The sequence below is a fragment of the Mobula birostris genome, chromosome 7 (genome assembly GCF_030028105.1).
Source record: "Mobula birostris isolate sMobBir1 chromosome 7, sMobBir1.hap1, whole genome shotgun sequence".
Taxonomy (NCBI): domain Eukaryota; kingdom Metazoa; phylum Chordata; class Chondrichthyes; order Myliobatiformes; family Myliobatidae; genus Mobula; species Mobula birostris.
Genome location: NC_092376.1, coordinates 164,149,201 through 164,276,944, shown reverse-complemented (window position 1 = coordinate 164,276,944; position 127,744 = coordinate 164,149,201). Strand labels below are relative to the sequence as shown.

At 39.8% G+C, this 127,744-nt stretch overlaps 4 protein-coding genes across 8 annotated transcripts; 3 read left to right on the top strand and 1 right to left on the bottom strand.

Annotated features, from left to right (window-relative positions):
• Positions 1–6,150: 6,150 nt before the first annotated feature.
• On the bottom strand, positions 6,151–69,363 carry lars1b (leucyl-tRNA synthetase 1b). Of its 3 annotated transcripts, XM_072264028.1 has the most exons (33): positions 69,064–69,363; positions 68,086–68,258; positions 53,536–53,657; positions 52,245–52,332; positions 49,761–49,841; positions 45,494–45,628; positions 41,999–42,160; positions 40,812–40,924; positions 38,498–38,561; positions 36,766–36,833; positions 35,703–35,928; positions 35,442–35,529; positions 34,420–34,496; positions 32,444–32,497; positions 31,737–31,877; positions 30,665–30,742; positions 29,450–29,535; positions 28,885–28,950; positions 28,087–28,169; positions 26,722–26,860; positions 25,928–26,140; positions 25,751–25,808; positions 25,594–25,657; positions 21,975–22,158; positions 20,995–21,085; positions 20,736–20,876; positions 18,951–19,091; positions 16,239–16,349; positions 15,391–15,501; positions 12,524–12,628; positions 10,451–10,546; positions 9,450–9,582; positions 6,151–6,493 (listed from the first exon to the last, which is right to left on the bottom strand). In XM_072264028.1, the coding sequence occupies exons 1-33, from the start codon at positions 69,143–69,145 to the stop codon at positions 6,288–6,290; spliced, it is 3,780 nt and encodes a 1,259-aa protein (XP_072120129.1). In that variant the 5' UTR covers positions 69,146–69,363; the 3' UTR covers positions 6,151–6,287. The 3 variants fall into 3 exon arrangements, with proteins under 3 accessions (XP_072120129.1, XP_072120131.1, XP_072120130.1); XM_072264030.1 differs by lacking the exons at positions 68,086–68,258; positions 69,064–69,363 and adding an exon at positions 59,062–59,307; XM_072264029.1 differs by lacking the exons at positions 68,086–68,258; positions 69,064–69,363 and adding an exon at positions 55,708–55,803.
• Positions 55,897–63,444, top strand: nudcd2 (NudC domain containing 2). Of its 3 annotated transcripts, none has more exons than XM_072264034.1 (5): positions 55,897–55,960; positions 56,676–56,866; positions 58,043–58,091; positions 58,265–58,416; positions 61,632–63,444. In XM_072264034.1, exons 2-5 carry the CDS (start codon positions 56,678–56,680, stop codon positions 61,713–61,715), a joined length of 474 nt encoding a protein of 157 aa, XP_072120135.1. In that variant the 5' UTR covers positions 55,897–55,960; positions 56,676–56,677; the 3' UTR covers positions 61,716–63,444. The 3 variants fall into 3 exon arrangements, with proteins under 3 accessions (XP_072120135.1, XP_072120134.1, XP_072120133.1); XM_072264033.1 differs by lacking the exon at positions 55,897–55,960 and adding an exon at positions 55,974–56,336; XM_072264032.1 differs by lacking the exon at positions 55,897–55,960 and adding an exon at positions 55,974–56,344.
• Positions 66,309–92,938, top strand: sra1 (steroid receptor RNA activator 1). Its single transcript, XM_072264031.1, has 5 exons — positions 66,309–66,684; positions 87,202–87,333; positions 87,974–88,191; positions 89,789–89,897; positions 92,322–92,938. The coding sequence occupies exons 1-5, from the start codon at positions 66,660–66,662 to the stop codon at positions 92,495–92,497; spliced, it is 660 nt and encodes a 219-aa protein (XP_072120132.1). The 5' UTR covers positions 66,309–66,659; the 3' UTR covers positions 92,498–92,938.
• A 7,500-nt stretch (positions 92,939–100,438) lies between these two features.
• On the top strand, positions 100,439–115,391 carry LOC140200873 (signal peptidase complex subunit 3-like). Its single transcript, XM_072264510.1, has 5 exons — positions 100,439–100,544; positions 110,093–110,157; positions 112,849–112,925; positions 113,179–113,294; positions 115,065–115,391. The coding sequence occupies exons 1-5, from the start codon at positions 100,450–100,452 to the stop codon at positions 115,195–115,197; spliced, it is 486 nt and encodes a 161-aa protein (XP_072120611.1). The 5' UTR covers positions 100,439–100,449; the 3' UTR covers positions 115,198–115,391.
• The last annotated feature ends 12,353 nt before the right edge of the window (positions 115,392–127,744 follow it).

Here is a 127,744-nt window from a genome sequence, read left to right as displayed (position 1 = left end):
TCATCGACGTACGATGGACGAACAACAACAACAAACTACACCCAATACTTGTGAGTTCCTGCAACATCTGATGTAGCATTGGCGTACTGTAATCACCCTATTTAGAATTAAAAAAGAACAACCGCTGTTATCAAAATAAACCAAGGCATTTTCCAAGGCAAGTCCACTATGGTTCTGTCTACCTTTAAACCTGCTCTCTAATTTACTGAATCGGAGGAAAACTGGGGACCAAATCAGAAACAATAAAATGAGCTATACCTTAACACACCTTTTATACGTGGATGATTTGAAATTATACACTTGCATTTACCCTTTCTATACTTTAATAATTTTGTATACCTCTATCATATCTCTATTCAATCTTCAACGTTCTTAAGAATACAGTCATAACCTATTCAATCTTTCCTTATAATTCAGGTTCTCCAGAACAGCCAACATCCCTGTAAATTTTGTCTGTACACTTTGAATTTTGTTTTCATCTTTCCTGTAGGTAGATGACCAAAACTGCACACAATACTCCAAATTAGGCCTCACGAACATCTTGTACAACTTCAACATACCAGCCCATCTTCTGTACTCATTACATTGATTTATAAAGGCAAAAGCTTTCTTCATGACTGTATCTACCTGTGACTCCACTTTCAATGAATGATGGACCAGTATTTCCAAATCCATTTGCTCTACCACACTCCTCAGTGCCCTACTGTTCACTATGTAAGACCTACCCTGGTTGGTCCTACTGAAGTGCAAAACCTTTCACATGTCTGCATTAAATTCCATCTGCCATTTCTCAGTTGATGCAGATCCCTCTTTAAGCCATGATGTCCACTACAACCCCAATCTTGGTGTCATCCGCAAATTTGCTGATGCAGTTAACCACATTATCATCCAGATTATTGATACAGATGACAAACAACAAAGGACTCAACGCTGATCCCTGCGGCACACCAGTCACAGGCCTCCAGTCAGAGAGGCAAACCTGTACTACCACCCTCTGGTTTCCACCACAAAGTCAAGATCTAATCCAATTTATTAATTTACTGCCTCATCCCAAATACCAAGCGACTGAACTTTCTTAACCAGCCTCCCATGCGGGACCTTGTCAAATGCCTTGCTAAAGTCCACGTAGACAACATCCACCTTCCTGGTAACTTCCTCAAAAAATTTCATAAGATTGGTTAGACTTGTGCTACCACGCACGAAGCCATACTGACTTTCTTTTATCTGTTCATGTATATCCAAATACTTATATATCTAATCCCTTAGAATACTTTCCAATAACTTTCCCACAAATGACGTCAAACTCACCGGCCTATATTTCCTGGTTTATATCTGAGGAAACACCTTGTCAGGCCCTGGGGATTTATCCACCATAATTTGCCTCAATTTGTAATCTATACACAGTCCATGAAGTTGATGCCACTTCGCCTCACTTCTATAGACTCTGTTACCAGTTTGATGAAAATCTGCAAAATATTAGTCATTGAATTACATTACCAAAGAGGCTATTTAGTCCATTGTGCTGATGTCAGCTCTTAGATAAAATGTAAAGTTTAATCTCACCCATCTATTTCACTATAACTGAGTATTTTATCACAAGTTTTATATCATTGTTCCTTTGACTATTTCCAACAACCTTACAGACAATGCAAACCAGATCACAACAAGTTCCATAAAAAGTGTTTCCTCTCATTGCCACTGGTTGTTTTGCTAATCATCCTAAATCTGTGTCCTCTGGTTATGGATCTATTTTACAATGAAAACATTTTCTCCCCCCTTGAGGACAGGGACCTTTTCTCCCTACTTTACAACTTTTATTGTGTCAGGAGTCTGAAAACTGTCTGTCTCTGTGTGTTTAATTTCAGAGTCATGGATAAAAATTTGGCATAAGGTAACTACAGATCAGAAAATGGATTCGGCACGTTATTTCATTACTCCAGGGAAATATTCACTCCACCCAAAAAATGACAATCATTTGATCCAGGATCTTTTCCCTTCTGTGTTATATCCAAACTACATTATTTCCTAATCAGTTCTAAAATTGATACCTTAAGGTTGTTATAGTTTAGGTGGTAGTGTGGATAATGCTCTCAATGGCATGAATCCCAAATAGCCTCTGACAACCAAGTCTGACTCCTGGCCTTCACGAACAAGAAAAAAATCTGCAGATGCTGGAAATCCAAATAACATACACAAAATGCTGGAGGAACTCAGCAGGCCAGGCAGCATCTATGGAAGAGAGTACAGTTGACATCTTGGCCCGAAATGTCAACTGTACTCTTTTCCATAGATGCTGCCTGGCCAACTGAGTTCCTCCAGCATTTTGTGTGTGTTTCCTGGCCTTCACATGTGGCTTAGCTATTAAGCCTGGCGGAACTGTTTTTACTGAGAGAAGGGGAAAAGGTGGGTTAGGGGTGCCATAAAACTAGCTGCTTTTGGCAAATGGAGGCTTGTCTGATGTGATTGGCAGCTCATCTATAAGGAAAACTCTGGTCTCAGAACTCCGCTGCCTGGTGGCTATACCCACTCATTGGGAAGGCATGGGAGGTAAATCCCGAGGAAAAGTCCAGAGCTGGAGTCCCTAAGACAGTCCTACAATGATTTCAACACTGACTAGTGCATACTGAATCTGTCTCTGCCATTCTTTATCAGCTGTACAGAGAAGGGGAGGCTGCTACATGGACAACAGCTTCCTCTCCATATTGTACTGCCCTGGCATGTGTAACACAGACAACGGGATGCAACATCCATGGTCGACCCCAAAAAACAAGAGGCCCTCAATTTCTAAAATTACCTTTTGCTAGTTTGAACCTCTCTTTATTTTTCCTTCCCTGCTTCACACCAAATCCCTGCATTAACTTCTGCAAACCCTCAACAACCTTGAGTAACAGTGTAAGGTTACCTGACAAAGCAACTATACAAGACCATAAGACACAAGAGTAGAATTAGGCCATTTGGCCCACTGAGTCTGCCCCACCATTCCATCACAGCTGATTTATCATTTCTCTCAATCCCAGTCCCTTACTTTTCTAAACTCCACCACTCTTAATCTTTAACACAAAAAAAAATTAATCTGACTGGGAATACATGTGGCAGAAAAAAAACATTTGAAACACTTCTTTTGTTTGTATTGTAAGTTAATCACAGCCAATTCTTGGCTGTTGGAGAACTTGTACTGAACAGCAACCAGAGGCTGATAAATTGCACTGTCACGGTCTGGCAAAGGCTGTGAGCAGGTGAAATAGTTCTTTCTATACACAATTTAACAAGCATCACAATCTTCCTGTCTTTGGCATTCAGCAGCTTCCTTCTGCCAATCCGCTTAGCATCGTAATCACCTGCTGCCTGCAGCACAGATGGTTACCATGGGGATGTTTAACTGAAAAATAGGGAGAGAAAACCTGAAGACAAATTATTTAAAATCAAAACATGCACACATACATGCACTGGCCCGTGGATGGACACTGGAGATTTGTAAACGAGAACATTTATATTCCTAAAATCATATGAACAAAAGAAGTATTTATTTGTATCTCGAGACTGCAGTGCTCCCAGATACTCAGTCATGCTGCAGAGATGGCAGCTCTAGGTGGCTCCATGTCTCACCCTGCTGACAGCTGGTAGTTACTACAGCTACTGAAGAGGGTGCACACAGGTACCCATAAAACTCATTCTTCCTGAAATACACAAAGCTCCTGGGCCTATGCAAAAATATATTTTTGTTACATTTACAAATCTAAGGACTGCCTATTCACATTTGCCTTTGAAAATCTGATGGTTCATCACTACCATGATTCCTAGTAGTGAAGGTTCTTGTTTGCTGATGAGTTTATAGCAAAAAGTATTTATACCCACCAACAATAAAGAGAAGCTAATATAACTCCAAGATAGGTATAACACAAAAATTAGATAGATGTCATGGTTTAATGCAATACAATAAGGACTTAAACACGAGGAATTCTGCAGATGCTGGAAATTCAAGCAACACACATCAAAGTTGCTGGTGAACGCAGCAGGCCAGGCAGCATCTCTAGGAAGAGGTACAGTTAACGTTTTGGGCCGAGACCCTTCGTCAGGACTGACCAGTCCTGCCGAAAGGTCTCGGCCTGAAACGTCAACTGTACCTCTTCCTAGAGATGCTGCCTGGCCTGCCACAATAAGGACTTAAATGTTTTTGCTGTTTTCACTTTTGGGTCATTCAGGACATTTAGATTTTCAAGTTCAAGTTTATTGTCATCTGTCTGTACATACACTGTATACAACCAATGTTCTTCCAGACCATGGCGTACCCACAAGACATGTAACACACATAGCATATAAACAAAAATATCACCATGAATAGGTTAATAAAGTATAATTCAAAATGCATGTAGTGCACAGCAGAGATTAACAGTAAACAGCTCGCTGTCCTAGTGAGGAGACTTCGTTGCTGGTGGGGTAGTCATCAGTCTCACAACCTGTTACCCAGTCTAGCAGTCCCAGTCCTGATGCTGCTGTACCTTCTTCCTGACGGTGGTGGGTCAAAGAGATGGATGCTAGGAAATTCCTTAGCTATGCTTCAGGCCCCTCTTCTGTAACGGTCCCAGTAAATGTCACAAATAGGTGGGGAGAGACCCCTGTGATGCTCTCGACAATTTTATTTTTACTTGTCAAAGTAACTTCTTTGGGCTAATAAATAAAAACTTTGGTTAATACAATCATTCAATTTACAGAGCAGCTTTGCCAGTACATCAAACTAGCACCTTAAGACTATGTTATCTTGAATACATTGCTACGTGACAGTGTTCATTCACCCCTTACACAATTTGAAGTTGGTTATGTACTAAATGGGCCGAACAACTACAAAAATTTGGGGAACGTGTGACAGTTCTTGCTGCAAAAGCTCTTTTGTGAAACAGTTCACCAGTGGTCTTTTGTTTCTTTTTCTTCTAATTTCTGGCCTCACTTAGACTCTTCAGAGGTCACTGTAACACCTTTGACCAAACAAATGGGTTTTTGAAAGGAATCTATATGTTTTATAAGTTAGATTTTACATTCTACAGGTAAAATGGTAATTCTACATGATGTCCATTTATTAGTGGAAAAGTTCAAATGCATCAAAAAACTCACTTTTAGTTAAACTTCAATTTATTGCTCAAAAATTCAGTAATATATAGTAGGCTATTTAACCCTCAAGCCTATTCAAACATAATTTTATTGAATGATTGATTTGTCTCCGAAGTCCATAAATCTGACTTTAGTAGTATCTCTAGAGGTTAACAATAATCTGCCCTTCTCAGATTTTGAATTACCTAGTGACTTAACATCTGCTAGTGCGACAGAAGAGTTCATTCATCTCTTACATAAGATATTTTTCAATCCTAGGAAATACAAATGTGGTTGACATAGTATCCCTCAATTTACAGTAGTACGGAAATGAACTTTATGGATCATTAGTGATTTACACTCTCGGTAATATGTAGGTCATTAAAAATCTTCCACTTGCATTCAGCCTTTCTGCATAAGTTTTCAACTTTTGCCCTTTCCAACCCAAATCCCTGCACTCACTTTGATAATAATTATTTATTTAAAAAGAAACACTGTTATTTTAGGCGTCATCATCTCAACTAAGTACCCTTAGGTGCTGTTTTCGCAAACTCGTAGCAAATTTGCTCCATCTTTCAATTACATTCTCATACTAATCTAACAGCTCCCAATTCCCTTGATACTCAAAGATTGTATGCTTGCAACTGAACCTCCACATCATATTTTGAGAAATGCAATGGAAGTTCTTTTCGTCTCTGTTATGCTCATCCTTCCATCAACTCCAGCAGGTCCACAGTAAGACTTTTATTGGTTTCCATGAGTACACTTCTCATTCAACTGAACTCAAGAGAGCATAGTGGCAATTTGCTTACAAAATATCTGAAAAGGAAATCAAGATCAAAATTCTCGCCCAGTGACATCATATAAAAGATTTCCAAACTATTATGTTAGTTCTTCCAGCTTATTTGCTACTATCACTGGTAGGTTCCAAGAGAACAACATCTACAGACAGTTGTCTGGGAGCCTGTCTTAATTCCCTACTTTTTAATACAAGTTCTCATCTGCTTCAAAGTATAAAACTTGTGGTGGTAAACCACAGTTTAAAAACCAGTGTAACAGCAAAAGGAGTATTAAATGTTTTATTCCATTCATTTACAAATTGATAACTAAAATGCAATCAAAAAGAAATGCCAACACCAACAGGAAAGTCTTACAGCTGACAACCACGGTAAAGCCCAAGAGCTTTATTGTGTCAATATGCATCAATGTACCAGATAGATCAAAGTATCACCCACATCAAGTTTCAAACCATTGTCAGTCAGGTGGATTTTCTTTGCAGTCAGGTCTATGTGAAAGGATGCTTTCTCAGAAATGGGTACTTTACCCTCAGATTCCTTCCCGAAGACTGGGACCCGTCGAGGACCCAATAGTGGGTCTTCATACCTCATAAGCTTCACTCTTGCAAGATCTGAAACACAAAGTAACTGGTTTTATATTTTCAACTGGCAACACGTCAATGTATAGAGAGAAGGTGGACTTGGCTTAAAAAAAATTGCAGGATGAATAGGTTTATTTGCTTCAGCAAGTTTTAAGATCTCCAGCACATCCTTCTAGAAATATCAGTAAGTTTAAAACAGAAACCAATTAACATGGAGTAAACAATAAAACATAAAATACAAATGTACAGACACAACGTGCACAGCTTTTTGTATTTTAAGAGTCTTGCATTAGATGGAGGTATAATAATGAGGGGTAAAGACTGGGTAAATGCAAGGAGAATTTTTCACAGAGGTCGGGTGGGACTACAACTAGAAGTTAAGGGGGTAAGGTGAGATGCTTAAAGGAAACATGAGAGGAAATTTCTTCACTCAAGGGTCGTGAGAGTGTGGAACAAGCTGCCCGCCCAAGTGGTGTATGTGAACTCAATTTCAACATTTAAGAGAGGTTTGGATATGTACACGGATGGAAGAGATATGGTGGGCTATGGTCCTAGTGCAAGTCAATGGGAGTAGGCAGTTTAAATGATTTGGCACGGACTAGATGGGCCAAAGGGTCTGTTTCTGTGCTGTATTTTTCCACGACTCTTAAAATTTCTTGTTGTTTTTCAAATATCTGCAATATAAGTTGTTTTAGGTTCCATCATCTCATCCAAACTTAACTGTTCTCAGACGTGCATGGCTATCTAGTGCAGCTTTGCACTAGATAAAACAATACAAAAAAAAGACCTACAACAATTCGGAATGGTCCTAGGCATGCTGTCATTCCTGCCCTAAAGTTGTAATCAAAAGCAGGGAGGATACTTATTTATTTAGCTTGACGACTTAAAAAAAAAATCACCAATATACCACATCATAGTCTGGGATGTACCGAAAGGAGAGATCACATGGCGTTCCAACACCAACAGACTCTGGGTTGAATTGCTCAATTCTTTGTTGTAACTGCAGTTCACACAATCTGAACTTAAGCTCTTTAGGTGAACTCCTTCAGTCATAAATTAATTGGATGAGAATGTAGGGGGTATGATTATTGTCTGCAGATGACACAAATATTGGTAGAGTCACAAACAACAAAGAAGTCCGCTTTAAGATACAGCAGATGTTAAATCAGTTAGAAAATAAGATGAAGCTCTGGCAGACAGAATTCAATCCAGAATGATGCACTTTGGAAATTCAAATACTGTTAGGACTTTTAAAGTAATTGGCAGGGCCCCTGGAAGCACTGAAGTACAGCCAGACCTTGGGATCATGTCCATAGCTCCTTGAAAATGTTGACTCAGATGGATAGGGCTGTGAAATTTGATATGTTTATCTTTATGGGCCAAAGGACTGAGCGGATGAATAGGGATGCCATTTCAGCTACACAAAACATTGGTTAGAGTGCACTTGTAATATTGTGCATGGTTGTGGCTGTCAAACTACAGGAAAGATGTGGCCGCAATAGGGGCTCCAGAATAGACTTGCCAGGACATTGCCTGGAATGGAAGTCTGTATTTACAAGTACAGATTGGATAGGCTGGGTTTAATCTCATTGGAAACTAAGAGGCTGACAGGTGACCTTATAGAAGTTTGAGCATAAAAGACATCTCATTTAAGAATCTGATCACAAACAAGAGAAGATCTGCAAAAGCTGGAAATGAAAGTAATACACACAAAATGCTGGAGGAACTCAGCAGGCCAGGCAGCACCTTCATTAGGACTGGAAATAAGAGAGATGAGAAGTCAGAGTAAGAAGGGGAGGGGAGGGAGAAGTACATGGTAATAGGTGATAGGTGAAACCAGGAGAGGAGGAGGTGTGAAGTAAAGACCTGGCAAGTTGATTGGTGAAAGAGATAAAGGGCTAGAGGATAAGGAATCTGATAGGAGAGGATAGAAGATCATGGAAGAAAGGGAAGGGGGAGGAGCAGCAGAGGGGATTAGATGAGAGAGGGAAATAGGATGGGGAATGGTGGGGGGGGGAGGGAGGCAATCACTGGAAATTCAAGAAATTTATGTTCATGTACGTATTAAGAATCTGATGTCATTTCATTTTCCTTCATGGATCTTATTCAATAATTATTTGACTATTCATTTTGTATATTATTGACCTGTTAAGTTTCTGACAAAATAAGATGTGGAAGTGTTTCCTTTTTGATGAATAATCATCTGTCCTTATGTAACTGCAGAGTTACATAAGTGGCTTCAACAGCATGAAGGCTAAGATCTTAAAATACTAGTAACAACTATAGACTCAAGACAAATTACAGGATGGAAATCTTGAGCAGTACACACTAAGTTGCTGGAGGAACACAGCAGGTGAAGCAGCGTCTATGGAGGGAGTAAGCAGTTGAGATTTTAGGCCAAGACTCTTCATCAGGACAGAATATCCTGATGAGAAGCAGCATTCAGAAATTTTCATCAAATAAGACTAATCATACACAATGGTCTGCACAGCTAGAATACACAACAAACAAGGATGCATCATTTTAGGTCACCACAGCAATCTCCAGTCAATGCTTTATAGCTGGGGTATAATCGATATCCTTTCACCTTAAAAAAGGAATAGAATGTGGTTTGGGTTTAACAAAGACAGCATTTGAACTTGTAGAGATTAGGAACAAAAATTAAAGTACTAATGCTTTCACAAAAATTTTATAAGATCATAAGAATTGGAGCAGAATTAGGCCATTTGACCCACTGAGTCTACTCCTCCAGTTGGTCAGGTTGATTTATTTTCCCATTCACCCTCATGCTCCTGTCTTCACCCCGTAACCTTTGACACCTTTACTAATTAATAACAGATTAATGTCTGCTTTAAATATGCCCAATATATTTTTATAGACTGATGTCTGTAGCAATGAATTCCACAGATTCACCTCCCTCAGGGTTAAAGAAATTCCTTCCTTCCTCCTATTTAGGAATTAAAAAAGCTGTTACATTCACTAATACCTTTAATACCCTTGTCGATCTTCATTAGCCTTCGGATGATAGTGTCCTTTTTATCACCCTGCCGAATCTCAATCCTTGTTGAGAAGTGTCCATTTGCTGGCTGGGGATTTACCAAGGATAGGGAAACACCAGGCTGTGAATAAACACACAAACAACAATACAAGAGCTGGAGTTCAGAAGCTACACACTTCAAAAATTCTGCCTCTATATTTTCTCAAAGTATACATTATAAAAGGATAATACAATTTCAGAAGACAAAATTTCTCCTTAACTTGCTTCCCCTTTCAAAGACTTCTCCATTTTCTCCAAATGGAACGTTATCAAAAACAACTATTATTCCCAAAATAAAATTAAAATCCAAGCTCATTCAAAGGACAGAAGAACTAATCCTCCTGTGCTTGTAACCAAAGATAATTATTGAGCAGAGGAATATTTCTTTGAGATTAGATAATGAGATTCTTCTAAAAATGTGTTACATTTACAAGTTTATCTCCATGGTATTTGCAAAAATCTCGAGAGGACACAAAAAGATGACCACTTTGATTACAAAGGATGAGAACAAGGCTTTTAAATGTAGCCATTTTGTACCATATTTGTGAATTATTCAGAGCAGAAAATAATCCTTGGTACAACAAATGTAATAAACAACTCAAGAGTTGGATTTCAAAAAAGCTACTCACATCAAAATTCTGCCAGTACACTTCCTCACAAAGGATTATTAAAAAAAAGTTGTCAAAGGATTACCCAAGTTCAGAATAGAAGATTCAGTAATGAACTATGTTGGCCAACTACATTGTGTGGAAAGGAACATGATGTAATTTTATGCCAACTCAAATCGGCTTTCAAAGAATTGCTGCTCTCATCCAAAGGGTAAGTTTTCAAACTATTTCTCTCAAAATGGGTCTATTATAGAAACATGTACAACACCTCTGTTTGTGAAAGTAATATCCATTATAATGCTACTCTAAATAACTGAGGAACTGTCAGTTAGCATCTCTTACCTCTGTTCGAAATGCACAGAAAGGCTTTCCTGGACAACACTCTTCTCGGATTTTATCATCTGCTTCTGTTGCAAAGAACACATCAATATGGTCCAGCTGTGATGGAAAGGAGGAATGATCACATTTAAATGTAATTTCACTGATGAATATGGAGTGCAGGAGACAAATTATAACTCACTGGAGTTAAAACAAAGATATAATCTATAATGCAAACCTTCTAGGTGAATTCCATAAAACTCAATTTCTACGTAGCCTTAAATTAAATCATGCATGAAGTTTGGAAAACAAAAAGCCACATGCATGCCAGGGATTTGCTTCACTTTCAACCTCTGAACTTTTATCCTAGTCATGCTTCTGCATCTCCAGTTCTAAATTCACACTTGGAAAATCTCCATTTAGAAACTCACAGATTAATTGTGCTGAGGATATAGTCATAGAATCAGTCATACAGCAAAGAATCATGCCCTTTGACCTACCCCATCCATGCTGACCTTTCCCCTTCATTCACTGCTAGCTTTCCTCTGCATGTACATTTCATTCCCTTGAAGTACTTATCCAAATCTATTTTTGAATATTACTATCAAAATTCCTTCAAATCGCTTACTTTCTCAGTGTAACTGAACTGCTACACCTCTTGTAACATATTGCTCCTTGGTGCTTTTGAGATTCTTTTCTCAATTATCTCACTAATTAGTGGCCATTGTACATTTAGGGCTCTGGATGCTTCTGCGTCCTACCAGAGTAACAGAATGTTAGCAGTCTAGTACCATCTCTCCCCTTAGGCTTAATTTTAGAGTACTAATTACTAATTGAGAGATACAGGTTACTTTTGATACTTAATCCCTACCTAGATTGAAGGATGAATCTTTCCCAGTGATTAAAACTTTGTGTCAGTGCCTGTAATCCATGTACATACCTTTCATTTTAACCTCAGCAATAGTAAAAGATAGCCTCAGGGCACATAAGAAATAGAGTGGATTCCAGTTAATTGGGCTATCAGTTAATCAAAGTAGTCACTTATTTGGGACAAATCTGAAAGAACAAAACCTAACTGAGAAAATATTTGGGACACCATGCTGCTTAATTGGGACAGAAGACTGTTGCCAAACAGTTTCTAACCAGTGTCATATGCACTTGTGTAACTGTTGGACTCTACACTGTGCTTTGAGCGAACAGTTTTTAATAGCATCCATTGCATGTGTTTGTGTTCAAAAGGCAGTGATGTTTTGTCACTGATAGTTGGCAAGAAATAAACAGCAAGATAATTCAGAACCGCTTTGCTCACTGCAGTTTCAAGCAATCAGGCCTGGAGATGTCAGAAAAGGCAGTCATACATTACGGAGTGGAGTTTTTAAAACAGCGTCAGGTGCATGTGCTCGTGTGATGTTATTCATTAGGGCTGATGGATGCCGATTCAAAAAGCAGTGACTCCTGATAATTTTGTTTTTTTATTTTGACATTATGTGGGAATGCAATGAAGGCAGTCCATTATCTGCACTGTGTCGGCATTGATATTGTTCATTTACAGTCAATCTAAAGAACACGGCCATTCTTCCGTCGATAACTATTAGAGACTAATACAGCTTTGTAATATTGTAGTAGTACTAGTAGTGTTTTAATTTGTTCTATGTTTCATTTAAATGTATAATTTGTTGCTCAATTAAATGGAAGTTTGTCTTTGTTATACCTTTTAACTATTTCCATGAAACTTCAGCTAACTGGGCCAAAATGTACTGGTTCTGAAGTGTTCCAATTAACTGGAATCCACTGCACATACTTTTGAACTGGTCATTCCATTGGTAAATTTTATCAGAAATGTTGCAATATTTTCCATTTAAACAAAACAATGTCACCTTCCAAATCTGCTGGAGGATTATCGCCACTATTGAGCACACCAACTCTCCAGCCACGCATCAATTCACAGTGCATGAAAGTACATGCTAATAGCAGGGGACGGACAATGTGCACTATAGGTCCTTCCATTCACCCGCGACTAGCTTTTATTACATTTCTTTAGAAACCATCGGACTACGGTCATCCTTTACTGGAATTTTATGGTCAACATTAGCTTACCTCCAAAGAATTTGTTAAGTAGACAATGTTCTCCATCAAGACACTTCGCTCATCAAATTCTAGCTCCAAATCAAGAACTCGAGGCCCATTTTTTTCCAGGTTTTCCTACAACAATGAACAATTAACATTCCTAATTAAGGTATCACAAAACTAACCATTGTTTCTGGAACTGAACAAGGAAGAGGCAGCTTCACAGAGTCTGCGATATTTGCAGCATACCAGTTTTAAGGAGCGTACCAAAAAGAAATGAGTAACTTGTTTCTACATCAAGACATCATTTCTCTTGAAAATAAAACAATGTACCTTAACCCACAGGAGTGTGAAAGGAACATGTATGAAATGAGATCAAGTTATACACAAATTAATATATTTACTGTTAGTGTCGGACATTTATCGTTAGAACAGAGATGAGGAGAATCTGCTATCCCCAGAAAGTAGAGAATCTGTGGAACTCTGCTCAAGCAAGCAGCAGAAGCTACCTCATTAAATCTACTTAAGACACTGTTAAGAATTTTGCAAAGCAAGGAATTAAGGATTATGGGGAAAGGCAGATAGGTGGAGCAAAGTCCATGCCAGATCAGCCATGATCTTACTGAATGGCAGAGCAACCTCAACAAACCAGGTGGTCTATTCCTGCTCCTATTCTTACGTTCTGATGACATTGAGGTCTATTTCCTCTATATAAATTATTATTTTTTGTTAAATGAATTCACTCAAAATGTCAGCTCTTACAGATGCTGATAGCAACCTTGCACAGAACAGGAGTCCGTGTTTTCTTACCTCAATTATCATAAATTTTATATTAAAATTGCAGAAGTTGAAATCCAAGGAGATAAGTCAATTATGATTAAAGAAGTCAAACAAAATACAAGCAGTCCCCAAATTATGCAAGGGTGCTCTTCCTGAGAACTGACTGTAGGCTGATTTCTCTGGACATTACTGATTTACATTTCCTATAGCTTCTCATATTGTATCACACTGGATACACTTGCTATAGTTCCTTATTTTCATTCAATAATTTTCCTAATGCTACCCAAAGTTAAACTAAGGGAATATATACTGTACCCAGTCATTGATGAATGGCATGAAACATTTCATTATCATTCACATATACAAATATAGGATTGAATTTATGTAAAGTCAAATTTCTGGAAGTCAGCTCCTTCACTGTGGATCCCCTGTATGAGTGTGCAGTGGGCTCTCAAATGGCTTAATATATCAAAACAAAAATAGTTATGATTACTGTCCCAGACGATCAAAATCTTGTTGATCTCAATGCTCAAACAATCAGTCACATGCTACTGGGGCTTTGTAGATCTTCTGTATTTTCAGCAAGTAGCCTACCCAAGTCTGATATAGGGACCAAGGTCAGTGCACCAGACTGAGACAGAAGCTATTCTGTAACATTGAGATTGGCCTAACCAGCAGCATGACATTACTGGTGAAGAGTTGGTGGTGTGTGATCTAAATCAGGATCACTGCTTCAATAGTGATGTTGGCAACAGGCTCAAAAGCAGCAGCTTTTGAGATATTATGAGGGAAGGAAGAAATATGGTGCTGCAATTTCAAATTAGGGGTGATTTGTATGCTCTGGAGTTTTCCCTAATGTTTACCAAGTTGGACACTATGGATTTTAAATGGTGCTCTCCTAGGACTTCAAGTTTCCCTTTGAAGCTCTGGAAGCAATAATGAATAATGTGATGTCACAGGTCTGCATCATTGACTCAATAGCAGAAGCTGAAGGGAAACCTTCATGAAACTGAATTCCTAGGGAATAATTTTTTAAAAAGAGGACTATTGCAAAATACTGCACACATTAACATCCGTCACCAATTAATCAGATGGCTGCACTCTAGGCTCCAAATCTGAAGACTATGATTCATAAACATGGAAAAGCTACGGTATCCGTGATATTCTTTTTGCAGATGAGCTGTTAAATCAGTGTACATAAAAGTGATATCCTAGGAGTAAACATTATAAACTGTCAACAGGTTTCACTACTTTAAAGGTGATACACATCTTGTTGAACTACAATAACAGGTAGTCATAAGTCATATGCTTTCGGTCCATTTTTGCCCACTAAATTAAGTAATTTACTTAACTAAGTTTATTAAAGATGATGATGACACCATCAAGTGTGGTAAATATGACCATGAAATGGTATTTATTTAAGTGAACAATGACAGAAAGTGCATGCCCAATTTCCTGAAGGTTAGAACTAAACAGGCACAATTACTTCTAAAAGTGGCAGTTTACTCAGCCACTTCCACTACAGGCACCACCCTCTCCACCATTAACTACGTCTTCAAGTCTACCATCAGGGTGGAGGTACAGGACCCTGAAGACTCAAAATCTGTTCCCTTCTGCCATCAGATTTCTGAACAGTTCATGAATTCTAACTTATTATCCCTCTTTTGCACTATTTGTCTGTTTGTCTGTAATTCACAGTAATTTTTAAGTCTTGCACTGCATTTTAGTCACAAAACAAGAAATTTTACGACTATTGGTGATAATAATAAATACAAGAAAGTCTACAGATGCAGGAAATCCAAAGCAACACACACACAGGATGCAGGAGGAACTCAGCAGGTCTGGCAGCATCCATGGAAATTAATGAACAGTCAATGTTTTGAGCCAGGACCCTTCTTCAGGACTCAACGGTAATAAATCTGATTCTGAGTGCAAATGGATTTTATATAATACGAAATGAAGACATAATTGTTGTAGAATTGGGAAAGGATATAGAAAAACAAATTTATGATGTATTTTTATCTGGGGTTCATCAAACATTTTCCAGGCTCCACTTCAATCTGTTACAGAATATACAAACATTTGATATTTAACACAAACACCAACACCAAACTAACCTTAATCATTGCCACAAAAGGCATAACTTTCTTCATATATTTCTTCAGCTCGGGCAGGTCTTTCAGTTCACTAGCGATGATTTTATTGTCTGGCAGCTGACCACCATTTGTCTGAGACAATAAATGTAAAATGAAGTCAAGGAGTTTGTGTCGAATATCTAAGATACTCAAGAGTGCAGCAGCTGCAGAGTATTTGTTTCAAAATCTAATATTATTTTGTAAAAAGAATTTTTATCTTTTCACTTCAATGAAATCAATTTCCAGATAGTTAAATTATAGTTTGAGCACCAAATCAACTACATGAACCAAAAGCACAAATTGAAAACTGTTCAGATCCAACTAAATCTAAGGTTGATTATAAATCTAAGGTATCAACATGAATTAAATTATGAATAATGTGATAATTTGTCCTTACTGGTATGGAGAAAGCATGAGATCATGATTTCCAGCCTCACTATAGAGTAAGATTTATTCATAACTAAACCACAGAATAAAAGTCCATAAACATATGGTGTAAATTCACCACGAAAGAATCAGAAAATTTAGAGGCTTGACATCTGGAGTTCACCACTAATAACACCAATGTTTTACAACTGATAGTTAGTAACTGATACATAGCTGTCTGAGGAAAGGAAAGCCCAGCTTTAAGACAGAGGAAGAGGAAATGTAGCATTTTACTTCACTAGCATAATAAATTACTAACTTTATACAATATTAATTAAAAAAGACCATAAAGGAAATTCAGTTATTTGTGTTACAAAATACAAAAACAACAAATTAATGGTATGAGAAGACACTATAAGGATTAATAAATGTGGTTAAAAATTGCAATAAACATTAAAACTTGCCTCATAATGTTTGCGCAGCAGTAGAAGGGTAGTATGTTGCCATGGAGGGTAATTTTTTGCCACATAGATATTGCAGTGAGATGGTTTCTGTGTTTGTTTTGCTTCTCCTTTCTGCAAGGAAATATTTCATAGCTGTTATACACAATATATGCTGGACCAGACATTACTCACAAAACATTCACCAGTTCGAATACATCCCAAGCATTAACAGCCCTCCAACATAATATTACTCAAATTATGGAGTAATAATTTACAATTCATAAAGACTGATGGCATAAAAGATGGCTGTAAAATAGAGCCAGGAGCATCAAAAATATAGAAATGAAGCTTTGTAACTCAAAACTAAATTAGTTTGGTTGAAATGCTGCATTTTACATTTCTCAAACTTTGCTCTTATTAAAAATAGGTTTATCAGGGTTTATTCAATTACACCCATGTACGTGCATGAGCTGGAGTTCATCACTTCAGTGGAAAACCCTCAAATTAAGTTAGAATGAGTGCGAATGCATGAAAAAGAAGGGGACAACGTTTCACTGATCTCCCTGTGAAGAAGTTTCATATCATCTCACCGATGAATGGCTAAACCCTCATTTTGAGAATGTGGCATTTGGTTCTGGACACCTCAGCCTGGGTAATCATCTTCCTTGTCAAGCTCTGCAGTTAGATATGCTGCAAACAGATCAGTTTTTAATCATTCTATGTAATCCACTCTGCTTGATTTCTCATCATTGAGCACAAAACTCCATCTCAGGAACCAATCATCACACTTCCTTTATTGTAAGCATATTAGTAAGACCAGGTCTGTACACAGTAATACAGATGTGGTCTCACTATACAAATAACAGAAACTAAAATACTGCAGACACTGGAAATCTGAAATAAAAACAGAATATGATAGGAACACTCAGCAAGTCAGGCAGTATCTGTGTTAAAAGAAACAAGATTCATGTGTCAGGCACCTTGTTGTCAGGCACCTTGTTGTTAAAGGCATCTAAAAGGCAAAATGGATCATATTTACAGATTTTACTTCATATTTTCTTCTAGTTGTAAACTCAAAACGTCAACTGGTTTGTTGCAACACACATCAAAGTTGCTGGTGAATGCAGCAGGCCAGGCAGCATCTCTAGGAAGAGATGCAGTCGACGTTTCAGGCTGAGACCCTTCGTCAGGACAACTGGTTTGTTGAACATCTTTTCTCTTAGATATATTTAACAGGATGGTCCGTTATATACTAATATGCTAACCCACTGTGATTCTGGGAGTTCAGCTTCATTTGCACATGATTCAAACTCACTGGCATGGTGGAAAGGTCCAAATGCCCATATAGCCTTGAGTGTAATGGAAAAAAAATCTCAGGAACGAATGTACAAAAAAGTAGCTCCTAGGGCAGAAGTATCGGCTTCTAACTTTTAGTGATCTTACACATCTCCTGTATTATTTCTGAAGGCATATTTTGAGAATGCACTACTTGAAAACTAGATAATAGATAACATCAATCCATTGGTCATAAGTAACTGAAGTTAAATTCTATTTATTGACATTGTGGTACTTTTGCTGGAGTTATAAGAATCAAATTATGGAGTAATAATTTACAAAATACAGTGGGTGTCCCACTTCCAATCAGTTAAATCCATTTTCTAGCAGATCTGATCAAAGAGCTACTGCATCTGAAAAATACCTCCTCCTTTCTCCCAAGAACTATTTAAGGCAGACTATGAGGGTGCCACAGTAATGTAATGACTGGTATAATGCTTTACAGGACCAGCGATCGAGGTTCATTTCCCACCACTGTCTGTAAAGAGTTTGTACATTTCCCTGTGGCCACATGGGTTTCCTGCAGGTACCCCGGTTTCCTCCCACATTCCAAAGGTGTACGGATTATTAAGCCCAAGTCATGGGTATGCTATGTTGGCGCTGCAAGCACGGTGACACTTGCAGACTGCCTTCAGCAGATATTCCGCCTGTGTTGGTCACCGACACACACCACACATTTTAGTTTCAATGTACATGTGACAAATAAAGCTAGTCTTTATTCATCTTTATGTTGGGATGATAAATTGACAGTATGCGTGTGAACAAATATCAATACATGAGGAAGACGAGAGTGGGAATCAACGGATGTCATTGCAACAGAAATTCAGTTTAACCAGGCACACTTAGTAATTGGCTGGCACTACAATCTGCATATGCAGTTCGCAAATTCTGCTGGGCCGTGACATGAAATGATTGGACAGCAAACTATATTTAAAATGGAGGGAAAGTCACCCAAAACCATTTTTACCTCTGAACAATGAAACTGCTAATGAACATTAGAAGAAATATGAGATCCAAGTTTATTTAGCTGGGCATCACAGGATGGTATTTAGGAAAGTGAGAACAACCAAGGATTGCCTTGTGCATTGTAAATGAAATCACACGTTTTGGCTGCTTAATAGTTAAAAACACTACATGCAGCTAGCAGTGATGACTGAGTTCACTATTTGATAAGGCAGGGGACTACACAGACAGATTGATTTCCTGCTTACAGTTTTTATGTAGCTATCTTCCACTGCTGCAGTCTGACAATATCATATTTACTTTGTTTTGTGAGTAAATTGACTGTCTCCTGTTCAACACAGACTCAATCTAGCCTCTCTCAACACCTAACACAGCAAAGTGAATAGATGCTTATTACTTTTACAATAATCATAATTAGATGCAAATTCTCCATACTTTTCCTTTTCCAGCAACCATATAATTCTTGGCACGGAGACGAATGTCATGTGCAGTTTCCATCAGATACTGAGATGAACGAATGAGAATTTCATCCACAGGTCCAGCTACTGGCCATCTTGCGTTCGTTAATGGCTCAGTCTGGAAAAAAAATTATTTCATGTTTTAGATGAGCAATGCAAATAGATGTTTGCCTCATTTCCAAATATTTTAATTAAAACAATGCACAAAAATACTTAAAATAGAAATTTATTGAAACAAATATCACTTAAATATTCCTTTTTCGGAATACATTCCCTTAAAAAATAAAAACTGAGATGTTGTTTGGCTACTTATTTGAAAATCATCTCAGATTGGAAATGTTGTGGATTCAAGCTGAACTCTATCCTTATTTTGATGTAAATTTTAAACAAGACTGGTTCGAGTGACTACAGAAGTTTCTATGACACGGTTTTATTCTTATATTACACAGAACATTACGGCATAGGACATGTCCTTCGGCCCAAGATATTGTGCTGACCTTTTAACCTGTTCTATGATCAATCTATCCCTTTTCTCTATGCTTATTCCTTCCTACAGGGCCAACAATTATCCCTCTAAGACCACCATCATAAAAAGTAATCAGAAAACACAGTTTTGTGCAAAGAAGCTGTGTATCATTTATTAAACTTTTCATTATGATCCATATATGGTATAAATATATTACTTTCATCCCTTCAATCAGAACATTTTGAAATTAGTAATTCACAAATGAGCCATCCAGTATTAAAATTAAAATTAGGCTCCCATGTGCATTAATCTTATTTCCATTAATTCAATGAGAAGTTCCATCTTTCAGAAAAAGGACACAGAGCTGTACTGCTGCCTTCAATCATCAAAATGACAAACGTTGACTGTAGTGGCAAGTTGGCGTTATGTTACCTGATTTTTAATACTTAATGATGCTTATCAATATTCAAGCTTGGATAAATTCTGCCAAAGTGCCAATTTCCCTGCTACATTACTTCACATCTCTGTTCCAAATAAAGTAGAACAGATCTATCTTCACATGTAAAACTTACAGTAAAATGGAAAAGAATTTAGAATGTGTTAAACTAAAGCAATTTGAGATATCAAATGAATTGCTGAACCTATCTATGGGTTATTTTAAAACTTCACTAAGTTCAAATATTATCAACTTCATGAAACTTAAGTTTTATTTTATTCCTACAGGAAGGATGTGGATACTATAGAGTGCAGAGGAGATCTCCAAAGATGTTGCCTGGACTGGAGAGCATGCCTTATGAGAATAGGTTGAGTGAACTTGGCCTTTTCTCCTTCAAGCAACAGAGGATGAAAGGTGACCTAATAGAGGTGTACAAGATGATGAGAGGCCTTTTCTCAGGGCTGAAATGGCTAAAATGAGGCGACATAGTTTTAAGGTGCTTGGGAGTAGGTACAAGGGGGATGTCAGGGGTAAGTTTTTCCACACAGAGAGTGGTGGCTGCGTGGAATGCGCCGCCAGTGGCAGTGGTTGAGGTGGATACAATAGGGTCTTTTAAGAGACTCTTAGATAGGTACATGGAATTTTAAAAATAGAGGGCTATGCGGTAGGGAAATTCTAGACAGTTTCTAGAGCAGGTTACATGGTCAGCACAACAGTGTGGGCCGAAGGGCCTGTAATGTGCTGTAGACTTCTATGTTCTTTGTATTTTGAACGGCTGTGGACAAAATACAATTTTATTACATGAACACACACATTCACATTGTATTAATTTCTTAACAGCTAATATCTAATAACAGCACCTTTCCTAGAAGATTCCAGATATGCTCACAAAGGTGAGGACATATAGGAGTGAGCAGAAGAGTCTGAATTTCAATGAACTGGAAAATCAGGTCCCGATGCATTCCTTCCACAGCAACTTCACGGTACTTGTCCTTTGCTGCCTGGAAGAGAAATTGCAAAATCATTCAAAACCTTGGATATTCATTCTTGAGGCTTCTTTTAAAGAACACTTAACAAGAATCTTTGTCTGGGTAATATATATGCAGCAATCAAATGTACCTGGAATTCAAAAAAGCCTGTTTTTAAAGCATCCTTGAACATCATCTTCTCGTAATGCTGCTCTGTCTTCAGAATTCCAGCATTCACCTCACTAAAATAATAATTTAAAGTAGTTTAACCATTTGTGTGTAGAATCACTTTCACTAGATTTAAGAACTTACCAAGCATAACTGACTGCGCATGCTTATCACAACAATAGAAGCAAAATGGTCATCACTATTGTATTACTGAGACATCAAACAACAATAAATTAAAAGGTAGTTGAGAAAAACATACTTTAATTATGGAAAGGGGTCATTCAGTCCATCTTGCAGCACTAGAGTGCACTGCACACCTTTAGCTTACACAATTTGACTACAGAATGCTATTGCACAAATAACTCGTTATACAATCCTACCCAAAAATTCGTAAGTAAAGCTTCAGTTGATTCATGTACGGTTCCATTTCCAGTACACTTCCTGAATTTTATCATCTTCATGTAAAAAATTATTTTCTGACATCCAGCTTGAATTTAATCCAGTTTGAACAATTTAAATCAGTTTTACCACAGATTCTTCCACAGCCAACGCTATTTTAAATAATTCAGTTTTTTGAAACAAGGGATCAGCTTTGTGCCTTTTCTTTGCATTGCCTCCTATGTTAGAATATCTTTGTGATTAGCACTGACTATAATCTGTTTGAAGCATTGTGTAATTCTCTCTTAATACAATCCAATTCAGTTTAATACAGTTCACAACCACTTACTAGAGCTAACAGGCTTGACCAAATCTCTGCTTACATATGCACTCTAGCCATCTCATGACTTAAATTTTATTAAATATCATGACAGTTTTATGCTCCAAAATCAAAGAACTGCAAATATTCAAAAATCCTAGTCATATAGTCCTTTTCAGGATTGTTGCCTTTTACCAAAACTTCTCCAGAACTACTGCAAATAATTAACAAGTGAGTCTTCAAATACATTGAAGTCCAAGGAGTACCTGATGAAGACTCTATCGTTAAAGGTGTTAGCTGGTCCACTGCGGAGGCTCACATGGTTTGCAATCATCTCCTTCACCCATTCTACCCATGTGTACAGTCGCAGAATACCTGCATCAGCCATTGTTTCTACAAAGTTAGCATCTTCCACCGTGTCGCCAGCGTCAGCAAGAGCAAACCGCATCCCTGGGGAGAAGTTAAACCAGGGGAGTGAAGCAGATGGATAGCTCATACTTACTCATATTTAACAACACAATGGTAACAAAAACAGCTACCTATCACTGCCTGACAGAAATAAACTATAAATAGAAGTGAAGTTCATCTTACCTAACAGAAACTAAATATATTAGTTTCCAATACTTAAATTAAGATTAGATTATTAAATGCTATGAGAGGCAGTGTATATGATTCAGACTCAAAATTACCTAGTTAGTATACCTTCTGTATCACCTTGAAGGAAAAGAATAAGCTGTAATTATAGAAACATAGAAAATAGGTGGAGTAGGCCATTCGGCCCTTCGCGCCTGCATCGCCATTCAGTATGATCATGGCTGATCATCCAACTCAGAACCCTGTACCCGCCTTTTCTCCGTACCCCCGATCCCTTTAGCCACAAGGGCCTTATCTAACTCCCGCTTAAATATAGCCAATGAACTGGCCTCAACTGTTTCCTGTGGCAGAGAATTCCACAGATTCACCACTCTCTGTGTGAAGAAGTTTTTCCTCATCTCGGTCCTAAAAGGCTTCCCCTTTATCCTCAAACTGTGACCCCTCGTTCTGGACTTCCCCGACATCGGGAACAATCTTCCTACATCTAGCCTGTCCAATCTCTTTAGAATTTTATACGTTTCAATAAGATCCCTCCTTAATCTTCTAAATTCTAGAGAGTATAAGCCTAGCCAATCCAGTCTTTCATATATGAAAGTCCTGCCATCCCAGGAATCAATCTGGTGAACCTTCTTTGTACTCCCTCTATGGCAAGAATGTCTTTCCTCAGATATAGGGGACCAAAGCTGCACACAATACTCTAGGTGTGGTCTCATCAAGGCCTTGTACAACTGCAGTAGTACCTCCCTGTTCCTGTACTCGAATCCTCTTGCTATGAATGCCAGCATACCATTCGCCTTTTTCACTGCCTGCTGTACCTGCATGCCCACTTTCAATGACTGGTATATAATGACACCGAGGTCTCGTTGCACCTCCCCTTTTCCTAATCGGCCACCATTCAGATAATAATCTGTTTTCCTGTTCTTGCCACCAAAGAACAGGAGAAGAGTTTTTTTGGATTTACTCTGTTTTTGAACCATTGTTAGTAATTCTTGTGTACAATTCATCACTAATCTCCATTTCCTCCTGTGCTGTTTAATTCAATGAATCGACACCACGTTTCTTTTAGCAATTCTATTAGTCATTCTTTTATAACGTCACAAAACACCACAGTAACAGGCCCTTCAGCTCATCTAATCCATGTTGAACTATCAATCTGCCTAGTCACATCAACTAGCATCTGGAACATAGCCCCCCTGCCCCATCCATGTAGCTATTTATTTTTAAAAACATGAAAATTGAACCTGCATCCACAACTTAAGTTGGTAGCTTGTTCTACACTCTCACCACTCTGAGTGAAGTAGTTCCCCATCATGTTCCCCTTAAACATTTCACCTTTCACTCTTAACCCATGGCCTTGAATTGTAGTCTCACCCAAACTCAGTGGAAAAGGCTGGCTTGCATTTACCCTATCTATACCACTCATAATTTTGTATACTATCAAATCTCCCCTTTTTTTATGCCGTAGGGAATAAAGACCAAACCTATTCAACCTTTCCCTTTAACTCAGGTCATATCCTGGCAACATCCTTGTAATCTTCTCTGCACTCTTTCAATCTTATTGATGTCTTTCCTGTAGGTACTGTAGGTGACCAAAATTACACAAAATAATGCAAATGAGGCCTCACCAAAAAGAGAAAATCTACGGAATATAAGGATACCACCTGTATATCGGTGAGACCCGACATAGATTGGGGGACCGTTTCGCCGAGCACCTACACTCCGTTTGCCAAAAGAAGCAGGATCTCCTAGTGGCAACCCATTTTAATTCCACTTTCCATTCCTATATGTCAATCCATGGCTTCTTCTACTGTCGCAATGAGGCCACACTCAGGTTGGAGGAACAACACCTTAAGTTCTGTCTGGGTAGCCTCCAACCTGATGGCATGAACATTGATTTCTCAAACTTCTGGTAATGCCCCCCCACCAACTTCACCATACCCTTTACCCCTTTTCTGTCTCTCACCTTATCTCCTTACCTGCCCATCGCTTCCCTCTGATGCTCCTCCCCCTTTTCCTTATTCCATGGCCTTCTGTTCTCTGTCGGACTCCCCATACTCCATCTCTGTATCTCTTTCACCAGTCAACTTCCTAGCTCTTAACTTCATGCCTCCACCTTCCGGTTTCATCTACCACCTTATGTTTCTCTCTCCCCTCCTCCACTTTTAAATCTACTCAACTCGTTTTCTCCAGTCCTGCCAAAGGGTCTCAGCCCAAAACGTCAACTGTACTTTTTTCCATAGATGCTGCCTGGCCTGCTGAGCTCCTCCAGCATTTTATGCGTGTTGTAAGTCCTCACCAATGCCTTATATAACTTCAACATAACAACTCAACTTTGAATTATGAAGGCCAATATGCCAAAAGCTCTATTTACGACCCTATCTACTTGTGATGCCACTTTCAAGGAATTTTGGATCTTTATTCCCAGGTCCCTCTGTTGTACCACACTCCTTAGTGCAAGTTCTACCCTGGTTTGTCCTCCCAAAGTACAACTCACACTTGTCTGCATTAAATTCCATCTGCATTTTTCCAGCTGGTCCAGATCCCACTGTAAGCTTCGATAGTCTTCCTCACTGTCCACTACACCCCCAATCTTGATGTCATCTGCAAATCTACTGATGCAGTTTATCAGATTATCATCTAGATCTCTAAAACTGCATGTAATATTCTAACTGTGCTTTGACCTATGGTATGTGTTTATTCAGCATTATTTTCAGAGTTGCCTTATGTAAAATTCTAGAAAGAATCTGGGGTAGAAAAGGACAAATGTAAACAGTACTTATGTCTCTTTGAAATGTAGTAATGCAGCAGTCAATTTGTGCACAGTAAAGCTGCTAAAAACAGCTAAATAAGCTACCTGATGATCTGCTTCACTGAGATCAATTGAGTGAGAAATATGACATGATATTGGAGAAAGATCATGTCTCTCTGAAAAGGTACCACAAGATATTATTTTTAACTCAAGTGTGCAAAAAGCCTGATAAAATATCAAAGGGGCCAGAAGGGCCTACTCTACACTATGTCGCTAAATAAACATTCCACCGGAAAGTCAGATGCCCTGACATACCCTTGATTTTTTTCCCTTGTCCCCCTCTTGCTGTGATAGAGCTTGAAGTAGACTGCCTGCTTGATGAATCCAGAGTCAGTCATGCAATGTGACCTGCCGTTTGGAGTTGGCTGAAGGTAACCAGGGTCTTAATGCCTGGGTTGCTGACCTGCACATTCACCTACTGGAGCTTAAGAAGCTTCTAATTCTCACAAATTAAACTGACAAGTTGTAGAAAGGCTACTTACCATCTGCAGAGAATTTGTCAATAGCCTCATACAGAGTAAGGAAGTTCCCCGTTGACTTAGACATCTAATGGAGACAGAAATAAAATAGCTGTAAGTAAAATACATGCACACTCAATCCAGGGAAATCATGCAAAAATAAATGTAAATTATAATGCACCTTATCTGAATTTAGTAGCAAGTGTCCATTCGCTCTTACAGCTTCAGGCCACTTTGTACTGCAATTTAAAAACAAAAGTTATCCAAGTAATATATGGTGCAAGATATATATACATAAACAGATTATGGAAGAAACAGTTCATATCAGTAATCACATAACTTCTGAATATGATCTCACCTGTCATCTGTCCACATGGCTACATGATTATACAGATAGTATGAGAGATGGTTTGGAACCAAGTCTTTCCCAGAAACTCGCAAGTCCACTCCATACCAATATTCAAATTCCATTTTCAGTTGGTCTAAACTCTTTTGTGGAATTTGAGTTTTTGGGCGAGGAGCATCCTTCAAAAAGATATAATCCCAAACTTCTCTAGTCATCTGTTCTGGTCTAGGGGTAGAAAGATCAAATATATCAGCGCTGGTAGTAATCTGTTGTCATGGAAATAATTTAGAAAGAACACATTTCTACCTACAACACTAATTATTTTATGACTACTGCTAAGTTATTAATCAAAGTTGTTAAGTTCAAGGTTGGAATCAAAACTAGATTCCAGAGATGGAAAAACATTTCCAAAACTGAAACACTCATATCCTGCATCGGATTGTTTGGAAATCCTGATGGTTCAGTAGCTTACTCGTTAGTCTGGAGTGTGAACCAGGGGTCTGAAGTGTGAGCTAGATATGCAGCCGAAGACATGTTAGATGCTCTTTAATTCATGTTATTAAATATATATGTCTCATTAACTTGAAGCATAAGATGAAAAATTGAGAATAGATTACTCGTGCTACTTTCAAATTAAACTCTGGAATCAGGTATCTGTCCAATTACATTAGTGGGTTACACTCAATGTTCATTTAGAATCGGTCATAATCGCTAAATGATATTTTGATCATGCAATCTTATAAACAATAATTTGCATTATAATGTAAGACATGAAGTTGTTTATTGCTTTAAAAGTTTATACTCACCTGATGCCCAGTGGACCAGATGCTTGACCATTCAGTGTTCCACCTTGTAATAGGTGAGCTATTGTGTAGTAAGCCATATAAATTGTGGAATCAGAGAGAGATTCTATCAGCCACTGATCATCCCATGGCAAACGGGAGCCTGAAAAAAATAGATGTATTTACTTAAAAGCTTTGGCACTCCGAATTCTACAGCAAAATGCTATTCTACTGTGTACTGAGAAAGAAAATATGAGGACACACGAGAATGGTAAAAAATTAAAATAGGCATGAAAAGTGAAAAAAAGGTACAGAGTTCACAGGGAGGCCATGAAGGTGGGAAGGAATGTGACTATAAAATCCCAAGGTGCTGGAGGTGGCTGGGAATCATCAGCTTCAAGAACAGCTATTTCCTTTCAACCATTCAGTTCTTGAGCCAACCAGCAAAACTATGACCATTTTGTTATAATTGCATTCTTTCTTGTATAAGTTGCGTATAATTTATGCTTAACTTAAGTTTTTTCCTGTAAATGCTGCTGCAAGCTAACTCAGTACACAAGGGCATCCATGTACTTATGAATATGACAACAAACTCGACTTTGACTTTCAGGAGCATCAGTGATGAACTGGCATAAAAATACCCACATCCTACAAAGTTATACAAATAAAGTTTACACCCACAACAAAGAATAAAATACCTTTGATAAGGTAATGCAAAAAAAACAAGAGCATCATATTTATTAACTTTACTCTTTCACTGTTCAGGTTTTGAAAAACTCAACATAGTATCATCTATTATTTCCTACTGTACTTTATCTTCTATTTTGCTCCTATTTATCCAAATGATTAAAAAAACAACAAATTGTAATTAAGTCCATAAAAATGAAATGCATTCTAAGGTAACTGCACAAAAAAAACTGGCAGATTTACCTCAAAACTGTAACATTGCAAAAATGTGGCACTGAGACTAGAACTAGAGGTCATAAGTTAAGGGTGAAAGGTGAAATATTTAAGTGAACACGAGGGGGAATAACCTCACTCAGGAGAGTGGCAAGAGTGTGAAATGAGCTGCCAGAAGAAGTGGATACTGGTTCGATTTCAGCATTTAAGAGAAATTTTGTTAAGTACATGGATGGGAGGAGTATGGATGGTTACGGTCCTGTGGCAGGTCAATAGGACTTGGCAAGATAATAGTCCAGCATGGACTAGATGGGCCCAAGGACCTGTCACTGTGCTGTAGCGCTCTATAACCATGAGTATTGCAACAGTGTATGATTTATGTAAGATTTGCATGAACAAGAACAAAATACTTGTTACATTCTTCATCAGCTATATGTTTCTAGTCTGACAATTCATTATATTTGTACTATATTTATTTGTTACACCAACCGAGGCCATAAGTTCTTGAGCAGGCATGATCTTGCAGCCAGTTAAGGCTAGCTTCAAAGTTCCTCCTGGTTTCATCACAGAATCTGTAAAATTAAAAGAAGAACTCAGATTCCTTTTCAAATTATTACAATTATGACAATGGTAAAGGCAGAATACAAAAACAGGAGCTACAAGCTGATTAGTACTAATGACTCAAGCTGCTGCAAATTAATATTTTGCAACTTACAAACAGATTTCTCAAACATTACAACCTTGATCTCTTTTCAGCACAATTTTCCGTGTCAATTTAGATCAAAGACATAGCAGCAGAACCAGGCTATCCGACCCAATTCAGCGTGGGGAAAGGGATTGCTGACATTTCCGGTCAAGACATTGCATTAGGTCTGCTCTCCCCAAGGAGTTCCTGCAACAATTTATTTGTTTTGTTCCAGATTCCAGCAGTACTTGTTTCATATGTTTCCATTATAATTGTTTGCCTTTCCTCGTGTGCTACGTGATCTGCAGACTACTTCCAGGCTTTCAAATTTAACTAAGCACCGACTGTGATCAAATGAAGATGCTTCAAATGAGCAAGAATTTAGATGATTTCATGTTTCATCATAATAACATAAATCAACTTCATACCACACACTTGCAAAGGGAAAATCTTTACTGATCAGGTTTTTCTCAAACACACTGTAGCAGTGATTAGTATCACTGGAACTGGGTCAACTAACTGCTGTTAAAGTATATCCAGAGGAGGCCTTGAAAGGAAAAAGATCAAAGCATATGGTACTGCATTAGCATAATGACGCATACGTTTCCAGCTTTGACAGGCAATCCATAGCTTGTTTCTTCCAGTTTTCTTCACCATAGTCCAGATACCTTATTAAAAATATAAATCATGAATTAAACAAGAACAATTTTCTGTTAAGGTGATGTGCAATTAGAACTATCTTTGAACAGAGACAGACAACCACACCACACAAAATGAACTGAATGGCCTCTCTCATTCACGGTTAACTCAATGAACTTGTTTACTTATTTGAGATCATAAAATCAATGTGCTTTTGGAAGTAAAATTACTTCCTCAGAAACACTGACAAGGACTAAGGAAATAACACAGGCACAACACTGGGCTGTATAGAAGAAAAAAAAATCAGCTGTTTTCCAGATATCCTTAAAGTAAACAATATAATGGACCGTCACTCCATGAGATGTTAAAGGACTACAGTTATTTGCAAGTACATCCAAAAGGATGTAGTGCAGTGGCTCCCAGCCTGACGGCCACAGGCCTCTTGTTTAATGGTATTGGCCCATGACATAAAGGTTGGGAACCCCCGATGCAGTGGAAAAGACTGGAAAGTTGAAAATATATACTTACCATTGATCACACAAAGCTACAACACACTCATCAGCAGACCTTGATATAATTTGCTTCTCAGGTTCCATGTAGATCATAGCTTCTCTCTACAAGAGATATTACACATTTGTTTTTAGATGGTGATAAATGGAGTACTGCAAGGACCAAGCCTATAGTATTAACACGGATGGTGGTGGGGGCTGCAGAATAAATCTAATATGTCCAAGTTTACTGACGACACTAAATTCAGTAATAAATTAAGCTGAGGCTGCAAAGAGTTATATTGAGTAAGCAAGAACATAGAAGATTAAATATATGCCAAGTAAAATTATGTACTTTGTTAAAATAGAAAAGTTGATTTTGTTTTAAATTGCAGATAGTGGTAAATTCCGGTATTCAAAAGGGACTTCCATGAATTTGATTAAGAATAACAAAAAGATAATGTGCAAAGACAGCATGTTATTAGAAAAGCAAATGATGTCATAGTCTTCATTACAAAGGCACTGGAGATTAAAATAGAATATTATTCCATCTATATAAAGCTTCAGTGAGAATGCCGCCAAGGTGCTCTGCATAGTTTTAATCTTATTATGCAAGAAAAACTCATCTTATTGAAGTCCAAGTGAAAATTCAATGGCCATGTTCCTAACACAAAGAAACTGTTGCATAAGAGAAAGAAATAGGGCTGCACATTGAAGTGTTATCTTTCATTTAAAAGGGATGAATGTACAGGACGGCAACAGGAAGAAATTCCTCCACTTAAACAGTTGTGAATCTGGAATTTTATATCCCACATTACTGTTAATCATTGCATACTTAGAACAGCGGCAGATGACCTTTTGGAAAAGATGGGAATCAAAAGATCAAATTGTACGAAGAGCTACTGGATAGTTTTAGAGGTTAGAGAGGTTTAAAACTGGTACTTTTCAATGTTCTTGTACATTAAGGCCTGTGTAATTTTAGTCCACTTTTTTTCCTATACCTCTCCAGTGTTCATTTTAGCATCCATCAATATTATTATTCTGATAGCAGGTACCCATTACAAACTTTGTATTCCATTCAAACCTAATCAATGAGGAAGGCCAACTGTGCAAGTCGTAGCTAGCAGTTTAAAGCCACTCAGCACCTGATACAGTAATAATTCAATCCAACAAACTGGCAACTCAGCAGTCATGATATTTCTGATCTGTATGGTTGTTTAAAGTTATTGCTGAATAAATTAAAAGCAAAACTTACATTGTCTATCATTTTTTGTTGAATTAGCTTCTTGACTTCATGCACCTTCTGTCCTTTGAACCCATCCACAAGCATTATCTACATCAGAAAAAGCTTTATAAATATTCAATCAGTTATTAGCCTGACCTAATTTGCCCTCAAGTTAAAATGAATAAAAGGTCTGTGAGGGCTTGATCTTAAATGAAAAGTAATTACTCTCTGCAAAGCAACAATTGCAATAGTAACACACATCAAAGTTGCTGGTGAACGCAGTAGGCCAGGCAGCATCTATAGAAAGAGGTACAGTCGACGTTTTGGGCCGAGACCCTTCATCAGGACTAACTGAAGGAAGAGCTAGTAAGAGATTTGAAAGTGGGAGGGGGAGGGGGAGATCCAAAATGATAGGAGAAGACAGGAGGAGGAGGGATGGAGCCAAGAGCTGGACAGTTGATTGGCAAAAGGGATATGACAGGATCATGGGACAGGAGGCCCAGGGAGAAAGAAAAGGGGGGGGGGGGGAACCCAGAGGATGGACAAGGGGTATAGTGAGAGGGACAGAGGGAGAAAAAGGAGAGAGAGAGAGAGAGAGAAAGAATATGTGTATATAAATAAATAACGGATGGGGTAATTGCAATAGTGTTTTCTACTGATTATACAGATTTATCATCGAAGTAACAATGCATCAATACATTCTGACCTAAAACACTCTTTACAAACAATCCTGAAGCTGACTACACATAGGCATAGTGCCACAGCTAGAATAACTGCTGCCTCACACCTCCAAAAATTTCAAGTACTGTCTATATGAAGTTAGTACACACCCCATGACTGCAGATGTTCAAGCTGCATTCCATATGCTACAGATATCTGGGATCATAGATTAATTGGCTGTGGAAATTGCCCCTGGTGCAAAGGTGAGTGGTAGAACCTAGTGGGAAGGAGAGAGGGGCGAGGGTAGATGGGAAAATGGAATTAGCACATGGAATGTGTGCACAGTGGTCCGAGGGTCCTGTTTCCATGCTGTATAACTATGACCAGTGGTATTGCAAAGATCAAGTGGAAATCAAAATAAGTGTGGAAATAAAATACTCACCCCTTCATAAAAACCTTTCAGGTAAACTTTCTCTTTGGCCTCTATAAGCTTTTCCCTATCATTTTGACTTTGAATCTTCAATTGATCACACACAGTTGGTGCTGAGAGGTTTCCATAGCCTGGGATTTCAATAATAGGAACCTAAAAACAAGCAGCAAAGGAAGTAAGACAATACTAAATAGCACTGAAACTTAGATACATTGCATGCATTCATCCTCATTATAATGATGAGAAACACACAATCTGTCAATTCAAAGCTCATGAGGACCCTCTAGTGACAGACTTGGTTACTTCAACATTGAGTGAAACCTTCAATAAACGGTTTCTAATTGATTTTCAAGTCAAGTTTAGCAGAGCGGTTAGCCTAATTTCTAATTTTATGCACCTCAGAAGGGTTACTTGGGAATAAGTGGGAAGAATGAGCCAAGAAATTTTCAAAGAATGGATCTCATTTTGAAACAGAAAATAGTATTACATCTGCACAAACCAGGCAATGCTAGAACTACAAACTGGACTGAGAAAATGGTTACTTAATAAGAATCAGGGATTTGGCGATATTCTCTCCGAACTGGTAGACAAGGTTAATAGTAATTACACATTACTATTTTGAATAACAGCCACAATAAAGGTAGACTTACTTTGGGTCTTAACAGGGCATAAAGGGAAATATGAGCTAGATATTTATTGTTCAGTTTAGGAATACTCACTGGTTCAAAGGGTAGGACCTTTTCATCAGAAATTCCATACTTCTCCCTCAGTGCCTAAACAAAGAACCAAAAAAAAAACTTGAGCTCTTTCAAAATTCAACATGCAATAATAGCAGCACATTAGTTGCAAATGTTACAGATTTGGAGGCCCTGGCACATTTGAAGGGGACCACCAACTGAAAACTGTGAGAAGGGGAGCCCCAAGGGTTTATGGGGGGCCCTGGTAACTGAACTGATGAAATATCCAAGCAGCAACCTTCATTAGGGTCAATAGTTTCCCTCCTATTTATAATATCTTTCCAACACACCATTTGAATTTGGTGCACCTGGTAAATTCATTGCTAAAGCTCCTCCCACACAGCCTCACTTCAGAGTCAGTTGCGAATCAGACTGCACCGGGTCAATGTATTCAATCAAGGATTCTCGCATCCATTATCGCCATACTTCATTCTCCGAAGATCAGCGTGTCTTGCTAGGCCTTTTTTTAGCCTAGTAACTTTAAAGTATATATGTTTGGATATATTATAAGTTAAGATAGGTTGTGAAAAGTGTTTATCACTGCATATGAAGTCACCGAAAAAAAAATCCCTGGCTCCAGGTGACAGCACTTTTTTGTCAGTAATGTATCTGTATTTCACGCACTTATTATTTTCAGAAATAATTCTACCCATGAGTTCCTTGGTGAAAAAAAGTGTCGGCAGTATTTAGTGGAATACCTATCGTATGGTTTCATCACATCTCCGCAAAACCCATCTTTGCCCATGTGTTTGAACCGAATGACTACATTGTCAAATGAAAGCATGAGGCCAAGCAAATTGAAAAAACATTTGGATACCTCGCATCCAGAGAAGAAGAATAAACACTTAGATTTCTTCAAAACCCTTTGAGATAATTTCGAGAGAAGGCCAATGCTGAAACAAATGCTTACTCAAATGTCACAGAAGTTAGAGAAGGGTCTTGTTGCTCATAGAAAATTAGTAAACTGATTGCTAAAACTGGTAATGCTCACAACATTGGTGAGTCGCTTATTATTATGGACACTGAAGGAAGAATATCTGATGTCATTAGGCCTGATAGATGTTTAATTTCACACAGTCTTTTTTTAGGTATGTTGGAATGTTCAAGTTTTCTTGGTGTTCAATAATAAATGATTTTCTGTCTATCTGTTCATGTTATATCCCTGTATGAAAGGGGGGCCCCGGAACCTGAGAAAAGCTCTTAAGGGGGCCGTGGCCAAAAAACAGTTGAGAATCACTGGTGTAGTTACAACTTCCTTTTTTAAGTGAAGTTGCTCCACTCACCAGCTGTTTAATTGTCCACATACACTTATAACTAGTGATGGCAAAGACTGCAAAATTTACTTCTGCTGTTTGGCAAATGTTTGGCTTATTTTGTACTTCCAAAATTGGCACCTCACTTTCAGGCCCATGTCATACAGCTCCTCCAGACACATTCTTCTTCAGTGAACCAAGTTTGGCATCCTGGCCTAAGGATAATGGCCGAGAAAAGGAAATGCTGATAAGACAGACTGCAAAGGACAGCTGCATCTGCAACATAGGATTGGCTTCTGCTCTGAACTCTCAATGACATACTGCTCACCAGCTGCAACCAAGTCCATGAACAGGACAAAAGAAAATCTACAAGCATAGATGTTCATTTCCAGTGCAATTTCCCTCTTGAGCTTCACTTCAAACAGGAGCAAAATCAAATATAAATTACAGTCAGACTGACTACAGGCACTTCATACACAAGTACTCGTCACAGAAACGTACCAGCTAAAATTTGATAGCAAAATAAGTCAAGGACTTCCACAAAATATTCATTTGAAATTCTGCATCTTTTGAAAACTCTGCATGAGAACAATGACTATGAACTTAAGTACCAGAGGTTATACAATTCCAGCAATCAAGCAAGGAATTAATGTCTTCAGGACTGAGAATGGATTATCAGTAATAAAAAGGAAAATTACAATATACCTTCTTATTCTTGAGGTCTCGGAGAGCTGCAATGTCATCTGGAGCATCAGATGGAACACTGGTAACAATGCCAGTGCCTATTGAGGGAAGAAAAAAAAAATCACTTGTGCAAAAATGAAGACTGTCAGAACCTCCTTGTAAGCAGAACAAGTGCTACACATGCCCTTACACTTCCTCCCTTACCACCACTCAGGGCCCCCAGAGAGTCCTTCCAGGTGAGGCGACACTTCACCTGTGAGTCGCCTGGGGTGATATACTGCGTCCGGTGCTCCTGATGTGGCCTTCTATATATTGGCGAGACCCGATGCAGACTGGGAGATCGCTTTGCTGAACACCTACGCTCTGTCCGCCAGAGAAAGCAGGATCTCCCAGTGGCCACACATTTTAATTCCACATCCCATTTCCATTCTGATATGTCTATCCACGGCCTCCTCTACTGTAAAGATGAAGCCACACTCAGGTTGGAGGAACAATACCTTATATTCTGTCTGGGTAGCCTCCAACCTGATGGCATGAACATTGACTTCATTAACTTCCGCTAATGCCCCACCTCCCCCTCGTACCCCATCCGTTATTTATTTATATACCCACATTCTTTCCCTCTCTCTCCTTTTTCTCCCTCTATCCCTCTGACTATACCTCTTGCCCATCCTCTGGGTTTTTTCCCCCCCTCCCCCTTTTCCTTCTCCCTGGGCCTCCTGTCCCATGATCCTCTCATATCCCCTTTGCCAATCACCTGTCCAGTTCTTGACTCCATCCCTCCCCCTCCTGTCTTCTCCTAGCATTTTGAATTTCCCCTCCCCCTCCTCACTTTCAAATCTCTTACTAGCTCTTCCTTCAGTTGGTCCTGACGAAGGGTCTCGGCCCGAAACGTCGACTGTACCTCTTCCTAGAGATGCGGCCTGGCCTGCTGTGTTCACCAGCAACTTTGATGTGTGTCTGTTGCTTAAATAGATAGTTTTTAAATTTCCAAATCTGAATCAGTTCTATACACTAACACCTGGTATAAGAACATGGAGTACCTTTTTCTTCTTTGATGGTGAGCATAGGGAGAGCATAGATAACAGTGTAGGATGTCAAAGGAGCACTCAGTGACACACCGAGGATGTCCTGGAGAAAAACATAAAATATGTTTAAATCAACTAGGATAAATAATTTTTTTCCATTTTCAGTGTTTTCTGCTAAGATCCTATAATATTCACAATTTAATATTGCAGAGCTTTCAGAAAATGACATTTCATTCAAAAGTCTGCACGAATCACCAATATGCAATAAGTATTTACCTCTCCAATTAGCTCCATCACCAAAGGCACTTTTCCATTTTCTTTGGTAAACCCCTGGAAAGACATATTCCTTGCTGCCCGCTGCGTACAGATAAATACGTCTCCATTCATTATTTCAAAAGCAATATACCTCATGTCAGGGCGAACCCAGCAATTGGTTTGTCCGAACATGGTCTCTGGTCTTAAAGTAGCAGCCACTAGAAAGACGTTTTGACCTTTAAGGCCACTGCAAAACAGAAAATGAAACCGATTGCCTAAGGTGGACAGCAATTATGTTTTTTTTTGCCACATATAAAGTTGAACTTTTCCCCCTATTATTCTATCCCCAGCCTCAGATTTTAAATGAATTTTGTGCATTGTAATAATAGCTACTCTATACAACATCCACTGAAACATCCATTTTACTGAGAGTCTCAAATATACCCAATAATTGAAGCATGGTTGAACAAAGTCAGATGAGGGAAGTTGGTTCAACAAAGAAGCATTTGCAGGAAGAATTATCATTTTTTAAAAATCATGTCCTGCTGCAGTGTTAATGCAGATTCAATTAAAATCTCTTGGAGATTCTGTAAATGGAGAAATATATGCCTGTATAATGTGTAACCAATGTGTCACCCAGCTAAAAAGAGATGGTATTAATAAATGTATACCTCATCAGCATTACAAACTGTCTTGCCTTCAATGAAATATTACCTAATTTGTTAATAAATCAACATCTGGGTCCTTTATGGCTTGTGACCAATGTCTTGAAAGATGATCAACAAAAAATGTAAATGCTTTTCAACTCCCACTCAATGTGATTTGCTGGACTAGGATTTTCTGCAATTCTCAATTACACCCCATAACTGAATGATACTTTATATTAAAAAGAACTTATTCATCCAATTTTTCCTCCAGTGTTAGTTTACTTAACTAAATTCTTAAATATCTTGTGTAATGATATATTACTATTGTCTTTAAAAACAGGTCAGGCAGCAGTAACTTAGTTCCAGAGATGGAAGGTCAAATTCAGACACTAAATGAGATAAAAACCCATTTGCTTATTCACAAGTGAAAACTGTACCTTAATTTTGCAGGATAAGGCTCAAGGATCTTCATTTTAATTAAAGTATATTCCTGAGGTCCTACACCCTGAAACAAGGCCACAAAGCAAATGAGGTAGAAATGAAGTGCTCAAGCAATGCCTAGTTCTTTAGTTTATTACATAGAGATCATATCACTGCAATAGTTTATTTGAGAAGGTCATCATTTCAAACTTCCGTCAATTCTAATACTACTTATAATTCAAAGCACACAGAATTTTCAAGAAGACTGTGGAAGGGTCATGATAGATTACAAAATACATCAAGCAAATGCCTGGATAAAGGGTAGTGAGTTTCTGTCATATATATAATAAATTGGTCAACGTATTTTAATGGTTGGTTTCCAGAATCGAACATGATTTGCTTCTTGCTGCAAAGAAATCACGGTGAAGTTTTACAATGCAGAAGCTAACATTCAAAGGAACTATTTTTATAAAGCATTTCTAGACATTTAATCTGCTTAGAAGACAGATTGCCATTGATGAATTTTTGATTTGTACAGCTATAGCATACAAGCGTGCACAAAACTGACATTTTAAAATTGAGGGTAACGGAGAATGGAAAGAGAAACTATTAAATGACTAATTGTCGGGGTACAACTTTATGACAATGTCCATCTCTGGAGTTATTCTGTACTCATACAAATTTACAGACTATGAACTGTAAAGGTTGAGCAGTCAATAACTACAGTAAATACTTTTATTTATATTTGGCAATTAGTGTCAGAGATGCTGTTTTTCCAGGATCCTAAACTGTGAAATAGATAATTACTATAAATATGTTGGCTTGCTGTTTAACCATTGTTTTCTGTACAACATGTTTATTAAGTTATAATTGAAGGCCATAACTTAATAAGTGTCAAGTTTATGAATGTTTATTAAGTTACAGCCTTCAATTATAGCTTAATAAATGGAAATTATAATTTCAATTTATAACTTCCTTCATACAAAACATGCAATGACACAACGATGGAAACTGTACCAGTGACAAGGAGATTCTGTCATAATCCTCTGTTTCTCTTTCCATAGATGCCACCTAACCTGCTGAGTGATTACAAAATTTTCTCCTTTTAAAGGCTTTTCCAAATTGAACTACTACCAGTAGAACTCCATTTTTATGTTAACTATTCCAAAATGAAATTGCAATGCCAAGTAATTCAAAGAGTAACATTTCCCATACTTTCTTTTCTTCATTATAGCCAATTGCAATAAAGAAAGTCTGAGAATGTCTGCGGAATACAGGTGTAATTTGCTAAATGATCAGAATATTGATTATGGTCGTATTTTGCCTAAGCATGAACTTTGTGAAAATATTGAAATTTTTAAAATGTCAAAATGATACATTTATGGGCAACACACAATTAACTCTACGGACTTACAATAAATATTCACACAAGGTATCAATTAACCACATCCTAAGGTTCCCTACCAAAAGCAGACTCCAAGTACTAGATAACTTACAAATAGAACTGTTTTGATTTCCTTGCAACTTTAGTTCCCCCCCCCAAAAGGGTTGACTGTAACCAATGATAATAAAATTAAATGTGTATAAGTTTGCTCCTCACAATTAGTCACAGGTTGATTTGAAACTTGGAAAGATGTAGAAACAATGAAAACAAATCAAAGGTGATAAACTATATTATTTTCAGCTACAGGTGAAAAATAATTCTATGACAAATGGTTTTCATTGGATTGCTGTCGCCTACATTCCCACCTCTCCAGTCTGTCGATCATGATCCATGCACGGTTGCCCATCCTTTGGAGAATAAATAGTGTATCTGAAAAAGAGGATTTCGTTATCGATTTCTATTCGCAGCATTACAAATTTGAAGGGAAAAGTTTACAGATAGCTGCTGCAATATGCTTCTTAGAAAATTTTCAAAAGTAAAATACAAAAAGAAATAAAAAACTGTTGGACATATAGAAATTTCAATATTTGATATCATGACTTAAGTAATGAATGATGATCCTCTATCGGATACTTAAGAGATGATGCAGTAATACTCAATAAACAGAGCTGTTTGGAGTTTGCTTACTGGTTTCTTGTAGCTCTCAAAGGACCAAAAATTGTAATATACATACTCTAAACAAATGGGACATTAAAAAAAATGAAATAATTAACCAAGGAACAAAAAGTACAAAATATCATAAAAAAGACAGGAACAGTTAAGTTGTGTAGCCCAAGTAAGTGTTCCTTCTCTAAACAATTGCAGTAAAAAGTAAAAGAACTGAAATTTTAAATTTATATTTGACATATAATACAGAAATTACTGAACAGACTGCAAATTGGTAAGGATGGCAAACCAGTCATGTGTCAGACACAGAAGTCAATATAAGAGATTGGTGGGGGGGGAGGGAGATTAGTCTTTGCAATTGGAATGAAATCACTTCAATGATGAGAGACAAAATGAGAAGCACGTAGTAGTTGATACTTTACAAGTAGAATTGGGAAACAGATAAGGAGTTAAAATGGGAGTGGAGCACAAGTAAAACCTCTGAAGTAGCAAAATGATTAGACAAGTCTACAAGAAATACAGATTGCTTTTAATGAGGGGATGTTTCTTCATTACATTTAGATAAGCAGTCCACCATATGAGAGAAAGTGGTGAATTTCTTTAGAGCATTCAGGACCATCTACACCAACAGAACGTTCCAAAACCAACAAGGAGAAAAGACATTGTAACCAACAACCTCATCAGCACCAATGATTTTCAGCTAGAACCTACATGTTTCAAGACTTAAGTGGAACATTTGCAGAAGGAAACGAGCCTTGTTTGAAAGAATTTGCTAAACTGATTAAATAAGATCAAACAACTAGCAATGAAAGTGAGAAAGGCAAACCAGATGAATGAAAATCTTGGAAAGAAAACCAGAAACAGGAATCCCTAAAACCGGGGTGGCAAGTTAAACAATATTGTTTGCAGGTGGATAATAGAATCTTTGTGTTTGCGTGTGTGTGTGTGTGTGTGTGTGTGTGTGTGTGTGTGTGTGTGTGTGTGTGGAGCTAATAGAAATGCAGGTCGAATAAAAGGGGATTAGTGTACTCTAGATGGGTGCTTGATGGTTACTGGGTGAGTCAAACCACGTGTGACATTATGATAAAGAGAGGCACAATTAGATAGATGAACTGGTTAACAAAGGTGGCCAATGAAAATATTAAATCAAAATCTAAAGCATACGGAGAGCTAAAAGCTGGTGGTAGACCAGAGGATTAGACACTTTCCCAGGATCAAGCAGCAAACAAAATAATAGCTAATGAGGGAGAAACTGATTATATGAGTAAATGGGTAAGCAGAATCAAAATAAACCAGATCTTCTATGGATATCTGAAATGGAAGAAGGTATCTAAGGAAACCGTGGGATCCCTGGAGAGTGAGAGTGGGGAATTAATGACAGTAGGCAATTTAAAACAATACTTGACATCAGACTTCATGCTGAAGGACATTGAAAATATCGCCAGGATAACAGATGGGTGAAGAACTTTTAACAGTCCTTCTCGCGACGCTCAGAATATTGGGAAAAAGAAACTATTGGGATGAAAAGCAAACGAGTTACCAAGACCTAAAAGTCTGCATCAACAGATTTTGAAGAAAGAGGCTGCAGAGATGACAGGAATATCAGCTGAACATTTTCAAAAATTCTTTAAGTTCCAGGAGAGTCCTAGCAGAATGGAAACTGCAAACTGATACTTCAAGGAGGATGGGAGATAAAACCTCTGATATAATTTCTGCCTTTGAGTTTATAACACACGTTGTACAGATCCATGATATCATTATGGGTGCAAAAGGAAAACGGGAAATAAAATTGGCATTTGAATGAATTGCACAGTCCAGTTTTCCCAATGTAAAGAACTTTATAAGGAAATGGTTGAAAACACCCACAAGTCATCCTCAACACAGAACATTACGAGTTATCTAAGCAAAAGTGAGTGGAAATTTTTCTTCATTACACCAAAAAAGTTACACTTCTAAGCTAACTAATTTTAAAACATATTTCATTCTGATTAGCACCAACTGAGAGAACAATACCTTTTTCCAAACTTGACTTTCTTCTTTTCTTTTAAAGTCACGAATTGCCACTTGACAAATGAATCATAAAAAGGGTTTGCATCCGTAGTGATGAAGGAACGTCGCCAATCAACCTGTTAAGATTTCATATAATCTAAAATTAAATTCTACAATATTGAACTACAATCAACATAATCTTAAATGATCGAACCTTGCAAATACAAATACAGAATAAACCCCGAATTTCATTTGAACTCAAACTGGAAACTCTTACTCCGATAATTACTCTAAGAATCTTCAAAAGTCAGTTTATTGATCTTAGCTGCTGGAAGTCATGGTTTTATTCTCACTAGCACTGTTACATGCCTCAGATGTAGTTCACCACAACAGTCTAGAGAATTTCTTCCTCCCCCACCCCCCTCCCCCAACTTGGCAGCTCATCTTAACCAATGATAAAAAAAATCTGCAAGAGCATCAAAGAGAATTTTTTAAAAATTTTTTTGACATGACAGGTGCTCAGAATTGTGAGTGTTTGTTAATTATTAGCACCTTATATTGTGAAGCCTCCATCAGAAAATATACACTGATACATCTACTCCAATATGGACACATTATCATCATAATTAACAGTAGAATTTCATTTTCTTTTCATTTGCAATCAAAAATATAGTTTGGAACAAAAACTACAATTAACCTAATTACAAATTTCCCATAAATTGGGAAGCACAATGTTATCTTAATCCTTAGAACTTTGTGGACATAAAGAAAAGCAATAACAAATGCAGAACAGAAGCAGAAACCATAGCCCAGTTCAAAATTAACAACAAAATGCTGAAAATGTTCAGCAAGACTGTGACACCATCTGATGTGCTGAAAATTTTCAGTTTTCTGTTTTAATTGCAGATTTACAGCAACCACAGCCTTCTGACTGCATTCAAAAATGCTTTTCCTGGACCATGCACCTTATTCCAAGAGAGGTGGAGATTATGGCTGTCTTTCCAAATTCTCTTGATCTACCAAATTTATTACAGGAATTATTAGTTATTTTCTGCTGTTCTAACCAAGTACTGATAATAGGATTTATATTTTGGTAAAACTGGATTTAAGCAGTCAACAAAAAAAGGCAAATGTTTACCTAATAATGTGGGAAGCAAATATATGCTAGTAGCTGGGTTTACTTCAGGCATGAGAGTCAAAAAAAAACAAACCTTTAATCCCATTCTTTTAAGATCCTGGACAGCCAAAACTGGAAAGTAATCAAGCCAGTGTTCAGCTTCTGCAAATTTCACAATTTCTTCATTAGTCAGGCCTAATGATTTCATGATATTCCACTGGAACTTGGCTTGGCCTGCTTTAGCAGCTGCTTTACTCTGGAACAAACAGAATAAAATGATCAGAGAAATCGTCCAACAGAAAAGTCAATCTGAAATCACAACGTGTTAGATTCTGAATCTTTTGAAGTGGAGCTAATAACATTACGTGCATGCCAAATTCATAGAAGCGTGGAAAACCTACAGCACAATACAAGCCCTTCAGCCCGCAAAGCTGTGCTGAACATGTCCTTACCTTAGAATTACCTAGGCTTACCCATAGCTCTCTATTTTTCTAAGCTCCACGTATCCATCCAGGAGTCGCTTATAAGACCCTATCGTTTCCGCCTCCACCACTGTCGCCGGCAGCCCATTCCACGCACTCACCACTCTCTGTGTAAAAAAACTTACCCCTGACATCTCCTCTGTACCTACTTCCAAGCACCTTAAAACTACGTCCTCTTGTGCTAGCCATTTCTGCCCTGGGGAAAAGCTTCTGACTATCCACACAATCAATGCCTCTCATTATCTTAAACACCTCTATCAGGTCACCTCTCCATCGCTCCAATGAGAAAAGGCCAAGTTCACTCAACCTATTCTTATAAGGCGTGCTCCCCAATCCAGGCAACATCCTTGTAAATCTCCTCTGCACCCTTTCTATGGTTTCTAGGTCCTTCCTGTGGTGAGGTGACCAGAATTGAGCACAGTACTCCAAGTGGGGTCTGACCAGTGTCCTATATAGCTGCAATATTACCTCTCAGCTCTTAAACTCAATCCCACTGTTGATGAAGGCCAATGCATTGTATGCCTTCTTAACCACAGAGTCAACCTGCAAAGCAGCTTTGAGTGTCCTATGGACTCGGACCCCAAGATCCCTCTGATCCTCCACACTGCCATTAATGCTATATTCTGCCATCATATTTGACCTACCAAAATGAACCATCTCACACTTATCAGTGGGAATTGGGGGTACATGGTTGTTGCTACTCTTGGCTCTCTCAAAATCAACAAGATTTTGGAAGGGACATCAGATGGTCAAACCCACACCATCTTGAAACTCCTGCACTCGCCTTGAAGTTTCAATTACCCTCATCATCTTAATGTGTGAACAATGGGAGCTATAATCGGTGAAATGGGGTGAAACATTGGCTTGAGCATCATCCTGCAAGCTTTTCACCACGAGGTTTGCTCACGCTGCCTCTGCCTCCGGAATCTCAGAGACTGCAAAGTGCTGAAGCACCCAAACAGCAAAGCACAATCTCCAACAGCTATTTGGTTTCCATAGTTTCTGCGAGTTTTTGAGCTGATGGTAGTGCTAGATTTCTTTGGATTTAGAAGAAACATCAGTGTGAAGTATCTCTCGTCTGCTGCACTCAGTTTCTAATGCTGACCACTATGTTTCTGGCCCTCAACCTTGCCCATTTCTTTGTGCTTTTTCAGAAGAGCCTGGACAATGCATCTTGAAACTTCTGTCTGCCACAACATTGGTGCTTGGGTGAGAACTTCCTGATGCAAGAGTTTTATTGCCATGCCACTCTTGCCATGGTGTAAGAATTGATGATTTGAAGGTTAAACTGTCATATCTGCCACACCCTCACCTTTCAGATTTGGTTGTCCTTTGTCCTTCTACACCCATTCCTGTTTCAGTTTATCAGTTTAGTTCATTCAGCTCATTATGTCATTGATCATTAGTACCTGTTTGCTCTCTTTGTGTAATCGTGCACTGGGCTATATGCCTAAAAAGTAATCAAGTTTTTATTTGCTTAATATGTTGCTTTCTTTAACAAAGTACAATGATTTCTCGGCAACATTTAATCTAAAATTTGCTCTTTTCTACTGACACACTGATGCAGGAGACCAAAAAAAAAATCTAGAACAAAATTTATATAAAAAATCTGGAGTGTTTAAGACTTTTGCACAATACTGTAAATACATTTTGAAATGAACAGAAAGAGCTGATGATGTGGAAGATCAACCCTGTACGTGATAGATGTCATTCTGAGACAGCTTCATTAACTCATATGTTTTGGTCTTGCCCTTTATTGAAAAAATATTGGGACGATATCTTTGATATTATTTCAACTGTCTTGAATATTGATTTACAACCTCATCCTATTACTGCCATCCCTGGTTTACCAATGATAGAAAAACGTCATTTGGCCTCTTCAGCTTGTCGGATGATTGCTTTTGTTACTCTAATGGCTAGAAGATCTACACTACTGAATTGGAAAGAGATTAAACCTCCTACTACATTTCATTGGTTTTCTCAAACTATGTCTTGTTTAAATGTAGAAAAAATTAGAAGTGTCATTTATGACCCATCTATTAAATTTAATGAGACTTGGAGACCATTTATTGAATATTTCCACATGATGTAATTTGACCCTTTCCAAATCTATTTTGTGATTTCAATACATGGGGAGAGGAGCGGAAGTGGCAACACTATTGGTTTTATCTGAGGTATCATAATAGCCCTTTCTTTTTCTTTTTCTTTTCTTTAGTTTTCTTTTAGTTTGGGTAGATTAGTTTTTTTTCTAATGGGATATATATTTTTTTTTCTTTTTCTGTTTTTTTAATGATTTTTTATATTTTTACGTATACTTTTTATATATTCTATTGCTAATTTGTGAGATTTTGGGAGATTTACTAACTATGTGTTACTTGATTGTATACTTGTATAAAACAATTATTATTAATTAGTACAATCCCAATCGCTCTGTACTTATTTTTTGTAATGTGTATGATATTGAAATTAATAAAAAGATTGAAAAAGAAGGAAAAGAAGATCAGTATTCAGTACAATCAAAGAGTGCCTTTCTGTTATGATTCCGGGGTCACCCCAAAGCTATGAATCTCTCACATTAACAGTATTCCCCAGATTGTACAAGAAACAATGGCAATGATGAAATGGCCAGTGACTGTAAACTCAATACTGTAAACCCAAAATATATAGCAACCCAAAATACATAGCAAGCACAAGTTTGATTCCAAAATACAGTCTTTGTGTAAATAACTACTTCTTATGTCATCTCCTAGGATTTACACCAAGACCTAACTTAGCAAGTGCAAGATGAACCCATTATAATCATTAACTATTATTAATAATTTTCAATTTAATTTTCATTAAAATGTAATTTGCCTCTACAAAATAAAATAAATATATGGCTATTTTGACGGTTACGTTCCATTGTTTCCATGTCTACTTTCTCCAAACCAAGTTTTGAGAAGGTCTTTACTTTGGATAAGAACATGCTCTAATCATGAATTCAACATACCAGTTACTTAATACAAAGAGATTCGTATCAAAATGGAATGTACATTTTATTTGAAACACAAATAAAATATCATGTTTGAACATTTACTACCAAAGACTCAATGCACAATACTGCCTACCTTCTTCCCTTTTGCCTTGTCTATAATGATTCCTTCTTGAGCTTCAGAAGGTTTCTCTTCCTCCTCTTCCTCTTCTGGGAACTGAGGTGGGTAACCATATATTTCCAGCTCTCGCTTCAGTTTGTCAGCACAAGCCTAGAAATAAATTCATAAATGCAAGGAAGAGTTGCTCATAAATTGAGTTGGTATCCAGGTGACACTTCAATTTTCTGAGTCAGTTTTAGAAATTCACAGCCAAATTAGAAGTTGGTTTAGGTTTTCAAATGGAACACAGTCATTCTCTACACTTTTATTTTGGTTTAAACATTGCAAATCCGCCAGCCATATAGTGGCATCCACACAGAACTTCGAGACGAGTGATCCTGGGTTTAAATCCGGCCAACTCCTTGCACACTCTCCATCCATGCTGGGTTGAACGTTTTGCTAGCAAAAACTCTAAGTACAGGCTATTACACAGTCATAGGATGGGCACTTCAGATCCAAAATCAATTTATTCCATTTCTTAAGGGACACACTGACCATAAGCTATTTCTTCCAAGCCAAATCAATAGTCATTAGGGACTTCCTACCCATAAAAGAGAAATTTCAATTCAAAACAAAGTTTATATCCATAAGCTACGTTAGGAACTCAAACCAATTATCTGTTTCGGAGTTTCTCTTTTGGAAATACAAGTGTGGCATAAAGGCTCACATTTAGATGGATCCAAGGTAGGGGACTCATACTGATAAATTAGAATCAATACCCTACGCTAGTGAATGCAGAAAGAAAATCTAGCCAATTTCACCATTCCAATGAAGTGAAGAGTGAATGCAGGGTTGGGTTCAGCTGTGTACTTCACCCCCAATATATAGCTTAATGTTGGGTGGCTGCACTCGTATATCAATGATCTTTAATTGGCCAACAGATTGTTGTCAACAATTGTTACGAGTACCTGAGACTGCTGAAGTGCTTCAGAAGATGATAGAGGAAAAAAAATGAGGAAATTGAGAGTTTAAAACTAGACTGAAGCAGTTAGCTCTGTCTAGCTAGTGAACATACCTGTCACATGCATTCTTCTTTTGTTTTTAATGGAATATAATCTGATGGTTCCTTAAGGTTGTTACAGCCAGGTGTGGTAATGGGGACAACCTCCCACCACCCATTAAGTTCTTCAAATGGAGTGTGACTCAAATAGCCTTGACAACCAAGTCTAGCTCCTGGCCTTCACGTGTGGCTTAGCTACTAAGCCTGGTGGAACTGTTTCTACTGACAGGAGAGGGACAAAGGCAGGTACTGGTGCCTTAAAGGTGGGAGGAGAAGATGGTGGCGCGCCTGCGTGCGTGCAGCCCTCCAGTGAAAAATGACATCGTATCTGTTAAGTAGGGGCCGTGGACAATTCTGATTTGATGGAGAATGGATGTGAAAGCGCAGAGGAACATCTGGAGAAATTTCTGAAATGCCTGTTCACTGCTGTCGTTACTGTGTGGTTGGGAATCTTTCGGAGGGTAGGCCTCAAAATCCCTGGCCTTGCCGGCTTTTGGCGACCAAGAAGGAGGTCGAATCGTTCGGACAGAGATGGCGCTCAGTACTCAGTGTCGGAGAGCTGATCAGAGCTCGAAGTTTTCGAATGACTCAGAGTCAGATTGTAGTCGGCGTGACAGGGAGAGTTTTTCTTACTTCTCCCATCTGCGTGAGATGTGGGACATTTGAGAGACTTTGAACTTTTACTGTGCTCATGGACTTCTTCATCAGGTTATGGTATTGTTGCACTGTTTGTAACTATATGTTATAATTATGTGGTTTTGTCAGTTTTTTCAGTCCTGGTCTATCCTGTGTTTTGTGATATCACACCAGGGAAATAATGTATCATTTCTTCATGCATGCATTACTAAATGACAATAAAAGAGGATTACGTGTCTTCATAATCTAAAACCAGTCGCTTCGGGCAGACGGCACAAGTCAGCCATGATTGGCAGCTTATCTAGGAGAAGGAAAACTCTGATCTCAAACCCCCGCTGCCTTGCGGCTATACCCACTCATGGGGAAGGCTTCAGGAGTAAATCCCGAGGGAAAAATCCTCAGCTGGAGTCCCCCAAGTCCTACATTGAGCTCAATGCTGACTGACAATTCCTACGACACCACTGCATCAGCCTCTGCCAGTCCTTTGGGTTCATCAGATGAGTAGAGAGGGGGAGCTTGAAACATAGGCAACAGCTTGCTTTCCATATCATAATGCCTTGGCTTGCGCATCTAGACAGCTAGGACACAATTTCCATGGTCAACTCTGACTGACGGAGGCCTCAGATAATGTGATATGACTAACTTTCACTTTAAGCTCACTTAACCTGCTTTTCATCATCAACTGGAATTCAAACTATATTTTTTGTGAAGCTTAAAATAATAACAGAATAACTCCAGCAGTGAGGCAATTGATCATCTCCATTTTCTTCCTCTGATGTCACTTGGGTGGTCAAAGCAAGGATGGACCACTGACAATTACTTTCTTACCTATTGAATTGTAGCCAGAAAACAACTTGTTCTTTGTTTTTCCCCTCCCTCTGTGTTTCATCACCATGCTTCTGCTCTGCTGGTTCCACAAAATCAGAGGGTAGAGTAAAGTCAAGATGGTGCTAAACAGTTTCTCCTTTCCTTGCATCTTCGGAAACAGCTCTATTTCTATCTTTGATATCTCTTTCTTTTCTTTTTCAAGGTTCTTTTGAAGACCCTGACCTGAAGTTATATTCTGACTTTGGTTCTTTGCAGGAGTGGGACCCGCTCTCAGGGCCTCACAACCGGCGGCTTTTTGATATCCCAAGGACGCGGCCTGGAAGTCTATTAGGGAGGGAGAGAGCCTGTGGTATGTCAAATAACGGGGTTGGGGGGGTCGTTGCCTTGCTGTTGCTTGTGTGTGGGAGAGGGGAGCTGGGGGGGTGGGCTTTGGGGTTCTAACATTTAACTATAATTTATTCTTTGGGTTTTCGCGGATGTTTGCAAAAAAAAAATTCAGGATGTATATTGCATACATTTCTCTGACATTAAATGTACCTATTGAACATATATACTGATTAGACTCGGGTTACTCTCACCGGTACTTTCCTTATTCCCTCTACTATTTCTCATTCATTTCACACCATGGCTGACATACTGTATTTCATGTGTGGAAATCTCCTCCAGCAAAATATTAAGAATACTCATAACAATTCCTCTCATATTTCAAAGACTTACAGTTAGAGTTAGTGAGGATGCTATGTAGGTGTCGGAAGTTTGACCACACTTGCCCAGCGCAACCTTCGCTGATTTTATTTGATGCAAAATGCTGGTGTTTTGCTGTATGTTTCAATGTACTTGTGACACATAAAGCTAATTTTTCAAATAGCTCTATAAAACCATGTTTATTTACAAATACAAGGAAGTTTGAAGATGCTGGAAATCCAAAGCAACACATACAAAATACTGGAGGAACTCAGCAGGTTCCATATGATGTTTCCATAGGCAGCATCTATGGAAAGGAATAGATAGCTGATGTTTTGGGCCAAGACCCTTCCTCAGGACTGAAAAGATAGGGGTAAGATGCCAGAATAAAAAGGTGGAGGGAGCTGGAAGGTTATAGGTAAAGTCAGGTGGGTGGGGAAGGTCAAAGGATGGAGGAGATGGAATCTCATAAGAGAGGAGAGTGGACCATAGGGAACCCAAGAGGAAGTAATAGGCAGATGAAAAGAGATAAAAGGTCAGAGTGGGAAAGGGGAGGTAGGGGGAAAATTTGTTTATTGGAAGGAGAAATTGACATTCATGCCATCAGGTTGGAGACGACCCAGGCAGAATATAAGGCGTTCCTCCTCCACCCTGAGGGTGTCCTCATTTTGGCACAAGATGAAGCCGGAACGGGAATGAGAATTGGAATTAAAGTGTTTGACCACCAGGAAGTCCTGCTTGTGGCGGATAGTGAAGTGGTTCTCTAATTTACAAAGGGTCTCACCAATGTAGGGGAGGCCTCATCGGGAGCACTGGACAAAATAGATGACCCCAGCAGATCCGCAGGTGAAGTGCTGCCTCGCCTAGAAGGACTGCTTGGGCCCAGGTGCCTGTTTGTTTATGTCTCTTTCTATCGTGCAGCGTTAAAACTTTGATTGATAACGTCCTAGGAGCACCAAAGATGATTTGGGATGCTAAAAAGTGTTAAATAAATGAATGAGCTTTAAACTCATATTGTAATGTACAAAAATCAGATAGCTTAATACAGCATTAACTGATAAAGAGTGATGGCTAATCGTTAAAAAATATACCAACCTTAATGGGCATACCAGTGCAATGCAGTCCAAATGGAAACAAACATCTTTTCCCCTTTAAACATTGAAATCCTACAGAAAACTGGTAATGGGAGATAGAGAAATAAAGAAATGAATGTTTATGAAAACATCGTCTTATCTTTTCAGTAAATTTAAGTGTTTTCTATCTTTATTTTTAAAATTTTATCAATTTAATGGTTTGATATCTTGCTCCTATTGGCAAGTCCTTTCATTTCTTTTACCAAAAATTTCATTTTCTCTGCCCCTGAAGAAGTAAAATTTACTTGAAAATATTCATTCCGACAATTTGCTTAATTACACTGGTGTATACTGTCACTCCAACACAGTCACATAGTAATGCCTGGCCTCCTCCTGGCATTACCCAGAAGCAAAAAATAGATAACATATCAACAAGTATATAATTTCTTTAATTCCAATTTCATGCAAACAAGAAAGTAATCGAATCAAAAGATCACAAACATTACTGTGTACTTCTATCATATATGCCAGCTTCCAGCACATTTTATATTTTAATCCTATAATTTAAATGGCAATTATCATCTGCCTACCTGCTGCTCAGCAATAGCAGGACAAATCCAACAAACGATTTAATCACCCACTCTGTCAACTCTCAATCATCAAAGTGATGAATGTTGTTGCTGATAATGCTAAAAACATTACTTACTTCCCAATAATCTACTCCCCAATGCCTAGTTTGGATTTTAGTTGGACCACTTGGCTTCAGGTCTCAATTCAGCCTTGGTCCAAAGACTGAACTCCAAGAGTGGAGTTCAGGTGAGTGCTTTTGTATCAAGCACATTTGGCTGGGTGAGGCATCAAGGCAACCTGGTAAAACTTGTTAATAGGCAAAGGTGAAAACATTACGGTGGTTGAAATCAAACCTCATACAAAGAAATATAGCTCTGATTATTCAAGATCAATTAACTCTGGACAATTATTGCAGTATTACTTCAGGTACATGTCCTTAGCCCAACTGCCTTCAGCTCCTTTGTCATAATGTCATAAATGAGGGTTTTCACTTGTGATTGCACTATGTTCAATTACAGTTGCATTTCTTCAGCAAATGCCTGTAAGCAGTAAAACATTCTAGCATAGGCTGATAAGTGGCAGATAACAACTGTACCACAGAAGTGTTAGCCCATGATCATTTCCAACTAGGATCTACATCTTTCAACATTAGTAATGGGGAGAGTCACAATTGATCAGAAACTGAACTACACCAGCCATATAAATACCTTGGTCAAGATTTGTATATCCTATATTGAATGACACCCCACAAAATATTTCCCCAAGTTACATGGCAAACCAGAAGTGTTACAGAATACTCTCTACTTCTCAAGATCAATACAGCTCCAACAACTTGTAAAAAGTGCAGCAACTTTTCAAAACCAAACAGCCAGCTTGACTGACGGTTAATCACATCCTAAACATTCACCCGCCCCCACCCCCACTATCTCCTACAGCTGCATCCTCTCCCACCAAGAACAAGAGCAACAAATGCGTGAAGCACCACTTCCTGCAGGCTTCACTTGAAAGTCCCACATCAATCAGACTTGCAAATATTCTGCTGATTCCTCACCATGGGTATCCAAATCCCGAAACCCCTTTGGGTAATGCAATGTGGGAGTACATTCAGCAGAAGAGATACAGAAATTCAAAATGGCAATTCTCAAGGACAACTCTAGCCTTGCTGGCATTATCCAAAACCAAAACATGAAATAAAAATTACTGAATATTGAGCAACTTATAGGATATGGGGTTAATGGTGAAAAGTGGCAGTTAAAGAACATCTTTAATCTTAATGAAATTATAGAAAAGGCACACAGAGAACCAAATGGACGAAGTCTGTTTCTATTTAGTATGGTTTGTTTTTACAGCATAGCTGTCCTCATTTACTGGTATTTTGAACATTTTTTACTTACTTGGAGGAAAACATCAAGTATTATTTCTGCAGATCAACCACAAAGCTTTGTAGTCCTGTTTAGTTGTAGTAAAGTACTTCAAATAAGTTACATCAATGCACCACAGGAAATAAAACAGGACTACAAAGCTTCACGAGGAAATCTGCAGATGCTGGAAATTCAAGCAACTCACACAAAAAATGCTGGTGAACGCAGCAGGCCAGGCAGCATCTATAGGAAGAGGTACAATCGATGTTTCAGGCCGAGACCCATCGTCAGGACTAACTGAAAGAAGAGATAGTAAGAGATTTGAAAGTGGGAGGGGGGTCTTACTATCTCTTCTTTCAGTTAGTCCTGACGAAGGGTCTCGGCCCGAAACGTCCACTGTACCTCTTCCTATAGATGCTGCCTGGCCTGCTGGGTTCACCAGCATTTTTTGTGCGTGTTACTACAAAGCTTTTTATTTATTGTATATTATGCATACTTTTTTATCTGGAAACAAAATTAAAAAGATGAATTCATATACAATTTCACAATAACAAGAGGGGAAATATATATCATACCTCACATTTAGACAAAGAAAAAGTGTGCCCAAGATGGAGACGTCCATTCATGTACGGGTAGGGAAAGGTGACAAAATACTTTGGCTTGCTGTAACCATTTAAAATAAATAGATTTAGAATATATAATTGTTAACACTCCACACAAACAAGAGCATGATTGACAGCATAAGATGCAATGTCTGGAAACTAAATGCCCCATATTTTGAATATAAAAGGCTGGAATCAATTCTCACACATAGAAGTGGAACTGAATGAGTCTACCTGAGACACCTTTTGTTAAAATAAGTACAAAATAATGGTCTGAGGTTGCAACTAAATATCAACATCACTTTTAACCCTCACCTGGTCACGATGAAATTTGTGATCAAGGAAATCTATACCTAATGTACAGTAACTTTGAACATGATCTTTACCAAGCATAAAATATATACTTGAGAGCCTGTAATACTTTCTAAAACACAAAAGTTCAAAGTATAAGACAGAAACATCTAGTGACTCAGGTGGCTCTGCCAAGTTGTGAATGTCTGTAAATTTAGTAATTGTTAAAGGATAAACTATAATTGCCAACAAGGTAAACTAAAACCAAACGATTCCTTTTTATTTTTTTCTCCCTCACTCTTGCTATTCCAAGCAAACCATCACTGATATGCATTTCTACATATTAGTTATAATCCACTATCTTTCCTTGTTTCCTCTTCTTCATGAGCGGTTCAAATGTTTATTCATAACAAATTAGTTTGCACATCTCACTCATATTCAGGCATTTTCTTATATATTTTGATGCATATGAAACCTGTGAACTTATTTCAACATGCTCAGGGAAAAAAAAGGTATTAATGTACCAACATGTAATTAAGTAGCATAAGCACCTCACTACTGTGTATATGACTAGTATATATAAACAGGGTGTACACAGCAACTTGTGAGACCTGGCAGTGGACTCACCTTGGCCTGAAGCAGCAGATCCATGGGAATACAGCACCAACGAGATTGCTACAACCTGCATACCTTCTGAACATTGCTAAACTTAAATCATTTCATCAACTTACCCAAAGACATTATGGGGCCAGTAATACATAAGCTACTAGAGATTTTCCCCCACTTTTCTTCTAACAGCTGATATCAGAATAACAAAAATATGGCTGAAGAATGCTGCTTCCCATTGTTCCAATTTAACTGCAGGATTTGATAATGTGATTGGTGATGTGATTCAAAATAATCTTTAAAAAAGACACCAAACCTAGCTAAGCAGCAAGTCGGATCAGTCAGGCAAAAGTCAGTTTGAGCTTACCTACTCTCTGGACTCCCCGGCTCAACAGCATCAATCTCAAACAATTTATTTTCATCCCATTTTTTCTGAATGTCCTTTTCAATTCTCTTCAAGTAATCAACTTTAGCTGTTCCCTTGCGTTCCTAAGGATGTAAAAGATTTTTTTAAACGGTGTCAGATGTCATTGATTTCCTATATAGAACATAGACCAGCACAGCAGAGGAAAGGACCCATTGGCCCACAATGAACTAATTTAAACTAATTACATCCGCCTGTACATAGCCCATAGGCCTCTATGCCTGTTCAAGTGTCTAAATGCCACTTAAACCTCTTTCTACTACCTCCCTTTGCAGCATGTGTCAAACATCTACAATTCTGTGTAAAAAGAAAACTTATATTAAACATAACTTTAAACTTGCCCTTCCCCATCTTAAACATTTGCTCTTTAGTATCTGGAGGGGCACTCTATACATATTAGATTATACATCCAGTTAGAATCGGATTGTCAACATCGAAGTTTTACCACTGCCTTATTTGTTGACATGTACCTACTGCATGGATAAATAAGCAAGTTGGGTAACTGTAGCCTTAGGATCACTGCTACTCTAGAAGGCCGTTCAAGTCTCTGCAGGTTGACACAGCAGTGCAGTATCAGAGATTATGGCATTGTTTTAATTCTTATTTTCATGTGCCATTTTTAACTGATGCTTCCCCTTCGACATCAGATGCATATTAAAGATCCCACAGCATTATTTGGAGATGGACAAGGAGGTTTTCCTCATCTCTTAGCACATCTACTAGTACCAAACAGTTATCTAGTAAATTATCTCAGACTATGCTTTATCATATTAATCTATATTTAAACATTGATCAGAGGTGTGATGTGTTGGCTCCAGATTGCAAAACAGAAGTCCAACATAAACAATCTTTATTTTTTTTAAAATTTGTGCATGGGATAAAACTTCACACAAATCCATTGTGGAGGTATTTATTTTGGGGTTCCATTCATGTCAGTATTTTCAAATCCTCTCCCCAGCTTGCTTTTCTCTTCCTGCTTCCTCTTTCAAAATCTATTAGTACATCCTTTCCTTGTGGCTTATTACAGAATAATTCAATGTCAATTATGTTTATATATGGCTGAATAAAGGAAGGAAATGAATGAATTCCTTGTAAATGTTTCAGCAATAACATGGAAATTCAAAAATATGCAGAAGAGAGCTAATGCATTTTTCAATAGCCTGGGGTAATCTAAAGAATTTTTTGAAGGGTGCTTACGTCAGGGCAATATTACCTAGGCAAACATTGTAACCACTGAGACAATATAAGGTCCTATAAATGATAGCACGCTAAAGTACATCAATTTATTCATAGGATGTGGGCAACACAGATCACTGATTGCCCTGATTGATTGGTTGTCACTATTGCTTTAAAACTGGGAGTTAGCTTACGTTATTGTGATGCAGTTCCCTATTAGGAAAAAAAAATGTATACTGTCTTCCCAGTAAGGACATTAGTGAATTGGGTGGAATTTTACAACCATGGTACGATATCTTGCTAAATTTTAGTTTTATACTTCTTTAACTAATTAAACAAACAACTGGATCTGAACTCATCTCGGTCATTCGTAGAAGCCTATGAATTACCAGTGACAGAATTACACTGCCATTTAATCTTACTTGAATATCGATAACGAGTAAAAATGCTAATCCGGACATCATACAAGGTTTCAACACTTCTGCAAAAGTGCCATCAAACCTTTACTATTCAACAATATGCTTGCAGCAAAAGCATTACTCATCAGTTACCCATCGATACGTTAAATTTAAAAATTAAGCCAAAATGACAAATGGCCCTCAACACACAAATACCAGCACTCTAAACATGCCAACACAACGCCTCCATTCCTTCCTTTCCTTTTTAGGATAATAAATTTGCCGGCGCTCAGGCTGATCAATCCGTGTTGGAAAGCGTGCACCAAATCCCGAGGAAAGTCTGGTGAGCCGAATGAACACGGCCACTGGCACACGTCAGACACGAGTCCGAGGATCGGAGCTCCCATCCGGGCCCACACCATGAAACCTCTCACTGCAACCACCTGCCATTCACAATTCCCCCTTCGCTTCCCAGACCTCCAATACAAACAGAAGATAAATTCACAGCAATACATGGATAGCGGATACTAACGACACGGACCGTCATCGTGCTGGACACGCGGCTGACAACTTAAATCTAGTCCGCCTGCCAAAAGCTTCCCTCGGTCACCACAAACCGGCTAGCTGCGCGGACTGCGCCGGCGTAACCTGATGTGACTGATGCTGCTGCACACTGGGAAATGTAGTTCAATGTTTGGCCCAGACACACGTAGCCTACAACCCCCAGAATGCACCACTTCTCAGCCTTTCCACACTCTCCCACTTTCTATCGCCTCGGCGGCTGTAGCTTTTCGGTAGGGGCTTTGCTCTTCCCAAGTAGAATGAAACGCTTTAAAGTGGATATGTAATTAGATATCCTTGGAGTTTTTAAGCGTGATGGAATTATACTGTGAAAGGAGTGGGGGGGGGCTGCGTATGTTTATGGCAGGGTCGTAAAATGCCCCCCCTCTCCTGGTCAGCGAAGGAATACACTGAAAAGAAAATTGACTCAGGCCAAGCGTTTTGAAGTTATCTAAATGAAAATATTTTAAAGTGTATTTGTGTTACTATTCAATACAATGATTAAGCAATTACAAATCAGGGCGTGAGAGATGTTCTGAACCAGATGTGTTCCTGTATGTGGATGGGAAAGGCGTTGCATTTGCCGCCTCTGTTGGATGTGGGAGAGAGGTGCGAAAGTAAGACTTTAAATGTTTACGATTGTTCATAAAAAAAATCATTAGAAATGCACTGAATGTTAAGTTATCTGGTTAGTCGATGGTAAAGAAATAACAGCTTCAATGATGATACTGGCTTACGTGTTTGCAGTTAAATACAGTAAATGGGTCTGGTAATGTTATGAAGCCATTTTATGTGTTGGATGAACTCAAGACAAAATGATTTTTGCAAAAATTAGAAAGATTAAAGCACAATAACAAGTTTTGTTGGTTCATTTTTAACACTATAGTAATGTTTCAGTAATTACTGGCATTTCCAGTGTAATATTTTTAATGTACATTTATTTTGCAGTTATGTCAGTTCATTTTGAAGAAAGAAGTGGGATTGTGCCCTGCAAGACCCCGTGGGGTGAATGGTATCAAACTATGGATGAAGTTTTTATCGATGTCCATGTTCCAGTTGGAACAACTGCAAAAGACATTAAATGTAACCTGGGTAGTAAGGAGATAGCTTTATCTGTCAAGGGGACAATCATACTGAAGGTAAACTGATCCCTTAACATTTACGTTTCTGACACCTACAAGCAAGTTTATTTGTATAGCGCTTTTCAAACACAAAGCAGTTCAAAGTGCCCTGCATAGAACAAGATATAAAAATCAAACAATATATAAGAGAATAAAATCACAAAAAAAAATAGGATAATTAGAAGTTACAGTGCAGGAGATTCTAATTAAAAGCTACAGCGAAAAGAAAAGTTTTAAACCTCGATTGAAGAGTTTAAAAGTTGGGGCAGACTTCAGGACCTCTGGAAGGTTATTCCAGGTATGTGCAGCATGGTAACTAAAAGCTGCTTCATCACGTTTAGTTTTGACCCTGTGTACAGTAAGCAAATGAACCATTTTCATTTTACTTTGAAATTATAACTTACTTACTTTTCTTTAAATTTTAAAATAAAATTAACTATCTCACTTTTCTGATAATAAATGTCATGTTATTATCCTAATTGTAATTTGGAGGTAATTCAACTGTGGAGCTTAAGTTTAAACAAAATAAGTTCTCAGTTAAAATGTTAAGAAATCAAATATTTTCATTTTTTTAATCAGTGACTTATATGTATACTTCATGTTTCCAGATATTTATTAAAATACTATATTTGTCAACAAATACAAATAAGTATTTGTCTTTACTTATTTATGAGCATTTTTGGAAGTGAAGCCATGAGCTCTGTTTGATTTCACACTTGGTAAAAATGAAAGCAAAACTTGCTAAAGATTGAAATAATTATTTGCACAGTTATACATGTTGAGAAAAACAAATCAGGCTTACAAGAAACCGGTAGTTTGATCCATACTATGTAAACTATTGTCTTGGAAACTGCTTAGATTAAACTATAAAATATAGGAGTAGAATTAGGCCATTTTGCCCATCGAGTCTGCTCTGCCATTTCATCATGGCTGATCCATTTCCCTGTCAGCCCTAATCATCTGCCTTCTCCCCATATCCCTCCTTGCCCTGGCTAATTAAGAATCTATCAACCACTGCCTTAAATATACCCAACTTGAAGACAACGAATTCCACAGATTCACCACTCTCTAGCTAAAGAAATCCCTTAAGATTGTTGATACTTAAATCTTTTTTAAAAAATTCCATTTAGGGAATTAAATCAGATCCTAGCTTTGTGTGGCTCTCTAGATAACAAATTAATCTTGCTTTTTCAGGGTAAACTTTATGGTTCTACTGTTGCTGATGAAGGAACCTGGACATTAGGTAGGCAGTAACTGAAGCCAAAAACAAACATTTCTTCCTGAACAATAAGCTTGTTTTAGTGCTTCAGTGTATGAACATGTTCCATCTTAATACAATATTTAGATAAAAAAATAAAAGTATGATTGAAAAAGAACTTTACTTTCTTCCATCTCAAACAAATTTTATTCTGATAGAGGATAATAAGCAGGTGTCTATAGTGCTGATGAAATGTAATCGAGAAGCCGGGAACTGTTGGTCTTCGTTACTGGAAGGACAGTATAATGCTGACCCTTTAGTACAAGATGAGATGCAGAAGAAGCTCACACTGGAGAGGTTCCAAAGGGAGGTAAGCAACTTAATGCATAGTTTCCAGCATAGTTACTTTGAGAAAACAATAGATATGTCATTGGATTATTATTACCCAGAATTTTAAAATAAATATAATGAAAAGAAAATGTAAAATAGTTAAATTGTAACAACAACAACAACATTTAATTCTGAAGCTTCTGATGGTACCAACATTGGTAGCCTGGAGAATACAATAATGAAGTTCTGGACTATCTATACAATTTACAAACTATATGTTGTGTTTTTTTTAATTTCTCTGATTACACCCGAAGTTTCTGTCACTATGAACTAATGCAGTATCATTTTGACCTCTTCAACTGATATATTGTAAGTCTCAGTTCGGCTAGTGGCTTAATCTAGGGGAAGACAGCCCTCAGCCAAGCCAAACTTAAGAAACCTTGTTTGGGTGGATGCTGTGCGATGTGTCCCCTGTTACAAATCAGTACCATGAAATAACAAACAGTGCACAATATGAGATTAATGATTGAGCTTTATAATTCTTAATTTGACTATACGGTTAGTAAAGAAACAAGAAAACATATAGAATAGTACAGCACAGTACAGGCCTTTCAGCCCACAATGTTGTGCCGACCCTCAAACCCTGCCTCCCATATAAGCCCCCGCCTTAGATTCCTCCATATACCTGTCTAGTAGTCTCTTAAACTTCACTAGTGTATCTAGTGAAAAGGGCCCATTCTCATGAAACAGTCTAATGCGCAACGTTGGAGCTCACTGATAAGGCAGTTAGTCCACCATCGACGGCCTCCGAGCATCGCTGATCTTTGGACCCTCGCTCCAAGTCCACTCCATCTAGCGGTCAACCAACTCTCTCCAGTCGCGTCTTCTCTCTTCATCTCTCCCTGGCAAAAGACCGCAAAATCCCTGCTCCCTGACACGCAAAGAACAACATCCCTCTCATTGGATAGCCTCATATTCCAAAGCCCCATTATCGCTAGTCATAACCCAAACATTGCTGCTACAGAGAAACATTACATTAGCAATGAAACCGTACAGTGCATTACATATAATTCAGAAATTAGTGGAAATGCTCATTTTATTTCTATAATCAATGGGCAGCAGTAATAGATGAAAATATTCAAATTGTAGGGCTAATTGAGTTTGTGACTCTACTGAAAGTCTGCATTTCTCAACAATATGGATGGCTTACAAAACATTTTTTCCACTGTATCTTGGTATATGTGACAATAATAAATTACCAATTAGAATCATAGCAGCATGCTAGATGCTTCCTGATGTGCTGAATATTCTAACATTTTCTGTTTTAAGGTGATACTTGAGCTCGACAGAGTGAGGAACAAAGAAATCAAGGGGACTTTGTGATGGGAGCTAGAAAATAATATTGAATTTAGTTATGTTGCTGATGAATTAGGATCTCTGTGGAATGTCTTTGAAGAGCATTTGATAGGAGATATGAGGAAATCTGTAGATGCTGGAATTTCAAGCAACACACACAAAAAGTGCTGGTGAACGCAGTAGGCCAGGCAGCATCGATAGGAAGAGGTACAGTTGACATTTCGGGCCGAGACCCTTTGTCTGACGAAGGGTCTCGGTCCGTAATGCCGACTGTACCTCTTCCTATCGATGCTGCCTGGCCTGTTGCGTTCACCAGCAATTTTTGTGTTTGATTGGAGATGTTTGAGGTAAATTCTGCAAAAAAAAAAAAAAAAAAAAATCTCTTAAAATCAGAAGGATTCTGAAAGTGGTTTTCTAGAAAAAGTCAGAGTTATACAGAAAGGAAACAGCTTTTCGGCCCACTGAGTCCATTCCGACCATCTCCCATACATTTAATCCCACACTGATTGCACTCTTTTTACTTTCTCCACATTGTGTGGAATTCATTTCTTTGAAATTAAAGGAAATGAATTACATTGAAGACAATGTAAAGAAAACAATCAAAGTGGTGAAACAATGAAAATTAGAATATTGTTTTATATTTCCCTTTATGGTCATCTTCCTGTGATGTAATTGGGAATTCTCCAGCTTGCTGAATCTTAAGATATTCTATATACAGTATGTTCCATATAAACCTACCAACGCCACGGCTATCTTGACTACCTGTACCTTCCCTGTCTCCTGTAAAAATGCCATTTCCCTTTCTTGGTTCCTTCATCTCTGCTGCATCTGTTCCCAGGATGAGACTTCCCTTTGCAGAACATCAGAGAATAGGGTTCCTTCAAAGGACGGGGTTTCACTTCCTCCACCATTGATGCTGTCTTTGCCTGCATCTCCTCTATTTCTTGGATGTCTGCCTTTGCCCCATCTTAACAGTATAGCATTCCTCTTGCCCTCACCCATGAGCCACTTCATCTAGCACATTATTCTCTGCAACCTCTACCATCTTCAATGGGATCCTATCAACAAACACATCTTTACCTCCCCTCTACTCTCCACTTTCTGCAGGGATCACTCCCTCCATTATTTCCTTGTCCATTCATCCCTCCCCAATCATCTCCCTTCTGGTACTTATCCCTGCATGTCCATTCATTTCCTTCCTCACCTCCATTCAGGGCCCCAAACAGTCCTTCCAAGTGAGGCAGCATTTCACCTGTGAATCTGTTGGGGTTGTCTACTGTATCCAGTGTTCCTGATGTGGTCTCCTCTACATTGATTAGACCCGACGTAGATCAGGGGATTGCTATATTGAGCACATTTGCTCTATCTGCAAAAAGAAGAATTTCCCGATGGCCAACCATTTTAATTCCAATCCCTGTTCCCATTCTATCATGTCGGTCCATGGCCACCTCAATTGCCACGATGGGCCGCTCTCAAGCTGGAGGAGTAACAGCTCTAGGTAGCGTCCAACCGGATGACAAGAACATTGAATTCTCCAACTTATGGTAATTTTTCCTCCTTCAATTCCCCACTCTGAACCTCCTGTTACTTTTTCTCTTTTCCTCACCTGCCTATCACTTCCCCATGGTGCCTTTCCCCCTCCTGTTCTTTTCCCTGCCTTTCCAGAACTGATGAAGGGTCTCAGCCTGAAAGTCGATTCAGTTCCGTAAGTGCTGCCTGACATACTGAGTTCCTCCAGCACTTTGTGTGTGTTGCCATGGATTCCCAGCATCTGCAGAATCTCTTGTGTTTATGAATCTTGATTTTTTTTTTTGAAGCTGACAGTACAAACTCTACAAAGGCTCACACTTCCTTTTAAAGTCTATATGTAAACATCCTAATTGAACTCTTTCTTCCTAGCATCCTGGCTTTGACTTCAGTGGAGCTGACATTTCTGGAAACTATAGCGGTGGAGGTCCAGATTTCTCAAATTTGGGAAAGTGAAGGCAACTCAAAGACATGAGGAGTGTGATTATTTTCTGCAGGGCCAACATGTGGGTATTCAGAAGACCAGTGCAAAAGTCAGATTGTTATAGTGCCTGAAGGAGTTAATGGCCCAGAAATTGTTGAGATAAAAATGATGTATTTAGAACTGTTGTCCATGCAAGAAAAGATTCATTATTTGTAGGAGATGGGGATTGACTTATGAATTGCCAGAAATGACTGATTTGTGCTGCTTTGCTATCAATCTCAGGTTATTAAGCTCTCAATGAGGTTGAAGAAACTGTTGGATTTGTGCTATAAATACAAATTTTAAAATGCCAAAGCAAATTAAAGCTGCAGTGTAAGGAATTTATTAAAGGGGTAGTTAATAGAACTGAAACATCATTCAGTCTTAAAAGACAAAAGAACAGTTTAATTTCTTGTCTCACTTCTGCAGATAATTTGTCCCAAAAGTGGTCCAACTATAATTTTTTTTGAGGGAGTGATATGTTAAACATCAAAATAATCAGAAAAGAACGGTGGAAGCTTATCACATTTAGCTAACCCACAACAACAGATTCAATCCCCATTGGCTAGGGAAGATTCAGTGAAAGTTATGAACTCCTTCCATTTGGCCCTTTATATGTGGATACAGCCAAGGATAAGAGAGGGAAAACCAAAATCACTGTTCCCACCAACCATACCTGTTTGTTTTTCACTAAATTTTCATTGTTTGTGATTAATAGGCTTATTGATATTGCAAAGCTATATTATACATAGCACTTTACAAACGAAAAAATCTGCAGATGCAGGAAATCCAAGCAATACACACAAAATGCTGGAGGAACTGGACAATATCCAGGCTTGGGCTGAAAAATGTCAAGTAACCTTTGAGCCACTCAAGTGCCAGGCAATGATCATCTCCAACAAGAGAGCTCTAACCATCATCCCTTGATATTCAGTGGCATCACCATCACTGTATCCCCTACTATGAACATCCCGGGGTTTATCATTGACAGGAAACTGAACTTGTCTAGCCATATAAACACAGTGGCAACCAGAGCAGGTCAAAGACTTGGAATCCTGTGGCATGTAACTCACCTCCTGACTCCCCAAAGCTTGTCCACCATGTACAAGGCTCAGATCAGGAGTGTAATGGAATACTTGCCACTTGCCTGGATGAGTGCAGCTCCATCAACACTCAAGAGGCTTAAGACCATCCAATACAAGGCAGCCCACTTGACTGGTACCCTTTCATGAGCATCCAGTCCCTCCACTATTGATGAACAGTTGCAGCAGTCTGTACTGTCTACAAAATGCACTGCAACAACACACCAAAGTTCCTAAGACAGCACCTTCCAGACTCTCGACCACTACCATCTAGAAGGATAAGGACTGCAGATACCTGAGACACCACCAGTTGGAAATCCCCCGACAAGCCACTCACCATCCTGACTTGGAAACATATTGCTGTTCCTTCATTGTCGCCGGGTCAAAATCATGGAATTCCCTCCCTAACAGCACTGTGGGTGTGCATACACCTCAGGGACTGCAGCAATTCAAGAAGGTCAGCACCTTCTCAAGGGCAAGGAGTGATCCAATAAATGCTGGCTTAGGTGGCGACACCCACATCCCATAAATGAATAAATTTTTTGAAAAAGGAACTCAGCAGGCCAGGCAGCATCCATGGAATGAAGTACAGTTGAAGTTTTAGGCTGAGACCTTTCGGCAGGACTGGAGAAAAAAAGATGAAGAGTAGATTTAGAAGGTGGAGGAAGGGACAGAGATGCACAAGGTGATAGGTGAATCTGGAAGGGGGAGGGATGAAGTAAAAGAGCTGGGAAGTTGATCGGTGACAGAAATACAGGGCTAGAGAAGTTGGCCACTGGGAGGTGTTCCTGGTGTGGCCTCCTGTATATTGGTGAGACCCGACATATATGGGGTCTACTTTGCTGAGCACCTACACTCTGTCTGTCAGAAGTTAATCTCCCGGTGGCCATCCATGTTAATTCCACTTCCCATTTCCATTCTGATATGTCAATCCATGGCCTCCTCTCCTGTTGCGATGAGACCTCACTCAGGTTGGAGGAACCTTATATTCTGTTCGGGTAGCCTCCAACTTGATGGCACGAACATTAATTTCTTGAACTTCTGGTAATGCCCCATCCCCTTCACCATTCCCCATCCCCTTTTCCCTTTCTCATCTTATCTCCTTTCCTGCCTATCGCCTCCCTCCGATGCTCCTTCTCCACCCTTTTCTATCTTCCATGGCCTTCTGTCCACTCCTATCAGACTCCCCCTGTATTTCTTTCACCAATCAACTTCCCAGCTTTTTACTTCATCCCTCCCCCTCCCAGTTTCATCTATCACCTTGTGTTTCTCTCTCTCCTCCCCTCCCCTCACCTTTTAACGCTACTCCTCATCTTTTTTTCTCCAATCCTGCTGAAGGGTCTCGGCCTGAAACATCGACTGTAGCTTTTTCCATAGATGCTGCCTGGCTTGCTGAGTTCCTCCAGCATTTTGTGCGTGTTGCTTATATAGCAGTTTATATTTGCCACTTACCTCTGATTATTTCAAGCTAATCAAAGTCTAAAGGTAATGTAAAATTCCAAAATAAGATGCAGAATATGAGTTTCTCTATCCAGCAACTTCTGGACCACTTGGTACATTAATGCAATGTTTTTTATTGCTTAAAAATAAAATACTTCACACAAGTTTGTATATGGAATTTGGTTTCTGTGCTATGTTGTATGGATAGGTTGTGAAGGGCCTATATTGTACTATAGCAAGATTAAAATCAAAATATATTTATAAAAATATTGGAGCAATATTTCATTCAGTGTCCTGTAGTTTATCTTGAGAATTATCTTACAGCTCTGCTCACATTGCCTAAGGAATTTTGGGGAAGAAATTAAGTGTTTTTTTTAAATACACCTTGATATTTTATTAGGTGAGTTCAGTGACAAAGCATTTATTGAGATGTTCATGTAAATGATTGAATTCCAGTTGATAACATTACAGATTTCCTTCCAAGTAGAAGTTTTGCTCATGCTTTTCATTTTGAAGTTAACTGGCATTTTAAGCATGGTATGTTTCCATACCTAATTTACTGAGAAAATCGTTTAATAATCTAGTGCTGAGTTTTCTTTGGCATCATTTGTTGACCACAGTAGACAGGAAATAGGTGGCCAATATTGGAGACTATTCAGTGTTGCTGTAATAGGTCAGTACCATGGTGTAGCAATTAGCACAAAGCTGTACAGCGCCAGTGATTGGGGTTCAATTCAGTGTGGACATGGTGGAGGATTACAAATACAAACACCTGGGGATACGAATTGACAATAAACTGGACTGGTCAAAGAACACTGAGGCTGTCTACAAGAAGGGTCAGAGCCGTCTCTATTTCCTGAGGAGACTGAGGTCCTTTATTATCTGCCGGACGGTGCTGAGGATGTTCTACGAGTCTGTGGTGGCCAGTGCTATCATGTTTGCTGTTGTGTGCTGGGGCAGCAGGCTGAGGGTAGCAGACACCAACAGAATCAACAAACTCATTCGTAAGGCCAGTGATGTTGTGGGGATGGAACTGGACTCTCTCTCACTGTGGTGTCTGAAAAGAGGATGCTGTCTAAGTTGCATGCCATCTTGGTCAATGTCTCCCATGCACTACATAATGTACTGGGTGGGCACAGGAGTACATTCAGCCAGAGACTCATTCCACTGAGATGCAACACAGAGCGTCATAGGAAGTCATTCCTGCCTGTGGCCATCAAGCTTTACAACTCCTCCCTTGGAGGGTCAGACACCCTGAGTTGATAGGCTGGTCCTGGACTTATTTCATAATTTACTGGCATAATTTACATATTACTATTTAACTATTTATGGTTCTATTACTATTTATTATTTATGGTGCAACTGTAATGAAAACCAATTTCCCCCAGGATCAATAAAATATGACTATAACTAATTCCCACTGCTGTTTATAAGGACTTCGTCTGTTTTCCCAGTGACGGTGTGGGTTTCCTCTGCTGTTCCAGTTTCCTCCCATATTTTGAAGACTTGCATGTTAGTAAGTTGTGGCAATATTGGAAATATTTGAGGAGGAAGTGCATATATTTTAGAAGGATGGGCAATTCAAGGCTCTGAGAAATGCTGGTGAAAAGCACTTAAGATTTTGGGCATGGGCTTCTCTTATTAAATTACTACTTCAGCCCTTTAACTGTGTTCCCTCCCCCACCCATGCAGATTTCTCTTGACCTAGTCTCACCTATCACCTGTCAGCTTGCACTCCTTTGCCTCTCCTACTTTCTTATTCTGGCTCTGCCCTTTCCTTTCCAAAGTTGATGAAGGGTTTTGGCTACCTGAGTTGCTGAGTTCCTCCAGTATTGTGTGTGTATTACTTAAGATTTTGGACAGATCGAGTGTGATTGTACTGAATGGCAAGCCAGACGTAACCCTCATCAGTCTCTTGAAGCAAAGGGGATAACTTCTCTCAACTTCATCTGCCCCATCATTGAAATGCTCCCACAACCAATGAACTCATTTTCAAAGACTCTTCATCTCATGTTCTCGATATTTATTGCTCATTTTTTTTCTTTCTCTTTGTATTTGCAGTTTGCCTTTTGCACACCGGTTGAAAGCCCAAGTTGCTGCGGTCTTTCATTGATTCTATTATGGTTATTACTCTATTATGGATTTAATGAGTATGCCCACAGAAAATTGCTTGTATATGGTGACATATATGTACTTTGATAATAAATGTACTTCAAACTTTGAACTTTTGATGACGAAGACCCACCAAAGCAACAAACAATCTGCTGGATGAGCTCAGTTGGTCGAACGGCATTTCCGGAATGAATTAAGAACTTTTGGTGAAGCATGACGTAACTCATCGAGACGGACGTGACGTCAGCGCGTCAGACTCCGGACCCGGCGAGGAGGAGGTAGAAGTGGAACAGTGAAGAAGAAATGTCTGATCTGTTCGTGAAACCAGGTAAAGTGAGAGAAAAGCGGTCACTGGCGAATGGACGGACTTAAAGCTGGCGTAACTGGGGGGGGGGGTGAGCGTTGAGAAGTGTCGGGCATGCAGGGCGCTCCCCGGTGCTCCGTCTACGTGGCGTTCGATTGTGCTCAGCACCGCTTCATGACGTAATGGTATCCCGGGAAACGCGCACAATACTGAAGGAACTCCGAAGGGTCCCGGTCCGAACGTCGACTGTTTATTCTCTCCATGGATGCTGTTTGACTTGCTGAGTCCCCTCAGCGTTTTGTGTGTGTTGTTCAAAGCTGTCAGCATTCTTGTGTTTATGGTATCCCGGTTCCGGGAGGAGGGTTGGGAGCAAAGTGAGCAAAGTTCAAAGTAAATTTATTATCAATGTACTATACACCACCCTAAAATTATTTTTCTTGCGGGTAATTCACAGTAAATTCAAAGAAACATAATAGAAGCAAGGAAAATCGCACACAGCAAAGTGGACAGTCAAACTGCAAATACAAAAAGAAAACAACAATAGATGAGCAATAAATAAGGGGTATAGATATGGAAAATGTAAACGGGCCCTTTCCACTGAAATTGGATGTGACTACAATTAGAGGCATGGGTTAAGCGTGAAAGGTGTGTTTAAGGGGAACATGAGGAGGAACAACTTCACCCAGGGTGGTGAAAGTGTGGGACAAGCTGCCAGCGGATGCAGGGTCGATTCCAACATTTGACAGAAATTTATCTGGGCACATAGATGGGAGGGTATGGAGGGCTTTGGTCCAGTTGAGGTCAATGGGACTACACAAATTAATTGTTCAACACAGACTAGATGGGCCAAAGGGCCTGTGTCTGTGCTGCAGTCTTCTATCTGAACGTGAGATCCTTGAAAGTGAGACCATAGTGAGAACAGTTCATTGTTGGGATGAGTGAGGTTATACTCTCTGTTTCTAGAACCTGATTGTTAAAGGGTAATAACTGTTCCTGAACCTGGTGGTGTGGGTCCTGAGGGTCCTGTACCTCCTATCTGATGGCAACAGTACTAAGAGAGCATGGGCTGGATGGTGAGAGTCCTTGATGGATGCTACTTTCCTGCAACAAACTCCTTATAGAGGTGTTCAAAGGTGGGGGGGGGGTGGCAGGTGGGCTTTACCCTTAATGAACTGTGCTGTACTCACTACTTTTTGTAGGCTTTCTATTCAAGGGTATTGGTGTTTTCATACCAGGCTGTTATGCAACCAGTCAGGATGCTCTTCACCATATATAGAAGTCTGTCAAAGTTCTAAATGAAATGCTGAATCTTCAAGAACTTTTAAAATAGAGGTGCTGCCATGTTTTCTTTGTAATGTCACTTACAAGGGGACCCAGAACAGATCCTCTGAAGATGATAATGCTGAGGAATGTAAAATTACTGACCAACTCCATCTCTGATCCCCAAATGACTGTTTTATGGACCTTTGGTTTCTTCCTCCTGTAATCAATAATCAGCTCCACGGTCTTGCTGACATTGAGTAAGAGGTAGTTGTGGCACCATCCAGCCAGATTTCCAATCTCTTTCCTATATGCTGATTTGTCAGCAGGGATTGTTGCTGTAGAAATGAAGGATAAACGATCAACTTTATTTACATGTACAAACCCCATTTCCAGAAAAGTTGGGATATTTTCCAGAATGCAATAAAAACAAAAATCTGTGATATGTTAATTCACGTGAACCTTTACTTAACTGACAAAAGTACAAAGAAAAGATTTTCAATAGTTTTACTGACCAACTTAATTGTATTTTGTAAACATACACAAACTTAGAATTTGATGGCTGCAACACACTCAACAAAAGTTGGGATAGAGGCATGTTTACCATTGTGTTACATCACCTTTCCTTTTAATAACACTTTTTAATCATTTTGGAACTGAGGATACAAATTGTAGTAGATTTGCAATTGGACATTTTGTCCATTCTTTCTGGATATAAGACTTCAGCTGCTCAACAGTCCGTGGTCTCCGTTGTCTGATTCTCCTCTTCATGATGCGCCATAGGAGATAGGCAGCAGGCCAGTCAAGCGCACGCACTCTGTGTCTACAAAGCCACGCTGTTGTAGCCTGTGCAGAATGTGGTCTGGCATCGTCCTGCTGAAATAAGCATGGACGTTCCGGGAAGAGACGTCGCCTTGATGGCAACATATGTCTCTCTAAAATCCTAATATACGCTTCAGAGTCAATGGTACCTTCACATACATGCAACTCAACCATGCTGTGGGCACTGATGCACCCCCATACCATCACAGATGCTGGCTTTTGCACCTTTCGCTGATAACAATCTGGATGGTCGTTTTCATCTTTGGTACAGAGAACTTGACGCCCATTTTTTCCCGAAAACTAGCTGAAATGTGGACTCACCTGACCACAGCTCACGGTTCCACAGTCTTTCGGTCCATCTGAGATGAGCTCGGGCCCAGAGAACTCGCCGGCGTTTCAGCATAGAGTTGATGTATGGCTTCCTCCTTGCGTAATACAGTTTCAAGTTGCGTTTCTGAATGCAGCAACGGACTGTTGAGTGACAATGGTTTTCCGAAGTACTCCCGAGCCCAGGTGACTATAATTGTCACAGTAGCATGACAGTTTCTTAGGCAGTGCCACCTGAGGGCTCGAAGATCACGCGCATTCAACAGTGGTTTCCGACCTTGCCCTTTACGCACTGAGATATCTCTGAATTCTCTGAATCTTTTCACAATATTATGTACTGTAGATGTTGAAAGACCTAAATTCTCTGCAATCTTGCATTGAGAAATGTTCCTTTTGAACTGACTAACAACTCTCTCACGAATTTTGGCACAAAGGGGTGAGCCATGACCCATCCTTGCTTGCAAAGACTGAGCCTTTGATGGACGCTACTTTTATACCCAGTCATGATACCTCACCTGCTACCAATTAGCCTGCTTAATGTAGAGTCTTCCAAACCGGTGTTACTTGAATATTCTGTGCACTTTTCAATCTTGTTTTAACTCTGTCCCAACTTTTGTTGAGTGTGTTGCAACCATCAAATTCTAAATTTGTGTATGTTTACAAAATACGATTAAGTTGGTCAGTAAAACTATTGAAAATCTTTTCTCTGTACTTTTGTCAGTTAAATAAAGGTTCACGTGAATTAACATATCACAGATTTTTGTTTTTATTGCATTTTGGAAAATATCCCAACTTTCCTGGAAATGGGGTTTGTATATAATGCATTGGGTACTTACTGTGCTGTGTTGGTGCGGCATTCAACAAAAACAACATTGAACAATTATAAGAAAGAATTATAAAAAAGTTAGATGTTAAAGTATGGAAAGTGAGTAAATGTGTATAAATACTATTATGTATTTACAATATTAGATTATGAGAACACTCAGTCCTCTTTTATTGTCATTTAGAAATGCATACGTGCATTAAGGAATGATGCAATGTTTCTCACAGATATCACAGAAAACAGGACAAACCAAAGACTAACACTGACAGAACCACATAATTATAACATATAGTTACAGCAGTGCAAAGCAATACCATATTTTGATGAAGAACAAGCCATGGGCACGGTAAATAAAGTCTCAAAAGTCCCGGAGTCAATCGACTCCCGAGTCCCTGATAAGCAGGCGGCAAAAGGGAGAAACTCCCTGCCATAAACCTCCAGGCACCGTCAACTTGCCAATGCCTTGGAAGCAGCCGACACTGAGTCCATCCGTCTGAAAACTTTGAGCTTCCGACCAGCCTCCCGAGCGCCTTCGACCTCGCCCCGGCTGCTGAAACACGCCAAGCCGAGAATTTCGGGGCCTTCTACTCCGGAGATTCCGGTTACCACACAGTAGCAGCGGCAGCGAAGCGGGCATTTCAGAAGCATTATAAAAAGTGGTTTAAAGTGTTTTGCTGTCCAGTGCAATGACTGAGGTAGTAGATAAGGGGGATGGGGAGGGTGGCTAAATAGAATGGTTGATCAGATTAACTGCCTGGGGTGGAGAAACTTTTATATGGTGTGAAGTTTTTGTTTTAATAACCATAGCACTTAACAGAACGAAGCTTTTGGAAAAGGCAATTTGCTGGGTGGGTAGTGTCCACAGTGATTTTGACTGTCCACTTCTTTGTCCTGGACATGTACAAGTCCTGCAGTGATGGTAGACTACAATGACCTTCTCAGCTGATTTGACAGATCATTGTATTTCTTCTATATTGTGAGAGTTTGCTGATAAACCAGACAGTAATTTTTTGACCGGAAGAAACTCCAATCTACAAATCAGTGGATGTGGATGAATCAAAGAGAGGGAGAGCAGACTTTGTTTGTCCTCCCTTGCCACCGCCCCCCATTTTGTGAATTCTGAACTGATTTTTGCTCTGGGATAATCTAATCAGAGCAGTTGAATGTGGGCACAAGGAACTTTAGCTAATGACCTGCTAAACCTGAGACCATTCTCGGATGACTAGCTATTTATTACGTAAGTGGCAGACGTACCAGAAAAGTGATCTGTAGTCTCACTAGATTCAGTGTCTAGGTCACCTAGTTTTGACAGATTTGAACCAGTCAGAGCTGAAAGGAACAAGGTCAGGGGACAGAAACCATAGACATTAGTTGTAGCCCTGAACTAGAGCCAGTAAGAAGGTGACCCAGGTAGGTCAGGTGATACTGGGCCAGTGGGATGGAGATTCATCAGTTCAACTGATAAGGAACACTACAAGTGTCAGGAGCTCCAAATATGTTATGGTAATGAGAGGACAACCATCGTGGACGAGGAGGACCCCACTGACACATGGAGATCGGGACCACAAGAAATGCCTGACCAGTGTAGACTGCTTTCTCAGGTAATACCTTTTCTGTTCATTGACTGTTCATGAAGGATCAAGGAATTCTAGTGGGAGTGCATTTTAGATGAGACCATACATACAGATTACTTGTCGGTAAATACAGATTCTCTCTATGCCTCCCTGATCATTATTACAAGGAGTGATTCTTATAACAGATGTAAGGTTCTTTATGATGATGGTTTACTATTGCACCAGTATGTTCTGCAAAAGATGGAATTTTACTGATTGTCTCAAGAAGTACATCCTCTACCGAGCCTTTTTGCTAATGAAGGAGATACTGTTCTTCCACATGAGGTCTTGAGAAATATTGATGCCCAGGAAGGTGAATGTTGACATGTTACTAACTGTAGGCTTGTTGCTGATGAGTGAGTAGAGAGGAGACATTTCTCCTGAAGTCAATATGGATCTCCATGGTCTTGAGGGTTTTTAGCTCCAAGTTGTTGTGATTGTGTTGTGAGGTGCTGGAGCCTTATAGGTCCCACACCACCAGGTTTAGAAACAGTTACTATCCTTGTTGCATTGTGTTGTTTTAATCCAAGGTCCTTTGAGATGTCAGGATAGAGGCAAAAACCTGTGGTTCCACGATCATTTTATTAAGAATTAATAGAACAAGGGAAATCTGAATGAACAGTGATAGAGGTCTTCTAAGTGAAGGGAAAGCTAAGATTAAATGAGGCTGCTTTGTGTTTAGCCGTTTTATACCCATAGAGATGAGGAAAATTCCATTCACATTTGTAGATTAGAGTCAACCAATGAGAAAGCAGTTATTCAATATTGCAGTACCAAGTTAACCAATGAGAAAACACATTCAATAATGCAGAACAAAGGGGCTTCTAGAGCTTTCCAGAATTATATTTTGTATAGCCATTGGAGACATATTAAACTGTTATATGGATATAAGAACTACTTAAAATGCAAGCAGATAATTGTTAAACTGCAAAGAAAATAACAATTAAACAGTCTACTCTAAGAATTAAATAGTCAGATCCAACAAACCCCCTTTGACTATGACTATTCTAAATCACACATTTAGGATCATTACGCCTGAAAATTCAGATGCAGAAAAACTTATGGTATATATGTTATGTACAATTTAATCAAAAAAAATGACTTCGGTTATGAAATATCAAAGGATACATATTCTTCAACGTAAATATAGGATTATGGTTTGGCAGATTTGTAGGCATTCTTATACAAATTTGAACTATTAATGATTGCCTCTAAGCAAGTAAAAAAAGATATAGCTTATGATAAAACAGAAGTTTGTACATGTAGGCAAAATTGGCAAAAATATAACAATAATTAATATTGGAATAAACTTCATAATGTTCAGTAGTTATCAACTTGAAGTCTTCTGGCTGATTAGTGATTTGCTCACTGTAGCCCAGCAATGGGGGTACTTTGGCCAGGAGATCAATAGGTTTCAATATGTGCATTTAATGTCAGAGAAATGTATACAATATACATCCTGAACTTATTTTTCTTCTTGGACATCCACGAAAACAGAGGAGCGCCCCAAAAAATGAATGACAATTAAAACATTAGAACCTCAAAGCCCTCCACCAACTTCCCCTTGCACGCACAAGCAGCAAAGCAATGACCCCCACCCACCCCCATCAGGAAAAAAGCATCAGCACCCTCCACCGAGCACACAAGCGTGCAGCAAAGCATCAATAATAACACAGACTTGCAGTACCCCAAAAACTACATTTTCACCCGATAATAAAGGAAAACGAGGCGACCCCGTTTCACAGCGAGAGGAGAGGTATAACCAACAACTCGCTGATTTATGATGTTAAAAGTCTGGTGCGTCGCTTTTTCCGAGCTCTGTGCCTGGAGAGTCAGGGCCAAAAAGGTGCAGCCCCCGGTAGCTGACCCTCCGCTCCCAATGTTACGTGTTCTCCTATGACGCTTCACTTGGGAGCACCAACCTAGAATCGGCAGGTCTCCGGACCCACAAAATCCTGGAACCCTGAAGGCGCACTCGTCTTCCAGGCCGCATCCTTGGGATATCAAAAAGTGGCCGATCGTGAGGCCCTGAGAGTGGGTCCCATTCCACAAAGAACTGCAGTCAGAGTGTAACTCCAGGTCAGGGTCTTCAAGAGAACCCCCCCCCCCCCACCCAAAACTCTGAAAAGGGAAAAAATAGGTATTAAAGATAGAAATAAAGCTGTTTTGGAAGAAGCAAACAAACGTGTCGCCATTTAGCGCCACCTTAACTGCTAGCATATTAACCACAGTGCTTGGTGACCTCCATGAATACCACTTTAGCTTGCATGCAGTAAGTATCCACTTACTTTTACCTTCTACTTTCATTGCCAAGTTGGTAATTAACAGCACTTGATGCTACCAATGATTGCATATGTGTTTTCTTAATGAGGACCCACTCACCAGGAATCAGGGAGATTCCTCCTTTTGCTGGGTCTTCCTAAGCGGCAGAAACCTGTGAGAAGCTTGGGTTAGTTTCACACGATAGTTAAATAAACTGTTTGCCATAATGTGTATACCAGTCTCCCTGAGATTGATGGCTTCTGGCAGTGACATAGGGCGCCCTGTTACCAACTGGAGTGGACATATGTTTTCTTGTTTGAGGCTGCTCTGATGCTACGTAAGACAATAGGGAAGAGCTGTAGGCTATGGTATGCCTTCCTCATGATAGTTGGTCACTGATGGATGGTTCCATTCATTGTTTGCCTTGGCCTGATGCTTCTGGGTGATGTGGACAATCGAAAGGCCATTCAATGTTCATCAGTCGACAGAAGTCCTGACAAATACTCCCAGTGAAATATGTTCCTTGGTCAGAGTCAATGTGACATGGGAATTCCCATCCAGGAATATGGTCCTTAATCAGAGATTTTGCTGTGTGTGTGTCAGTAGCTTTCCTTGCTATAATGGCTTCCACCCATCTTGAATACCTTTCCACGACTACCAGTATAGAAACATAGAAAACTACAGCACAATACAGACCCTTTGGCCCACAATGCTGTGCCGAACATGTACAGGTCGACCTTCACTAATCCAACTACCTGAAATCCGGTTCCTTTGATAATCCAGCACTGATTATGCTTAATGTGATCCTTCTGTAATTTGGCATTTTCACTAATCCGGCACACCTCAGGTCCCAATGGTGCCATATTAGTGAAGGTCGACCTGTACTTACTTTAGAAATTACCTAGGGTTACCATAGCCCTCTATTTTTCTAAGCTCCATGTACCTATCCAGGAGTCTTTTAAAAGACCCTATCGTATCCGCCTCCACCACAGTCGCTGGCAGCCCATTCCACGCATTCACCACTCTGCATTTTAAAAAAAAACAACAATTTACCCCTGACATCTCCTCTGTACCTGCTTCGAAGCACCTTAAAACTGTGCACTCTCATGATAGCCATTTCAGCCCTGGGAAGAAGCCTCTGACTATCCACACAATCAATGCCTCTCATTATCTTATACACCACTTTTAGGTCACCTGTCATCCTCCGTCGCTCCAAAGAGAAAAGGCCAAGTTCACTCAACCTGTTCACATAAGGCATACTCCCCAATCCAGGTGACATCCTTGTAAATCTCCTCTGCACGCTTTCTATAGTTTCCGCATCCTTCCTGCAGTAAGGTGACCAGAACTGAGCATCTGTGTATCCTTGACACTTTGGGGGAAAAAAATGTAGTCCACTTGTAAATGTATTCATTTCCCCAGTATTAATTTTGGGGTGACTTTTACATTTTAATATGGCAACTTTCTGACAACGGTTGTGTGATATCCAGAAACTCTTGTACTAGTTGACCATTCTTGGTTGGAGTTCTTAGAGCTGTAAGAAATCCTCTGTCTCCATAAATTTCCAAAATTATGACAATTCCTGCCAACTTACGGGCTTTAATCAGAGCTTTTAGCTCTGTCTGTTACACAGAGGTGCCAGGAGCCATGCTTCCTCATGTCAGCATTCTAGTTTCAGAAGTAACTGCCCATTCAGCCATTCAAATTCTCCCCAATCACAGGGGAGTCATCAGTATGTATGAACATAGAATTCTCCAACTTCTGGTAATTCCTTCCCCCTCCCTTCCCCTATCCCTATGTCACTCTGCCCCCTCCCCCAGCAGTCTACCTCCTCCCTCTTGGTTCCGCCTCCTTCTACTACCCATTGTGTTTTCCCCTATTCTTTCTTCACCTTTCCTGCCTATCACCTCCCTGCCTCCCTTCCCCCACCCCTTTATCTTTCCCCTTACTGGTTTTTCTCCTGAAACCTACCAGCCTTCTCCTTGCCACCCTCCCCCCACCTTCTTTATAGGGCCTCTGTCCCTTCCCTCTACAGTCCTGACGAAGGGTTCTGGCCCGAAACGTCGACCGATCTTTTCCACGGATGCTGCCTGACCTGCTGAGTTCCTCCAGCGTGTTGTGAGTGTTGCTTTGATCCCAGCATCTGCGGATTATTTTGTGTTTAGTCATCAGTATACAAATCTTTGGCAGAGTAACGACCGACAGGATGCTCTTGGTATCCACAGTCTTGAATTAAGACAGTTTTCATGTGTTTCTCGTTGAGATACAGGGTAAATGGTCTACCTCAGGGGTCCCCAACCTTTTTTGCACTGCGGACCGCTTTAATATTGACAATAATCTTGCGGACCGGCCGATCCGGGGGGGTGGGGGGGGGTAGTGTTGTCAACAGACAAGAGTAGCAGTCAAATACTTTGAGCTTACCCCGACCCCGAAAAAGACTACAATAACCATGAAGCCCTGCGCGGGCACTAGTGCGCATGCGTGACTAGCAAATACGTGTTTGTGGCGATTTTTCTCAACAAATCGTTTTTGGCGATTCTGTTCGGGGGGGGGGGTTAATCACGACCGGAATATAGGTGATAAGGTGCTAATACACTCAATTTCGTTTCTGGAAGGGTTTATCTAACGAATTTAACATTAAACACACAGCGCATATTTTCCTCGCATGAATATAGTGATAAGTCAAGGGAGGGCAGGGGAGCTTGAAGTAAGTGTGGAACAAACTTCCAGTAGAAATGGTAGAGGCAGGTTCCATATTATCATTTAAAGAAAAATTGGATAGCTATATGGACAGGAAAGGAACGGAGGATTATGGGCTGAGTGCAGGTCGGGGACTTGGTGAGAGTAGCGTTCGGCACGGACGAGAAGGGCAGAGATGGCCAGTTTCCATGCTGTGAATGTTATATGGTTATATAAGTCACTTATAATTCAGTAGTATCATTTTAAGTAACGTTTGGATATTAAGCACACAGCATATATTTTCCCCGTATGAACATATAAAATCATTGCAACGCACCAATATCGCTGAATCGGGGAGCTCTGGGCTTGTTTCCCTGCAACAAGACGGTCCTATCGATGGGTGATGGGAGACAGCTATACTTGAAGGGGTTTCTTTATGTCCACTCTATTCTGCAATTTAGTTCTCGTTGCATTCATTGCAGAGATATGTTGGAAATGGAAGTAACGTTTTCAGTGCTTTCGTGGCTATCTCAGGATAGTTAGCCTTGACTTTGATCCAGAATGCCAGCAGAGATGTTATGTCAAACATACTTTTCAGCCCACCGTCATTTGCAAGCTCGAGGAGTTGATCTCCTTCCCACGCTGACATGGATGACGCGCGGGTAATGACCTCGCGTGCATTCAAGCTCGACAGTGGGCATGACAGGGATTGAGGAAAGGTGCAGCTGACTCATATCGCCAAATCATATTGTTTCCTCGCAGCCTGGTAGCTCCTGCTTTGCGGCCCGGTACCGGTCCGCGGCCGGTGATTGGGGACCGCTGGTCTACCTGTTTTAGGATTCTTAATTCAGGTACGGTAAACAAAGTCGTATTGAGAGTTTGAAATACTTTCAGTTGCTCTTCATTAAGAGTCAGAGTGTTGTCTGAGCACTTACTATACTTCAGCAGATTGTTGAGTAGTTGTGCAATAGTTGATAGGTTGTCGCTCTGCCCCTCTACCAGAGGACTTTAGGTTCAGACCAAGGGAATCATTGTCAAACACAGTTTACTTAAAATTACATACTGTTTATTAACAAGCTTGCGTCTCAGTTGATATTACAGAGCCCCGCTCAATAGAGCCTGGAAACCTGGAATCAGTGAGCCTTCAGCACTCCCTGGGGCTGCTTGTTAAACATTCATTATCACATACGTACTCTGATCATTGCCAGCCACCCTTGATTAGAGTTTATGCAAAGCAACTGTCTCATGCAACAAGCACGCCTTTGTTCCTTGCATCCATCCCATGGTTAGCAGATCCCATGGTTATCTTGCAACATTATTCACATAGTGTGACTAATCAAGCTGCAAATGTCAGTCAGGTTTTAGCCCTTTTAATTCTGTAGATAATTCCTCAGGTCTGTCACTAGCTTATCGATACTGATGAACAATAGTTTCATCCTCAGACCTGCATCTCTTCACTCCCTTGGTCTCTATTGAAGCAAGCTGTGACAGAGCTGTCAATCTTATTGTTTCAAAAAAAGCTTGCCTGACAAATAGTTGGAAGTCATTGAAGAAGGATAGACAAAGGAGAATTATTTGATGTTGTGTACTTAGATTTTCAGAAGGTCTTTGACGAGGTACCACACATGAGGCTGCTTAACAAGTTCTGAGTCCATGATATTACAGGAACGATTCTAGCATGGATAAAGCAGTGATTGATTGGCAGGAGGCAAAGAGTGGGGAGAAAAAGAGAGTCTTTTCTGGTTAGCTGCAGAGGACTAGTGGTGTTCCATAGGGGCCTGCATTGGGACTGGTTCTTTGGAATTCTTTGCCACAGTCAACTGTGGAGGCCAAGTCTTTATGTATATTTAAGGCTAAGGTTGATAGATTCTTAATTGGTCAAGGCATGAAGGGATCCAGTGGGGAAGGCAGGAGATTGGGTCTGAGAGGATCAGCCGTGATGAAATGGTTGAGTAGACTCGATGGACCAAATGGCCTAATTCTGCTCTGAATCTTAAGGTCCTCACTGATGTCAATAAGGGGCTGCTGTCTATGTCATGTCAATCCTGTAATTCCTCAGAATTCAGATGGTGTCGCTGCCTGGGAGGACTGTCAATTCTCCAGAGTTCAGATGGTGGCTCTGTCTGTTTGATGTAGGCTGAATCTCTGGGCAAAGCTTCAGAAGTAGGTGTTTGCCAGGGTGGAACACCAGCAGTAGCATCACTGGAAGCGTCACTAGAAGAACTTCTGGGAGGATTGCTCACTTGAAGTCATGGCTGAGCTACTCCACATGTGTTTTAGTTTACTTCTGAGTTCTGCACAGTGCACTTCAATTGAATTACAGTCTTGTTCTTTTGCTCATTTAGTTAATGCAAGGAGTTGCTCCTTGGACTTACTGTCGTTATCATGCTATTTTTGTAGTTTATCACAAGTTTTGCATTTCTTTTGATTAGTAAAAGACTTTACTTATCCCATTAACTCTTTCACTCGCTCACAGATTCAATCAAACCAACCACGCTCTCTTATCTCCAAATCAGTAACACATTTTTCTTTAGATTGAGGACACGCAATCCTCTTTTATTTTCATTTAGTAATGCATGCATTAAGAAATGATACAATGTTCCTCCAGTGTGATATCACAGAAGCACAAGGCAGACCAAGACTGAAAAACTGACAAAAACACATAGTTATAACATATAGTTACAACAGTGCAAGCAATACCGTAATTTGATAGAAGAACAGACCATGGGCACAGTAAAAAAAGAAGTCTCAAAGTCTCTCGAAAGTCCCAACATCTCACGCAGACGGTAGATTGTTATGCGACCAAACTAGATTGTAACCAAATAGGTTACAACCAAATAGATTGCAACTGTTTTATCTTTAAAATAACAATGTACTGTCCTCAATCCTAATTTCTATCTGATATTTGAAGCTGGGACCCTTTTTCTCTTTGACAACAAAGAAATCCCTTTTGTTGTACACTAAAAATTCTACTTTTGTCTTTGATTGTTCCAAGTCCTAAACTTTGATACCCTGCCAACTTGGCCACTTGTTGGATTCTGATGTTTTAATCTAAGATTCTTTCAGAAGTCAGGAAAGGGGCACAAAATTTGCCGTTTCACAATCATTTTAAAAGTTGATAGAGTAAAGGAATGTTGAGGTCTACTAAGTGAGGGGAAAACTGAGATTAAGATGGCACTGCTTTGTGTTTAGGTATTTTATACCCATAGAGATGAGGAAACTTCCATTCAAATTTGTAGATAAGAGTTAATCAATGAGAAAACACTTCTTCAAATCTGCAGGACAAACAAGCTTCAAGAGTTTTCCACTATAGCCACTAGAGGCATGTTAAACTGTAATATGCACATAAGAACTACTTAATGTACAAGCAGATGATTAATTATTAAACTGCAAAGAAAATAATTAAACAGTCTAATCTAGGAATTAAGCAGTCAGATTCAACACCCTTCAACCACCTGCCTCCTGAACCAGAGTGGATAACCTCAACACTGAACTGATTCCACGGGCTATGGAGTGACTTTTAAGGACTGTACAGTTCATGTTCTCAGTATTATTTATTGTATTTGCACAGTTTGTCATCTTTTGCACATTGGTTGGTTGTCAGTCTTTTATTGATTCCATTGAATTTCTCTGTTCTGTGAATGCCTGCAAGAAAATGAATCTTGAGTTAGTATATGTTGACATATTGGTACTTTGATTATGAATTTACTTTGAACACTTGCCTGTCTATTTCCTGGTGATAATTTGATTCATCACCTCTGGTGATCAGTCCAGTGACAACAGTGTTAATTGTCTGCAAACTTATCAGTTTAATAGATGGGTCGCTGGAGATGCAGTCATTGGTGTGTAGAGAAAATAAAACGGGAGAGAACTCACCATGTGGCACACTAGTGCTGATTGAACAGGATGTGGCGATGTGCTTACTTAGTCTCCCATACTGGCTCCGATCGCAGAGGGAAGAATCAATAAATATATAAAATAATGTTTATAAAAATAAACATGGTGCAAAGAGTAGTTACAGTGATGCTAGAAAGTTTCTGAATCCTGTCGAATTTTCTGTATTTTTGTATAAATATAACCTAAAATGTAATTAGATCTTCATGTAAGTCCTAAAACCAAATAAAGCGAACCCAATTAAATAAATAACACAAAAAATTATACTTGTTCATTTACTGAGGGAAAATGATCCAATACTACATGTATTTGTTGGAAAAAGTATGCGAACTTCTGGGTTAATGCCTTCTACAAAAACTATTTGGAGTCGGGTGTTGCATTCAATGAGATAAGATTGGAGGTGTGGGTTGTAGAGGTGTCCCGCCCTATATAAAAAAAAACTACACACAGTCAGTTTACTACAGCGCCTGCTCTTTTCAAGAAAGATGCTTATGTGCACCGTGCCTCGATCAAAACAACTTTCAGAGGACCTTAGTATATGAATTATAGTGGTGCATGAACCTGGAAAAGCATTTCTAAAGACCTAAGTGTTCATCAGTGCACGGTAAGAGAAATTATCTACAAATGGAGGAAACTCCCAAGGAGTGGGCATCCTGCAAAGATCACACCAAGAGCACAAGGAGGTGAAAAAGAACCCAAGGGTAACAGCAAAAGAACCTGCAGAAATCTCTAGAACTTGCTAAAGTCTCTGTTCATGTGTCCAGTATAAGAAAAACACTGAACAAGAATGATGTTCATGGAATGGTGCTCTTCAAAAAAAAAAAATTGCTGAATGTCTTAAGTTTTCAAAAGACCACCTGGATGCTCCACAACACTTCTGGGACAATATTCTGTGGACGGATGAGACAAAAGTTGAACTTTTTGTCAAAAATGCACATTGCTATGTTTGGAGAATAAAGGGCACTGCACACCAACACCAAAACCTCATTCCAACTGTGAAGCATTGGGGAAGGAGCATCATGGTCTGGGGCTGCTTACTGCCTCAGGGCCTGGACAGCTTGTGATCGTTGAGGGAACAATTAATTCAAAATTTTATCAGGACATTTTACGAGAGAATGACAGGGTAGCAATCCATCACCTGAAGCTTAATAGAAGTTGGATAATGCAACAAGACAATGATCTGAACGGCAAGAGTAAATCAACAACAGAATGTTTTAAAAAGAAGAAAATTTGTGTTTTGGAATGGATGAGTCAAAGTCCTGACCTTAATCCTATAGAAATGTTGTGGAAGGACCTGAAGCAAGCAGTTCATACAAGAAAGCCCACCAACATCCTAGAGTTGAAGCAGTTTTGTAAGGAGGAATGGCCTAAAATTCCTCCAAACCGGTGTGCAGGACTGATCAACAGTTAACAGAAACGCTTGGTTGAAGTTATTTGCTGTACAAGGGGATCATACTTGTTACTGAAAGCAAAGGTTCACATACTTTTTCAAACAAATAGATGTAATAGTAGATCATTTTTCTCTAAGTAAATGAGCAATATAATGTTTTTCATATTGATTATTTAATTAGGTTCTCTTTATTTAGTTTTAGGACTTGTGTGAAGATCTGATCACATTTTAGGTCATATTTATGCAGAAATAGAGAAAATTATACAGGGTTCACAAGCTTTCTAGCACCACTGTAAGTTGCTGGGCAAGTATTGAGAAACCTGAACAATTCATTAGGAATTCAAAATCAAATTATTTATAAATTTGAGATTAAAAGTGTACTTTATATATTATTGGTTCTTTTAAAATAAAGCAGGACTGGTCCATTGATGGCAATTAGGGGGTTAAATTGATGAATGAGTTTTACCCTTCATGTGCTTGTGGGCCTTGGGCAGGAGGTAGAAGCAAGCTGTGTGGATTTGCGGCGGTAAAAGGTAAAAAGCTGTGAAGAGAAGATTTCCTGAACAAATGGAGTGTATGATTGTATGGTACAATGGAGTGAGATTGTGGTGCAGAGGGGAGATTAGGAGGTGTCTGAGAGCTCATGTTTGGTCTCTGCATGATGGAGCATGGTTTACGAGACCACAACATGACCTTTGTTGTCAGAGTTGTTTCATAGTGAAGGAATTCTGCAAGTCGACAGGATAGAGCATAAAACACTACATCACAGTAAAGGGCCCTTCAGTCCATGATGTTAAGCTGAGTTTTTTTTAAATCTACTCTGAGATCAATCTAATGCTTCCCTCCTACATAGCCCATCATTATTCTATCACCCATTTGCCTATCCAAGAGTTTCTTAAATGTCTCTAATGTATCTACCTCCACCACTACCTTGGCGGGGTGTTCCATACAACCATCACTCACTGTGGGGGGAGGGGGGGTGAATTACCTCTGACCTCCCCACACCCCCAACTTTACTTTCCTTCAATCATATTAAAATTACGTCATCTCATACTAGCCATTTCCAGCTTGGAAATAAATCTCTAGCTATCCACTTGTTGTGTTCCACTTATCACGTGCATGTCTATCAAGTCACCTTTCATCCTGCTCTCCAAAGAGAAAAGCTCTAGCTCACTCAACCTATCCTCATAAGGTATGCTCTGTGATGTAGACAGCATCCTGGTAAATCACCTTCCACATCCTTCCTATAATGAGGGGACCAGAGCTGAACACAATATTCCGAAGTGTAATCAGGGTTTTCTGGAGCTGCAGCAATCCCTCACGGCTCTGGAACTCGATCCCTGACTAATGACCAAAACACCATACACCTTCTTAACCACCCAATCAACTTGTGCTGAAACTGGGTGATCTATGGACATGGAGCTCAAGAACTCTTTGTTCCTCCAGACTGCTGGGAATTTTACCAGAGGAATCCTATAGGGAGCCCAGCTCTGGATCTTGTCAGTGTCCTGTTGTAACCTATGACAATATTCTACACTACCAACTTTCCTGGCATCTGCAAAGTTACTAACTCACCCTTTCACTATCTCATCCAAGTCATTTATATATAAAAAAAATCACAAAGAGCTGGGTTCTCAGAACAGATCTCTGAGGAACTGCCAGACAGAAAATGGTCTACAACTATCTTCTGCCTTCTGGATGATGATGTGGTAAATTGGATCAGTAAATTTGCTGATGATACAAAGATTGGAGGTGTAGTGGACAGTGAGGAAGATTTTCAGAGCCTGCAGAGGGACTTGGACCAGTTGGAAAAATGGGCTGAAAAATGGCAGATGGAGTTTAATACAGACAAGTGTGAGGTATTGCACTTTGGAAGGACAAACCAAGGTAGAACATACAGGATAAATGGTAAGGCACTGAGGAGTGCAGTAGAACAGAAGGATCTGGGAATACAGATACAAAATTCCCTAAAAGTGGCGTCACAGGAAGATAGGGTCGTAAAGAGAGCTTTTGGTACATTGGCCTTTATTAATCGAAGTATTGAGTATAAGAGCTGGAATGTTATGATGAGGTTGTATAAGGCATTGGTGAGGCCGAATCTGGAGTATTGTGTTCAGTTTTGGTCACCAAATTACAGGAAGGATATAAATAAGGTTGAAAGAGTGCAGAGAAGGTTTACAAGGATGTTGCCGGTACTTGAGAAGCTCAGTTATAGAGAAAGGTTGAATAGGTTAGGACTTTATTCCCTGGAGCGTAGAAGAATAAGGGGAGATTTGATAGAGGTATATAAAATTATGATGGGTATAGATAGAGTGAATGCAAGCAGGCTTTTTCCACTGAGGCAAGGGGAGAAAAAAAACAGAGGACATGGGTTAAGGCTGAGGGGGGAGAAGTTTAAAGGGAACATTGGGGGGGCTTCTTCACACAGAAAGTGGTGGAAATATGGAATGAACTGCCAGACGAGGTGGTAAATGCAGGTTCTTTTTTAACATTTAAGAATAAGTTGGACAGATACATGGATGGGAGGTGTATGGAGGGATATGGTCCGTGTGCAGGTCAGTGGGACTAGGCAGAAAATAGCTCGGCACAGCGAAGGGCCAAAAGGCCTGTTTCTGTGCTGTAGTTTTTCTATGGTTTCTGTGGTTTCTATGGGGAAGCAAATTTTGAATCCACAAAGCCAAGTTTCCCTGAATCCCATACCTCCTGACTTTTCTATTGAGCCTGGCATGGGTAACCTTGTCAAATGTCTTACTAAAATCCTTATACACTGCTCTGCCTTCACCAGTGTACTTAGTCACATCCTCAAGGAATTCAATTAGGCTCGTGAGGCATTACCTACCCTTCACAAGCCACATGGACTATTGCTAACGGGACTGTGCTTCTCTAAGTGTTTGTAAATCCTGTTTCTAAGAATCTTCTCAAATAATTTGCCTACCACTGAAGAAAGACTCAATGATCTATGATTCCCAAGAGTTTCCCTGCTCCCTTTGTTTTAGCAAAGGAATAATATTTTTTTTAGATTAGATTATGAGAACACTCAGTCCTCTTTTATTGTCATTTAGAAATGCATACATACATTAAGAAATAATACAATAACATTTTCCACTCTCTAATAATCTGGTACTACTTATGCGGTTAGTGAGGATGAAACGATCGTCGTCAAAAGCACAGCAGCAATCTCTTGCTTCGCTTCCTAGAGTAACCTAGAGTATATCCAGTTTGGTTCCAGGGACGTATCTACCCTAATGTTTTTCAAAGGTTTCAGCACGTGTCCAGGATGATATATTAATACAAGTAATGGAGTTAGCAGTAGTTAAGTTGAGAGAAGATAATGTGAAGGGAGGTCTACTTGATTTAGGAATTCTGGATGTGGGAGAAGGAGCTGCAGCCTGGGATAAGCATTCTTTCCCAAAAATATGGCAGCAGCAGAAGAAAAGTTAAGATGGGAATGTGGGGTTGATCCTTCGAGATAAGACTGGTGAAGGTTAGAGAAGATGATGAAAACATCAGGAAAGGCTTGTGATCTGCACCAGCTGTTCATATGACCATCCACCACCTGCTCCCATGGTTTCACTTGACCCTGATCAGGTGGGGGGGGGGTGCGGAATGGCTAAGCAGATGCTACACCTTGCCCAAGGGTGAGCTGGTGGCTGGTGGAGGGAAGGAGTGCCTTACACCTCCTTTGGTAGAGATGTATCTCCACCCAGCCACCCTCAAATGTAGTTTCACTAGGCTAATTAAGAGCTGCAGTACTGTCAGTAAGTGTATATGTTGTGATCTGAAAGCATAGAGTGGTACAGTGGTGCAGAAGATAGAGCCTCTGCCTCAGCACCAGAGCTCTATCCTGACTTTAGATGCTGGCTGCATGGGTTTCCCTCAGGTACGCCAGTTTCTTCCCATATCCCAAGGATGTGTGAGTTAATAGGTATTTGGCCTCTGCAAATCTTCATAGTGTGCTGGTGAGTAGAAGAATGTGGGGGAATTTGATGGAGTACTGTGTGCAGTTCTCGTCTCCTTACTTGAGGAAGGATATACTGGCTTTGGAGGCAGTGCAGAGGAGGTTCACCAGGTTGATTCCAGAGATGAGGGGCTTAGATTATGAGGAGAGAATGAGTCACCTGGGACTGTACTCACTGGAATTCAGAAGGATGAGAGGAGATCTTATAAAAATATCAAATTATGAAAGGAATAGATAAGATAGAGGCAGGAAAGTTGTTTCCACTGGTAGGTGAGACTAGAACTAGTGTCATAGCCTCAGGAGTAGATTCAGGACAGAGATGAGGAGGAACTGCTTTTCCCAGAGAGTGGTGAATCTGTGGAATTCTCTGCCCAATGAAGCAGTGGAGGCTACTCAGTAAACATGTTTAAGACAAGGTTCGATAGATTTTTATATAGTAGGGGAATTAAGGGTTATGGGGAAATGGCAGGTAGGTGGAGATGAGTCCAAGGCTTGATCAGCCATGATCTTATTGAATGGCGGAGCAGGCTCGATGGGCCAGATAGCCTACTCCTACTCCGATTTCTTATGTTCTTATGTAAGGGCCATCTTTCTTTGACTATGAAGAGTAGCTAGCGCATCAGAAAGTAGTGCAAAAAGTTCTTTTTTTTTCATCCCAGAGTGGTTCTCAACAAGAACCCTCTTTGAGATGATGCAGACAGTAAGGACTGCTCATCACATTGATGGATTTGGAGTTGCATGTACACCTGATGTAGAAAGGTAAATGGATTTTCTTCCCTGAAGGATGTTAGTGAATCAGGTGGATTCTGTTAGTTCCATGAGGACTATTAATTGGTACCAAATTGGTGTCAAGTTTTTTTGGAAGAACTGATGACCAAGTTGCTGTAAAAATAGCTATACGGGGAGCTCATTTAAAGGAATCGAGAACTTACTGTAATGGCGAATGATCTTGGAAGTACTAAGCACTACTGTCCTCTTTAGTAATTGAAAATAGTTTGTGACATATATCGATGTATAATTGTACTCAATTAAGTTCTTGTAAAGCATACATCAATCTCCTCTCTAATCACCGAACAAGTAGAAAAATCAATTACTGTTGCACAGAAGTATACAATTTTGAAGAATGATTTTCATTCACTTTAAGGAGCAAGACGTTCTTGTGAAAGATTTGAAAAATTGGAAAAGAAACAATTTTGCGAAGAGCAACACACAAAATGCTGGAAGAACTCAGCAGATCAGACAGCATCAGGCCTGGACTGGAAGGGAAGAGGGAGGAAGCCAGGATAATTAGTGGGGGGGGAATTTTGAAAAGACCTGTATATTTGTGCAAATATGCAAAACTTTTAAGCTGTTCACTTCATTTTTAAAATAGTTCTTAAAATATTCTTTTATTGTATGAAACGTTAATTATTAATAGTGATAAAACATTCATTAAACTATTTTGTTTGAATTTTTTTGTGTGTTGTTATATATCACCTTAGGATGACTTACTTAACTTTGTGTTATTTTTAATCAGGAAATCAAGAACGAGGCTGGAATGATCCTCCTCAGTTTTCATATGGTTTGCAGACTCGAGCACAAATTGGGCAAAGGAAACCATTTCTCACAAAGAGAGTAATAGCACCTCAGATGGATACACCACCAAAAGGTGAGCATCAATTATTTGCTGCAAATTCTGCCAAAGATTTGGAACCTTTAGAAAAAATGTTGTACTTTTATGTCAAATTGTGATCATTATGAATTATTTTTGTATAATCATGATTCCCCATTTGAGTCTGTGTTTTCCAGCTTCTACAACTATTTGGATTTTTATTCGGATTACAACAGCCAAAAATGTTCTGTTACTGGTTATCCTCAGTATAAAAAGGCTTTAATTTTTAAATAAATGTGTAACTATTATTTCTATTCACTTCACTGCTCCAATCAGTAGAGTGATCAGGCAGCTCCTGTATATGCTCATTTTTAGCTTGACTTTTGGAGGCACAGAACAACAAAATAGAAAATTTCCTTAATGTTCCTTTGCCTCGTGAGAGCAATTAGAGAGAAATGTTTTCAAGTTTACATTTCCTCTGAGCCATAATTGGTAAATCACCACATGGAAGAGTGCATATCCTGCACACCAGGCAGCTCCTCTAAATCAGAGATTAATGCAGTCCCTCCATAGATGTGGCAGAAATTACTTTTATAAGAACACATGCTGTATTTCATTGGCTGCAATGATGTGATTATTTAATAAATTAAATATTAAATGTCAGGTTACTAAAAAATATTGTGCATTTTTCCTGTAGTTTGTGGACCTACTGGAATTCCCCCTGGATTGACACCATCTGGCAGTTCCACACCCAGCCAGCAAAGACTTCCACCTCCACCCAAACTTCCTAGTTTGTCTAACACTTGCCAACCTCTTCAAAGCACAACGGTTATTTCTGAATGCAATGTAAAGGAGGTGGAAGATGTTTTAACTCCTTTAAATAAGGCGCTGGAGGCTTGTAGGACATCAGTTAAGGTAAGCAATTAATTCCTAAAGTAGGGATTACTTTGAAGGTATATTGGAACAGGAGAATGCTATTGAGCCCCTGGAGATCATAAATGATATGACTGCACATAGTGTGGGGAAGTAATTTGTGCTGCTGCCACAGAATTCCAGAGACTTGGTTTTGATCCTGATCTCAGAAGCTGTCTTCATGGAACTGGCACTTTCTCCCTTTGTGGGTGTCCTCTTAGATTTCAACGACAAGCTGGAAGGTTAATTGGCTGTTGTTAATAACTCATAGTATTGGTCAGGGGAAGGGGAATCATAAGGGCAGTGTTTATATAGAAGGTGATTTTAGCTGTGTGTGGAAATTAGGTATTTACAAATGGTATCTTTTTGGATAGTAGGAAATGAAGCACACCCTGATGGTCGATGTACTCATTTCTATTGTTCAGATTATAGTGTGAAGAAAGGGATTACAAACCAAGCATATTCTCAGAAAGAGAAATGTAGTAGGTGGATGACAGACACAAGAAAATCTGAAGATTCTGGAAATCCAAAGCAACACACACAAAATACTGGAGGAACTGTAGTCAATGGTTGCCTCTCTGACTTGGAGGCCTGTAACTAGTGGAGTGCCACAGGGAATGGTGCTGGGTCCATTGTAGATTGTCATCAATATCAAGTATCTGGATGATAATGTGGTTAACTGGATCAGCAAATTTGCAGATGACACGAAGACTGGGGGTGTAGTGAACAGTGAGGAAGGCTATCATTGGCTTGGAGCAGGATCTGGACAAGCTGGAAAAGTGGGCTGAGAAATGGCTGCCAGAATTTAATGCAGACAAGTGTGAGGTGTTGCACTTTGGTAGGACCAACTATCGTAGGTCTTACACAGTGAACCGTAGGCCACTGAGGAGTGCTGTAGTACAAAGGGATCTGGGAATATAGGTCCAAAATTCATTGATAGTGATGTCACAGGTAGATAGGATCATAAAGGAAGTTTTGGGCACATTGACCTTCATAAAACAAAGTACAGGAGATGGAATGTTATGTTGTAGATGTATTTTCAGTATCAATAGGGTAATTGCAAGCAGACTTTTCCATTGAGGTTGGGTGGGACTGCAAGTAGAAGTCATGGGGGAAAGCTTCTTCATTCAGAGGGTTGCAAAAGTGTGGAACAAGCTGCCAGTGCAAGTTATGCATGTGAGCTGGATTTCAACATTTAAGAGAAGTTTGGATAGGTACATGGATGTTAGGGCTCTGGTCCCTGTGCAGATTAATGGAGTAGGCAGTTCAAATATTTCAGCACAGATAGATGAGCTGAAGGGCCTGTTTCTGTGCTGCCTTTTCCTATGACTCCATGGCAAGCCTGAATCAGTGATCACTGCTCTTTAGTATCAGGATTATAGGAGTGAATAGAGTGTGACTGTCTGCAATTACATTGATGGACCTCATCAAAACTGTTCTCTTTAAAATAATGACATAAAACCAATATTTAAAATTTATTTTCTAAAGCAATATTTTGATAACAGCTGGTGTTATAATGAATATTCTCAATGCTAGGATGGTGTTTAATAGATGGACAAAACATATAACAAATGGTTTTATTTTTAAATATTCTGTCTAGAAGCAAGTTTGTGATGATATTGGCCGACGACTAACAATACTACAAGACATGTGGCAAAACGGAAAGCTATCTGTATCAGTGCAAAAGAGGATGTATCTGCTTGCACAAGGTAATCATTTTATTGGGTCCTGAATTTTATCCAAGTTATTATATTTAATAACTGGAAATTTGAGGCTTTTGTATAATTGCATGCTCATCTTGTATAAGCATAAATGACCTGTAATTCAGGATATAAGGAACATTTATGGTGGCTAAATCCATTTGGTATATTTTATAAACGCAACAAGAGGAAATCTGCAAATGCTGGAAGACACTAAACTCCTGACCTGACGAAGGGTCTCGGCCCCAAACGTAGATTGTACCTCTTCCTATAGATGCTGCCTGGCCTGCTGTGTTCACCAACATTTTGTGTGTATGTTGCTGGTATATTTTATGTGGAGGTTGATAGTTTCTTGATTAGTAAGGGTGTCAAAGGTTATGGGGAGAAGACAGGAGAATGGGATTGAGAAGCTAATAATTCAGCCATGATCGAATGGTGGAGCAGATTTAATGGGCCAAATAGTCTACTGCTGCTCCGATGCAATATGGTCTAATGGTCTTGAGCCAATGTGGCTCTGTTTTTTGTTATCAGGGCAAGCTGGTGCTACTGTGAGTTTAGAAGATCATACAGCACCTGAAGATATCTTGGTTCTCAATAGCAAAGCTTTGTATTTATAATTATTGTTATAATTGTCACCAAATTCAGGGAAAATATTATTTGATAACCAACCAGGTGGAGTTCTATTGCTTGGTCAAAATTGGTCAGAATGTTTCTGACACTCAGAAGCATTCAGATTGTTAAATGTGAAAAAACATTATTTTAAAAATTAAGCACCCGAAAGGTAGGGGTGTGTGTGTGTGTGTATGTGTGTGTGTGTGTGTGTGTGTGTGTGTATGTGTATATATATATATATATATATATATATATATATTTTGTTCTCTTTCTTTAAAACATTTAAAGGATTTAAATACCTAAAAGTTAAACTTGTTCGTGTTAGCCATTCCTCTTGATTTAACTTAATTTAAAATATTTTTGTGCCGTGATAATAGAGCACAATTGCAGGAACCTGCTAAAACTTTATACTCCAATGTAGGCCTCCATGAAAAGTCCAATGTTGGAGCATTTTCTTGAAAAGTACCATGAATAAAAATATTAGAACTTTTATATTTACACAGAAAACCCAGATGTCATCAATTAAGTGGGATATGTGCATGTTATTAGGTTAATTATTCATGTTTCTTTCCAGAGTCCGTTCCTTTTATAGGTCACATTTGTTAGCTGAACTATTTCCAAAGCACTTGATAGAATAATGATACTTTATTCTCAGCCATAAAATATAACCAGAAAATAATTCATTCAGTTCTAGCAAAAGAGTCTTTGACTTGAAACATTAACTCTGTTTCTATTCCTACAGATATAGCCTGCCCTCCTGTGTACAGTTGTTCAGACATTGGTCCTAATGTGGGCAAATGGGATTGGTGTAGGTGGGCTAAAAAGGTTGGCATGAACATAATGGATTGAAGGTTTTTTGAAGTACTGTTCTGTGACTATTGAAAATTCACTTCAACTGAAATATTACCAAAATAAAAACAATATTGGAAACACAGCAAACCAGGGAGCTTTTGTAGAAGGGGAAACAGAATAAATGTAACACAATATGCTGGAAGAACTCAGCAGATCAGACAGCATCTATTGGAATGAATAAACAGTCGACGTTTTGGGCCGAGACCCTTCTTCAGGACTGCAAAGGAAGGGGGAAGATGCCAGAATAAGAAGGAGAGAAGGAGGATAGCTAGAAGGTGATGGGTGAATGAAGGTAGGTAGGAACGATGAAAGCCGGAGAGGAAGGAATCTAATAGAAGAGAGTGAACCATAGGAGAAAGGGAATGAGGACGGAACCTGGGGGAGGTGAGAAGGGGTAAGAGGCCAGAGTGGGGAATAGAAGGAAGGAGAGGGAGGATTTTTTTTTTAGCAGAAGGAGAAATTGATATTCATGTCAGGTAGAGAGACTACCCAGATGGAATTTAAGGTGTTGCTCTTCCACCATGAGAGTGGCCTCATCGTGGCACAAGTGGAGGCCATGTACTAACATGTTGGAATGAGAATGGGAATTGGAATTAAAATGTTTGGATTAAAATTGGAACAGAATTATTGTTTTAGGTTGAAGATCCTTGTGTTTCTGTGTTCATTGTGTTCCTCTTTCCACAGATAATGTCTGACCTTTGTTTCTAACATTTTCTGTTTTAATTTCAGATTTCCAACATCTTCAGTTTTCAAGTATTGTTGAAGTATTATTGAATTCTTTAATTGCAACATTAATATTATATAATTAGATAGAATTATGACTTGTATTGTCTACAGCTCTGCAAATAAAACATCTGTGTAATAGGATAGCTTGCAAATTATTGTTACTTCAATTGTTATAGATGTCTGAATTCTCTCATTATCCATTTCATTATATGTCATGTCCTAATGGTATTTGTCTCTTTACAGAAATGGAGCATTGCAAGTGGGATTCTGCTGATGAAATTCACAGATCTTTGATGGTTGACCATGTAAATGAAGTAGGACAGTGGATGGTTGGTGTGAAGCGTCTCATTGCTGAAACCAAAAATCTGCCATCTGACATTATTTCCTGTGCTGACAAGGGTTGTGAATCAGGGAACTAAATTGTTGAATTTGTTTACAGTGATATGACTGACAACTTTGGTGAAAAATGCAGTCAGGGAACAAAGTTCTAAGAACATGGCTACAAGAATAAAACGATGCTTGACTATGGTGTCTGCACTGAGCAAGAATGAAAATGTAGTCGGGCTGCACAGTTTCCAATCTACAGTCATTGAAAAGAGCTGCTGTTTCAAACTCTTTTATGGGTGCTCTTTTCAGAAGGCAAATATCAGGGTTTCTTTTTCATCTGCCACAGAAAATATGGTCAGGTCTCATTGCCATAAGCACCTAGTGGACTTCAATTAAGGACTTGGCACATTTTACCAACATCTATTTTAATGAAGTTGCAGTGTAATTTTATTGCATGTGATTCAAAAACTGCCCACCTGCTGTGATTTTTTTTTGAAAATATTAAATATTCAAGGTGAAGTGTTGGACTGAAATACCTTTGTGTTTGCTCTACATGTGTAAAATCTGGTTTATCTAAAAAGAAAAGCATTATTGGTACACACATTTATTCATAGTGTGATATCTATTATAAATGCAGGATTGTTGATGTGATGGGAACAGCTACATACTTGACCACACTTCAAAATGCTTTATAGGAAAATTATATCCTCTAACTGCAATCATTGACCTCTTTCTGTGTTCTATCTCTGCCTTGAAGAAAGTCTTCCCGGAGTTTTATTCTCTAATCTCAAATCTGCAGTTTAATAGAACCTGTCAGATTGTGTTGGCTGTCAACACAAATGAGAAATTTCACTGTATGTTTTGATGTACATGTGATTGATAAATGAAATTGATTCAAGGAACATACAACAGTACAGCTTGAGAACAGGCCCTTCAGTACATGCTACCTTTATACTTTATACTTTGTCGCCGCCAAACAATTGATACTAGAATGTACAATCATCACAGCGATATTTGATTCTGTACTTTTCCTCAATCATTTCCTGATAATTTAATGAACAAGGTGACTTTTGCTGTATGCTTCAGAGAACTTCACAGCTATTCTTGCAAACCATTTGCATCATCCTTGACTATCTGCAGGCAAATTGTTTACTTGTCAATAGTTTCCACCTTCAATCGTCGTCAAGGCAGATACCGATCATTAATTATCTGTTCTATTAAGTTTTACAATACAGAGATTTCTTTTCCATTTATTTCTCTTTTGGAAGGGAGTATATCGGGTCAGAAGTAGAATCCAGAACTCAAATAAAGTGTTTTTATGGATGAAGAGTTTTGTCTTTGTAATCATGTCTTCAATTGAATTGCATAACAAAAAAACAAGATGGGGATTGGGGAGAGCTTAAATATGAAAATTTTTTTGCCTTAGCTTACTGTGTACTTAAGAAAAAGATAAAGAGCAAGCTTATGGCGATTTCAGATAGCGATGTGGGCAGGTGGGATAAGCTGAGATGGTCATTTTAGTCGTCATGGCATGGACGAATTGGACCAAAGGGCCTGTTTCCAGGCTGTATCACCCTATGACTCCATGGTATAGTTTCCAATTTAATCACATTCATGGTGTTCTGGCGTGGGGGTTGGGTTGGGAGTTCAATATGACAAGGAACATAACTGTCCGCGCAGCTACGGGCAAACATTTATAGTCGATTCTTGTCTGGAGTTCCACCAGTTGTCTGATTTTTGGTCTAATTATTACAAAAAGGGAGGCTCCACTGGAGCACAGCACTTATCTAGAAATGGGTCCAATAGTGATTATTTGAATGCTTATCAATTTGAAACCATTAATATATATAAAGTCATATTTAGGTTGCTCAAATATATTTGAATGAGGTAAAAATTTAAGCTGAGATTTAATTGAATTACATCAACTTTGGAAACTCAGTAGGGCAATCTTTTCAGTGTTAAAGTACTCATGTTGCAGAATTTTCTGCAGAATGTATTTATAGATATACATGACAGATATGTTATCATACGCTCTGCTTAAAATTCCAAAAGTTTGATCCTTTTAATACACGTTTCTTGGATGACCAGTATCTATTTGTTGTTTCTGTTCATTAAGTATTTGAAATGTTTTGAAATCTTAGATTCATCTTTAAATATATTTAAATGATTGACCTGAGTGTTGACTGTCACTACCATGTAACCATGATAGTATGACCATAACTTTTTAAACTGAAGTTCATTTTTATGTATGCTCATAACTTTCTGTGGCTGAGTAGCCCGGGTGAAGGTGCCCAGAAGAAATCAGCAACAGATATGTGGATAAATTCAAAATTGTTCTATATATACGGCTTGCAAATTCCATTTCATTTTGCAATTAGACTTTAAAACACCCTCTATTATTAAGCACTGATTCTTGAGAACTTGAATAAAACAGATTTTAATTTTGAAAAGAAAAAATGTTAATTGTTAAGAAATCTAAACTTACATGTTTATAGAACAAGGTCTCAGCAATCAAGCAATATTTCCGTGCAACCTCCTGATTTTGTAATTTTTTCATAAAATATGTTTTTCCTGTCATTAGTTTTTGTCAACACAGTCAGACATAAAAAGCTAATTATTCCTATTTATTTAGCCTTGTATAGATATAGAGCTTTTAAATCATTCTGTCTACACCATAGGTATGCATAGATGCTGTTAAATGTTGAATATTCGCTTTTGTTCATTTTTTTATACTATTTCATGTGTACTCCTTTAAAAACTCTTACATCATGCAATATTTATCATTAGCATTAAATATACAAAATAACAATTTTGGACATAAATTTTTTTTTAATTTTAAAGAGACAATTACTTTAATAAATCAACAGTTTTGGAGGAACAGATTGTAAGCATATTAATTTAAAACAAAGGAAGTTCCATCTGACAGTGGTGGCAGTGGCCTAACTACAACAAACAATTCCAACCTTTTCACCACTCAAGTCAATGCTTCCTTGCTTAACAACTTTATTTAACAGTGTGGTACAACAAATAACAACTAGTCATGTACATTTTATCCTTCTGTAAATATTAACAACAGTAAACAGCAAAATAAAAACTACAGTACAACTGCAGTGTTTAAGCATAAACATCAGAAAACACACCAGGAACTAAAAAAAAAAATTCCATCCATTTCTGGGCTTGAAAGTCTTCGAAAACGTTCAGTCAGCTTTATCAGGAAGTAGACGATTAATATGTTCCTCCTCTATGAAGTCCACTACTTCAGCAGACAGGTGGTAGAGCTCCTTCTCGTGCTTGCATGACCCGCTGATGATGGCTCCATCAGTTTGACCAGAATATCTTCAACTGGTACGAAATACATATCCTTCCCACCTGGTTTTGGATGGAAGCGCGTGTTGGGCCCATGAGGGTGGAAAAACTCCACCTGAACATCTTGATGATGAGCATCCACAGCGACAGCCTTTGCTAACCACCAGTTTTGGTCATAAATGACTGCAAGCCAATCTCCACAATTAATGACACCAGCAATCTGATCCAATGGACTACCTGGGGGAGTTTCTGGGCCCTTTCTCTTACGCTGTCTTGACTCTTGCTGTCTACATTTCCACGCCTCTCTCTTACTCCTCTTTTCCCTTTCATTCAAATCACTTATAGTCTTTATCTTCCCATCCTCTACTCTTCTTCCTTCTTTGCTTTTCCTTTCTCAGGTATTCCTCCTTTAACTCTGGCTCACTATATATTTTCTCTCTCCACTTTTTTCTGGTATTCCCTGTTTCTTCTCCTTCGCTCCTCCATTGATAGCTGCTGCCTAGCCATAACTTCCTAAAATACATAAAAGGAAGGTCAGAATTTAATGGATTTACTATGAAATTATGCAAAATTACTATGAATTTAATTATGTTTGGTGAAATTTTATAAAATGATTATGAAATGGTGCAACTAAATTCATTTTTGGTTTTAGTCATTGGGGATACTGTGCCTATAGTAAGGAAATATTGTAGGCCTGTGTGGAAGAAATAACAGGGAAGTTATGTATATTATAAATAAAGAGGTTAATGAAACATTACAAGCCATATTACTATTTATTGTGATCATAAATTATATTCAAGCCTCCACTGACGATTTGGATGTTTTGTCAACGCCGGCAAACTGAAAATCTGACGGTGGTGACAAAAACACACTTTTTTACATGACATGTATGTATACAGGAGCCATCTTGTTTTCCCTCTGTTGCTAGCTACCTCTGGCCTCTACTTAAAATGCATAAATTTATGTCATAATTTAAAATAATTCTTTCTATACAAAAGAGACAGTGTTGACACGTCAAGGTTGTGACAGTAGCAACATCAATAAATATGTAAAAATTATTGAAAAAAATGGCAAATTTACAGGAGCTTGTTTGACCTTGTTGCATTTAGCAGATGTAGAGGGTGGAAAAGGGGTCCTCAGGAATATACACAAACATGAGGAAATCTGCAGATGCTGGAAATTCAAGCAACGAAGGGTCTCGGCCCGAAACGTTGACTGTACATCTTCCTATAGATGCTGCCTGGCCTGCTGCGTTCACCAGCATTTTTTGTGTGTATTTCTCGGGAATACAGTTGACCATGTGATTGCCTGATTTTAGCAACCCTGCTATGTGCCTCTGGTGAAGAGTAAACCTGCAACCTCGAGGACAGTGAGAAAATGGTTGGAGGAGGCTTATGAGGTGCTCCAGGGTTGTTTTGAGGTGACAGACTGGCAGGCACTCTGTGAGCCACATGGAGAGGATATTGATGGGCTCACAGAGTGCATCACTGATTATATCAGCTTCTGTGTGGACTGCAATGTTCCGACAAGAACTGTTCTTTGTTATTCAAATAACAAGCCCTGGGTGACAAAGGACACTAAGGACATCCTCAACGCCAAAAAGAGGGCGTTTAGAGATGGAAATAGGGAGGACCTGAGGGCGATACAGAGGAACCTGAAAGCCAGGATCAGGGAGGCTAAAGACAGGTACAGGAGGAAGCTTGAGTGGAAACTCCAGCAGAACAACATGAGACAGGTCTGGAGGGCGATGAGGACCATCACTGGGTTCCGGCAAACTAGCAACAGAGGAGCGGAACGCAGTGTGGACAGCGCCAATGAACTTAACCTGTTCTTTAACAGATTTGACAGTGTGGCCCCTGCCCATCCCACACATGAGCCATCTGTTGTCGGCCCCCAAACAACACATATTCCACTCTCCCCTCCTACCCCTCCTCACAGTCCTCCACCCTGCTCTCATGACTATACCCCTTCCCCACAAGAAACCAACACGGTGGGCTTCACAGCTCTACAGGTGAGAAGACAGCTGAAATGTCTCAACCCAAGCAAGGCTGCAGGACCGGATGGTGTCAGTACCAGGGTGCTCAAAGCCTGTGCCCCTCAGCTCTGTGGAGTACTTCGCCATGTATTCAACCTGAGCCTGTGGCTCCGGAAGGTTCCTGTATTGTGGAAGACGTCCTGCCTCGTCCCTGTGCCGAAGACGCTGCGCCCCAGCGGCCTCAATGACTACAGACCGGTGGCATTGACCTCCCACATCATGAAGACCCTGGAGAGATTTATTCTGGAGCTGCTCCGGCCTATGGTCAGGCTACACTTAGATCCCCTCCAGTTCACCTACCAGCCCCGACTAGGAGTTGAGGATGCCATTGTCTTTCTGCTGAACTGTGTCTACGCCCACCTGGACAAGCCAGCGAACACTGTGAGGGTCAAGTTTTTTGACTTCTCCAGTGCGTTCAACACCATCCACCCTGCTCTGCTGGGGGAGAAGCTGACAGCGATGCAGGTGGATGCTTCCCTGGTATCAAGGATTCTTGATTACCTGACTGGCAGACCACAGTACGTGTGCTTGCAACACTGTGTGTCCGACAGAGTGATCAGCAGCACTGGGGCTCTACAGGGGACTGTCTTGGCTCCCTTTCTCTTCACCATTTACACCTCAGACTTCAACTACTGCACAGAGTCTTGTCATCTTCAGAAGTTTTCGGATGACTTTGTCATAGTTGGATGCATCAGCAAGGGAGATGAGGCTGAGTACAGGGCTATGGTAGGAAACTTTGTCACATGGTGTGAGCAGAATTATCTGCAGCTTAATGTGAAAAAGACTAAGGAGCTGGTGGTAGACCTGAGGAGAGCTAAGGTACCGGTGACCCCTGTTTCCATCCAGGGGTCAGTGTGGACATGGTGGAGGATTACAAATACCTGGGGATACGAATTGACAATAAACTGGACTGGTCAAAGAACACTGAGGCTGTCTACAAGAAGGGTCAGAGCCGTGTCGATCTCCTGAGAAGACTGAGGCCCTTTAACATTTGCCGGACGATGCTGAGGATGTTCTACGAGTCTGTAGTGGCCAGTGCTATCATGTTTGCTGTTGTGTGCTGGGGCAGCAGGCTGAGGGTGGCAGACACTAATAGAATCAACAAACTCATTCGTAAGGCCAGTGATGTTGTGGGAATGGAACTGGACTCTCTCACAGTGGTGTCTGAAAAGAGGATGCTGTCTAAGTTGCATGCCATCTTGGTCAACGTCTCCCATCCACTACGTAATGTACTGCGTGGGCACAGGAGTACATTCAGCCAGAGTCTCATTCCACTGAGATGCAGCACTGAGCGTCATAGGAAATCATTCCTGCCTGTGGCCATCAAACTTTACAACTCCTCCCTTGGAGGGTCAGACATCCTGAGCCAATAGGCTGGTCCTGGACTTATTTCGTAAATTACTGGCATAATTTACATATTACTATTTAACTATTTATGGTTCTATTACTATTTATTATTTATGGAGCAACTGTAACAAAAACCAATTTCCCCTGGGATTAATAAAGTATGACTATGACAACACACATCAAAGTTGCTGGTGAACGCAGCAGGCCATGCAGCATCTCTAGGAAGAGGTACAGTCCACGTTTCGGGCCGAGACCCTTCGTCAGGACTAACTGAAAGAAGAGCTAGTAAGAGATTTGAAAGTGGGAGCGGGAGGGGAGATACAAAATGATAGGAGAAGACAGGAGGGGGAGGGATGGAGCCAAGAGCTGGACAGGTGATTAGCAAAAGGGATATGAGAGGATCATGAGACAGGAGGCCCAGGGAGAAAGAAAAGGGGGGGGGGGAGCCCAGAGGATGGGCAAGGGGTATAGTGAGAGGGACAGAGGGAGAAAAAGGAGAGAGAGAAAAATAAGTGTGTAACAGATGGGGTACGAGGGGGAGGTGAGGCATTAGCGGAAGTTAGAGAAGTCAATGTTCATGCCATCAGGTTGGAGGCTATTCAGACAGAATATAAGGTGTTGTTCCTCCAACCTGAGAGTGGCTTCATCTTTACAGTAGAGGCCGTGGATAGATGCGATTTGCTCGTGTTTGCCTGATTTTATTGTTTTTTTTAATAAGTGCTGATGGTGTTGACAAAAATTTGGGACACATTTTGAGCAACCACAAAATAAGAGTAAATACCGTATTGTTGAAAATTCACTGCTTTTGCTTTGTGAGAGGTTTTTCACTACTCTTTCATCTGGTATCTATATTATACATTTTAAATAATTTTTTCACTTTTTATCAAATTGAAATGATAACGTCTTGTCTGAGGACAACTGATTTTGTGGGTACTGGGCTATCATATAATTTAGAAAATTAAAAATAATCATATGAAAAAATGTTGTATTTGTGCGAAAGGCGCTCAGATGATCAACCCTGACTCTTTTAAATAAGAAAATGTTATTCATTTTCAACGGAATTAGCACTTTTCTTAGTGGGCCATGTTTTCGCCGAAGTCTGAAGAATCAGTAAAAGTACGGTCAAGATACGGAGATGTGACAATATCGTGCTGGTGGAGAGGCGGTAGGGAACAGGAGATAGATGCAGCGAGTAGGGGCGATGGAAGCTCGGAACGTTTCTCTTCAGTAGTAGTGGTTGCTGGGGAATGTTTAGACGTTGGCACCGGATACACTAGTCGGGACCCCACTCTTCAGGTTTCCTGGAAGATGAACAGCGTAATTTTGCGGCTCAGCTCGCTCGTCACCTTTATTTTGATGGTGATGTCGATACTCGCCGTTCTCGTATTCCTCAGTACAGCGTTCCAAAAACGCAGTGTACCCGTCAGCATCATTGTGAGCTCAAGCACGATGTGAGTGTGTTCCCGGCTCACAGCTCCAGGCTCTTGATTACTAACCACATTATTTATGCATTGACTCAGTTCCCGTTTCGACCCTAGGGTGGATACTGAAACCGTGTTTACAGCCGCACACAAAGGGATTAATGACGGTGAAAGACAGGGGTTACTAACTTAAGTACACAAAAAGGCGAGGGGAGGCTTAATTCATTAAAAGGGTGTGTAGGCGGTTCGGTGAGAAACTAGCGTGGACCCCAACCTCTCCATAATTAGCAAATGTGTTAGATGACGTTATAGGTCGAGCTGGTGCACTTTTGGCCCTGTTCTGTTTTAGCGGTGTATTCAAGCTGAACCGAAACCTGGCAAATTTGAAGTCCTCTTGGATAATTTGAATAGATAAGAAGGAGCGGTCTGAGCAGTGATAAGCTCGAGGGCATCAGATTAAGGGAGAAGAATAAGGGAAAACAAAGTGGACAAATTTCTAGGACCTGTTACCAGAAAGGTCGGCAGAGTGAGAAACTACTGCTCCATTAATAATATAAACGTGCTGGGGTTTTCATTTATCAGTGCAGGTTTCTAAGTTACAGGAACTCTGCTGCCATGTCCAAATATTGATTACAATACATTGGATTCTTTTGTACTTTTTAAAAAAAAACACTATTTACATTTTAGACCATAAGACATAGGAGCTGAATTAGGCCATTTGGCCCATTGAGTCTGCTCCACCATTCAATCATGGCTGATCCTTTTTTTTTTACCCTCACCTCCGCCTCACTCGCCGTAACCTTTGAAGCTCTGTCCAATCAAGAACATATCAATCTCCATCTTCAATTCACCCAACGACCTGGCCTCCACAACTGCCTGTGGTAACAAATTGACCACACTCTGGCTAAAGAAATTTCTCGCATCTCTGTTTTAAATGGACACCTCTCTATCCTGAGGCTGTGCCCTCTTGTCCTAGACTCCACCACCATGGGAATACTCCTATCCACGTCTGCTCTGTCTAGGCCTATCAACATTTGAAAAGTTTCAATGAGATTCCCTCTTATCCTTCTAAATTCCAGCCAGTGCAGGCCCAGAGCCATCAAACATTCCTTATATGATAACCCTTTCATTCCCAGAATCATCTTATCTTAGATGAGGAGCCCAAAATTCTTCACAATACTCAAGGTGAGGCCTCACCAGTGCCTTATAAAGCCTCAGCATTACATCTCTGCTCTTATATTCTAGACCTCTTGAAATGAACATGCCTTCCTCACCTCCGACTGTACCTGCAAGTTCTGCACAAGAACTCCCAAGTCCCTTTGCATCTCAGATTTTTGGATTTCCTCCCTGTTTAGAAAATAGTCTGCACATTTATTTCTTCTATTAAAATGCATGACTATGTATTTTCCACTTACTTGCCCACTCTCCAAATCTGACTAAGTCCTTCTGCAGCCTTCCTGTTTCCTCAACAGTACCTGCCCCTCCACCAAACTTCGTATCATCCGCAAACTTGGCAACAAAGGATGTTGCTGGCTTTTTAATAGTGCTACGCTACTGTGTCTCCCAAACACAGTTACGTGTTGTACAATTCTACGTGTTTTTTGCTGTCTAAATATGACTCCAATGAGGATAGAAAAAAAAGAATATGTAATAGTTTTAAGTTTAATAAATAGACTGCTTATATACATAGAAATATAAAGCATAGAGCAGAGTACAGGCCTTTCAGCCCACAATGTTATGCCAACCTTTTAACCCATCTCAACTACAATACCCTCCATTTTTCTTTCATCCTTGCACTTATCTAAGAGTCAAATGTCCCTAATCTATCTGCCTTTACCACCACCCAGAGTTTTATAGAGCTGCAACATTACCATAAGGTATGGGAGCATAATTAGACCATGGAGTCTGCTCCATCATTTTAGACAGATACTTTATTGATCCCAAAGGAAATTCCAGTAGCATTACAAGTGCACAGATACAGTGGCATGCAAAAGTTTCGGCACCCCGGTCAAAATTTCTGTTACTGTGAATAGCTAGCGAGTAAAAGATGAACTGATTTCCAAAAGGCATAATGTTAAAGATGACACATTTCTTTAATATTTTAAGCAAGAAAACTCTTTTATTTCCATCTTTTACAGTTTCAAAATAACAAAAAAGGAAAAGGGCCTGAAGCAAAAGTTTGGGCACCCTGCATAGTCAGTACTTAGTAACACCCCCTTTGGCAAGTATCACAGCTTGTAAACAGTTTCTGTAGCCAGCTAAGAGTCTTCTCATTTAGGGGATTTTCTCCCATTCTTCCTTGCAAAAGGCTTCTAGTTCTGTGAGCCAAAAAAGTTCCATTTTAACTTTATCAGTCCACAGGACTTGTTTCCAAAATGCATCAGGCTTGTTTAGATGCTCCTTTGAACCTTTTGAATAGAACTTTTTGGCCGCAATGAGCGAAAGTATGTTTGGAGAAAAAAGGGTGCAGAGTTTCATGAAAAGAACCCCCCTCCAACTGTTATGCACGGGGGTGGATCGATCATGCTTTGGGCTTGTGTTGCAGCCAGTGGCATGGGGAGCATTTACTGGTAGAGGGAAGAATGAATTCAATTAAATACCAGCAAATTCTGGAAGCAAACATCACACCGTCTGTAAAAACGCTGAAGATGAAAGAGGATGGTTTCAACAACAGGATAATGATCCAGAACACACCTCAAAATCCACAATGGACTACCTCAAGAGGCGCAAGCTGAAGGTTTTGCCATGGCCCTCACAGTCCCCCGACCTAAACGTTATGGAGAATCTGTGGATAGACCGCAAAAGAGCAGTGCATGCAAGACTGCCTAAGAATCTCACAGAACTGGAAGCCTTTTGCAAGGAAGAATGGGCGAAAATCCCCCAAACAAGAATTGAAAGACTACAGAAAACGTTTACAAGCTGTGATACTTGCCAAAGAGGGTGTTATGCAGGGTGCCCAAACCTTTGCTTCGGGCCCTTTTCCTTTTTTGTTATTTTGAAACTGTAAAAGATGGAAATAAAGAAGTTTTCTTGCTTAAAATATTAAAGAAATGTGTCATCTTTAACTTAATGCCTTTTGGAAATCAGTTCATCTTTTACTTGCTTAGCTATTCTGATGACTCTGCCATAGTTGGATGCATCAGCAAGGGAGGTGAGGCTGAGTACAGGGCTACTGTAGGAAACTTTGTCACATGGTGTGAGCAGAATTACCTGCAGCTTAATGTGAAAAAGGCTAAGGTGCTGGTGGTAGACCTAAGGCACCGGTGACCCTTGTTTCCATCCAGGGGGTCTGTGTGGACATGGTGGAGGATTACAAATACTTGGGGATATGAATTGACAATAAATTGGACTGGTCAAAGAACACTGAGGCTGTCTACAAGAAAGGTCAGAGCCGTCTCTATTTCCTGAGGAGACTGAGGTCCTTTAACATCTGTCGGACAATGCTGAGGATGTTCTACGAGTCTGTGGTGGCCAGTGCGATCATGTTTGCTGTTGTGTGCTGGGGCAGCAGGCTGAGCAGACACCAACAGAATCAACAAACTCATTGGTAAGGCCAGTGATTTGGGGATGGAACTGGACTCTCTGACGGTGGTGTTTGAAAAGAGGATGCTGTCTAAGTTGCATGCCATCTTGGACAATGTCTCCCATCCACTACATAATGTACTGGTTGGGCACAGGAGTACATTCAGCCAGAGACTCATTCCACCGAGATTGAACACTAAGCGTCATAGAAGGTCATTCCTGCCTGTGGCCATCAAACTTTACAACTCCTCCCTTGGAGCGTCAGACACCCTGAGCCAATTGGCTGGTCCTGGACTTATTTCCTGGCATAATTTACATATTACTACTTAATTATTTATGGTTTTATTATTATTTAATTATTTATGGTGCAACTGTAACAAAAGCCAATTTCCCTCGGGATCAATAAAGTATGACTATGACTATGACTATTCACAGTAACAGAAATTTTGACCAGGGATGCCCAACCTTTTGCATGCCACTGTATATAAATATTTGAAGTAAGAAAGAACAAAAAAGGAGTTACCTTACAAATAAAGCAGAGTTAAAAAGAGCTGAAACAGAGGTTAATAGCAGTCTACCAGGAGGGGTCATCACTTCCCTGGCTATAGATTGACTCATTATAGAGTCTAAGGGCCAAGGGTAAGAATGACCTCATATAGCCACCTTTGCACAGTGCAGTTGTCTTAGTCTATTGTCGAGAATTGCCAGGATTTTCCAGAGGGTTCTCTGATCTACCACAGCCTCCAATATGTCCACTTGGACTCCTATAACAGAGCCAGATTTTCTAATCAGTTTGTTCAACTTGTTGGCATCATCCGTGTTGATGCCATTTCTCCAGCACACCACCGCATAGAAGATTGTACTGGCAACAACAGACTGGTAGAATATGTGAAGGAGAGCTCTGCATACTCCAATCGACCACAGTCCCCTCAGGAAGTAAAGGCGACTTTGACCCTTCTTGTACACAACCTCTGTGTCTGTCGTCCAGGTGCCCCCTTCCACGACAGTCTCACCACATCCATGTCCTCCCAATCAATAGGAACAGGGAGCAGTGCAGGCTTGGTCTTCCTGAAGTCCATCACCATCTCCTTTGTCTTACTGAAGTTGAGCTGAAGATGATTCAGCTTGAACCATTTGTCAGAGTCCTCCACCAGGGCCCTGTATTCATCCTCCGATCCTCCGTTTATACACCCAATGTCATGACTGATCAAATTTTCCTCTCAGCTCCAATCTCCTGCTTTCTCCCCCTATCTCTTCATGCCAGACGAATCAAGAATCTATCAACCTCTGCCTTAAATATACATGAAGATTTGCCTCCACAGCTACCTGTGGCAAAGAATTCCACAGATTCACCACTCTCTGGCTAAAGAAATTCCTCCTCATCTCTGTTCTAAAAGGATGCCCTTGTTTTGAGGCTGTGTCCCTTAGTTTGATACTCCCACCATAGGGAACATCCTCCCCATATCCACTCTATCAAGACCTTTCACCATTTGATAGTTTTCAATGTGATCACCCCTCATTCTTCGGAATTTTAGTGAATACAGGCCCAAAGCCTTCAAACGCTCTTCATATGACAAGCCATTCAATCCTGTAATCATTTTCTTGAATCTCCTTTGAACCCTCTCCAGTTTCTGCACATCCTCTAAGATAAGAGGCCTAAAACTGCTCACAGTGAGGCTTCACCAGTGCTTTATACAGTCTCAACATTACATCCTTGCATTTATATCCTAGTCCTCTTGAAATGAATGCTAACATCACATTTGCCTTCCTCACTACAAATTCAAACTGCAAATTAACCTTTAGGGAATCCTGCACAAGAACTTCCAAGACCCTTTGCACCTCAGTTTTTTGTATTTTCTCTCTATTTAGAAAATTGTTAATCCTTTCATTTCTTCTACCAAGTGCATGACCATACTCTTGCTGACACTGTATTCCATCTGCCATTTCTTTGCCCAGTCTTCTAATCTGTCTAAGTCCTTCTGTAGCCTCTCTACTTCCTCAAAACTGCCTGCCCCTCCATCTATTTTCATATTGTCTACATACTTTGCAACAAAGCCATCAATTCCATCATCCAAATCATTGACATATAACATATAAAGAATCGATCCCAACACAGAACCCTGTGGAGCCACTAGTCACCGGCAGCCAACCAGAAAAGGCTCCCTTTAGTCCCACTCTTATCCTCCTGCCAATCAGCCACTGCTTTATCCATGCTAGAATTTTTCCTGGGTTTGTAGCTTATTAAGCAGCCTCATGTATGGAACCTTGTCAAAGGCCGCCTGAAAATCCAAGTACACATTAACCGATTCTCCTTTGTCTAGCCTGCTTGTTATTCCTTCAAGGAATTCCAACAGATTTGTCAGGCAAGGTTTTCCCTTGAGGAAACCATGCTGAGTACAGCCTATTTTATCATGTGCCTCCAAGTACCCTGAGACATCATCCTTAAAAATCAACTCCAACATTTTTCCAACCACTACTGTCAGACTAACTGGTCTATTATTTCCTTCCTAATACCTCTCTCCCTTCTTGAAGAGTGGAGTGACATTTGCAATTTTCCAGTTGTCTGGAACCATTCCAGAATCTGGTGATTCTTGAAAGATCATTACTGATGCATCCACGATCTCTTCATGCACCTCTGTCAGAACCCTGGGGTGTACACCATCTGGTCCAGGTGACTTATCTACCTTCACACCTTTCAGTTTCCCAAGATCCTTCTCTCTAGTTATGGTAATTTAAAACACTTCATGACCCCTGACACCTGGAACTTCTACCATACTGCTAGTGTCTTCCACCGTGAAAACATTTCATTGTCCCCCTTTGCTACCCGCTCCAGCATTGTTTTCCAGCGGTCCAATACCCACTCTTGCCTCTCTTTTACACTTTATGTATGTACCTGAAAAAACTTTTGGTACCCTCTTTAATACGAGGGGTGATTGATAAGTTCGTGGCCTAGGGTAGAAGGAGTCAATTTTAGAAAACCTAGCACATTTATTTTTCAACATAGTCCCCTCCTACATTTACGCATTTAGCCCAGCAGTCGTGGAGCATACGGATCTTGGACCTCCAGAAAGTGCCCACAGCAGGGGTGATTGATAAGTTTGTGGCCTAAGGTAGAAGGAGATGAGTTAACAGCTCTCGTTGCATGCACATGCAGGTCAACTCTTTGAGTGATTATGCAGAAAGTTTGAAGTTAATAACTCATCTCCTTCTACCTTAGGCCACAAACTTATCAATCACCCCTGATGAGTACTTTGTACTTTGCCTGTGTCATCTACAACAACCATGTAAACTATCCACAACACTGTCAACCTTCACGTCATCTGTAAACTTACTAACCTTCCATTCCACTTCCTCATCTATTGTAGGTAATTTATAAAAAATCATGAAGAGTAGGGATCTCCTGCAGATCACCACCGGTCACCAAATGGAATAGCCTCCAACTGGTACCACCCTTTGCCTTCTGCGAGCAAGCCTGTTTTGAATCCCGGAGGACTTAACCATTCCAATGTTTTTTTTCAAAAGTTCCCTTCTGTCCTCTTGTTACTGCAATTTAGCCTGTTCTCTGTTGACTGTTGTCACATATGGAGGGATCACTGTGCAGGATCAGAAAAAGCTGCGGAGGGTTGTAAACCCAAACAGCTCCATCATGGGTCCCCCTACCATCAAGGATATCTTTAAAAAGTGAGGCCTCAGAAAGGTGGCATCCATCATTAAGGACTCCCACCACACAGGATATGCCCTCTTCTCATTGCTACCATCAGAGAGGAGGTACGGGAACCTAAAGAGAGACACTGAATATTTTAAGAACAACTTCTTTCCTTTCACCATCAGATTTCTGAATGGAGAATGAACCCATGCATGGTAACTGATACTTTCTGCTCTCTTTCTGCACTACTTAATTATTTCTTCTTATAATATATGGTATACTTTATGTATTACCCCATACTGCTCTGCAAAACAACAAATTTGACGTCATATGTCAGTGATAATAATTCTGATTCTGATCTTGCATTCATCAATGTTCCTCGCAATGTTGAATACTGAAGCAATGTATTCTTTGAGGACCCTTCTCCCCCCATCCCACTTCCTCCAACTCCACACAGGTTTCCTCCTTTATCTGATCAATCCTACCCTCAGGTTTCCCTAGATTTCATGCCTTTGGACTCTCTGAACGGCCCTACCATGGGGAACCTCGTTGAACACCTTAGCAAAATTCATATTCACCACACAACTGTCAATAATTTATTTTATCATTTCCTCGAAGAAGTCAATCTGGCTCGTAAGGCACAATGTATCCCTCACAAAGCCATGCTGACTATCCCTAATCAGATTATTATTCTCCTAATTCTCGTAAATCCTGTCTCGAGGTATCCTCTCCAATAGTTTGCCCATCACTGGTGTATAATTCCCAAGATTATTCCTATTACCTTTCTTGAACAAAGGAATAATGCTTCCCACTCTCCAATCATCTGGTACTACAGTGGCCAGTGAGGACACAAAGATCATCAGCAAAGGTGCAGCAATCTCTTCCTTTGCTTCCTGTAGTAATCTGGGATATATCTTGTCCAGCGCTGGGGAATTATCTATCCTAATATTTTTTCAAAGTTCCAACACATCCTCTTTCTTAAACTTGACAGGTTCCAGGATTTAGGCTGTTCGATGCTGACCTCACATTCATTAAGGTCCCTGTGACTGGTGAATACTGAAGTAACATATTCATTAAGGACCTCCCCTACTTCCTCCGATTCCATAGACATCTCCTTTTATCCCTGATCCATAGAGTCCAACCCGCACTCCAGTTATCCTCCTGTTCTTCATGTATGTGTAGATTGCCTGAGGGGTTTTCTTGATACTAGATTCAGATTTATTTATCACATGTACATCAAGACATTCAGTGAAATGCATTGCATGCATTAACAACCAACAAACCCAAGGATGTGCCGCGGGCAGCCCATAAGGGTTGCCACATTCCAGCACCAACATAGCATGCCCTCCATGCTCAATAGAGTAATACAGAACACAGCACAACAAAGCAACAAAAACAAAACATGTCCGTTCCTCCCTCCCACCCACCCATGCACAAACACAGTACTCCTTGCAAGGCCTTCTCAAGATCCCCTTCTGGCTCTCATAAGTCCCTTTGTAAACTTCTTTCTGGCTACCTTATAACTCTGAAGATCTGATCAGAGCTAAACTCTGATCTTTGCTTCCTAAACCTTAAGTGTGCTTCCTTCTCCCCTTGACTAGAATACTTAATGGAATGAACCTGCTGTATAATGTTTCCATTACATCAGTATACTGGCTGTGTAAAAATTCCCTGGCCATCTCTGCAGTAAAGATATCACATTTATTCCTCCAGTGTGAATGTCATAATGCAAAAATAGTGACACATGGATTTGATTGCTGAGTTCAGATTACCACACCAGTTAACAGTTTCAGCAGGGTATTTGCTGAACTTTGCTCTTGTAATTTACAATATTCAAAGTGTTTGAATAAATTACTATTTATCTGTATACTATATTTCAGAGCAGGGATGATAGGTCATTGCCAATGCAGGTCTGGGTATTATTTATCTCTGTCATGCTGTAAATGCAAAGGCATCGGAAAGCATTGCAAATCTCAAAGCTTCTTCATCCAGAAAGTTCATCAAATGCTTTAGTAGTTCAGCACTTAAAAAAAAGTTGTCTTTTTTATATGTAGGTTCTAATGGGTGTAAAATGGAATATATTCTAGTTACGCAGATGAAGTGTCTCAGCCCAAAACATTGACTCTTTATTCCTCTCCATAGATGCTGCCTGACCTGCTGAATTCCTCCAGCATTTTGTGTGTGTCACTCTAGGTTTCCAGCATCCACAGGATCTCTTGTGCTATCTAGATAAGCTTTTTTTCTTACAACCACAAAATAATATTTTGTGTTTTTTCAGAATATGAACAAGATACTCATATGCAGGGTGAAAAGATGAAGTTTCAGTTATTGTTAATATAGTGTTAGATAAGTGCATGATGGGTCACATGTAGTTTGAAAAACAGTATTTTGTTTTTATTTTGTGTTTCAGAACGAAATATAGAAATTCCATCGGAAGAATGGATTTAGCATCTATGAATTTTAGCATCTATGTTGATATCCTTTTAGTACAGTTTTCTACCAGCTTAATGAAGATGAAGTCTGTTTGTACCAAATACTGGAGACTCCCTTAATCTGGGAAACCTATGTTAAAAAGTGGTAGATGCAAAAGAATGTGGTCGTCAGGTTTAGTTTCCTTCACCTTTATCAGTCCATTCTGCAGTGAGAATGGGACTGGGGCTTAATTTTAGTAGTTTAGTTTACATTAGACCTAAACAGTGGAGACTACCACAATCAATTTCCAATATCAAACATAACATGGTTGATCATCCATACCAACATCAATCATGGAATCTGTTGAGGTAGGCAAGTAAAAAATACACAATAATTCAAAAGTTGATAAAGAGAATTAACAGCATTGGTGAGAGGTAACCATTGGAATCCAGGGAAGATTTCATCATAACTTTAGGAAGTACTTTGATTAAGTACAGTGGATTCTGGTGAATTGGGACAAGTACACCGGCTCAATTAAGCAGCTGCCCCAATTGGCCAAAGTTTCATGGAAATAGTTAAAAAGGTATAAGCAAGGTAAACTACCATTTAATTAAGCAACAAATTTTGCATTTAAGTGAAATACAGAACAAATCAGAATATTACCAATACTATGGGTGGTTGTCTGTTGTATTCAACAACATGTGTGGGAGAGTTTTTAAAGTGGAAAAGTCATTGCACTGGAGCAGTTACACTCTCCCGATCTCGGAAGTCTGGATCCAGTGGTACGAGTAGTCATCAGAACTGGGGTCTTCGTTTATTCCAGTGGATGGCCATGACTTCTCTGTGCATTGTCACGCCCTTTGTTCTCCACTGAGAACTGCCTTCCTCGACCTGGATCTCAGCAGCCCAGCTCGGCAGAGCTGACTTTGCATGCTAGAACAGGCATGTTGCTAATTCACCAGAGTATGAAAACTGCTGGCTACCCTCGCCTGGTTTAACCTGCCTGTTGAAGCAGTGTACCAGGTTTTGTATGTGAACAGCTACTTGGAGCCACAGGTGAAAGCTGAGTGTCTGGTGGGGACTAGAGGTGACGTTCAAGATGTTTGACGATACCTTCAAATTCTTCGTAGTTCCTAACTTGTTCAGGTAGAGAAATTGTTTCATTTTCACTCCTATCCATTTCTGACATTTCCAAGCTTGAATGCTGAAAACTGCAGTGAGCAAAGCAGTTCGGTATTGTCATGCTGTTTATTTCTCGCCAACTATCAGTGACAAAAGTCACTGCTTTTTGAACAGGAACACACCCAAATGACGCTATTTTAAAACTGTTCTAAGCATGGTGTAGTGCCCAATGGCCACACGAGCGCATGTGAATGACGCTAGTTAGAAGCTGTTCGGCAACAGTCTCTTGTCCTAATTAAGTGGCATACTGTCCCAAATAAAATAAAATACAAATAAAACTGTATTAGTTCCTAGTAGTTATCGGCAGAAGAATTAATAGTGTACACTGTAAATTAACTAAATCAGCGGAGACACAGTGCAGATAATAAACTGCCTTCATACAATGCTTTTGATGATTGCATCCTCCAAATCTTCATTTTCATTGTAACGTTCAAAATGATTGTTGATACCTTCAAGTTCTTTGTAACTTGTTGAAGTGAAATTGCTTCATTTTCCCTCCTGGCTGTTTCTGGCATCTCCAAGCCTGAATGCTTGAAACTGCAAGAGCAAAACAATTCTTATTTGTTTTTCTGCTTATATTTTGCTAACTATCAGTGTCAAAGATCACAGCTCTTTGAACACAAGTGCACACAACGACTCTATTTAAAAACTGTTTGTTTTAAGCACAGTGCAGTGTCCTATGGCCACGCAAGTGCTCACGTCTGATGCACACATATGTCACTAGTTAGAAACTGTTCAGCAATAGAGTCCTGCCCCAATTAAATGGCATAGTGTCCCAAATAAACAAAGGGAGCCGTGGCTATTTTCTCAATTAGTTTTTGTTCTTTAAGAGTTGTCCCAAATAAGCCGCTGCACCGATTAGCCAATGGCCTAATTAACTGGAATCCACTATACTTGATAAGCAGAAGTTTGCAGAGCAATATGGAAAATATAGAGGGGCTGAACTGATTTCTTTTTCAAATAGTTGGTGCTTGAACCAAGGACTAAAAATCACCCTTGTGTATTCTGAGATACTCTTGAGGTGAGGAAACTGCAAGTGATGGAGCACTTGTGGAACACAGCTCCCGGATTATCTAGATCATTATAAGTATGCTACTACTACCATTTATCATATCTAAAGTTAATCCTTTAGATTCTAAAATATCCTTGGAAAGATAGAACTCATTTACATTTGACGGTGATTTTGATAAAGTAATGGGGGTGTCAGGCAGTTGGAATTGATGTTATGTATATTGACTTCTAAGAGGTACTTGATAAAGTTTAAATAATAGGCCTGTCATTAAAATTAAAGGTCTTCAAAACTTTCATTCTAATCCCATTCTAACTCTTCAGGCTTTTCTCCTAAAGTAGATAATTGGAGCAGTCTCTCTTGACTGCTCTTGTACACCCAGGCAACTGTTTTGAAGGAGCCACGGTTAGTTCCAACAGGTGAAAGCCAAAACATAACTTATAATGGATACTATTTAGTGGTAATTTGATGTGCTTTTATTTGGTCAATGACAATCCATGCAATAGTAGCAGGATTTATTCTGTGTGCAATTCAGAGCCCATGATTCATTTAACTGTATCTACATCTGGGGCCAGTGTTTAACTGGAATGTCAAGCATCTTTACCTCTATCTATCAGCAGAATATACTACAGAGATCAATGTAAGTTGAGTTTGCACAGATATTGTATGTTGATACTAGTTTTTTCAATGTTGTACTTACATATTCTGGTATTAATGCATTACTTGTTCCATTCCTGTACTGTGATTCCTATGTATGTTGAGCAGCAATATGTTATTGTCTCTGCATTTGCATTTGAGGTGTAGTGTTCTCGGGAAATTTCTATCTACAACTGTTTTAATCTGTTGAAATTTGACTATTCTTAGTTCTTGTTCTGAATTAACTTACAATATAGGCATTGAATCAAGTGATTCTGTGGGATAAAATCATTTCACGAGGAGAAAATCCTAGATTTGATTTTCATAATATCACAAACAAGTATGTATTCTTGGATGACAGATATGGCCTGAGGTAAGTGAAAGTATTTTTACATTTTCTTACAGGAAATGGAAAGAGAAAAAGAACTCGTCAGCTCTACAAACTTCCTTGCATTTTGCTGCTGTAGGGCTTGAAGATCTTAGAGAGTTGATTTTTAGCCTGTTGTTTGTTTTCAGAAAACATTTTGACGTTGGCAGCCTCTCCAACAGCTATCATAACTAGGAGCTCCATAATTACCCCCTTTACATCCATTCCCTTTAAGAATATCTTTAAAATCAACCCTTGTGGATAATCCACTTTTTTGTTATCTCCACAGATGGCTGTGGAGACAAAATCATTAGGTGTATTTAAAGCAGAGGTTGATAGGTCCTTGATTAGTAAAGGCATCAAACATTGCAAGGAGAGTGAAGTTGAGAGGGATAATAAATCTGCCATGACGACGTAGCAGAGAAAACCCGATGGGCTGAATGGTCTAATTTCTTCCTTATGTCTTATCGTCTTTATAACACTTACGTGAAGTACCTTGTACATTTTTCTGTGTTAAAAGTGCTATATAAATGCAAACTTTCCTAGAAATGTTGAAAATCAATGGAAATATGCAACAATTAGTCTGGTTTAAGTGCAGTTCCAACTTCTACACCATGTTCTTTACTGAACAGACAATCCTGTTCCTTTATTACATAGGCGAGCCCCATGTTATGGGGATATTGCCTTCCCAGAAAACTAATTGAATCACCATTTTCTTTACTGGGAAGCTGTATCATCTGTGCATGGTTCAAGAAATGCAAGCTAAGAAAATAAAAATCACACACGAATGCCTTGAGAGCAATTTTTTTTTCCGTATCTGATTTTTGAGTAGGAACAGAAGGTAAGTCTAAATTTTAATGGTTTCCCATTTAAACCTTGCATGTCAAAAATTTCTGAGCAAATTTAAAACTTAGAATGAAACCAGATTGTGATGCTACAATAACAACTGACATTAATATCACAGCTTTGAGGCAGTTAATGGTCAACAGAAGGAAATGTTAGAACAAGTAATTCATGGTAGCATAGTGGCTAGTGTAATGCTTTACAGCACCAATGATTGGAGTTCAATTCCCACCACTGTCTGTAAGGAGCTTGTACGTTCTCCCTAGACTGCAAGGATTTCCTCTGGGTTTTCTCCTACATTGCAAAGACATTTGAGTTAGTGGGTGTGTATGTTGACATTGGAAGCATGGTGACACATGCAGTCTTCTCCAGCACATCCTTGGATTGTGTTGGTCATTGATGCAAATTATATATTTCACTGTGTATTTTGATATATACAGTATGTGAAAAATGAAGCAAATCTTCAACCGTGATTGTACAACCTAGGCTTGTAGGAGATCATAAAATGAACTGAAGCAGGGGAGTTTAGAGAAATAACTCTAGTTTAAGACCTTGGCACAGTCACCCAAAGCAGCACAAATAAACATAAGGTCTGTACCGTTACAGAAATTGAAGTAAGATTACTCAAAATTTATGATTTATACTTATGAAGAAGGGAAAATATTATGTCCTTTCACATTTGTTGTTTTAAGAAGTGGCTGATGTCCTCAGTTCATAGTTTAAGATGTATACTACGCCACATGACATAAATACAATCAGCTGGAGAAGTATGGTCGGCTGAAATAAGATCATTATTTCACATTTCATAATGAAGTTAAAACGGCCTATTGTGAAAACTATGCTTCAGGAATTATTAGATGAAGGTGACCTAAACTACACTTTCTCTTACTGATTCTTTTTACTGTGTTCTCTCCACAAACCCCTTTCCCACAGAGGAAATAAGAACGTCTCCTTGTTTCTTTCATGGCATATTATTCCAAATGCTGGAATCTTGTTTCTGATTCCTGCCTCCAGTAAAACTGTAATTTCATTACCTGAAAAGTACGAAGAAACCAAGAATTATTGAAGCAAAAGAAGGGAGTGGATGGAAAGCTGAACTTCTGGACTCTATATTCGTTAAGGTAGTTTGATTGTCACTTGTGAACGTTTTGTGATTTAACTAAAGTGATTAAAAAAAATTAAAATATACTATGTTTACGTGGTTTACTATATGTATTTGTTTATTTTCAGTCCAAATGTAATTGTCGTTTAATTCCCATCTGTCTTAGGTATGTTACATGAAGCAGTATGAATAATAAAATGTTTTTAAAGTTTAGTTATTCCTTTTGGTTACAATTTTTATTTCAATATACTGACTTCTTTGATTTTATTTTTCATAGAAAGGGTATGGGAGGAATAAGAAACAGCAGTAGGCAACATTAGGAGTAGCTTGGCTCTCTTGGTTGAGGGAAATGGCAGAAGCTGAAAGGCATTTAGTCTCAAAGTTTGTGGTACATCTTCATATTTGTTGCTGGAATCTGAAGTAGGGTCAGATAGTTTAAGAAGATGATGTGTGATGAATGAAGATTACCTGAGGACAGGACTAAGCTGCATTTTGACTCAATACCATCATACCTATTAGTATCACCACCAGCATACCATCATACCTCTTCTCAGTCTCTCCCTAGTCCTTCAGTCCTCTTCCCCACTGATTTCTAAGTCATCACAGTAATACTAACTTTAGTTCAGTTTGTGAATACTTTTATTATCTGTAGATTGAGAAGTTACAGAACCTGGGCCTCTGTACCTCCTTCTGTAATTGGATCTTCAACTTCCTAAGTGGAAGACCACAATCTGTGCAGATTGGTGATAACATCTCCTCCTCGCTGACGATCAACACTGGTGCACCTCAGGGGCATGTGCTTAGGCCACTGCTCTACTCTCTCTATACCCATGACCGTATGGCTAGGCATAGCTCAAATACCATCTATAAATTTGCTGATGATACGACTATTGTTGGTAGAATCTCAGATGGAGACGAGAGGGGGTACAGGAGCGACATATGCCAACTAGTGGTGTGGTATTGTAGCAACAACCTTACACTCAACGTCAGTAAGAGAAAGAGCTGATTGTGGAATTCAGGAAGGGTAAGTCAAAGGAACACACACCAATCCTCATAGAAGGATCAGAAGTGGAGAGAGTGAGCAGTTACAACTTCCTGGGTGTCAAGATCTCTGAGGACCTAATCTGGTCCCAACATATCGATGCAGTTATAAAGAAGGCAAGACAGCGAATATACTTCATTAGGAGTTTCAAGAGATTTGGTATGTCAACAAATACACTCAAAAACTTCTATAGATGTACTGCGGAGAGCATTCTGACAGGCTGCATCACTGTCTGGTATTGGGGGTGGTGGGGGGGGAGGTGCTATTGCACAAGACCAAAAGAAGCAACAGAGGGTTGTAAATTTAGTCAGTTCCATCTTAGGTACTACCCTACAAAGTACCCAGGACATCTTCAAGGAGTGGTGTCTCAGAAAGGCAGTGTCCATTATTAAGGACCTTCAGCACCCAGGGCATGCCCTTTTCTCACAGGTAGGAGGTGCAGAAGCCTGGAGGCACACACTCAGTGATTCAAGAACAGCTTCTTCCCCTCTGCCATTCGATTCCTAAAGGAATATTGAACCCATGAACACTACCTCACTTTTTAATATATATTTCTGTCTTTTTGCATGATTTTTAATCTGTTCAATATATGTACATAGTAATTGATTTATTTATTTAATGTTATGTACCCCGTAACTGGGTTGCCAAACCAGCAGAAATGGACCACTTATTTGGAGTCTGGATTACTGGAACTAAGAAAGTTTTATTAAAGAAACAAGCAACACAGTACTCTAATCAAAAGGATATAAATGCAACAGTTTAGCAATGATAAAACACACATGTACACAGAACTAGGATAATAGAATCAATCAAGCTCTATCGCAGTCTAGGGGTAAATGATCAGTTTCAAGTGACGCAAAGTTCAGTTCAATTTAGTTCAGTTCAGTTCGCAGTAATCGCTGTTGTGCCGTTGGGGTGGGGAGAAGAGAGAGAGAGCGAAAGCGAATGAATATTCAAAACGGATTCCAAACAGACCTTCGATATTCCTCGCAGTTAGCTTTCCGGCGAGCCCTTTGTAATGACTTCTGAGGTCACTGACTGTGACCCCTCCGTTCCAGATACGATCTTCTTCTGCGGTGAACCTGGCACCCAGGCAAGGGCGGACACACACACCGGGTCCCTGCTCGACCGTATCTTTCCACCCTGTACGTCTATGGCTGGTCCCGCGATCAGACCTCCAAAACTCCTACCAACTTGTGGGGGCATACCGCTTCCAGGGTCTCATTACCTCATGGTATTGTGTGTCTGTTGCCTTAGCGAACCTGTCCCTTTTTATCCCCCTGCTGGGGTATCGCCTGTCCATCAAACTTCAAACAGTTCAGGGTTCAAAGCCACCGGTCTCTGACAATACTTGGAACTGTGTCTCCTTTTCGTTAATCCCTCTTGTCTCTCATTAACATTTCTGAATGTTCCCCCATTGTCCTCTTATCGGCATCAATCTTCTGAATATTGAACCCATGAACACTACCTCACTTTTTAATATATATTTCTGGTTTTTTTTGCATGATTTTTAATCTGTTCAATATATGTACATGGTAATTGATTTATTTAATTTTTTTCTTCTTCTGTATTATGTGTGGCATTGAACTGCTGCTGCTAATTTAACAAATTTCACAACACATGCCGGTGATAATAAACCTGATTCTGATTGTGAAATAAATAGGCATGTGTTCTGTTGGTAAGTAATAGTGGAATATCCAGAGATTGAATTGTTTAAGATGCTTTAGTAACATCAACAATTGGTTTTCCATTGAAAATTCTTATTCAACATACAATCTCTGGCCATGGCTACTGATGTAATTATGCTAGGTTTGTCCCAATTTACGGAAGGCCTAAAGGAAGTACAGCAAAAAAAAATAAAGTGAATGAAATGAGTATTTTCTGTTATGAAAAGGTCAATGGGTATACTTGTTTTCTATCTTGACTTATGGATTATAAGAATTATGATCCTTGTGACACTAATACTTTTGTGGCTTAGCAGCTCACTGAGCTACTAATGTATCTGACTGCATGGTATCCCTACATTGTGTAGCAAGTATGTGGGGTTGCTCGATGAAATTCAACCAAGGTATTTAGTCTTATGATACTACAGTAGATATTAAATAAATTCAAAGGCAAGATATGGTTCTGATGGATTATTATAGATGAATCAATCCAATGTCATCTTAGCGGTGGTGCACTCACCAAAAGTCTCTCCTGTTTCACTCAAGCAGCTCAAAGGTTACTGGCTAAAAATCTTAGCCTTGAGGAGGCACTAAGCAGAGAAACAAACATCTTGCAAGGAAAATTATCTGATGCTGTTTTCTCAAACAAATCTACTCTTTTGCCATTAGCAAGCATTAGATGAATTAATCTCAACTATAGATGGTGGTCAGCCCTGAATCTGTTTACTTACTTACAGATAAGCAAGGAACAGGCCCTTCTGGCCCAAAGAGATGCACCATCCTGCAACCTGCCAATTTAACTCTACTGTAATAGGTTTGCATTAACCACTACATTATGTAGCACCTCCATTATGCTTCCTTGTTCTTGCGCTACTCATTTGTGGCTCACATAATGTTTATTTTTAGATCTGGTGGGTTAGACAGCCCTGCCATCTTCTGAGAAACTATAGTATTTCTTTCTTCTCCCCTCTAAACATTTTACTGTCCAATCAGTTTACTTTAAACCAACAGCAAAATGAAGGTGTAGTTGTGGCAATGCCAGAAAGCAGCACTTGCTGACAAATGCAAATTGGGTTTCACCAGCACCAGACCTCATCACAACTTTGTCTGAACATTGACCAAGGATGGAGTTCCAACAAAGAGATAATTTACAGAGGTGAAAGAAGAGTGGTTTCCCTTGAGATCTTGGCAATATCATCACAGCCCCTGTAAAACCAAAGTGGAAATAGTCCAAGAGGCGGTCACACCCATTAGATTAACTGCTTCAATTCAATCCATGACCACGAACAAGAGGGTGTGACTGCAAGTGAGGCAATTAGGGAGATAGTGCTGGAGGAGACTTAGCCCTTGAGCTTGCCCAACAGGTCAGAGATAGTTGCTCCCTGTGAGGCTGAGATTAGCGTCTGTTGGAAAGGATGAGCAACTAAACAGTGGCACTGTGATTCTGGGAGTCATTCCATACGGAGAGAGAACAGAAATGTTATAATTGGGATAGTGTAATCAGGGAATAGACACAATTCTCTGTTGTAAGCTTGTGTTGTCTGCCTGCTGCCAGGTTTGGGATAGCACATCTGACCTTCAGAGGAATTTGAAGTTGGAGGAGAAGGATCCAGTTGTCAAGGTCCATGTGGATATCAATGACATGGGAAAAATAAGGAAAGAAGTTCTGCTGAGGGAATTGGAACAGCTAGGGACTAAATTAAAAACACAGAACTAAAAAGGTAAAAACCTCCAGATTGTTACTTCAGGGGTGTGCATTTGCATCTGCGCACATCTTTTGCTACTAGCGCACAAAAGAATTTAAATTGAGCACAAAAGGTTGTCACCCTCCACCTCATTGCCATGTTAAGTATATTTCATGATCATACACACATTTCCTTTTCTGGTTCTGATGTGGATGTGTTGGCAATGTGGAGTGTGTTGATGATTTGTCTGCATATTTTAGAACTGACTTAATTTTACTGCTTTTATCGAAAAAATTATTGTTTCACTATGTTGAATTTTTTTGGCACGTGGCCAAGTGGTTAAGGCATCAGTCTAGTGATCTGAAGGTCACTAGTTCAAGCCACAGCTGATCAAACCCAGATCAAAGTTCTTATTGACAGTGTTTTGCTGGCTGTTAACATGAATATATATACAATTCACATGTTGTTGTCACTGGGCTAAAAATTGCATAGCACAATATTTCTACACACACTGGTCATTACAAATTAGAGGAAGCATTGTACTTGAGCCACATATAAATTACCCTAGGGTTAATAAAATTAGAGAGTTATATACATGGCTCAAAGGTTAAGGTGGGCGAAGTGGGTTTGAACTTGTGAGACGTTGGTGCCAGGATAAGGGAAGAAGGAAGCTGTTTGGATGGAATAGGCTCCACATGAACCATGCAGGGACCAGAGTCCTGGTAAATCACATCATTAGGGCTGCAGATAAGGCTTTAACCTAAATAGTTGGGTGATAGGGTTAGCAGCTTGGCAGATTATGGATAAAGTAAAAGGGAGGAGCATGCAGGAGAAATTATTGAAGTCTCCAGAATAAAGGATAAAAGAAAAAGCTTGGAACGAGATAAGAATTTAATTCTGGCAACATGGAGACAAAATTGAAAAGAAGGGAAGTGAATAAGGATTGAAAGTTTCATACTTAAATACACATCATATACGACAAAATAAGATAGATGAGCTTATAGCACAGTCAGAAATGTGAGCATCACAGAGTTGGGTTTGAAAGAAGATCACAGCTGGGAGCTGAGCTTCCAAGGATTCAAGTATTGAAAGGACAGGCAGATGGGTAAAGGAAGTGGGGAGGCTTTGTTTGTAAAAATGAAATCAATTTCATAGAAAGGGGTGACATTGGATCATTAGATCCTTATGTGTAGAGATATGAAACCGCAAGGGTAATAGTCATAATCATAGTCATTCTTTATTGATCCTGGGGAAATTGGTTTTCGTTACAGTTGCACCATAGATAATAAATAGTAATAGAACCATAAATAGTTAAATAGTAATATGTAAATTATGCCAGTAAATTATGAAAGAAGTCCAGGACCAGCCTATTGGCTCAGGGTGTCTGACCCTCCAAGGGAGGAGTTGTAAAGTTTGATGGCCACAGGCAGGAATGATTTCCTATGATGCTCTGTGTTGCATCTCGGTGAAATGAGTCTCTGGCTGAATGTACTCCTGTGCCTACCTAGTACATTAAGTAGTGGATGGGAGACATTGACCAAGATGGCATGTAACTTGGACAGCATCCTCTTTTCAGACACCACCATCAGAGTTCCATCCCCACAACATCACTGGCCTTATGAATGAGTTTGTTGATTCTGTTGGTGTCTGCTACCCTCAGCCTGCTGCCCCAGCACACAACAGCAAACGTGATAGCACTGGCCACCACAGACTCGTAGAACATCCTCAGCATCGTCTGGCAGATGTTAAAGGATCTCAGTCTCCTCAGGAAATAGAGATGGCTCTGACCCTTCTTGTAGACAGCCTCAGTGTTCTTTGACCAGTTTATTGTCAATTCGTATCCCCAGGTATTTGTAATCCTCCACCATGTCCACACTGACCCCCTGGATGGAAACAGGGGTCACCGGTACCTTAGCTCTCCTCAGGTCTACCACCAGCTCCTCAGTCTTTTTCACATTAAGCTGCAGATAATTCTTCTCACACCATGTGACAAAGTTTCCTACCATAGCCCTGTACTCAGCCTCATCTCCCTTGCTGATGCATCCAACTATGGCAGAGTCATCCGAAAACTTCCGAAGATGACAAGACTCTGTGCAGTAGTTGAAATCTGAGGTGTAAATGGTGAAGAGAAAGGGAGACAAGACAGTCCCCTGTGGAGCACCAGTGCTGCTGATCACTCTGTCGGACACACGGTGTTGCAAGCACACGTACTGTGGTCTGCCAGTCAGGTAATCAAGAATCCATGACACCAGGGAAGCATCCACCTGCATCGCTGTCAGATTCTCCCCCAGCAGAGCAGGGCGGATGGTGTTGAATGCACTGGAGAAGTCAAAAAACATTACTCTCACAGTGCTCGCTGGCTTGTCCAGGTGGGCGTAGACACGGTTCAGCAGGTAGACGATGGCATCCTCAACTCCTAGTCGAGGCTGGTAGGCGAACTGGAGGGGATCTAAGTGTGGCCTGACCATAGGCTGGAGCAGCTCCAGAACAAGTCTCTCCGAGGTCTTCATGATGTGGGAGGTCAATGCCACCGGTCTGTAGTCATTGAGGCCGCTGGGGCGTGGCGTCTTCGGCACAGGGACGAGGCAGGACGTCTTCCACGGTACAGGAACCCTCCGGAGCCTGAGGCTCAGGTTGAGTACATGGCGAAGTACTCCACATAGCTGAGGGGCACAGGCTTTGAGCACCCTGGTACTGACACCATCCGGTCCTGCAGCCTTGCTTGGGTTGAGACGTTTCAGCTGTCTTCTCACCTGTTCAGCTGTGAAGCCCACTGTGGTGGTTTCATGTGGGGAAGGGGTATAGTCATGAGAGCAGGGTGGGGGACTGTGAGGAGGGGTAGGAGGGGAGACTGGAATATGTGTTGGTTGGGGGCCGACAACAGATGGTTCATGTGGGGGATGGGCAGGGGCCACAATGTCAGATCTGTTAAAGAACAGGTTAAGTTCATTGGCCCTGTCCACACTGCCTTGACCCTGGTGGGAGTTGTATGCAGGCCTCTGAAAAGTAGCCAGATGTGGGGTACAAGATACAATGGGAGATAGAAAAGGCATGTAAAAATGACGATGCTATGATGGTCATGGGGGATTTCCGTACACAGGTAGACTGTGAAAATCATGTTGTGCTGGATGCCAAGGAATGAAATTTGTAGAATATCTACATGAGGGCTGTCTAGAACAGCTCATGGTTGAGCCTTCTAGGGAAAAGAAAATTCTGAATTTGATTACAAACTGCCAGTGGGAAGCAGTGATTATAATAATGATAGAATTCACTCTGCAGTTTGAGAGGGAGAAGCTAAAATCTATGTATCAGCGTTACAGTGGAGTAAAGGGAATTACAGAGAGATGAGTTGATTGGAAGGGGACATTGGCAGGAATGACGGTAGAGCAGCAGTGGCTAAAGTTTCTAGGAATAATTCACAAGATACAGGATCTGTTCATCCCAAAGAAGTAGCATTTTAAAGGAAAGATGAAACAGCTGTGGCTGACAAGGTGAAAGACAGCGTAAGAGTAAAGGAGAGACATATAGCATAGCAAAAAAGAAGTGGAAAGCTAGAGGATTGGGAAACTTTTAAAAACCTGTAGAGGCCAGTATAAAAGCAATAACGAGGGAAAAGGTGAAATATAAAGATAAGCTAACCAATAATATAAATGAGGATACCAAAAGTTTTATCAGATATATAGAGTACGAAAGAGGGTCAAGAGTGGATATAGGACTGCAGGGAAATGACACTGGAATGGGGTACGCAGAAATGGCAGACAAACCCAATAAGTATTTTGTGTCAGTCTTCACCATGGAAGACAGCAGCAGTGTACCAGAAATTTGAGAGTGTCAGGGGCAGAAGTGTGTGTAGTTGATATTACTAAGAAGTTGAAAGGTCTTAAGGTAAGTAAGTCACCTGGGCCACATGGACTACACTTCAAAGTGCTGAAAGAGGTAGCTGAAGAAATTGTGGAGGCATTAGTAGTATTCGTTCAAGAATCACTGTATTCCAGAATGGCTCCTGAGGAATGGAAAATTGCAAATGTCATTCTGCTCTTTAAGAAGGGAGAGAGCAAAAGACAGGAAATTATAGGCCAGTTAGCCAGACTTCAGTGGTTGAGAAGATGTTAGAGTCCATTATTAATGATGAAGTTTCAGGGTACTTGGAGGCACAGTGTAATTTCCTTCAGGGAAAATATTGCCTTTGCAATTCTACGAGAAAATAACAGGCAGGATAAACAAAGGAGAGTCAGTGTATTTTGTTCACTTGGATTTTCAGAAGGCCTTTGACAAATTGCTGCACATGAGGTTACTAAACAAGAGCCCACGGTATTACAGAAAATAATGCTAGCATAGATAGAAGATTGGCTGACTGGCAAAAGGCAAAAATTGGGAATAAAGGGTGCCTTGTCCTCAGTAGCACCCCATGAGCCTCTGCATCCAACACATAATTCTCTGCAAGTTTCGCCATTTTCAATAAGACCGTGGCATCAAATATACCTCCACACCCCGCCTCGCCCCACCCCTGGACTCTCTGCTTTGTGCAGGGATCACTCCATTATTTCCTTGTCCATTCGTTCCTCCCCACTAATCTCTCTCCCGGCACTTATCTCTGCAAGTGGCATAATTGTTACATCTGCCCATTCACCTCCTCCCTCCCCTCCATTCAAAGCCCCAAATTCTTCCAGGTGAGGCAACACTACACCTGTGCATCTGTTGGGGTTGTCTACTGTATCCAGTGCTCCCAATGTGGCCTCATCTACATTGGTGAGAACCAATGTAGATGTGGGGACCACTTTGTCGAGCACCTCAATTCCATCCACTAAAAGTGTAATTACCTGGTGGCCAACCGTTTCAATTTCTATTCCCATTCCGATATGTCAGTATGTGGCCTTCTCTTCTCCCACGATAAGACCACTCTCAGGATGGAGGAGCAACATCTCACATTCTGTCCAGACAGCCTCCAACCCAATGGCATAAGCATAGATTTGTCCAACTTCCTTTACTTGTTTTCCTTCTTCTCCACCCTTCTGCTTTTTCCACTTATCACCTTCCAGCTTCTTACTTCATTCCCCCCACCCCAACCAACCACCTGGCTTCATCTATCACCTTCTAGCTTGTACTCCTTCCCCTCCCCCCAGCTTCTTATTCTGGCAGCTACCTAAATCATTTTCAGTCCTGATGAAGGGTCTTGGCCTGAAACATCATTTGATTACTTATTTTCACCGATACTTCCCGACCTGCTGGATTTTTCCAGTATTTTGTGTGTAGTGCTCTGAATTTCTAGTACCTGCAGGAGCTCTTCTGTTTATAATGCAGACCTTTTCTGGTTGGCTGTCAGTGACTAGTAGTATTTCACATAGAAACATAGAAACATAGAAAATAGGTGCAGGAGTAGGCCATTCGGCCCTTCGAGCCTGCACCGCCATTTATTATGATCATGGCTGATCATCCAACTCAGAACACCGCCCCAGCCTTCCCTCCATACCCCCTGACCCCCGTAGCCACAAGGGCCATATCTAACTCCCTCTTAAATATAGCCAATGAACTGGCCTCAACTGTTTCCTGTGGCAGAGAATTCCACAGATTCACCACTCTCTGTGTGAAGAAGTTTTTCCTAATCTCGGTCCTAAAAGGCTTCCCCTCTATCCTCAAACTGTGACCCCTCGTTCTGGACTTCCCCAACATCGGGAACAATCTTCCTGCATCTAGCCTGTCCAATCCCTTTAGGATCTTATACGTTTCAATCAGATCCCCCCTCAATCTTCTAAATTCCAACGAGTACAAGCCCAGTTCATCCATTCTTTCTTCATATGAAAGTCCTGCCATCCCAGGAATCAATCTGGTGAACCTTCTCTGTACTCCCTCTATGGCAAGGATGTCTTTCCTCAGATTAGGGGATCAAAACTGCACACAATACTCCAGGTGCGGTCTCACCAAGGCCTTGTACAACTGCAGTAGTACCTCCCTGCTCCTGTACTCAAATCCTCTCGCTATAAATGCCAGCATACCATTCGCCTTTTTCACCGCCTGCTGTACCTGCATGCCCACTTTCAATGACTGGTGTATAATGACACCCAGGTCACGTTGCACCTCCCCTTTTCCTAATCGGCCACCATTCAGATAATAATCTGTTTTCCTATTTTTGCCACCAAAGTGGATAACTTCACATTTATCCACATTAAATTGCATCTGCCATGAATTTGCCCACTCACCCAACCTATCCAAGTCACCCTGCATCCTCTTAGCATCCTCCTCACAGCTAACACTGCCACCCAGCTTCGTGTCATCCACAAACTTGGAGATGCTGCATTTAATTCCCTCATCCAAGTCATTAATATATATTGTAAACAACTGGGGTCCCAGCACTCAGCCTTGCGGTACCCCACTAGTCACCGCCTGCCATTCTGAAAAGGTCCTGTTTATTCCCACTCTTTGCTTCCTGTCTGCTAACCAACTCTCCACCCACACCAATACCTTACCCCCAATACCGTGTGCTTTAAGTTTGCACACTAATCTCCTGTGTGGGACCTTGTCAAAAGCCTTCTGAAAATCCAAATATACCACATCCACTGGTTCTCCCCTATCCACTCTACTAGTTACATCCTCAAAAAATTCTATGAGATTCGTCAGACATGATTTTCCTTTCACAAATCCATGCTGACTTTGTCCGATCATTTCACCACTTTCCAAATGTGCTGTTATCACATCCTTGATAACTGACTCCAGCAGTTTCCCCACCACCGACGTTAGGCTAACCGGTCTATAATTCCCTGGTTTCTCTCTCCCTCCTTTTTTAAAAAGTGGAGTTACATTAGCCACCCTCCAATCCTCAGGAACTAGTCCAGAATCTAACGAGTTTTGAAAAATTATCACTAATGCATCCACTATTTCTTGGGCTACTTCCTTAAGCACCCTGGGATGCAGACCATCTGGCCCTGGGGATTTATCTGCCTTCAATCCCTTCAATTTACCTAACACCACTTCCCTACTAACATGTATTTCGCTCAGTTCCTCCATCTCACTGGACCCTCTGTCCCCTACTATTTCTGGAAGATTATTTATGTCCTCCTTAGTGAAGACAGAACCAAAGTAATTATTCAATTGATCTGCCATGTCCTTGCTCCCCATAATCAACTCACCTGTTTCTGCCTGCAGGGGACCTACATTTGTCTTTAGCAGTCTTTTCCTTTTTACACATCTATAAAAGCTTTTACAGTCCATTTTTATGTTGCCTGCCAGTTTTCTCTCATAATCTTTTTTCCCCTTCCTAATTAAGATTATAAAACACATGATCAGTGTTGGGTTCACTTCTTTCCCCATTATATATTAATTATCTGGATTATGGAGTTTATGTCTTTGTGGCCAAGTTTGCAGATGGTACAAAGCTAGGAGGAGGGGCAGGTAGCCTCGAGGAAGCAGAGAGTTAGTAGAAGGACTTGGACAGATTAGGGGAATGAGCAAAGAAGTGACAAATGGAATACAGTGTAGGGCAATGTAGGAGGATCATTCACTTTAGTAGAGAGAATAAAGGCAGTGACTATTTTCTAAATGGGGAATGAATATAGAAATCAGAAGTGCAAAGAAACTTGGGAGTACTAGTGCAGAATTCCCTAAAGATTAACTTGTTTTTTTGCTGGTTGTGTTGCTAGTAATGAAGGCAAATACAATGTCAGAACTCATTTCGAGAGGACTAGATTATAAAACAAGGATGTGATGCTGGGATTTTATAAAGCACTAGTCAAACCACATTTGGAATATTGTGAGCAGTTTTGAGCCCATATCTAAGAGAGTGTCCAGAGAATGTCTATTGGAATGAAATGGTTAACATCTATTATTGATCCCAAAGGGAATTACAGAGTCACAGTACCATTTCAAGTGCACATATATACAAATATTAGAAGAGAACTAAGAAAGAATAAAAAAAAGTGGCCTAAAACAGTCTAACGGGAGGAGGTCATCACTTCCCCAGCTATAGGTTGACTCATTATAGAGCCTAATGGCTGAGTGTAAGAATGACCTCATATAGCGCTCTTTGGAGCAGCACAGTTGTCTTAAAAGTGCTCCTCTGTTCAGACAAGGTGGCATGCAGAAAGTGAGAAACATTGTCCAGAATTGCCTGGATTTTCTGTAGGTCC

What these genes read in the sequence shown, in the direction of transcription:
- nudcd2 (XM_072264032.1), top strand. Translation starts at nt 56,272, where the DNA reads ATGTGTTCCTGTATGTGGATGGGAAAGGCGTTGCATTTGCCGCCTCTG. An exon ending in TGAAGGAACCTGGACATTAG is followed by an intron (nt 58,092 to 58,264) that starts GTAGGCAGTAAC and finishes TTATTCTGATAG; the next exon opens with AGGATAATAAGCAGGTGTCT. An exon ending in TGGAGAGGTTCCAAAGGGAG is followed by an intron (nt 58,417 to 61,631) that starts GTAAGCAACTTA and finishes CTTTCTTCCTAG; the next exon opens with CATCCTGGCTTTGACTTCAG.
- sra1 (XM_072264031.1), top strand. Translation starts at nt 66,660, where the DNA reads ATGTCTGATCTGTTCGTGAAACCAG. An exon ending in CTTGTAGGACATCAGTTAAG is followed by an intron (nt 88,192 to 89,788) that starts GTAAGCAATTAA and finishes TATTCTGTCTAG; the next exon opens with AAGCAAGTTTGTGATGATAT. An exon ending in GATGTATCTGCTTGCACAAG is followed by an intron (nt 89,898 to 92,321) that starts GTAATCATTTTA and finishes GTCTCTTTACAG; the next exon opens with AAATGGAGCATTGCAAGTGG.
- lars1b (XM_072264028.1), bottom strand. Translation starts at nt 69,145, where the DNA reads ATGCTGAAACGCCGGCGAGTTCTCTGGGCCCGAGCTCATCTCAGATGG. An exon ending in CCTTATCCTGCAAAATTAAG is followed by an intron (nt 35,929 to 36,765) that starts GTACAGTTTTCA and finishes TCTGTTTTGCAG; the next exon opens with TGGCCTTAAAGGTCAAAACG. An exon ending in TGACAAATTCTCTGCAGATG is followed by an intron (nt 22,159 to 25,593) that starts GTAAGTAGCCTT and finishes ACTTCTCCCCAG; the next exon opens with GGATGCGGTTTGCTCTTGCT.
- LOC140200873 (XM_072264510.1), top strand. Translation starts at nt 100,450, where the DNA reads ATGGTGATGTCGATACTCGCCGTTCTCGTATTCCTCAGTACAGCGTTC. An exon ending in ATTGTGAGCTCAAGCACGAT is followed by an intron (nt 100,545 to 110,092) that starts GTGAGTGTGTTC and finishes TTTGTGTTTCAG; the next exon opens with AACGAAATATAGAAATTCCA. An exon ending in GATGACAGATATGGCCTGAG is followed by an intron (nt 113,295 to 115,064) that starts GTAAGTGAAAGT and finishes CCTTTCCCACAG; the next exon opens with AGGAAATAAGAACGTCTCCT.